This window comes from Diospyros lotus, chromosome 6 (assembly GCF_014633365.1).
Source record: "Diospyros lotus cultivar Yz01 chromosome 6, ASM1463336v1, whole genome shotgun sequence".
Taxonomy (NCBI): Eukaryota; Viridiplantae; Streptophyta; class Magnoliopsida; order Ericales; family Ebenaceae; genus Diospyros; species Diospyros lotus.
The window spans coordinates 12,653,975-12,783,541 of NC_068343.1; the positions used below are offsets into that span (position 1 = coordinate 12,653,975).

Genomic DNA, 129,567 nt, shown 5'->3' on the forward strand with positions numbered 1-129,567 from the left:
GAGGGGCTGAAGAGCACTTATGTGCGCAACGACAAATCAATTTATTAATTGAATTCAACCCCACCCACGATTTAAACATGTTCACATTAATTATTAATTAATATTATTATGCCAATCCAGTTTTATTCATTTAGTTAGGGATCTATCAATTACTTAAACTCCCCTCTCTAATCATGTTTTAGTGAAGTCATTATTTTTGAGAAATTTAAAAATAAAAATAAAAATAAAATATATCATCATCATCATCTCCATCTCATACCATTGCTTTTATGCAGTTGGTTGGGTGAATCATCTGTGCCATTAGTGGAACGTGACGCAGATGTCTAAATCAAATCAATTGGTCTAAAACTAAAAGGTGACGCTGCTGAGTCATCATGCATTCCATTCCATTTGCACAAGTTGAACGTTCCTTATTACTACTGGGTAGGAGGATTCCAATTGGAGGTAGTAATTGACTATTTCCTTGGGAAGATAACCCAAGTCTACATAATAATAATAATACAATTAAGACTTGCGTATTGTAGTGTAGACTGCTTATATTTATTAGCCTGGGAACAAAAAACAACTAGCAGTCTAGGACGGTATCCGCAAGCAATCATAAACTGTTTTTCTTTTTTCTTTTTTTGCAAATTACTGATATATTGGGAGGAATTCCAATTCAGGAGATGATCAATGACATCAGTGATCCCACTACAAATAAACGGCAACAACAAACTCCTTGCCAGCACAAGCAAGAAATGTGTTGCTGTTTCAGCTCATGGAAACTGATGAATTACAAGAGGAATGAATGGCAAGAACAATTACCATTTAACATTTGTCTTGATCTTAAAAAACTACACAAAACAACCCAGTTCTAGTATCCAACTGTTCTTGCCCTGAAAATTTCACACAGATAAGATTTCACAAAAATATCTCTAGCAATGTAGATTTCAATCATTTGATGTTCAACATCAAAATCTCAATCAAGCCTTGACAGCAAATATCTCCAACAGGGAAGACCATGTTCCTGAAACTGCAAGAACAATACCCAAAATCACCAATCCTCCATCCAAACCAATCCCTCTCCAACCCAACTCGTCCTTGAACACAATCAAGTGAAACAGAGACGGCAACACAAACCCTAAAATTATGCAGACACTGCTCCCCACCAGAGACAAGAAATCTGCAAAATTTGGCACTGTGAGGGCCAGCAAACTCACCCCCAAAACCACGGCCCATCTCAGCCACATGCAGTATCTTGAATTACAGAATCTTCTCTCCACCACTTCATAGACAGGATTCATCATCAATGGGAAGGTGAAGAATAGATTTACACATAGACCCAGTTGAACCAGGCTGCTCACCATGCCTTGCCCAAAATTGGTGGTGATTATGTCTTTGGTCTCTTCACCAAAAGCAAAGTAACCCAGAACTCCAAAGCTTGCATACATCAGAGTGATGAAGAGCATGGAGAGGCCCAGGATTTTCCCAAATTTGGGCTTGTCTTTCATCTCAGCTTCTAAGGGTAAAACCATTCCTATCCCTTCAAATGCATAAACAGCCACTCCCAGGCCGTAGAAGAAAACAGAGAGGCTTCCAAAGGCCTGTAAAACTGGCCTTTGTTGGAAGAAGATGATTACGTCTTCAACCATGACGACGCCCATGGCGCCGAGATCGACGACGTCGGCGAAGATGCTGAGAGGGGCCAAATGCGTCAGCGTGGGGATGGAATTGAGCCCTAATTGGAAGGGGAAGCAGGCCCAAATGTAGAGGGATTTGAGAGAAAGCCCTAATATTTTAGGGTTAGGACTTGCGGAATCGGAAGCGGAATTGAAGACGTAGGACAAGGTGTTGGCGATGAAGATGAGGTAGCTGACGCAGAATCCGGCCTGGGAGAGCACGATCATGGCGTCGACGGCGGCGCGGCCGACCGGGCCGCAGACGGCGAAGCCGAGGTCGCCGAAGGAGGTGATCTTCGTGAATCCGAGGACGGATTCGAGCCGCCGGCGCGTGTTGACCAGGAGGAGCATACAGTGGTAGGTGAGGAAGGAGACGGCGAAGAGCATCAGGCTGCCCGTGACCCATCCCGTCCGCCGGAAAGTGTACGGAAGGCCGAGGACTCCGGCGCCGACTATGGCGATGAAGACGTTGGCGAACGTCTTGGAATTGGACGAGAGGGGCTGGCCAGATTTGCTCAGAAGCGGGCTGTCTTCTCTGCGTACCGGCAGAGAATGCGACGAGGAGCTCGCTTGCTTATCGAATCCCATCCTCGATCCGTCTGGAGCTCAATTCTGATGGATTCCGGTGATTATCTCGGCGTTGGAATCGGCTGAGAATCGAGTCCGATGAATTCAGGAAGAACTGAGACGAAATGGGAAGGAAGAGGAGGAGGAGATGGAAAATGGGTGGTTGTGGTTTGATTTTCTCGGGAAAGTTGGGGGCTGGGCAGGGATTGTATATATAGAGAGAGAGAGAGAGGAGGGATTGAAGAAAGAAAGATCAGAAAAATGGAAATGGAAGATGAGTTGATCGCATTTTGGAGTGCATAAATAAATTATCTTCTTCTATTAAAAGAATGGGTTTTTTTTTTAATATAAATTGAATCTCTTCTCTTCTCTTCTCTTCTCTTTTATTTTATTTTCTTTTCTTTTTAACCCAACAAATAACAATAACATTAACATGATGATGTTATTGAGAGGCAATCCTTCCTTCCTTCCTTGATAATGTTTCATGTTTTGTTTCTTTTAAATTCGTAGATTTTTTTATAATAAAAAACATTCGGAAGAACCCGAGAAGAAGCAACGAGGAGGAAGCATGTGTCGGCGGATCAGTTTGACTTTGGCCCGCCCACCAATTTATCACAATTTACACAATCTTTCTGGTCTTTGTTCTCAACTATTTAGTATTTATTAATGGAAGACAAACAAAACCAAAACCAACACCAACAAACTGAAAAAGATTCCAAGTGTCAAAATCATTTTATATTAACGTTTGGCTGGCAGTGACTATTAGCGTTCGTTTCATTTTTTATTTTTCCTTTTTATAATTCAAGTATCATTACTTACGCTCCGTTAATTATGGACTTATGACCCTCCATCAAGAATTACATGTAAGTAAATTTAGGTTTGATCTTAGTCAGTAGAGTTAGTATTGACTCTAACGACGCACAATCTAGTAAAAATTACATCACTTATATCTAAGCTACTCCTTCCTCGACCGTGAGTATTCGTTTCTTTTCTTTCTTGTAGTACAGCTCATCCAGGGGCTTCAAGGGATTGATTAAATTTTCAAATCCCACATTCTTGTACGTACTTACTACTATATGATTTATGACAACTAGTACTTGTTTGGTTTCTCCGATAATTTCTTTATTTCTGCTACTTGCTCCTGAAAAGTCTCCCTCAATTTTCAAATAGCCATGATGCAATGTATGAACTGGGCCACCAAAACAACAAGAGTAGGGTTATCTTTCTTTTCTTATTCTTTGTTGCATCTCATATCTTAGCAAACAAAATATCTTTGTTTTTATTAATAATATTGCAGCCGAAATTATGGGCTGAAAATGGGACATATTTTCAAAGCATATATATATATATGATCCTTCCAATGAAGACGAAACCAACAAATATTTTTTTTTAACTCTAGCTATCTGATGCAAATAAATCCTCCCACATCAACCAGCCTAGCAATGGGTAAAATTTATTGCCCAAAATTCGAGTTACTTTCCTTGCTTGAAAAGGATTAGGATGCGTCCATGTGATCCTTTAACTTTTCCTCATAAATAGTACGCAGTTCTCAGTTCTTGGTATTCGTATTCTTAATTATGTCAAAAAAGATAAATCACAAATTAATTCTTTAACTTTTACACAAAACAAAAATCAAAATTACAACTCACTGAATTAGCACTGACATATTACTCATCCGACCGCTCAAGCTATGTCTTAAGAACCCATGAATGGAGCACTTGTTTCTTGATCAGATGGCATGGGAACAACTTGAGGCCAGATCAACATTTTCCTGCCGTACAATCTCATTTTACTTTTTCTCCGAATGCATCATCTTAAATTATTGCCTTTCAACGACTCAGAGACAGGAAATTTTGTCTTGGTAAACCTTCATTATCACACACTAGCTGAGAGTAACACGTGTCCCGAAAAGGATAAACCATGTAGAGCACTGCTTCAGATTTTCGCATCTCAATTTTCCACCACCCCCCAAACATCACCATCAACACAATGCTTGCCCAAATTATTCAGGTCTCAATCATCCACCGTAAGAGGTAATCTACACGGCGCATACTCTTTCCATCTAACCACATATTTTCTTGACAAAGACACAGAACTAACGAGTTCCAGATAAAATAATCAGGAATAATACCTTCATCCAGCATTTGCTGAACAAGTGACAAAGCCTTCTGAAGATCTCCTTTTCTACAAAAAGCATCAACTAGAGGACTGTAACTTCCAAGATTAGGCAAGAAACCCCTTCGAACAATGTCCTCCATGAGTTTAAAGGCACTCCCACCTTTGCTCTGTTGGCAAAGCCCATTAATTAAGAGATTAAAAGTCGACGCCACAGGAACATAACCGCGGCTAACCATCTCATTCATCAACTCGAATGCTTCCTTGACACACCCCTGTCGGCATAAACCGTGAATTAAGCTGGCATACACGAGTGCGCTTGGAATGCCTCCTTCCTCGGTCATCTGGTCATAAACCCGTTTTGCATCCTTAATGCTGCCTTCTTCACAGAATCCTAGTATCTTAGAGCTCCTATCAACAGCTCTAGGAAAAAGTTTTCCCATCTTAGTTAGAACTTCAAAGGCTTCATCTAAACGGTTTTCTCTATAGAGACCATATATGACACCGTTGTAAGGACTAATGCAACCTCTAGATCCGCCCTTACTCTCTTCCATCAATTCTAAGATCTTAAACCCGTCTCCTACTCTTCCTACGGAACACAAACCATTGATTAATGTATCATATGTCATGAAATTCCAGCTGATTCCAGCCATTTTCATCTCGTGAAACATATCAAGAGCTGAATCCAACATCCTTGACTCACAGAAGCCACGAATGAATGCATTATATGTGTCTACATTTGGAAGGCATCCCTTGATCTCCATCTCTTGCAGGAAACGAACTGCGAGTTTCACTTTCCCAATCCTACAAAAGCCCTTGATCAAGGTGTTATAAGTAACAACATCAACGGTACTTCCCTTGCTCTCTACTCGTTCTAAGACTTCAACAGCCTCAGCAACACGGCCATCATTGCAGAGAACTTCAATGATCTTAGTCACAGTGATGACGTCAGGGACAAATTCATTACTGAAACTCTTCTCCAACAGAACAAGAGCTTGCACTAAATTCTCCTCCCTACAGTACGCTGAGATCAAAATATTGAAAGTCACTTCATTGGGTTTCACTATTTCATTCATCAAGCTCCTGGCTCTTCCAACCTTGCCATTCTTGCAAAGAGCATGAAGCAATGTGTTATAAATAACAGTATTTGGTGTCATGCCACGAGACTTCATCACAGACAAGAGCTTGAAACCCTCATCAATTCGATTCGTCAAGCAAAGTCCCTTCATCAAGATCCCAAAAGTGTATTCATCGCCTTGAACACCACATCCCATCATCTTCTTCCTATAAAATTCCCTAGCTAGATCAATATCTTCTTTAACAAGAACATCAAGTATGGAATTGAAGAGCTTCAAAGACGGGCCTTTTTCAAATTTAGAAACCAAATCGAGTACCTTAATGACCTCGCAAATCATCCGCGCCCGTCCAAGACCGCGTACTATAGTGACAAAAATGTCCTCATCTGGGGGCGAACCAATTGAGCTAGGCATTTCGTCGAGCAGTTGGTGGACAGCGTCGAACCGCCGGAAAGTGCAAAGCTTATGAACCAAAGCCCGGTAAGTGGATTGGGAGTGGGCGAAATTGGGGAGCTTGGAGGCCCATCTGAAGGTCTGGAGGGCTTCGGTTGGTGATTTCTGTTCCAGTATGAGATGGGCAATGTGGTCGTGGGTTGGAACAGGAGTGGTTGAGATGGATATCGATTGAAACATGAGAATACATCTATGAATGTTTCTTGCTTTCTGCAAGAAGAATGGAACTTTGAACGGGTTGGAGATGTTGGGCATGGAGCTATGCCGTGATCGGTTCTCGTCCGAAGTGTTCGATTGATATCAATTACGAGCGGAAATTGAATTTTATGCAGCTTTATAGCGCATAAAATTGAAGAGCATGCCATGCACCACAAAGTCCAGCTTTGAATCTCAGTTTGTTAATCAGAATGCATCTAAAAGCCCCCGAAGAAAGCACAGCGAGAGTTTGGCTCCACTTGGATTATCGGTTTCCAGTTTGAGCATCGTAATTTGGGAGGCTCTTTTTCTTTTTCTTTTTCTTTTGTCAATTTAAGTGAGTTTTAAGGTTAAAAGAGTTGATGATGTTACCAGACTTCTTATGAGATTTGGATCTTAGTGTTGAATTGATCTAGTTTTATAATTTTATATAAATGAGATAAGCGTAATTATAGTCAATTGAAAATATGTCACTTTGATATTTAAATTAGTAAAAAATTCTAAAAATTGCTTATATACATGTGAGAGAAGTTTAGAATGTCATATCTTTAGTTTTGATTGAGTTTCATAATAAAAATTATGATGAAAATTAATTGATTCTTCATGATTTCGTAAGTTCTGAAGTGAGTTGGACTAGTATAATTAAATAAGTATAAAATATGTATAAAATTTATAGAGATTAGAATACGTAATACTATGAAAATTTGAAATGCCTATTATTTATTTTTTTATATTAATTTTAAATTTATCTGTTCCTTAAATCATATGAATTGTCTCATATTGAAGGCTCATTTTATGAGAATTACCTTTGAATGAGTACTTAACATATAAGTATTTCAAAATATTCTCATGCTTCAACTATGTTTTATGAAGATTATTCATATTTTATTTTAAAAGATACTTGAGAGCTCATCTTCTACTTAGATTAAGTTTTTTTAGCTTGATCATCTTTGAGCAATTTGGGAATATAGTCTACTTAAATAAAAATAAATAGAGTATACTCTATTTAGAATTCAGATTCTTCATAATAATTGAATATTCAATGTCGACCTAAGTGTTGAAAAAGTGCTTTGATATCTAATATGATTTGATAACTTATTCTTTGTCACTATACGAACTTTTTATTTTCCTAAATATCATCAATTATCATAGATTATTTATTCAAAAAATCTACTCATTGACATAAACAACCCTTAAATGCAACTATAACACAAGCAATAAAATATCAAACTAGTCTCATGATTTATGTGATTGGCAAAATATATATTGTAATTCTTATATTTATATTTTTTTATTTATACACTTAAACTTTTTATTATTTCAAAAACATTTATTAACTTGCAATTTTGAATCAATTACACTTCTAAACTTTTTATTACTTCAATTACACCCCTAAATTCATTGTTCTCATCAAATTTATCGAGATATGTAATTGTCTCAAAATTATATATTTCATAGATGTAATTGAAATAATAAAAAGTTTAAAGGTACCATTTACTAGAAATTACATAGAAATGTAATTGAAATAACAAAAAATTTAAAGATACAATTGATTCGAAATTGTATAATCCATGGGTGTAATTAAAATAATAAAATGTTCAAATGTCTAAATAAAAAAAAAGTGCAAATATAGTAGTTAAAATATATATTTGGCTAACCTTGATTTTGTGAAGCAAAATTCATGAGTCACTAGACACTTTTAACTCTTTATTTTTCAATAAGAAAAAAATGTAAAAGCCAAGTGATTTATCTAAATTTTAGTCTTCTAAAAATGAACTTCTGATTAAAAAAAAAAATCAGAATGCTATGATTGGCTTTATTATATACAAACATAAATTTTATTTAGAAAAATTTCACAATAAGGGCTTATTAATCATTATACTCGAAGAAAGAATATTCAGAATAATATATTTTATTATACAAATATCACTATCATGTATCATATTGATAGTATTTGATGATGTTTCAAATATATAATACCAAAAAAGTATGAACAATTAGGCTGTGATTTCAATGTCATGAAACCATCCATGCATCTCATTATTGGTCACCTAAGATTCGTGACAGCACAATTGCACAACTTTCCAACTCTGTAGCTAAAAGAGAAACAATGAGACCTGAAAGCTAAAACTGATATGGGAAAAATCAGACCTTCAAGAATCAAGACTATCACTTAAAGAATCAGCAAAAAGTGGGAAACTCCGGAAAGAAGAAAACGAAACATGTGAGCTCCATTTTGGTCTGTACATAATATATAGCCGTTAAGACGGTTGTTGTCTAGACACTGCCCAAGACACCCTTTAACATATCGAGTCCTTCAGCTGATATGCTCCTCCTCCTATGGAATTTAGGTACCTCGATTGGAGGGGGAGGATCCTGGGAGAAGCAAACCACGAGAACTGTGAGGTTGTCGCAGGTGTTGCGCTTCAGAGCTTCCCGGACGAGCACTCTCGAGCACTTCTCTGGATCGTTGTGCAGCATCAGCTCCTTCCTGACAATCGTTACTGCATACTGGCTGCTCATCACGTCCCAGAGGCCGTCACAGCCCATTATCAAGAACTCGTCTTCTTCTGTCAGGACAATCTGCTCTAACTCTGGCTCAGAGCTTAAGGGGTAGAGTGCACCTTTCGGGCCCTTCAAGTGCCAGTCCCCCAGAGCGCGTGCCACTGATAGTTGTCCATTGAGATAGCCGTCATAGACAACACCACCTAGTTTCTCGATTCTGAGTCTTTCAGATGTGCAGTTTGGTTTGTGGTCTTTGGACAGTTCGATTGCTCTTCCTCGTTTTCCCATCACAGCTCGAGAATCCCCAGCATTAGCAATCAGCATAGTCCTGCAAGGTGATACAGCATCAGATAAATCCTTGATTGAAGAAATAAGGAAATTGCCTTTGCCAAAATGAAAGGTAATTTGGACAACTATTGTAGGAGGCGCAACTCCGTTTAGTTGGTGTGTGAACCAAACTGAGCGGTCTATTCGCATTAACTTGAGAACGAACCACATTATTTTTGGAATTATGAATAAAAGAGATAAAAGATCTTTAGAAAGAGCACAAGATCCTCTTAAACAAAGCCCAATTCTATAAGATTCAGAAAGGAAAAAAACGTTCAACTTGATATTGAATCCAAGCCAAATTTCAATTGCAAACATGGGACTTTCAAATTTGTCATTGACATACAATATGGCAGAACTAGTTGTTTTAGTGCCTTTGATACAAATCCACTCTAACTTACATGTGTTCCATGAACCCAGCTGCTTCACAGAAAACAAATTAAAGGAATAGAAGATCCCAAAGAGACTGATCAACTTATCATAATAATAATAGCTCTGTTTATCCTTTGAAGTTTTGGTGGCGGAAAACCAGCTTGGTAAAGAAAAGGCTTGGGGGTGGATTCGTCTAACAAAAGATGTCCGTGCTCAAGTTCTAAACTTAGAGAGCTAAAGCCTTGAGGAGGGCTGCCAACACTTCATCAAAGCAAAGAAGAGAAATCACATCTTTGGATCCTCGTAGTTTAGAGAGAATGCTTGGCAAGCATGTGTGAAAGAAAATTTTTCCCGGTGTTTATCTTTTAGAAGCATAATTCTGTTTATCCCCTTATTATGCTTGTGCCAGTAAGGAAAAGGCCATTAGGTTATCCATTTTCTTTATCACATACCGCGTATTCTTTCAAATTGGACATATTGTAACAGGAAAGCACTCCCAGTTGGAGTTTTAGGGACTGAGTTCACTTTTGTTCTGGTATTAATTCAAGGGGAGGCTTCGAAGCCTACAAAACTAGGTATTGTAGAAAATTTTCAGAACTTACAAATGTTTCAAAGAAGAAATATGAGTCTTAAAAGTTGTATGTGGCTAGCAAGACAATTAATGTGGGTTTTCCAATCATAATGAATGTACAGTTCAACCATGGAAAACAAAAAATAAAATGAGGAAATAATTGTGGCAGTCTTGTATCAACTTAAAACAACACCAATAAATAAGACAACCCATTATGATCATGTTATATCAACTTAGGCCCATGCTATTGAAACACAAAAATTATCAATCAAAATAAGTTCAGTTCCTCACCGTCCTAATATAAGGGCAGTCAGAGCTGTGGTGCCAGAGGATCTATCAAGAGATTTTGAATCAGCTAATGCATGATCAGCTTTGACAAAAGCATTCCTAATGGATTTTTTTAGCCCACCTGGGAAATGAGAATCCTCAACAATAAAATTAAGAAGGTTCTTCTTAGTGAATGATGCAGCATCTACCCCACCATGTCCATCAAATACCTGTAAAACAGACAAATTTCGTCATGTGACTAGAACAACCCTAATAAATCAGAGGGCAAATACCTGTAAAAATGTTGCTTGATGAGACGATATGTTTGTAGTGAGTTATTACAGTAACTTCCCATCAGAAGAATTAAACATTTTATGATAATGACCTCAAGAAGTTAAATAGATGATGGCTAAAGACAAGATGGCCAGATAGATGCACTTTTTATTTCAAAGACTGAATATTTGCTACCAAATGATTCTCACGTGAGAGATATACTTTCAGTCCAAACAGAAAATAAAGTGAAGTTAAAACTACATACCCCATAAAATGCTGCTGGGGAAGGGAAATCTGAAGCTGCACCAATATGTTCCCGAAGATTATCCACACAGATGTACTCATCTTCCATAAATAGTTTTGGACCTATCTCAGAACAGCTTCCTGAACGAAAGATGGGTAGAAACACAGACTTCTCCTCTGAAGGTGACTTTAAAACACCAATAGGTGATACCTAATACAGGCGCACATGTTAAATAGTTAGTGAAGTTTAGGACCGAAATACAGAATCACAACCACAAACTCCAATGAACGTACAAAATGCTTATAACAAAACCAAGACAGTTTCTCACATGTAAAATTCACAACATTCATACCAGAAATTTTGATTAGGGATCAGTGAATGCATCATGAATGCAAATATTGCAATGTACTTAGTTACAAGAAAGTAAATAGTTTTGCATTTTAATGTAGCTTCAAAAACAATGAAGAAGAGTTCTAAGGGCCACAAGAAAATGTGACAAAATAAGTCTATAGTGGATATATTTCCTGACTGTAGCCTGTATGCTATTTGATAGATAATAAAACACAGGGCATATTCAGACATTCGGGAATCAAATAAATGGATACTTAGGTATAGTTTTGTTTAGATAACAAGTTTGATACAGAAGCATTGACTGCTTGGACTGGATAACTTATGGATTGGGACCAGGGGCTCAGACGTGTAGCTTTAGAATCTGATTCTAAGAGGACCCAGTCAGCAAAAAACCAAATCACCACCCGCACTGACTATAGTTCGCTTCTTAATATTTGCTAAATTTAGACCAAAGTTGGTTATTTTGCAGTATATTTGCCTAGAGGTTTTAGATACTCCAAATTGGGGGATATCCAAGCAAGATCGTTATACAATATACAGTTTCTTGGCTTCAGCCTCCAGTGCACTGAAAGAAATAAGCAAAGTTGTAAAGTACTAAAATTTGATGAGCATCAATATCTCCAAGATCTGTCAAAGGAACCACATAATTCAATCTGACTTTGTATGAATGTAAGGTCTTAGATTTACTACTTCAGACAACCATGAAACAACCCCCTGTGGCCCCTTACACAGAAGCTAAACACCGGGCTTTGAGTAATTGAATTCATCATTGGATCCCCACAAAACCCTAATCACACCTACAGATTGGGTAAAACAAAGAGGACTGACTTGACTCACCAATTGATCAGCCAGCATTGCTTGGCTCATGCTATGCCGGATAATGGAGAGGTTTCTAGGAGGCTTCCCAGCCTTGGCTTGACCCGAATTACCTGAAGTTCCTGGATCCTCATCTCCCATGGCAGACCCATCTAATTCACTACAATGTGGTGACGGCTCAGTGCCAGCCATTTCAATCCATCAAGAACAACAAATTTCTCAAAACCGGAGTTTAACCCTTTTATCAAATTTCTTTTTGTTTTTTCCGTCACAGATTCTGTATTTAGTAACTCTGCCTACCTACAGATCAGCAACAGCCAACCCATTCTGTATTTGAAGGACAGAGACAGCTGTCCACCTATTTCTTCGACCCCAATTCAAGAACTGCCTGAGAACCGACTTTTTGGTCACCGACACATGACTCCCACCTTTTCCTCGTGATTTTACCGAGAAACAAACAGACCCACCTGCCGGAAAAATGAATCCGCGCGAATCATGGATGAAATTCACCAAACACGGCAGAATTTGAAACCAAGGAAGAAGAAGAGGAAGAATTCAAAAGAACGTGCAAAGACGTGATCAAGGAGTGAGAGAGGGGGTTTAAACAAAACACAAAGCAATTTGCAAAGCAGGAAATGGAGGATCATTGGTAGCTGAAGTTTTCTTTTCATAATTTTTAAAATTTTCGTGTTTTATTTTATTTGTTTTTTTTTTCTTCTTCTTGGAAATAAGGGGCTGAGTGTCACTGCCAAATCCAGGTTTCCCGGTCGCCATTGTAGGGCGGACAGCGACGTGGGTTGTTGACACGTGGCTATCCCGAGGGTGGAAGGTATTCCAGTTGACCGGATGGGTGGCCAATTATGTTCAGTTCATGGATCTCTCTCTATTGCTCATCTCTTTGCCTCCCACCATTTCTTTGTTCGCCATTTCCTTCAATTCTCCTTTTTGCAATAATATTCGCTTCTTTATTTTTCAAACTTCTTTCTTTTTATTTTTTGGGTTCCTAAAAATTAAAATTATAAAATAAAACTTATCATCGTGTAACAAATTTAAAATTTTTAAGTTTAAATCACGATAAACTCTCTTTATGTCTCAAATCATCTCTTATTATATTGTGTTAAGTTTAATGACGTCATTATACAAATCTATCAAAATATCGTTAAATTTATATATATAGAACATTTAAATATTGTTTGGTTTTATGATTTCTATTGACTTGTTAATCGTATAATATTTAATTTTATGAATATGATTCTGAGTTAATTAAGATTAAATAATATATAGTATTTTTTAGTAATCGCTTGTAATTATGTGTTAGGTTTAGCATCAAGTTTTCATTTGCATTTGAAACCAAATTAAGTAATTATGTACTTTTAAATATTTTTATTACGAGTTTTTTATTACGTTATTATATTTAATTGTTATCAATCATCAAATATTGTCTCCCTAATCCCTAAATTCTCTCTATGTTGAAGGAGCATAGAGAATAATATTTTTTTAAGAAAATATCAAATAAGTCATTGTATTTAAGCTTAAAAATTAAATTAACCATTATATTTTAAGAATGATAAATTAATATACTTTGATTATTGTATTTTAAAGGGTATTAAATGAATCATTGTATCTCTTTACTTGGGTCACATTAATCGTTATTGTAGATGCTTTTTTAATGTTATTTAATAACGTTTTAATTTTATTAACACTATTATCTCAATACTCAATTAAAATAATCTCACACACAGTCGCAAATGTCCAAATTAAACACCAAATTTATATTTGAAAAATCCTATACAATTCCAACTAGTGTCTTTTTAAAGTATAGCTACTATTTTGTCTCCTATCATAAAATATAGTAATTTATTGGATTATTTTTAAAATATAATAACTAATTTAGGCCAAAAACTAAAAATAACGGCTTATTTAACACCTCACCTACTTTTTTTCACAAAAACACTTTTAAATTATCCCACAACATTTGATAATTATTTAATTATATTATTATAGATTTTTCTTGTAAGTGGAAGATCTATACATATCATCATGAGCCTAGAGGATATCCCAGCAACAGGGCCGGCTAAAAGCATAGGCCAATGAAGCCTATATTTAGACCCCTTATAAGGGGGTTCTTGATAAAATTTTTTTGATTAAGTTTAATGATAAAAATATTTAAATATTTTAAATAAAAATATTTTTTATCTAAAAAATGCCTAATAAATTTCTAATGATAAATATTTTAGTATTAAAACGGGACTCAATAAAATTTTCATATTTTTTATTATTTTTTAAAAAAACTCCAAATTTTAAATGGCCCCAACTCCCATGAGCGAGCCGGTCCTGTCCAGCCGCAGCGTCACCCTGTTTGTCCATATAAGATCAATTTTAATTTTTTAAATAACAAATATTTGACTCTTTAAATAAGATATCTAAATAAAAACGTACTCTTAGCATTAAAAAATCATTAAACGTGACAATGTATACAAAAATGAAAATGAAATTCAAGGCAAATTGACATGCTGGTACAAACCAAGCCTGCAGAATTCCTAATTATAGAAAGGAGGACTCCAATTTCCCTTGCCAAAACACTCCTCAAAATGGGCAAATTAGCCTAAACAATAAAGGGTATATACGCAGCAGTGTTCATACATTAGGGAGCAATTAAAAGTTAAAAGAATTTAAAAAAAAAAAAAAAAAAAAACTTGGCGGGCCGGGCAGGCCGCTAGGCCCATGGGCTGGCTCTTCCTGACATCCCATCGACCAATTTGATACTTACAGATCAGTTATATCAATTTTAGACTTATCATCTTTATATATTACTATATTTTTATTATTAAACTACTACCCTTATAATATGTTTAAAAATTTAAGTAATTATAATTTTTTTCCTAAGAAAAATTATATATTTTTAAAAAAAATAATAATTACACATTTCATAAACTTTAAAATTAATCCAAATAATCCATTTTCAAAATTAACTATAACATTAACGGTGTTAAGTAAATTAATTATATACTTGATAAACTTTTATTTTATCAAATTAATTTTGTTATTTTTTTTGAAAAATTTTAAGAATTAATTAAATAAAAAATTAAAGTGGGTGAGATGTCTAAACTAAATATTTAAAATTTAAGGGGTGTGCGTTAATTTAGTCAAGACTATTAATAATAGAAGATATTGTAGTTAATTTAAAAAAAATAGAAAATAATTAGATAAATTTTTAAATTTAAAAAATGCCTGGATCAAAATAACAAGAGTTACACTAGAAAACTGAGAGTCACAGAGAGATTTATAGAAAAATGACAAAAAGATAAAATTGTCCCACTCTACTTTCTCTTCTTCCCTTTCATAGATTACCCACAATTGGTGAGGCGACGATGGAGTGAGACAACGTAAGCGAGGTGAGGGCGGCGACGAGACTAGGGCAACGGCCATGAGAGAGAAGATGAGAAAAGTGAGGATGGAAACAAAATTATATTTTTATCCCCTTTCAATAACCTGATCGTTAAATTCATGGGTCGTCTAGACTTTTCCAAATAACAAAAATTGAAAGATTGTAAAGTGACTTTACCCAATTTGAAGGAGTGGTGGATACGATTTATGGCAGCGGTGCATTTTCGATACAACCCAAATGGTGGGCCCCAAGGAAAACAACAATATTCTGTAGATTTCCTTCGACATGAACATGACGGGTCGGAAAGTGTCCGTTAGTTAAATAAATATCATGTATGACATCACCGCGAGCGAGGTTTCCAAGGAAAACGTGGAAAGTAATTAAATTTAAAAAATATTAAGATTGAATATTTTAATTATTAAAAAATATTATCTTAAATTTTATTATTATAATAAAACTTTAATGTGTGTGAACGTAATTATTTTAAGGAGTGAGGAGTCATGTGAATGATTAGTTAATAATATTTAATTTTTAATGTACACAAATATTAAAATTATATATTTTAACTATTAAACATAGTTACTTTAAATCTTATCTTAACTAAAAATAAATAAAATTGTTATCTATATTATATAAAACATACACGTAAAAAAAAAAAAAGTATCGTATCATAAAAAATGACGTCAACAAAATACATTAAATTAAAAATTAACTTAATAAGGAAAATACCTAATTACCCATTACTTAAAAAAAACTCTAAATCCCAAACATTTAAATTTCATAATTATTAACCCCGAAAATACTATCTTCTTCCATTTTCAATTACAAAATATAACAGAGTTAATCTCAATTATTTTTTTTTGTTAAACTTAGGCCATCGGTATTTTACCTTTTTGTTTATATCATCTTTTATGTCTCAAGATAAAGATTTAAAATAATAATTTTTAATAATTAAGATATAAAATCTTGATATTTTGTACCTTAGAAATCAAACGCTATATTTTTTAATTATTGAGGGAATACAACAAATTGGTCAGTCTATTCCAATACTGCAAACTGAAGTCAGGATGGCCTGAGTTTAAAGATTAAATATTAATCCCGAAAATGAACGCGTCATATATGCGCTTATGTTATTTCATGGTAAAAACTTAAAATAATATTTTGTAATAATTGAGATATGAAATCTTGACATTTTATACATTAAAGATTAAATATAATATTTTTTAATTATTAGTAAAACTTCCTTAAAGATAAATATATTTATGCAAACTTTTGGGAATAAAAAAAGTACTGCACTATTATTAATTCACAGGATAAAATTACACACAGTATATTCATTTTAAGTTCCGCATAAACATAAAAAATATTTTTATATTTTTTAAAATTACACTAATTATATATAAGTGTTTAAAAATTATAATTAAATTATCGTCTCTCATTAAGTTCATATGTTATATGGCAAATGAAGAGCCCCAATTATACGTAATATTGCACGCCATAATTTTAAAAAACATAGGGTTGTTGTTTAGTTATTGAAAGCACTACCAGTTTTTTTAAAAAAATTATTATACAAAAAAAGAAAATGAAGATTTGAAAATTGTAATTTTCTAAAATTGAATTAAATTTGAAAAACTCCTGAAAATTACATTTTTTTTTAATTTTACAAATCATTTCCATCTTTATTTGAAAATTGCGATTTTCTAAAATCATATATTCCACGACAAGAAGTAACGACTAAAGGCAGGGTAATGGAGTCAGATTCACAACGCAAGTGGGTTTGTCCGTACAAGTGGAACAGTGCAGGTTCAGCAAACCCGGTGAGAAAAAGGCGACCTTTTTGTCATAGTCCAATCCAATTGTCTACATTTTTTTCTGTTTTGTGAGCAAAGCATTTTTATTTATTTTTTTTATTTCTTTTTGGATGAATGTGTGCAAAGCAATTGGCGGACCTTTTCCACGGCCCTTCTGCGGGATTGAATGTGGTGGGTGCTGCACTGTAAGTTGGTCGCCCCTTCAGTCACAGTCACAGGTCTGTTTTCTTCAATCCTCCATAGATTTCTCTCCCTCTTCTAGTCTCTTCTTGCTCCATGTTATTTTTTTTTTCCATCAACTGTGTTCTTTAAATCATTAGATGCAAATAAGATGAACCTCTTTCACACCCAAGGTGCTCATGCTATGAGTGACAGTTCTTCTCTTGCAACTTCGATAGAGCATTATGGGTATGTATTTGAATTTGCGATCCTATGAGCTGAAGGCAGTTTTGGGTTTATCTTGACTAGGGTTATTTCTCTAGTTGATTTCTAGTTTTTTTTTTTCCCTCCCAGTTCATGTTGATTTGGAAATGGTTATTGATATTCTCGCTTGTTTATGTATTTATCCTGAATATCTTTGTTTAATTTTCTTGATTGTTCATTCTTTATTAGTACATGACTTCGAGAATTGTTCGAGCTGGAATTACGAAATTCCAATCTGTATCTTTCATACTGAACTAGGTTCTTTCTGGCTCTTTAGGCTTCACGTTATAGATTGAAATTTGGGGTTTGCAATGAGACAATTGGCCGTGAATCCAATTTGGGTGCTGGTATTACTGGCTTTCAACAATGGACATTTTCCAAATGGAGTTGGTGCTGACACTTACAAAAGGCCTGAAGTAGTAAACATTGGCTCTATATCCTCTTTTAATTCTGAAATCGGCAAAGTTGCAAAGGTTGCCTTACGAGCAGCGATTGAAGACGTGAATTCTGATCCAGGAATTCTTCGAGGAACCAAGCTGGTGTTGACAATGCATGATTCCAATTTTAGTGGGTTTCTGGGCATGGTCGAGGGTACGTACTCACTTTAGAGTATCTGTTTTTGATTTGTCTACAAGCTTCCCTGTCCCGGCATCTTCAACACTTATTTTGTTCATCGTCCTTTTAACATTAATTTGTTGTTTTCCTTAATGATAACAGCTTTACAGTTCATGGAGAGTGATGCAGTGGCCATTATTGGCCCCCAATCTTCTGTTGTAGCTCATGTGATTGGACACATAGCAAACGAACTCCAAGTGCCACTATTATCCTTTGCAGCAACAGACCCGACCTTGTCTTCTCTTGAGTACCCATACTTCGTGAGAACAACATGTAGTGATTTATTTCAGATGGCTGCAATTGCAGAATTGGTTGAGTACTATGGATGGAGAAAAGTAATTTCAATTTATGTGGATGATGATTATGGGAGGAACGGGATAGCTGCATTATCAGATCAACTGGCAACAAAAAGGTGTGGGATCTCTTTCAAAGCACCTTTGACCCCTGAAGCTACCCGAACTGAGATCACAGATGTGTTGGTTAAGGTGGCTTTGGCAGAATCTAGGATTCTTGTTCTTCACACGTATCCTGATCAGGGTCTAGAAGTTCTTTCCGTGGCACAATTTCTTGGTATGACAAGCACTGGATATGTCTGGATAGCTACGAATTGGCTCTCCACCGTCCTGGACACTAATTCTCCTCTGCCGTCTGAGACCATAGAAACTATCCAAGGACTTCTTACACTGCGGGCATACACACCAGATTCACAACTAAAAAGAAACTTTGTGTCTAGGTGGAAAAACTTGACAGCTAACCAAACAACTAATGGTCCCTTTGGGTTGAATACTTACGGCCTATATGCCTACGACACTGTTTGGACACTTGCCCGTGCAATTGATGCTTTTTTCAATAGAGGAGGAAATATTTCCTTTTCTAATGATTCCAGGTTAAGTGAATCAGATGGTGGGAGTTTGAATCTAAATGCTATGAGCATTTTTGATGGAGGAAAAATGTTGCTTGACAGCATTTTACAAGTCAATTTGACTGGCTTAACAGGGCCTATTAGGTTTGATTTGGACAGATCCCCAATCCATCCTGCATATGAAGTCATTAATGTGGTTGGCTGGAGTAGAAGAATTGGTTATTGGTCTAATTATTCCGGGTTCTCTATTGTACCTCCAGAGATGCTCTATACAAGGCCACCTAACCGTTCCAGTGTGAATCAACACCTCCGTAATGTGCTCTGGCCTGGACTAACACCCCTGAAACCTCGTGGGTGGGTTTTTCCAAATAATGGAAAGCTATTGAAAATTGGTGTCCCAAACCGAGTCAGTTATCGTGAATTCGTAGCCCAAGTGCCTGGCACTGATATGTTTAAAGGGTACTGCATAGATGTTTTCTTTGCTGCCCTCAACTTGCTGCCGTACGCTGTCCCATTTAAGTTAATGCCTTTTGGAGATGGCCGTAACAACCCCAGCGGCACTGAGCTTGTGCGCTTAATCACAGCTGGTGTGAGTATGTGATACAGAGTTCTTATCACAATGTTAAAAGGTTGTTTGATCTTATGTTTAATTCCCCTGTTTTTCTTTTGCCATGTAGGTCTATGATGCTGCAATAGGTGACATTGCAATCATTACTAACCGAACAAAGATGGTGGATTTTACCCAGCCATATGTTGAGTCAGGGCTAGCTGTGGTGGCACCAGTTTGGAAGTCAAACAATAGTGCTTGGTCTTTCTTGAGGCCCTTTTCTTGGGAAATGTGGAGTGTAACAGCCGCTTTTTTCCTATTTGTGGGAGTAGTTGTTTGGATTTTGGAGCATAGGATTAACGATGACTTTCGTGGCTCTCCTAGGAGACAAATCGTTACTGTTCTATGGTAAGTTCCTAGGAAACACGGTTCTATCATATGATGAGATTCAAAGAGCTCATTTCTGTTTTACTAGTCCATGTGAATTGATATTTTCGCTTATTTTTCAAGCCTCATGCTCCCTCCCTTTATGTATTCTTTTCATGCTAAAATAAAATTCAAAAATGGCAATCACAATGCAATTCTATCAACACCTCCAAGTCTTGGCTTGTTTATTGGTGTGCTTTTGTTGCAGGTTTAGCTTATCGACCTTGTTCTTTGCCCATAGTAAGTAATACTGCACCAGTTTTATCATCTTCTCTTCCCCTAGGACCTTGCCAAAAGTAACTCCCAAGTAATAACGGTGCCTTTTTGCGATTAAATGCAGGAGAAAACACAGCCAGCGCTCTTGGTCGCCTGGTGCTTATCATATGGCTATTTGTGGTTCTAATCATCAATTCCAGTTACACTGCGAGTCTGACCTCAATTCTCACAGTCCAGCAGCTTTCTTCACCCATTAAAGGGATTGAGACTTTGATGTTGAGCCATGACCGCATTGGCTACCAAGAGGGTTCATTTGTGCGAAATTACCTGCATGAGGAACTCGGCATTCATGCTGAGAGACTTATACCTCTTCATTCACCAGATGACTTTGCTGAAGCCTTAAAGAAGGGTACCAAGAATGGTGGAGTCGCAGCAGTCGTAGACGAGAGGGCATATATTGATATCTTTCTGTCAACCCGTTGTGAGTTCAGTATTGTAGGCCCGGAGTTCACAAAAAATGGATGGGGATTTGTAAGCAATCTTTATCAGCAACGACTTTTAACCTTGTTAGCTCATTACGTGGTCCATTACAGTTTTATAGTTGAAACTTTTTTCTGTTTTCTGCTCCAAGATGATTGATTAGCAAAACAGCATATGTTTGTTGACATGTGGATTTGTGCTTTGCTTCTTATCAGGCATTTCCTCGCGATTCGCCTTTAGCAGTTGATTTTTCAACTGCCATTCTGAAACTGTCCGAAAACGGGGAACTGCAGCGAATCCACGACAAATGGTTGAGGGGAAGCGCTTGCAGTTTACAAGGTGCAAAGCTTGAAGTGGACCGCCTTCAACTTAGAAGCTTTTCAGGCCTCTTTCTTATGTGTGGATTAGCCTGCTTGCTTGCTCTCTGTGTGTACTTTGTGCTGATGGTCCGGCAGTTCAGCCGCCATTACATCGAGTCCTCGGAATCTTCTGGTGGAAGCTCGCGATTGGCACGTCTCCAGACATTCCTCTCGTTCATCGATGAAAAGGAAGAAGAAGTCAAGAAGAGGTCAAAGAGAAGGCAGCTGGAGAGCGGTTTGGATCGCAGCAATAGGGGGGATGAATCAACAGATAATTCCAACATAAGTAGTAGTAAAATAGAAATGAACTCAAGCACAAGTCTTAGTTCTGGTTCCAGAATTTAGTCTGCATCTCTCTGAGGCCTGAACCACAACAGTTACCATACATATTAGTCATGGGTTTCAGACAAACTATATATATATATATATGTATTAACAGAAATCATGTTGGTCCTTCGTAATCTGTACCTGGATAGTTCAGCGTAATACACTGATAGAATACCAGATAGCAAGTTCAACAGCAATCAATATCAATGGTTTTCCAATAATTTACAGCAAGGAAAATAAGAACAATAAGGCATTCAAGAGGCCCCAACTCTCCAACAATCTCTTACAAAATTCCACACTCCTCTCTCACTCTCTTTCTCTTATTTATACCCCCATCCTACTCAACATAACTACCTCTGGTAGCACATGCTGGTTTGTTGTAGCCCATGCCCTTTGTGCCGACTTTGATAGGTCCAATGGATCGGGGGCCTATCATTACCCCCCCCCGGCTCACTTTTACCTTGTCCTCAAGGTGGAAATCTAGAAATTGTTGCTGAAGGAGGTGAATTGGTTCCCATATTGCTTCTAAATGGGGCAACCCCTTCCATTGAATTAAAACCTCATTGCCTTGTAGATTACTTCTTGTTCCCAATCGAACCCCCAAAACTGCCTCGGGTTCCACCAACAGCTCCAAATCTGCACTCAGCTGGCTGGGAACTTCCACACTAGCCCTCAACGCCCTTCTTGCCTCACGTAATTGGGACACGTGGAAGACGGGGTGGATGTTGCAATGGGAGGGTAGTGTTAATTTGTAAGCAACCGGTCCTATCTCCTTTTCCACTTCAAATGGACCATAAAATCGAGGCGCCAATTTCTCGTTGGAGCAACCAGCCAGCGATTTTCTACGATATGGCCGTAATTTCAAATAAACCAAGTCCCCCACTTTGAAGTTTACCTCTCTTCTCTTCATGTCAGCACCTCTCTTCATTACTGATTGAGCCCTTAGCAATTGAGTCTTCAAATCATCCAAAATCTTATCCCGTTCAACTAAATGTCGCTCCACCATGGACACCGACGTGGTACCTCTTTCAAACCTCACCAAGGTTGGAGGTTCTCTGCCATACACCACCTGAAAAGGGGTCGTGCTTGCAGCTGTGTGGTAGGATGTGTTGTACCATAGTTCAGCCCAAGGCAGCCACATGGACCAAGATTTCGGTTGAGAGGAAGCAAAACAACGCAAATATGTTTCCAAGGTCCAATTCAGTACCTCTGTTTGCCCATCAGTTTGTGGGTGATAGGCGGTGCTTCGGTGTAGTTTAGTACCTTGGAGGCGGAACAATTCCTCCCAAAATCGGCTCATGAAAATTTTGTCCCTATCCGATACAATGGACCTTGAGAGGCCATGTAATCTTACTATCTCCTTAACAAAATTTCCAGCCACTTCCTCTACAGTAAATGGATGTTTCAGCCCGATAAAATGCCCATATTTACTTAGTCGATCTACTACAATCAATATTGAATCCATTTTGCCCGACCTAGGTAACCCCTCAATAAAGTCCATAGCTATATCTTCCCAAACTTGGTTAGGGATGGGGAGAGGCTGCAGCAATCCCCCAGGTGTTAAAGCTAAAAATTTGTTCTGTTGGCAAGTAGCACAATTACTCACATAGTTGTGAATGTCCTTCATCCCTTGCCAATAAACACTAGCCGCCACTCGCTTGTAAGTCTTCAAGAACCCTGAATGCCCCCCGAGACTGCCATCATGTCCCTCATGTAAAATCAATGGAATGAGAGATGACCCTTTCAGTATGTACAACCTCCCTTTGTATAACAGTTGGCTGCCCATCCACTGAAAGTTGGGTTGGGAAGCAGGATCAGTGTGTACCTTGATAATTTGTTGCACCCTGACATCTGCTCCTACTTCACGGGCCAATTGATCCAGTTGGATTACTTATGGGACTGTCAAAGCCATGAAAGCTGTTGTATGGTTGATGCGTGATAACCCATCAGCGGCCTTGTTCTCCAAACCCAGCCTATAATGAATCTCAAATTGAAATCCCATTAGTTTCACCATCCATCTCTGATATTTGGGGCTTACCAACTGCTGTTCCATCAAGTATTTGAGGCTCTTTTGGTTAGTCCAAACCTCAAATTTCCTTCCCAAAAGATAATGTCTCCATTTATGCACCGCAAAGACTATGGCCATCAATTCCCGCTCATAAACTGATTTTGTTCTCCCTAATTGATTGAAAGCTTGACTGAAATAGGCAATGGGTCGATGATTCTGCATTAAAACAGCCCCCATGCCCTCCCCCGAAGCATCCGCCTCTACCACAAAAGGTTTATCAAAATCCGACAAAGCGAGCACGGGCAAGGAAACCATCTTCGCCTTAAGCTGTTGGAAAGCTTGCTCAGCTGCCACATCCCAATAGAAATTATTCTTCCTCAACCGTTCAGTTAAAGGCCTTGCCATCTTGCCACAGTCTTTCACAAAGCGCCGATAATACCCCTTGAGCCCCAAGAATCCTCTCAATTCCTTCATTATTGTAGGAGTAGGCCACTCTTCCATCGCTTGCACCTTAGCGTGATCAACTGATACACCATGTTGAGAAATGATGTGGCCTAAGTATTCAACCTCCGGCTGCCCGAACAAGCACTTTTTCCTGTTAGCAAGTAGCTGATTTTCTGCCAACACTTTTAAAACACAATGTAAGTGCTTTGTGTGTTGCTCTAAACTCTTACTATACACCAATATATTATCAAAAAAAACCAATACAAAACGCCTTAAATACTCCCTGAAGATATCATTCATTAGTGATTGAAAGGTTGCGGGCGCGTTTGTCAATCCGAACGACATAACTAGGAACTCGTAGTGGCCCTCATGTGTCTGGAAAGCCATTTTTGGAACATCTCCCTCCTTGACCCTAATCTGATGGTAACCAGATTTTAGATCCAGCTTGGAGAAAACCACAGCCCTATGCAGCTCGTCCAGCAACTCCTCAATCACAGGTATAGGGAATTTGTCGGGAATGGTGACCTTGTTCAAAGCCCTGTAGTCGACACAAAACCGCCACCCTCCATCTTTCTTCTTAACCAACAACACCGGGCTAAAGAATGGACTGCAACTTGGCTGCACAATCCCAGCTCCCAACATCTTGCCCACCAGTTTTTCAATCTCATTTTTTTGCGTGTAAGGATAACGGTAAGGTCTCACATTCACGGGTGTTATTCCTGAAATCAAGTTAATAGCATGGTCTCTTTTTCTACATGGAGGCAGCCCTTCCGGATTAGAAAATACCCCTTCAAACTCTTCCAGCACTCCTTGCAACAACCTTGGGATTACCCTCTGCTTTTCTTCAAATTTTGCGGTAATGGCTCCCAACTCCAACAACATCCCCTCCCCACTTCCCTTAAAAGCTTTCAGCATGGCCTTCAAAGACACCATGGTTTTACTTAAGCTTGGATCGCCCTACAGTGTTACTACCATACCCCCCACTCGAAACTTCATTGTTAAAGTTTTCCAATCCACAACCATTTTCCCAACTGCGGCTAACCACTTCATTCCTAAGATAACATCCGAGCTACCCAGCTCTAAAGACAAAAAATCCTCCACAATTTGTAGGTTTTGTAGGTGCAATTTCACCCCCTTGCAAATGCCAGCCCCTTGCACTGCCATTCCTGTCCCCATAATCACCCCATACCCGGTCGTTTCTATTCTTGGCAGCCCCAACCACTACACCAACTCAGCTGCTATAAAATTATGTGTCGCTCCTCCATCAATAAGTACTACCACTGGCTGCCCTTCAATGTCCCCTTGGAACTTCATGGTTTGTGGTGTTGTCAATCCCACAACTGAATTCATTGAGAGTTCAATGACCTCGCTGCCTTACCCCGCTTCTTCTTCCCTCTCTTCCCCTGTTTCAGCCTCGACTACTTCCTCTTCCATCTCTTCATCATAAATCATCATAACTTGTAGCTCCCGGTTCTTATACCAGTGGCCAATAGAGTATTTCTCATCACATCGGAAACATAGACCCTTCTCTCTTTTAGATTTCCACTCAGCCTCGCTGAGTCGTTTAAAAGGAACATTGCTGCCACTCCCAGCCACTGGCAGCTTGTTGTTTGCCTGGCTAACAACTCTCGAATGAGGAGTCAGGCTTCTTGATTGTATGAGAGGGGGTCGAAAAACGTTGGTTATAGAATGGGTAGAGAAACTACCCCTTGCTGGCCCAAACGTCCTATTGCAGCTGAGCATGGCTGCATTCTTATCCTCGATACATTGAGCCGTCGACATGATCCGATCCAACCCCCTTGGTTACAGTACCCTGATCTCAGCCCGTATTTCCGGCTTAAGGCCACTAATGAAATGGCCTTCCAGGAACGCCTCAGAGACTTCCGACACTGGCACGGCCAAAGTCTCGAACATCAACCGGTAATCCTTAACAGTCCCTTCTTGTCGGAAAGCCAAGAACCTCTCCTCTAGTGACCCCTCTTGGGTTGGGCAGAATCGGTTGACGATACCTTGCTTGAGCCCTTCCCAGCTGCGAATTCCCCTGCGCCTAGACTCCTACTAGAACCACGCGAGGGCCCCTGCCTCGAAACACAACGCAGTGAACTCGATCTTCTCATCATCGGACAGTCGGTTGACCGTGAAATACCTCTCAGCCCAAAAAATCCAGTCATCCGGATTGTCTCCCTCGAAGGTCGGCATCTCCAGCCGCCGACCTCTCCCGTCTTGCCTCCATCCGACACTCGTGCCCCCCTCCATTCTTCGGTTCATGCCAACTCCAGGGGTCACTTCAGAATCTGGGGTAAACTCCATTGGCCATTCGCCCCCATGGGTCTTTGTTTTCCTCTCCCGTTCCTGTTCATCCCATCTTGTTCGCATGATGGCGAACTGTTCGAGCATCTCCGCGACATTCCGGTCTATGGCTTGAATCTCTCCCCTCATCGTATCGACCTTCTCCTCCAGGTCCCCCACTCTCTCGCTCAAATTTACCATAGTGATCGACAACTGCTCTGATACCAAATTGATAGGATACCAGATAGCAAGTTCAATAGCAATCAATATCAATGGTTTTCCAATAATTTGCAGCAAGGAAAATAAGAACAATAGGGCATTCGAGAGGCCCCAACTCTCCAACAATCTCCTACAAAATTCCACACCCCTCTTTCACTCTCTTTCTCTTATTTATACCCCATCCTACTCAGCATAACTGCCTCTGGCAGCACATGCTAGTTTGTTACAACAAACTAGCTATTTCCCCTACTATCCTCCACCCATTTTACCTTCTAGCCCCTGCCCTTTGTGCCACCTTTGGTAGGTCCAATGGACCGGGCCTATCGAACATTATATAGAATTTGATGACTTGTGGACTCCCTCTGTCTCTCTATTTGTTGGACCCACCCTTCCACACCCAATTCCACTATCCTTCTACGAAATTTACAAATCCACCTTGGGAGGTCCATCACCCATCAACACCCAATTGACTTACCCAGATTCTTGCTCAAAATTCCTCATTTTGCAGAAGTAAAAAAGAGTCGCATTCATATAACTTGTTGGATGAATTAGAATGTTCCAAGTCTACATTAAAAATTGGCGAAGTAATAGAATCATACATTCATACAACAACTAAGATAAGTACATTTTCCAGTTCCGGTCATATCTACATTCATACAACTAAGACAGCTACATTAATAACTGAAAAAGTAGAAGAATCATACATTTTCCTTTACATTAATAAACAACTAAGACAACCAAGTACTATACATCTTCTGATCTTGCAGTTACAACCATATTTTACATTCTTGAGCAACTCGTTGCTATTCAAATCTGCAGTCTTTCTAAAGCAGTCTGTTGGAGAAGCGATTCAAGCTATACTGCTTTGGAAGTACTTGCTGTAGCATTCTTCTTCCCTGCAGTGCTGGTACATGACTTTGTATACTTCTATCAGTAATTTGGGGAACCGACTAGCAAAATAGCCATCGAATCCTTCGGGTACTGGTCCTAGGATATCCTAAAATTAACCACCAAAAGAATTCATCAGCCGTCAAAGGAATATCTGGATCTGCAATTCAACTTCTCAAAAACATTGGTCATTGGTAAATGGCCAATAAATGTCCGTTGCAGAAAAGAATGCGTGAACGCAAAACAAATTTACAAATTGTGTAGTGGTTAAAGAGAAAAACAGAAACACCATTAAATGATCCCACCAGATTTTGCCATGTAGAGATTTTTATTTTTTATTTTTTACCAACAGATCATGGAGAGAAGGACCGTTTGTTTCAAATAAATACGGCTCACACTAGTAGGGAATTATCAGTCGGTGTTTCATGGAACATCTCTGATACACAGAAGCATTGACAACCCTAGAACTGAAAACAGCCTGAAGTAAAAGGCAAAGCTAAAAGATCTTGGGCAAATACAAAGATGCCCATTGGAGGTCAATGACTTTCTCAAGTAGCACGAGATGAACAGAGTTTGAAGGTCTTTAAAGTGAGGTGCCAATTGAGGGAAACACAAAAAAGTATGTAAATGCTTAAACTAAGCAAACAAAAAGGTGTATCACTACGTACATATGACTACAGTTGTAACAGTATAATATTTACTGTTGGCATGAGAAATGAACCTGAATTTCAACAGGAAGCTCTCTATAATGATTCAACTTGTTTCGCATGACTCGCAGTAAGTCACGAACACTGTCAAACTTATAACGCCTGTACCGTCCAATGTTATAAAGAAATGCAGGTTCCATCTTTTCGTCCCATTTTGAGCCTAACGCTACTGGAGCTATACTTTCTAATCCTTTTAAAATAACAGAGCCGGTTTCCCTATCTTCCAACTCCACTCTGTCACTTGTGTCACGGAAGAATGATAATCTCATCTCAGAATTCCAAAACAAAGGATGATGCAACACGTCCAGTGCCTTGGGCCTGCAAGGAAACAGTATCAGGGTTCATTAAAATTAATTGAAAGATCTAAGAAAGCAAAATAACTAAACAAACATCATACTGACCCATGTACTATTAGTAAAAGGTATCATCAACAAATTGGGACTATTCCTAGTGTGTTTCACATCAGACTGGAGGTTATATTCTTTTCATTGGAGAATAACTCCTAAGAATTCATGAATGGGGGTATATTGATCTTTTAGGTCTCTGTACTTCAGGAAAAGGTTTAGTGGGTTAGTTTCTATACATAGCAGGGAGAAGAAAACATTCAGGGAAAAAAAGTCATATATGTTCATATATATTGCTTTGCAGCCATCAAGGCAATAAAAATAATGCCCTTAGTTCTCACCTTAATTCAGCATTAGGATCCAATAAACGAGAGAACAAATCTGTAGCTTCTGGAATATACTCCACTAAGAATAGGTCAGCTTTGTTGTTCACAATATTGATGTCACGTTCAAGACGGTCACCAAATGGATGTCTACCCCCTGTAATGCAATAAAAGAGAACACAACCCAAGCTAAACATATCTACTGCACGTGTTTGGCGTCCATGGAGAAGCTGTTCAGGAGCTTGCCATCCCGAACTGCCATAACCTGCAATTGGTCATCAAACAAAGTTGTAAGAAAAAAAAAATAAAGAACAGATATAATTTGCGTACACATTGACAGGCTAAGCAGCAGGTATGAGATATGAAGAGAGATTGTAGCATAATTATCACGGTCCGACAAAACAAAATCCATTTTCTATTATACCCTGACCTAAACAAATTGATATACTAAACATGAAGACAGAAACACTACAGAATGTGGATTCTAGAAATCAAAGGATTGTGGATAGGTAAAAATTTTGCAAGACCTGACCAGAAAGCTTCAAATGCATACCAAATGCAGGGCAATTACTGATTCATTAACTAGTCAATACTCAACAGTCAATAATACTTACCAGTAGCATGATGGCCCAAGGAAGACATATCTCCAACAAGACGCTTGCTGATACCCATATCAGAAAGCTTAGCACACAAAGATCTTTCTTTAATTATCAACACATTGTGAGGCTTCAAGTCTCGATGAATTATTCCCAATTCATGCAAATGCACAAGCCCAGAAACCACATCCCTGTGTTAGAGGTATACATTAAGCAAGTTCTGAATTCAGTCCATTTAAATTGGCATATATGTATAGAAACAAGCTTTAAAAGATCAAAAAGGCAGCCTAAAAGAAAATGATAACAATAATATGAGCATGATTTCTGGCAAGCCAGCATTTGAAGTGGAAATGTGAAGGATTAATATAGAAATCCATTGGAAATGCATGAAGTATAATTCTTAAAATTGTGTCCTAATGGAGCCCATATGAGATAATGAAGACACCATAATGCACAATAGTAAAATTTTGAATATAACCAGCAGAAACTCTCTGGAATCTCAATCTGCACATATGAGCATGGTTTCCAACAAGCCAGCATTTGAAGTGGAAATATGAAGGATCAATTTAAAAATCCATTGTGATTGCATGGTGTCTAGTTCTTAAAATTGTGTTCTAATGGAGTCCTTATGAGAAAATGAAGCCACCATAATGCACAATAGCAAAATTTTGAATATAATAATCAGCAGAAACACTCAGGAATCTCAATCTGCACGTTAACAAATTCAATTTATAAAACAAGAGTTTAGGTGCACTTTATTTGATGTCAACTAACAGAAAATGCTTCATAAAATCATATTTAATTCCCAAAGGGCTCAGGCTATGATATATGAGCATCCCCTTTTACATATTTACCAAATGATCTCTGCCACACCTACAACTGTAGGAGGTAACCCCTACTGTAAATAAGAGAATATATAAATTTACTTTCATCCTATGAACTACAAAATTTGGTGGCTTAGGGGGTGAGCAAAACAAAGCCGCTCTTATAAAAGCACAATAGCATATTAAATGAGATGATGAAAGATCTAATGTAAAATCTAGTTGCATCATTAACTGTAAACTAACCTCATCAATTTCAATAATAAAGGTGAAGGGAAGCCATTATCTTTCCACAACTTAATATCCTGCAAAGAACCCTTCATTGAATCCAAGCAGACCTTATTCTTTATCATAGCTTCCATTGGTTGGTCCTCAGTATATGTTGGCTTTTCAGAGGTATCAGAGCACATCTGAATTAGATCACTTAAGCTGCAAGTGCAACGCTCTAGAGAAAGATACACAAAATCTTGATCAGACTCCACACCATACCATCTAACAATATTTGGATGTCTGTCAGATGCAATAAGATTCTGGATTTCTTTAAAAGCAATGTCATGATGGGCCTTGACAAGACGTTTGACAGCAACAAGACGCCCTTCATAGATTCCCTCTAGTACAATGGTACCATTGCTTCCCTTAGCAATTTCTCTATTGGAGACAAATAATTTACCAATTCTGCGCCCATCTGTGCTGTCACCCAGTGACTGATTGAGTTTCAACAATGGTCTGTCATCATATCCATCACCAAGGGAGGAGCTTTTATCAGTCTTCTCAAAAAAATCACTGTTCTTTCCTGACTTTCGAGCTTTCTTCTTTTTAGGAGGCACAGTGCTTGCATTTAAATCAGTCAACTTCTTAGCCAACTCAGTGTCCTTTCTAGCCAATAAAGCACAAGAACCGCAGGTGAACAACCCCACAAGAAAAGTAACAATATAAATTATAGGCCACACTATAGGCCTTTCCAAAAGCACATTTAGCTTGTTATTATGATCTATTTTCATAAATTTCATGCCAGAGATCATGGAATTTTCATTTTTTTGTGGCAATGATGGTGCTAGGTCATTGCCATTAGTGTGATGAGAGTCCATAAATAGATTGGCACCAGGTTGTGAAGAAAGAAAAAGATCTGGTGCTGAGAGTGAGGGTATCCCATCTTTATGTTGAGGTTCTGTGAATATATCAAATTCAGGTTGCCAACGAAGCATATAATTTGAATCAGACAATGGGACCATCATATCTTGATGATCAGATTCTGGTAGCACATTAGGTTTGTCAGAGGGTCCTAGCATATTATGACGACGAAATCGGTAGACAACAGCTTTTGATTGACATGGCAAGGGCATACTGAAGCGAACACCAGGTTCAACAGGAGATTCATATCCTGAATTTGAAAGAGCCCCGTTAAATGAATCCTCACTGTCTTGACAAAGGAAAGCAGCTCCAATTTCAGCAACTGTCATGTTCCATAGAACTTTATCTGAATTTAGGACGAAAGACTTCAGTGCATAATCAGTTCTAGTGATGTAAATTGGAAGCTCATCAGGCTTAAGGTTCAATGGACCAGAATTTCCCAGTTTGTCAGATGTACTGTTTAGAACACTCTTTTCATCATTACTCTGCGATGTGGATGAGGAATCAGACAAACTGTAACTGTAGATTAGCCTTCCACTCTTGGCATCAACCAGAAAAACAGTAGTTTTCTTTGAACCAAGTACAACTCCTCCATCTTCTGCTATCAGTGGAGTATTACTAACAAACTCTTCAACAGTCTCTTTGAGTTTCTGAGACAGCATGAATATGCAATAATTTAAGAGCCGATGGTAAATAATTATGAGAGAAAGGCAACTGTAGATATAATAATACCAACTGGTGGCAAAAACCAATATCCACATGAAAAAGCTCCAGGAACAAATCTATGATAAGTAGATGATTTGGAACAGTCATCTTAGCTTTTTGTCTAATACTATGCTTTCTTATATGCTAAATCTCAACATCAGCAGATGTGATTTAACCATGAAGCATATCATTAAAAAGTACCTGTATCAACTTTATTCCCCAGAAGAGCTGTTACAGCTATTGCCATATCATTGAAACCAGTTCTATGATATATCAAGGAAACCTTCCAGACTTTATGGTCTTATGATTCATTTAATGCTGCTGGCCATAAAGGGTTTAAATAATAGGCAGATATCTAGCAGCATCCTAAAATTTGAGGAGGTCAAAAAGATAGTTGCTTCAATATTTGGTAAAAGGAGTCTGTTTCATATCTATTAAACTGGAAAAAGAAGACAAATCTTACCCTATGAAACTCTCAACCAAGAAGCCACCAACCTACTTAATCTGGAAGCATAAGAAATCACAATATAGTTCTAGAACACAATTGGAATCAGTGAAATGCTGCAGATAAGGATTGATTTATCAAGGCCTTTAGATTCTTTGATCTATATAGATGCCTACTTGTCCTGGTTGAAATGTAGAACAAGATGGAGAAAGACATGTAGAATGCTTTGACCTAAGAAGCATTGTTTTTGTTTTTCAGATCTCAGACTATGGTGCTTGTGGGCTTATTAGAATGAGAAAATCAATAGATACTCTGTTTGCCCACTCTTCCCTTACTGATACAATTCACGTATTAGCAAATAGCATAGAGATGTGTAAACTAAAATGAAAAACAGAAAAAGGAATGCATAATTAGAAATCAACAAATGCGCTGCCCCAAGAAAGACAAGGAGGTACCCAACAAAGACACCAAAAACTAAGGATTGACATTCCGCACCCAGCAAGTATGCGATTTGCCAATTTGGATGCATCACTTGTTTTCACATCTTCAATTATCAAAGCTTGTTCTAGGCATTGACCGAGTTCACTATGTCTGAAGGAGCAGAACTAAACACAAATATTAACACCACATGAAGCACAACCATTTTCAGGTTCCTGCAAGAGAACAGTTGATCAGAATCTTCTATACCCTTTACAACCTTCACTCATTTAATAGTAGGATCACTATCAGGACAAACTAACTATAGGAGAGGCCTGAACAACATATGAAGCATTCAGTAGGTTGGCATCAGATAGCCACTCACTCCTGAATTATTTGGACTTCTGGCCCACAAACACCCACTCTCCCTCCCTCTCCAGCCCAGAATCCTGTTGTTCTCTCTTAACAATCTTCTTGCCTCATAAACTGCCATCCCTTTGCATTATTTGAAATGATTACTTCATCCAGTTCCCAATATGTAGCATAAAGAAACCCACGAAAATGCAGAAGCTAGAAAACAAAAAACACCCTGACTGCCAAAATCCATTGAAAGCAAATCAATCAAATTAATTAGCAGAGACACCGTTATATGACAAGATCTAAAAGTGAACAGCTCATTGCTTGGACATGTAATGAATCAGGTTGCAAAGTCAGCCAACAGACCCATACAAGGAATGCCCATGTTACCTTTAAGAGTTTTGCACCATAAGCAGTGGCCATGTATAGAATGATCATGTAGGCTTGATCAGCAACTGGTTTTCTTAAATTTTCAAAATTGAACCATAATAAGTAACAAAGAAAAATTCCATATTGCATGCAGGTCAAAGACAGGTTGTACATAGCAGATAGAGAAAAGAAGAAATAGGAGCCATATGATAGAGTTTACAGTTTTCCATAGTTATTTTTAGTTTTTTATGTTCTGATTTGATTTCCACCATAAAAAAATTAACATGTTGTTTGACAGCTTTGTTTTATTTATACTTTTATATTTGATTTTCCTTTTATTATTTCTCCCACTCCTATCTTTCTCGGCAACTGGAGGAGATGTTGGAGGTTGGTGGTGACTCCTCCACCAAGTCACCATAACTGCTGATGATTCCCAGAGCAGATCTAGCAATCATGCGACTCCCAGGTTTACCAGAAAATTCAGAGTGAAACTGTGAAAGCCATAAGAGTTGGGACAAAAATTCATAGTGACATCAAGGGGTTGCTATGAAATAAAGATTGATGCAGAGAATGAAATTTAGTTGGAAATTAGTTGATTGATGCAGAGATTCAGATGCTTCAGTGACTCGGACTCCCATGGGAGTCACCAGCAAGTGCCACGGTAGGCGATAGGGTCACCAGCTTCCTTCCGGTGATTTTCCAGCAACATTTAGTTGTTGACGGTGAGGAGTGTGGGAGGAGGAAGAAATGAAAACGAAATGAAAATTGTGGAAACACCATTTTGAAGTTTCCAAAAAAAAAAAATTAAAAAAAAAAAGACGAGGAACCAAATGCCATTTATATTTTCATTGTCAAAATAGTGAAGATTGACAACTGGAAATTGAAAGCAAATAGTCTACCAAAAAGCAGCATATTAAGGCTCACAAGAAATAACAGCAGGTGGGAACTTGTCATCCAATGATAAGAAGAAGATGGCATGCATTCAAGAGACAGAGAGAGCAATAACATAAGGTAATTTGGGGTAGTTCATTGCCACAGATGCGTACAACGGACCTAGGTGGAACAGGCTGTCTAGGACAATTAGCCTAAACAAAACCAGTCATTCAGAATCTTAAAACTAATTTGTGTCAGTAAACGACTTCAGAGAGCACTTATATAAGAGATGGTGACAGCATTTCATACATACCCTCTTACCAAAGGCATCATGCATATACAGTGCCCAGTCATCGCCACAATCTATATAGAAACTGCTCAGTCGAGAAGCATTCTCCTCATCATTATCATGCTCAACAGGAGACTGATATGAAGAGTAAATTGATGATCCTGATGTAAATGACCATAATACTTGGCCAGATTTAGTATCAACTAACTGGACTTTACCATCCAGGGCAGCAACCAGTGCAGTATCATGTTCACTGTGAGAATAAAAAGAAAGCAATAGGATAAAAGCAAAGACAATTGTCAATTGGCAGAGAAAGGTGTATGCTAAAAAGTGCAGCTAAAATGAAAGCAAAATTATGATAGCAATGAAGAAAAACAGAAGCAAATACAACTACCTGAATGAAAACTTAATATATACCCACACATTAAAGAATCTAATATCTAAATAAGAGAATTTGACTTCGGAGAGTGCAAGCCAAAGATGAGCACTTTTGACAAGAAAGCGTACATAAGAAAGAGGAAGAGGTACCAAGCATACCACCCATGTCCAACAAGAAAGTCAAACAAAATCACAAGTCTTCTTTACACTAACACATTTTTTAGCATTTTTTTTTTTTATATCCCAGTTCATTGGAGAACCAAAGTAGGATCTCAAAGCATTCTAAATGAACTAGAAAAGGAGAACACTTGTATATGAAATTAAGATCCTGCCTTCTCTTTTTTCTTACAATTTCCAATCTTCTATCCCACTTCAAGAAGAACCAGAATAATATTATTTAAAGAAATCCAGATCATCTAGACAACAAACCCAATTAATATTGCAATTAAAATCTTTTGAACTTTGTCCCTTGGATTTTCAAAGCCATTCTCTACATCTAGTAATGTGTTGAGACTGAAAATCAAAAAATCTGTCAAAAATCAAGCTGGTAAAAAACAACTTTCAAAAACTAATAAAAATTATAAGCCCCCCAAAAAAAGGAAAAAGAAACAGAACAAGAAATATTATACATGTTTTCCAAAGAAAAAACATAAAAAAAAATATATAACATAAAAGGAATTTTAGTTGCAGTTCTGCATTCCCATGACCCTTAATGGCAAGCATCAGTCACCATCATAAAGAATAGGGCAACTATTCAAATTATACCTCTGAAATCTGATAAACAGTTTCAAGATTTTGCAGATAACTTAAATATAAAAAGCCATAAAAATTGACAACTGTTCAATAATGTGATTTGGCTCCAGAGGGTGACGAGAACAGATGGAGTAATTGCAACATCAAGAAGAAAATTTGGTATCAAGGTCCTAATGTAGAGCATAAAGCAGGAAAAGTGTGTGAAGTTTAAATTTCAGGTAGCAGACTCCAGTACTTGAAAATTAGTTACCTGGTATAGAAGTTGCTTTATGAAGAAATTCTCGTAATTCTTCTATATTTTCAGAATGAATTTACAGCCCTATTTAAGGTGAATCTTGACACCTTCAAAAGTAAACTAGCAATCCACCTCTCAGGAAACTAGTTACAAAGGGAAATCTATACAATTGGAAACTACCTGATACAGAGAAAATATCTACACATTCCATATCTTTGATTCCATATCTCAGGTAAATCCTTTAATTTATTCAGCCTCTTTCAACACTTTATGTTACTAGTGTAGAAATTTTCCACAAAAATCTGGGATTCTGCCATGGACATAGCACATTATGTATAACAAGTAGCATTCCTTCATGATGAATCAATACTATGGAACATAGAACATCTCTGCAGTTTAAGTGAATTCCTCTCAACCCACTCCCAACTACCTTCCTCAGAGATAAATATTAACACTGCTTTTTCATATTTTTTCTCATTTACAATCTTCAAACTATGAATTTTGGACTCAAAAATGAAAGGAAATATATAGGAAAATAAAATGAATGTACTGGGTCTTCATATAGTTAATTATTTGAGTTGGGTTATAAGAAGATAAAATATTAAATAAATATTTGTACAACAAATAATTTTCAATTTGAAAACAGCATAACAAGCTTTTATCCCACTATGTGCAGTTAGCTAGATGAATTCTATCTTTCCATTCATTTTTATTTATAGTCTTTTCTTCTGTAAAGCTCATATAATTAATATCAAACCTAAGTGTCTCCCTAGTTTTTCTTGGTCTTGCACTACCTCTTTTGTTAAATATGTGTTTCATTTCATCCACTCTCTTCACGAGAGCCTTTACTGGTCTTCTTCTCACATAATCAAATCATCAAAATTGTGTCTCGTGCATATTATCTTCAATAGAAGTTGCTCTAACTTTATTACAAATAACCTCATTTCTAATTTTATCATTTCTTGTATGGTCATAAATCCTTCTTAACATTCTCATATGAGTTACACCCATATTTTGCACATGTTGGTTCTTCACTATCCAATATTCTGTGGCATACAACAAACTGATCTTATAGGCATCTTGTAAAATTTTCCTCTTAGCAAAGGGTTGCTTTGAGTAGTGTTGTTTGGCCACTTATGTGCGGGCATGACATGGATGTATCGGGCATGATGTTAAATTAAGTCTTTCTAGCACCCTTGGCCAGTCGAGTGGGTCCGATGGCGTCCAACTGCACCATCAAGATGTTAACAGCCTGCCGTCACCATGCTCGGACCTCTCAAACTGAACACTGCAACCATTGGTGACGGCTGGAAGTTCAACATCGTCCCACCAAAACTCAACACCGCTGTTGGATTGGACTCCAACTTCACGGCTCCCAAATCATGTCCCCCGCCTTTCTCCCCACAGCCACAAAAAAAAATACATAAATAAGTGTGAAACAGAAATCATTTTTATCATAATTTCACATGATTATAGCCATAGAACAGATGATAAGGCTGATTCACGAAACTTCAGACGATTCCAAAATATCTATTATTATACTAATGCAAGAAATACTTGCATCAAATTAACCACGCCATGGCTTGGAGAAGTCTTGTACCATGAATACTGAAATTTCACATGACTAAGAAATAGAAAAAATTAAAAACTTGTACTAACAGAGGAGGGTAGATTATAAACCACATAATATCATTCAAACTTGTACATATACATGTGTGAAACAGCAACCATTAATCGATAACAAAAATCTGTATTTTGATGGAGCTATGCAAATACGTGTAAAATTAATAATGAAGTAAGTACATATAACGACCAGGAAAGAGCAAAAGAAAAACGAAACCCTAGCACTCGCAAGTCACCTATCTCATCAAAGACTATAAGTAAAGCTTGGGGTAATACAATAGCAATAAATACACTTACACTGACAACAGAGACCGTCGTGCCGGCGATCGACTGTGAGCACTTAAAACAGTACCAATTACGCTCCCAGAGGGCACCGCCGAAGCTTCCGAGCTCAAAATATCGATGGCCGAACCCGATATCGCAGCCACAAACAAGAAAAGCAGCACAAATGGAGCCAATTTGAGTCTCATCTCCAAGCTGGAACTGGCCCGGTGGCTTTTCAATCCTTGGTTTGAAAACGCAAATTGGGTTTTTGATTTGAATTAAATTGATAAAATCGGTGCCGTGGAGACTGGAGAGACAACAACGGAGGATTGATAAGGTTTTGGAGATCAACAACAGGGAGGAAGGAAGATTCGAAGCTTCCCGAGCGGCTCTGCAATTTGGGATTTCCACGTCCGTAGATTACCGCGTAGAATCGCCGAACAACACTTCTCTCATGTTCAACGGTTGAATTGTTGTCTGGTATAAAAAATATATATCTTATCGTTTTGTCTTAACTAATTGTATAATTTATGCATTAAGGTCAATTTTAAAGAACATTTAAATAGGCTTAAGTTATAATAGTTACGGAATAATAGAGTTGATAAGTATTTTGTCTAATTAATTGTGTAATAATGAATTAGGGTAATTCTTTTAGAATACTTTTAGTAGGCTTAAATAAATTAATTAATATGTCCTTAATTTTTATATATGTCCTCATTTTTAAGTCTCGCATCTCTTTCATTATTTTCTCTCTTTAATAAGGATAAAGCTATTTTGAGTATACCAAAAATTTTATAGAATAATGAAATGACCAAATTACCCAAATGAGAAATGACCCAAAACACTATCTCTCTCGCCCGCCTTGCCCTTGCCTTCGTCTCTTGCCAACCATCACTGTCCGTTGTACCTTGGTTGGTTTGGGTGGTCCCCGCTTGCTGGAGATTACAACGACGAGACGACAATGAGTATAGGCAAAACAGCGAGGTTGCAGTAGTAAGAGGATGCGAGGGTGAGGCAGGCTAGAAGAAAGGAGAGAGAAAGAAAATGGGGTGAACAAATCGCGATATATCGCGCTTGTAAAGGGTTCTACGAACCCCTTCCGTACAAATACCGCGATTCCTTTAATAAACTAGCATATTTATTTTCAAACATACAAATATAAAACAATATATATTTTTATTTTTAATTACAGGAATTATATTTTATATTATACATATAACAAGTATTTTCTAAACTAAAAATAAATATAAACTTATATATCCCAAATAAAAAGTTCATGATGTAAAAATATTTTCAAATAAATATAAATATATAAAATTACAAACTAAATATATACGTATTTCTAAAACAATATTTTTTTTTTTAAAGTCTTTCCCCTTTTTATTGGAAATCCAATCATTATCAAAGGGAAAGAGATTAATGGGATTATTATCCGAGGACAGAGCCATGCCCCATTCGGCCAGATTTTTTTTTTATTTTTAAGTATTTTAAAAATAATATTTTATATTAATAAACTAAACACTCAAATAACTTTTCATAAACTATATTTTAAAAGGCATCCATAAACTTAAACAATACCTAACAAAACCTTAATTATATTTTAATACTGACATTATAAAGTTTTCTTTAATCTCTTTGCTAGTTTAGTATTTTAAAAATGTTAATATTTTGAATATGATTTTTCATAATAATAATTTGACCAATCTTACTGTTACCAAGATAATTAGTTTTGCTAAGATTTATAAAATTCTAATAAACAGGTATTTGAGGAAGTGTAAAGATACAAATTTAAATATAAGATATATTGAGAATTAATTAAAACAGGCAAGTAAATAAATTTAATTAGAGATCATTTACCATAGTTGATAGTCTAATGATAGGCAAAAATGACAATAGATTAAGAATGAATTCCAATTACTTATTTAAAATTAAAATAGATATAAAAATTAAGATGTAAACATAAGAGTCAATTAAATATTTATTAAAACAAGAATGTAATTAAGAAATCTCAATTATCTATTAAAAATTAAATAAATATAAAATTAAGACATACATAAAACTTATTTAACAATTCATTAAAATAAATATGTAAATAGATAAATGAAAAATCTATTACCATTTTTAGCAACAAGTTTAAGATTAGAAAGATTCAAAAAAACTCAACAAATCAAAACTTGCTTGAAATGTCAAGATGAACTCACAAAATATTATTTGTCAGTGTCTAGAAACTGTTAATGAGAACATAAAATTAAATCATTAAATATTTCGTAAACTAAAAAAATTAGACTAAAAAGCCCAATTAAAAATCAAGATGATTTTCACATAAAAAACCATCTTAAAATTATACATTTTCATATAAAACATCAAAACGATTCATTCCAACTTGTAAAAAGTTTTTTTATATTTTAATATTATCATTATTATCTTATTTTTTAAATTATATTTTTTATATTTAAATTCGTCCACACTGAATCAAAATCCTAATTCTGCCCATATTTTTATCATATCTCAACTTGAGTTGCAAAGCTAAGCAAAGGATGTCTAATCACAAAAAAAAAAAAAAAAAATAGACAATATCACGTATAAGAGAACTCAATAAAAATGAGATATTGTTTGGGATGATCGTTCTTGTGTGACATCCGATATTCGTGTCATTGATTACGTCAGGAGAGTTAAATCGCATGTTGAGTCTTTTGTCATTGCATAGAATGAGAATCGAATTCACAACCCACCGAATTGATATTGACATATTACTTATTTGACTGCTTAATTTATGTCATATGGACGAAAAAAAAAAGAAAAGAGATATTGCTTGATATTAATGAACGGATTAACTGTATTTATTATTGTGAACAAAATTATTAAAATTGATATTTTAAGTATGATTGATAATAATCCATAAAATTGAATCATAAAATTGTAAGATTTCAAAGATAATTAAAAATACCATTTAATATATGTAAATATATGTTCAGAATTACATAATTTTATAAAAAATATAATTAATATTACTTAATAACGTAATTATTATAATTTATAACCATATTTTTATGAATTAAATACATATATGTAGCTATTTCAAAATAACTTTATCTATTGATTTTAAAAATAAAAATAATATGAAATTTATAAATATTAAGTATATCATTTATCATCATTCATTCATAATAAAAAATTTAAATATTAATTAATATATAGTATAAATTTTAAAGTTTAATAAGTTTACCATCGAATTTACGAGTTTATAATATTAAATTACGAGTCAACTTTGATTATATAAAAATTCGAGTTTATAAGCAAATTGACTAATTTAAATTTATATAACTCGTACGAGTTAACTCGTAAATTTGACAATAATAACTGTGAATTATATTTGATGACAATAATGAGAATCACCAAATTAATGAACTAAACCCAATATTATTACACATAATAATAATACCAAAAGGTATTTCAAAATACTAAAATTCAACAAAAACCACCTCCTAATTACTCGGGAAAAAACCAAGAACTTTCCCAATTCCAAACCTTAATTCCGACTTACCAAACAAATTTAGTAAATGGATTTTAAAAGGCCATCCTCGTACGTACCACTCAAAAAGGCAATTACTGACCAAATGTACTCCACTGTAGTGTGCACAAATAAGACCAACAAAAATCTTTTGTGACACTAGTGGTGCACATTAATCATGGGTGATTATTGGTTCAATATCTCAAGTAAACCCTCAATCTTGTTCAAGTTATAATATATAATAGTAATGAGTTTTTAATTACTCATTCCCCCACAACTACATAGCTATTTCATTAAGAATTGAATTAGAATTCCTAAAAATAAATTTGTTCTATATGAACTTGAATTTTGTTATATAAATTAAAAAATGTATGATTTAATGAATTAAATTAGAGAAATTATTGAATTTAACTTGAATGATGGATCTCTCCTCAACCTTTAAAATTTGGGTTTGGAAAAAAAAAAAACCATTACATGTTTTATGAAGTTCAAAGATATTCTTATAATTTTTAAGATACAAAGATATCAAATAAGGTTTATTTTATGTACTTTGGTCCAAAAATAGAGGCAGGCGTAATTATTTCTGTTAAATATTTGTTGAAATTCAAGGATATCCTTAAATATAGAGATACCGTATAAAGTTTTTATTTTGTAATGTAATTTGATTTGAAAATAGAAGTAGGTGTAATTATTTTTAATAATAATAATATTAGAAAAAATCCACTTTCGTGTGCGTCACTGTGTCCAGGACTGAGCACAAAAGCTCGAGAACTCGGGACGGTGAAGGCCATTGTGTCTCGCATATCGCTTGGCCAGACCAACACCTAAACGTAGCCGCCAAGGAAGGGGCAATCAACGCATATACACACACGTTTCGGGGTCGAAGGTGATCTGAACTTTGTCACGCTGCCAACCGCGGCCGGAGGCGAAATTGGCACTGAAAAATGTTGCAGAGCAAGTCATTCGTCAGGAAGACGAAGCAAGGCAAAGTAGTCAAGGTCTGCTTCCACTGTTACAAACCCTAACCTTAACCCTAATTACTCCATATTCCTTTCTTGTTGCTCTTCGGGCTTTATTTCATTAGTCGAATTAATGTTAGGGTTAACATTGATTATATGGTTCGCAGGTCGTTAGAGAGCACTATTTGAGGGACGATATCTACTGCGGAGCGCCTATCTGCAAATTCTGCGATTCTAAAGCTGCTCGATTGAGCTCCGACCTCTCCACCATTCTTATTGTTGACACCAATGTTGTTCTTAATCAGGTCCCGTCTCATGTTCTTAACCATTGCCACTATCCTTTTCTCGCATACAGGTTTCGTAGCAATTGGATTTTGGTTTAGTTTTGAATACCTTTGTTTTCAGATTGACTTACTGGAGAATCCGGTAATAGATGACGTCGTCATATTATCGGTGGTGCTGGATGAGGTCAAGAACAAGAATCTCTCTGTTTATAATAGAATAAGAGCCCTATGCAGCAACTCTCTGAGGAAGTTCTTCGTCTTCTCTAATGAATACCACAAGTAGGTCTTTTAGCACACTTTTTTTGTTGTTGGGGGGGAGGGGGGGTGGACTCAATGGCCACTAGGGCAATCACGTTGTCACTTATACTGATAAATAGAAGTGTTTTTTCTGTTATTAAGCCCCTTTTTTGTTTTGTTCTTTTTTTCCATCGAATTTCATGTCTAGTTATCTTGTTGCCTAGCAGGGTTGGTAGTATTGAAACATTAAGTTCTGAACTCCTAATGCTTGGTGCATGATTTCTTTTTTCTTGAAGGGATACATATGTGAAAGCCATGGTTGGTGAAAGTCCAAATGATCGGAATGACAGAGGTTCTTTCTTCACTTTATTGAATTATTTTACCTGTTTGATTGATTACTAATTACTTTGTGAAGCCTAGGTGGTGTTAAGCATCACTGGTAGAGACAGCTCAGGGAATCTAGTCTCTTTTATGACTACTCTTGGATCTCTCTAAAAAATCCTGTTCATGCTGACAAATCACATTGTTGGAGTAGTGTTGCAAGAATCATTTCCTGTACGATGTAATGATATTTATTTTTCTCTATAAATAGAAAATAGGTTACCTGTGGACCCACAAAATTGTTAAATGGATTTCTGAGTTGTTTATTGGTTACACAATATTGCTGCTTTTAACTTGTAATTTACCTACAATTGTTTCTGGTCTCCCAGACTCAGTAGCACTTGGATTGCCTCTAGTAATTGAAATATTTTAGGTTGTAATGCAAATATTTGGAACAAAATGTTGGATATTATACTTTATATATTGAATCTCACCTCCCATGCTAGTGAAAGACATGATACAGCAAAGAATGATTAGCTCACAGAATTTCTTTTATAAAACATCTGAAAAGACTTCTCTCAATCTTAACAGTGTTAGCACATGAAGAGCAATTTTGAGGCAGAAACATACAGGTTTTAATAAGAAATGACTGGAAATGGTCTACTGTATAGATGTACACTTGTATACATTCCTGCAATCAAAGTTTAAGGTGTTTGTTTAGGAGTGTTAGCACTTCAAGAATGTCTTTGAGGCCAAAACATAAACAGGTTGTTAATAAGAAAGGACAGGAAACTGTTTAGTGTATAATGCACACTTGTTTGTGTTCATGCTTGGTCTTGCAATCAAATTTTTGGGTGCTGTCACGGGACTATGATGTAAATAAGGAGATTACTAAGGTAGAAGGGTAGAGGGTACTAGTGTAATATAGAATAGATTGGCAGTTACAACACATGGGTCCAATTCAAATGTAATCCAAATATTGGCGCCAAGGCTTGCTAAATATATACCAACCCTTGCGGACCGGAGAAACATCTTTGGAGAATTCAACCGATTCATTTTCCCTCTTAGCTTCTCTCTCTCTCTCTCTCTCTATATATATATATATATCTTTCTATTTCTTCCTCTCTCTTTCCTTCCTTCTGATCTATCAATTCCCACACAATTCTCACTGAATTGCGAGTGAACTCTCTCTTGTCATAATCATATTATGACAATTTGGTATCAGAGCATCATCTTGGGCGATTAGAGTAGGAGATGGTAGACAGGACCCGGATGAAGCATATGGAATCGTAGCTCCATCAGGTATCGACGACGATAGGGGAGATACAAAGTAGGATGGAGGCGTTGGAGAATTCTTTGGATTGGAGAATTGAAGGAGCAGTGAATGTGTGGCACGAGGAAAATAGAGAGGTTGGAAGAGCAAATGAGGGAGCAGGGTCAGGTCCTCAGGGATAAGATGCAATAGTGTTTTCTGATGCTCACTTGCTAGACTCAAGTATAGATTTCACTTGAGTTTCCCTCGAGAGATAGATCGGAGTTGATTTTACATGGCCCGGGGGGGGGGGGGGGGGTAACCCTCAATCGGAGGGATCAACGGAATTGGAGGTTGAATCGTAGGTGACGGAGGAGAATGTAGGAGTTAGGAGGCAAGGCCACAGAGTTGGATCACATCAGACCGACTTTTCTATGCCTAAGATGGAGATACCTCTTTTTGATGGCTAAAACTTGAGGTGTTGGGCGAGGCGTTGTGCGAGAGTGTTTAGCCTGCACAATGTGGCTGAAACTTAGAAGGTGACACTTGCAACCACTTATCTAAATGATGAGGGAGACGCGTGGTATCAAGGCTGGAATGGGGTGAAGGAAGAGTGCACCCGGGGGGAATTTGTGGAAGGATTATGTGAGCGGTTTGGTGAGAAGGGAATGCTGGATGTGGTTAAAGAGTTCAACAAGTTGAGACAAGGGGGATCGGTGCAAGCCTATCAATAGAGATTCAAAGAGTTGAAGGCCCTTATGTTACTCTCGAATCCTACCCTCACAGAGGGGTACTTCGTGTCTAGCTTTATTAACGGTTTGAACGAAGAGGTCTGTCCCATAGTCAAGATGTTTCAACCCAAGACTGTCCAACAAGCCGTTGAGTGTGCTAGACTTCAGGAGTTGATGGTGGAGGCACTGGTTAAGAAGCAGAAGGGTGTAAATAAAGGGTGGCAGATGGTGCCCTTGCAACCGAATAGCAAAGGATGGGGTAGGAATGGAAGAACCATGGGTTCAAGCAACAAAGGGTTGGCAGCCCTACCAACGCCCCTTCAACCAATTCCAGGAAACTTGGTGGAGTAGAGGCAATTGGCAGGAAACTTCAAATACACAATAGGCCACCAATGTAAAAGGCAGTTGTTATTGCTAGAGGGGACAGAATAAGTGGGAGAAGAAGAGGATGAATACATTTCGGAAGAGGATAGGGAAAAGGAGAAGGTGGAGATCTCCCTACATGCTCTAAGAGGAGTAGTGATCAATGAAATTATTAAGGTGGAGGGAAAGGCAAGAGATAGTCGTTTGATGATTCTTATTGATAGTGGAAGCACTCATAGTTTCTTGGACGAGGGGATAGCAAGAAAATTGAAGTGCAGCCTCACAGGGACTTAGCCCCTATTCGTAACCGTAGCTAACACCCATAAGGTTTTGTGCAAATCCGCTTGTGTTGGGTTTTGTTGGCAGATGTAGGGGGAAGACTTTGAGGCTGACCTACGCCTATTGAAGTTGGGGGGATGTGATATGGTCCTAGGAGTTGATTGGATGAGGGAAGTTAATCCCATTTGTTTTGACTTTAACAAGATGGAGGTGACATTCGAGAAGGGGGGAAGGAGGATGACTTTAACTGGCTACATGGAGACATGAACATGTAAGATGATTTTTGGCAAAATGCTACACAAATTATTCAAGAGCAAGTGGACGCAAGTAGCCCAGCTCTTCTCTGTACATGCCGTGGAAGGGAAGGAGGACACAGAAGGTGAAGGGCATTACATGCTGAATTTGGTGGAAACCAAGCAAGCTCCTTGGGAGGTAACTCAATTAGATTCTCTTAATTTACTCTTAGATGAATTTGGGGACTTGTTTGAGGAACCTAAGTCTCTACCACCCCCAAGACCAATAGACCACACTATCAACCTCAAACCCAATGTTGAGCCAATTAACATCCGCTCATATAGATGCCCCCCCAAAACAAAAGGCTGAAATTGAACGCATGATCAAAGACATGCTAAATACTTCAATTATAAAGCCAAGTACCAGCCCCTATGCCTCTCCCTTGTTATTGGTAAAAAGGAAAGACGGTAGTTGGCGGTTTTGTATTGATTACCTCTAACTCAATTCCCTAACCATAAAGAATAAATTCCCTATACCCATTATTGAAGACCTATTAGATGAATTGCATGGAGCTAAAGTTTTCTCTAAGGTTGATCTCAGATCTGGATATCATCAAATTTGAATGCACCCCAATAATATCCATAAAACTGCCTTTTGAACCCACAATGGGCATTATGAATTCTTGATAATGCTCTTTGGATTGACCAACGCTCCAGCAACTTTTCAAGCCCTTATGAACCAAATATTCGAACCCTACCTACGCCAATTTATTTGGTATTCTTTGACGACATTCTTGTATACAACCCTACCTTTGCCAAACATCTAGAGCACTTAAGGACCACTCTACAAGTCCTCCGATTCAATAAGTTGTATATTAAGAAGTCTAAATGTGCATTTGCACAATCCCAAGTAGAGTATCTCAGCCATGTCATTTCAGGAGCAGGGGTTAGCACAAATCCCCAGAAGGTGGCAACCATGATGGCGTGGCCAAGACCTATCAATGTGAAAGCCCTACGGGGGTTCTTGGGCCTTACAGGTTATTATCGTAGATTTGTCAAAGACTATGGCACTATCAGTAGGCTATTGACAGAGTTGCTGAAGAAGGAGGGGTTTTAATGGAATGAGGGGGTCGATGAAGCTTTTGGGAGGTTGAAGGCTGCCATGTGTGAGGTACCTACATTGAGCTTACTCGATTTTAATCAGCCTTTTGTACTAGAAACCGATGCAAGTGATGGTGGGGTGGGGGCAGTCTTGATGCAAGGAGGAAGGCTTTTATTAGCCAAGCATTGGCCCCTAAGCACTTGGGTCTCAATGTCTATGACAAGGAGCTTTTGGCTATTCTAATAGCAGTAGAAAAGTGGCGACACTACCTTGAAGGAGGGAGGGAGGGAGGGAGGTTCATTATAAGGACAGATCACGAGAGCCTTAAGTTTTTGTTACAATAGAAACTTCATACTCACCTTCAGAAGAAAGACATGTCAAAGTTAATGGGACTTGACTATGTTATTTAGTACCGAAGAGGCCATGAGAACAAAACAACCGATGCTCTATCCCATTGTGTGGAAGTATGGGCCTCAACTGCTATCACTGCCATTACTCCTGATTGGTTCCAGGAAGTAACAACCAGCTACACAAAAGGAGAGTGGATCAAGGAGTTGATGGAGCAAATGATCCTAGACCCAGACAACAAACAAGGCACCTTGAGGAATGGGCTGCTGAGATATAAGGAAAGAATGCTAATTGGTAAGGATGAGGCTCTCAGTCAAAAGGTCTTAGAGGCGTTACCTGACTCCCCCGTAGGTGGCCATTTTGGGATACATATTACTTACATCAAGATTAAACAATTATTCTTCTAACCAGGGTTGAGAAGAGAAGTGGCGGAGTATGTGAAGGGCTGTGACACTTGTAACAGGTGTAAGCATGAAAACATTCACCCCCTAGGGTTGTTGCAACCTCTACCCATTCTTGACCAAGCATGGACCCATATTAGCATGGATTTTGTAGAAGGCTTGCCGAAGTCAAAGGGTAAGGATTGTGTGCTAGTGGTGGTGGATCATCTGACCAAATATGCCCACTTCTTGGGCCTATCCCACCCCTTCATTGCACAGGAGGTGGCAAGGGTTTTCTTAGATCAGGTGGGCGAGTTGCATGGGCTGCCTTAGGTGATTGTTTCAGATAGGGACAAAGTCTTCACAAGCCTCCTTTGGAAAGAGCTAATGAAATCCCTAGGGACACAGCTATACATGTCCTCCTCCTATCACCAAGAGACAGATGGACAGTTCGAAAGGACTAATCAATGCCTCGAGATGTACTTAAGATGTGTGAGCCTATTGCAATCTACCAGGTGGCACAAATGGCTTTCCCTAGCTCAATGGTGGTATAATACCACCCCACACTTCTCTCTAAAAATGACACCATTTGAAGCTGTTACTGTTTTGCCTAATGTAATTGGATGCTGGAATTATGGGAGAAATCAGGAAGAAATAAAAGATGATTTGGCAGCAGTTAGTTAATAGGACATAAATGTAATTAATTGTAATTTCTAAGGGTAGATTTGATTTTTATGAGTTAGTTATTTTTCCTTAGGTAGTTTCGCCTCTCTAGTCTATAAATAGAAGTGGGCGGAGGTCAGTCTTATCATCGAAACAATTGTATCTTTCATTCCTTGTGTTCGGATACAATGAGAGGCGAAGAGAAAGAGCTGTGCATTTATAGTTCTTGTTGTTTTCTGTTAGAGTATTGTATTCGAGAGGCGAGGTGAGGTGAAAGAAGGGTATTCTTGTACTGGTTTCTCATACGTTTCTAGTGGATTGGTTGCTTCTTGGATTACTGGATGTAGTGCCATGAAAATGGCATGAACCAGGGTATATCATGTGTGCTGCAATCTGGTTTGGTTTTCTTTACATTTAATTCTGTTTGTGTTGTTTTCATTTCAGTTTTGAATGTTGTTTGAGTTTGGTAAGGTTCTTGAGTGATTCTTGAGAGATAATAGTTCTCGGTTTTAACAGAAGCACTATATGGATACAAACCTCCTTTCTTACCATTGAGAGGGAGCCATAATCAGGTAGCCACAGTGGACGATTACTTGGTTCAGAGGCAACAAATATTGCAAACCCTAAAGAAGGAGCTAGCCAATGCCTAAAATCGAATGAAGCAATATGCATACAGGAAGAGGAGTGAACGAGTCTTCTTGGTGGGAGATAAGGTGTATCTAAAATTGAGGCAAGCCCAACTGAAGACTATATCCCTCAAGTTAGTTACTAAGTTGAGTCCTAAATACTACGGGCCTTATGAAGTGATAGCCAAGGTGGGGTAGGTGGCCTACGCCTAAATACTACGGGCCTTATGAAGTGATAGCCAAGGTGGGGTAGGTGGCCTACGGACTCCAACTTCCAAGTGGGGTCTCACATACACCCCATGTTCCATGTGTCACTCGTCAAACCCTCCTCGAGCAACACTCCAATTAGTTATATCCTTCCCTCAGCAATACAATCAGCACAACAAGAGACAGAGCCAATAGCTATAGTGGACAGGAGAATCATCTACAAGCATTAGGTACCTATCATTGAGGTGTTAGTCCGCTGGTCCAATCTCCTCCTCGAAAACAAGGCGTGGGAGTACCTCCTTGACCTCTTGAAGCAGTTTCCCAGAGCAACAAGACTTCTGTGACTTACTAGAGGACAAGTAATGTTTCTAGCAAGGGGAATTGTCACGGGACTATAATGTAAATAAGGAGATTACTAAGGTAGAAGGGTAGAGGGTACTAGTGTAATATAGAATAGATTGGCAGTTACAACACATGGGTCCAATTCAAATGTAATCCAAATATTGGCGCTAAGGCTTGATAAATATAAACCAACCCTTGCGGCTGGGAGAAGCATCTTTGGAGAATTCGATTGATTCATTTTCCCTCTCAACTTCTCTCTTTCTCTCTATTTCTTCCTCTCTATCTCTCTCTTTCCTTCTGATCTATCAGTTCCCGCGCAATTCTCACTGAATTGCGAGCAAACTCTCTTGTCAGAATCATATTCTGACAGGTGCTTGCTCAGGATGGTGTTTGTATAACAGGGAAAATTTGGACTTGAAAATGTGATCCATGTTTCCTGTGCCTATAATTATAGACAAGGACATTCTTCCTTAATCTTTGGTAATTCTTGTTTATAATGCAATCACTTGCATCTGTAGATTTTTGTCCCTGAAATTAAAGAAATTTTGCTTCAGCTATTCGGGTGGCAGCTCAGTGGTATCAGAATCATCTTGGTGATGCAACTAGAGTTTTATTAATCACAAATGACAGGGAGAATAAGAGGAAGGCAACTGAAGAGGGCATTATTGCAGAGACAGGTAGATTAACAACCATTATTCACACCCATTATATTTCTTTTTACTGTCTGCTAGTAGTTCATGTTCGTCTCTCTTGGGTATCATAGTCTGCTAGTAGTTTTGTTGTTGCTGAGGGCTTTGGCTGTTTTTCCTCAATTATGAGACTTAAAACTGAGTATTGCTAATTTACTTGTTAAAAAAATTTACAGTCTTGCTGCTATTATTGATATTATTACTACCTGTTCTTTGTGGTATTAATGTAATTGGGCTATCTCATATGGAGAAAGCTGAGTATTGAATTTTCTTTTTGTTTCAGTTGAATCATATGTAAAATCACTTGGCCAACCTGGATTGCTTGATCTGCTTGTTCATCCTTCTTCGGAAGATGTAGGCATGGAGGATGTTGAAGATCCAAGACCTTCAAAGAGGAAAATCATTTATACTGAGGTAATCTTGCTACTAGTGCATGTTGACAACTGATGATGTTCTATGCTGTCCTGGTTATATCACTGTCTTGAATTATGATAATGCTTCTACAGAATTTTCCTGCTCTGTTATACTTTTTCAGCATAAGCCCATGTCAGAGATTACTGCTGGCTTGCATCGTGGGATTTACCATCAAGGAAAACTTCGTGTCAATCGTTTCAATCCATTTGAGGCATATGTAGGAAGTGAGAGTATTGGTGATGAAATAGTTATCTACGGACGCACAAATATGAATAGGGCTTTTGATGGTGATGTAGTGGCAGTTGAGCTCTTGCCTCAAGATCAATGGTGTGAAGAGAAATCTATGTCCATAGCTGATGAAGGTATGTTAGTGCACTTGTCTCATTATTTTGCATAGTTCATGATGTACCTGTGCATCCTGGATCCTCATGTGTTCTTGTATACTATGTACTTTCCTTGATGTACTTATATTTCCTGGGAAGGACTACTCAACCATATGTTTATTTAAGCACCATCATTGGAGATTTTTGTTTGTGGGTAATCTTTCTGAATGTATATGATCTTAAGTGGTTTTAGTTGATAGAATGTTTTATTAGATCTATTTCTACGTTGTTTTTAGTTAAGGAAGTTGCTTAACAGCATTGTGTGCTTCCAATGGCCTATGAAACTACTCATTGGAAAGCTTTTTTTGGTTAAAGAAAAAAAATTATTTTATTTCTTGTTAAGAAGTTAGTTCATCTTGATTGAGACACAGACATATCATGCTGTTTAATATGTCTGAGAATTGTAGAGGATAAAGATGAGGGAAGAGCTCTTGAGGGTTATTTCATTTCACTCAGATGAAAAAAAGAGGGGGGGGGGGGGGGGGGGGCGCTATTGGTTGGAGGTGGATGCTAGGAATGAATTTCTTGCATTGGGAGAGGAAGTCTTCTCGTCTTGGTCTTGTCCCTCTAATACATGCCATTACCTTCAGATGGCCTAGATGGAAAATGTTCCATGATTTATTGATTAGTCTTTAGCTAAAAAGGTGTAAGCCTCTTGCCTTGTTCTGGCCTGGTTATTTAGAACTCGGTGTTATGCGTGGTAATCATTGGAGAAATGGTTGAATTTGTTCTCATGTCATCTGAGGAAAGGAAAAACTAAAACAAAGGACTGATATCTTTTTATTATTCTTTATGATTTTCTACTGCATATAAGTGGAAATGTTTTTTGAAAGGTAGGGGGCGAATATATAATACAAAGGTACCTTAATGGGGTGAACTTTTGTATAGAAACTGTTGATGGAGGGTGTACCCTATATGATAGAATAAGTAGGAAACTAGGAGTTCCAGCTAAAGAATAAGAACCGAAATGAAAATCATCCAAAACTTGTACAACAGGTGGATACATAAAGGGAAATGTTACAATTTTGGTTCTTCGTGTAAGGACAAGAAATTAGTTTTTGGTTCAGTTTCTTTAATTTGCCTCATTCTTGGTGTAGTTGGGTCAGAGACAGGCAATATGGTGTGTGCTTGCAAATTTTAATCTTATCCCATGTATTAGTTATGAACATTCTATCCATGCTCTTTGATATGTGATATCATTTCTTTTGACTATTTCAGAGGATGACAATGAAGAAGATGTTCATCTAGTTCCAAACAGTGCTGATGATGCTCCTAGAGTTACCAATGTTGTAGCACAGGGTTCTGCAAGAGATGCAAAAGCAGTATCTTCTCGTCCATCTGGCCGTGTTGTTGGTATCATAAAACGGAACTGGCACTCGTAAGTTAATATTGATTACCTGGTATATTTATGCTTTCCTCACAAGATTGGAGTCTGCCAAAGCTATTCTTTTGTATGAAGGACTTTCTTCTTATGTTGTGTAAGATGATTAAAAGAAGCTTGGGTACTTGACTAGGCTGTTGATTATTTGCATTGGTCTTTTCTTGATCTTAACTTCCCTTAACTAACATGGATGATGAGACATACCATGAAAGCCCTTTATATTTGCCTTTATGAGGATATTACCTTCTTGATAATGGGGCTGTCTGTTAAAAATCTCTTTTATCCAGGTAATGGTAATGGATTTTTCTCTATGTATTAGGTTTTATTGTTTGTGCCTGGGACTTTTATATGCATGCTTTAATAGCTATTAGTATTACTCATTCTTGCTCTTGAGGTTGTCCGAGGAAGTAAGTTTTTGCAGGGGGACCTGCTATATTGCTTATAGGTGATTGGTTATGTATACCAAAGAAATAATTGGCTGCCAAATCAACTAATTCCTGCAGAATAGGAATTTCAATAGTTGTTTCTTTATTTTTCTTTTTGGGTCTTTTCAAAATTTTCCTGTCTCTCTGGCAATGTTCTAAAAATCAGTGTTCTAAAAGGCGCTAGGCGCTAGTCGGGCGCCAGGCTGGGGCCTAGAAAATTTTGATTTTTTTTTAATCGAAGAAACTTGCAATAGAAACCTATATATATAACCAATAATCACACTTAATATTCAAAATAACAATAACATATCATGCCATAACTGCAAAATAACTACAAAATAACTACAAAATAATCAAATTAAAACAATAAAACAGCAAAATAACTTTTTTTTTATAGTACAATGAAAACAAAAATTATTTTTTGCAAAATAACCAATAACCTCATATAATTTTTTGTTTTCAATCTTCCTCATCATGTAAAAACACATATATTATATATAATTAATAATAATTGAAACTAAATATATATCTAATATATAAATAGAACAGCAAAATAAAATAAAAAATGAAAAACAGAAATAATGTAACGGAGAGAAATAGAAACCAATAACCAGAGACTCAGAGAGAGAGAGAAAGAGGTTACGAAGGAGATGGAGCTCACTGGCGGCGGAGATGGAGCTTAATGGTGAGGACGCGGCGGCGACAACGACGTTTAGGCAGCGAGGAGGATGCGAATGGCATAGAGGCGGTGTTGATGAAGCTTGACGGCGATGATGGAGCTAGAGGCAGCGATGGCGGTGAGTACCGGCGAGCCGACGACGTTGAGACGGCAGCGTTGAGGCAGCGGCGGCCTTGGGGTGAGGGGGAGAGGCTGAGAGACAAGATTAAGAAATTGGGAGGCCCAAGCGGTGCGGGCCACCTAGGCGCCGCCGCGGCTGATTAATCTGGTTGGCGCCTAGGAGGCTTGACTAGGGCATACTCGGGGCGACCAGTGGCCACCTAGCGCCTATGTGGCCGCCTAGAGTGATTTTTAGAACATTGCTAAAAATTGCTCTAGGTGGCCGCCTAGGCGCTAGGCTGCCACTTGCGGCCCTGAGTATGCCCTAGTCGGGCCTCCTAGGTGTTGACTCGATTAATCGGCCTCAGCGGCTAGCATTGCCTGGGCCACCCAATTTTTTGCTTTATATATCAGCCGATTTTAGGGTATTATATTTCGTAATCTCGTCTCTCAACCTCTCCCCCTCTCACCCCAAGGCCGCTGCCGCCTCAACGCCGTTAGCTCACGGGTACTCATCGCCATCGTTGCCTCCAGCTCCATCATCGCCGTCAAGCTTCACCGCCCCTATGCCATTCGCGTCCTCCTTGTTGCCTAAATGTTGTCACCGCTGCCGCGTCCTCGCCGTCAAGCTCCATCTCCGCTGCCAGCGAGCTCCATCTCCTTCATAACTTCTCTCTCTCTCTATGTTTTTGGTTATTGGTTTCTCTTTCTCTCCGTTATATTGTTTCTGTTTTTTATTTTTATTTTATTTTATTTTTCTGTTCTATTTATATATTAGATATATATTTAGTTTTAATTATTATTAATTGTATATAATATATGTGTTCTTACATGATGAAGAAGATTGAAAACAAAAAATTATATGAGGTCATTGGTTATTTTGCAGAAAATAATTTCTGTTTTCATTATATTATAAAACAAAAGTTATTTTGCTGTTTTATTGTTTTAATTTGATTATTTTGTAGTTATTTTGTAGTTATTTTGCAGTTATGGCATGATATGTTATTGTTATTTTGAATATTAAGTGAGGTTATTGGTTATATATATATAGGTTTCTATTGCAAGTTTCTTCAATTAAAAAAAAATCAAATTTTTCTAGGCTCCACCTAGGCTCCCTAGGCGCTAGGCCTCAGTTTGGCGCCCGACTAGCGCCTAGCGCCTGACTAGCGCCTTTTAGAACACTGCTCTCTGGAATGTTTGCTCCAGTTCTTGGGGGATAATGAATACAATAAAAAACATTGAATTCATAAGTCTTCATGGACTAATGCTAAATTCTCTACAAAACAACTGTTTTTTGTTGCCACCATCCTCAGGGTAACATTAAACTATTGTATTGGGTTCCTAGGCTGGATAATGATTTAGAATGATGTTAATGTACTACTGTTTTCTTTTTCTTTCTTTCTTTTACATTTATCTGTAAAAGAAAATAATGTTAACGTACTAATTTTTTTTACATTTATCTGTAAAAATAATGCTTTTCTCTTTGTGGTTCATCCTCTGAATATCAACTTTGGACATAACTTTTTATTATCTTTGCCTACCATATTTTGGGTATTGCATCAATTTTCAGGTTGGTGGTCTTTGTTGCTATTTCGATGGTAAAAGTAGGTGTCTTTATCTTTCATCATTGTTATTGGTTGTCTAAGGTGTATGGTTTGAGTGTCAGTGACATTCCTTGACTTCTTGTACCATAAATGTAGTAGTTCAATTTTGTTAATTATCATGCAGATATTGTGGATCTTTGGAGCCAATGCCTATGCCTGCAGGCACTGGTGGTGTTGCTCATGCTTTATTTGTCTCCAAAGATCGTAGAATCCCAAAGATTCGGATACAAACCCGACAACTTGGAAATCTTCTAGATAAAAGAATTATTGTTGCTGTTGATTCCTGGGATTGTTTATCTCGATATCCTTCTGGTCACTATGTGAGAACAATAGGAGAAATAGGTGACAGGGATACTGAAAGTGAGGTATGATGTGATGTGATTTTATTTTCTTTCATTATCTCTTCTGTTAAGTGGGTCAATGCCAAGATGATTTGTTTCCCTCTAGAACATGTATTTTGCCTGCTCTCTATGACTATAATCTACAATAGATGTATCCATTTAAGATTATGTTGTAATCAAATGTTTGTGCTGCAGGTAGTGTTGATAGAAAATGACATAGATGCCAGGCCATTTTCTTCTCAAGTTTTGGCATGCTTGCCGCCATTACCTTGGTCTGTATCTTCTGCTGATTTGGCAAATTCCATCAGGCAAGATTTACGTCATTTGTGTGTCTTTAGTGTTGATCCTCCAGGTATGAAACCTATGGATGTATCTGACCTTTTATTTTGTCTCCACCCCCTTCTTTCCAAATAATTGTGTTTTTGTTTCTGCAGGGTGCAAGGATATTGATGATGCATTGCACTGTACAGCTCTTCCAGATGGAAATTTTGAAGTGGGAGTTCGTATCTTTTGACCTTTGGGTTCAACTTATAGGCTTTCTCATTTATGCTTTGCTTTGACATGAAAAAGCACTAGAATTGTGCTTTATGCTTTAATGGTGCTTAAGCTCACTTAAGTGCACTTTTAACAATACTGATTGTGATCAGATCATCCAGAAAATCATGACCATCATTATCAGCTTTGAACAACAACAATAATAATGAACTTTGCAATACGATCAACAGGAGCCGTTGACCCATCATCAAATCCATGAGAGCAAGTGTCCAAACACCATATGAACCATTTAATTAAAGCCATCATCAACCCTACCAAAGACCATTGAAGACCATCAAGGTGACAAGGGAAACCCTTGGGGCCATCAACACCTCTCTCCGCAACTGCTGACATCCACAATTGAAGACTTGGCTCCCATAATCCTTGCAAAGTCAAAATCATTGAAGATGGAAACTTGTAGAATAGACCCACCAGAGAATTAGAAGTCCTTGCACACCACCATTAGAAGCCCTTGCTTTCAACAGCGAAGTCAACTGAAACCATCTGAGCTAGTAGAGTCGTCACCTCCCTTGTTGAAGTCAAAGGCCTCAGTTGACACCACCACTAGTTTTCTTCAGTGCCATCACCTCCGTGAAAGAGCCATTGTCAATGTTGACGAGCCCCAGCTGACCCGCCCACTTAAGTCAGAGGTGTCTTCTTAATCCTTTCTTGATAATCCTCCCCAGAACAAGCACAAACCCATTCTAGATTCTATCCTCCCTATTTGTGATCAACCCAATCTTCTACCCATGACCCATTTGTGCAACCGACCCAGATTTTATCAGCCCTTTATGGATTACTTGTGTAATACCTCAATTCTCATTTGAGGATAAAATAAGAGCGGAGGAGGACTGATAGTTGACCATAAGTTGACTGTGGAGCTTGTCTATCTGAAGAAGTGCATTATTGAAGCCAACAGTTGATTTGAGAGTCTTAAAGAAATCAACATTGACTCTCATAATGCCTTGCAATAGGCCAACATTCTTAGGAACTGCTGAATTGGTGCAAATCAAGCCAGTGGGAAACAACAATGATCTTCAAAGGCTTGCTTTCTACAGGAAGAGCTTTGTTGAAAATTGCTGAATTTATGATCCAACCTCCTTCCCTCATTTGAGCAAACCATTTGGTACCTTAACTCATCCCTGTAACCAACTCAATCCATTACCTCTCCAAAAATAAATAAATAAATAAAAAATAAAATAAAATAAGAAGTTCCTTCACGAATTTCTCCAGCCTGCAATTGACTGAAATAAAAAAAGTGAACAATGACAAAATAAGTAAGGAATGGTGAACCTCTTGATGAGGGTATGCCTCCTTTCAAAAGGGTATTGTGGCTATTGTTGCTTCAAGATGCTAGTCCCTTTTCAAATATCTGAATAGACAGCCTATGCTTCCATAGTTTTGAAGGAAGAATCCAAGGAGCCCTAGATAAGATGAGAACAAAGGAACAAGCTAGTAGGAGGAAACAAATAGCAATAACTTTTGTTTGGTACATGGTCATGGGCAAATTTTAATTGATTAGATTTTCTTTGATTATGGCTCTTAAAACTCGACAGAATTGAATCTTTACCAAAAGTGAAGTGGAGATGGTTCTTAAAGGTAAAAGATGTACTATCCATCTCACTATTAGGAATGTGGCCTAAACGGCATGGTTGTGTGCTGCCAATATTACTACACCCCCCACCCCATTCCCTACTTGTCTATCTTACTATGATTTTCTTCTTACCTTTGGGAAATATGCATATGCTATGCAATCTTCACATTCTTATATCCTAGTAAGTTTCCAGTAGTCTTCTTGACTACTAACCTTCCTATTCCCTACTCGTCTATCTTACTGTGATTTTCTCTTTACCTTTGGGAAATATGTATATATACCATGCAATCTTCACATTCTTATATCCTAGTAAGTTTCCAATAGTCTTTTTGACTGTTTTTGCATGAATAGTTTAACTAAAAGATTCTGTTTGGTGTTTTTGTCTTACTGCTTGCCTTCTTTAGTGCAAACATACTAATTCCTTTTTCGTTATTGATGTTAAGTGGTTCTTTATTAGTCTGTTTAGACTTCACTACCCTGCTGTTAAATATATTGATACATTCTGTTGCCATCTTATGCAATTTCCCAATGACTTTAGATTCTTAGTTGAGGGCTAATGTAGGTCTTAGTTCAGTTCTTTTGCTACCATATTGACCTTTCAGACTCACCCGATTAGCTGTCTGACTTATGTTTGCTAGTTTGATTAATGGCGAAAATATCCCAAGAGGGGGGGTGAATAGGGATATCTATAAATTTTAAGTTTTAATAACACTATATAGAGGAAGAAAGGGAGGGTTTTGAAATACACGATATATGTTTCGAAACTAAACTTTCTGTTTGATAGATTTCGAAATAAAGAATCAATGTTTCGAAATAAAAGTCTCTGTTAGGGCAGGTTTCGAAATGTGGATGCAATGTTTCGAAATAAGGCTTTCTGATTTTGGATATTTCGAAATCTTAAGCTTGTAATTCAAAAACTCAATTTTACCAAAGTAATGACTTTCTTGAAAAACAATAGGTGACAATGTTTATGATCAATTTTACTAGCTTGCTTTGGTTAAAAAATCTTTTTAACTTTTAACAAAATACCTAAAAATGATTGAGCAATGGACAATAAAGAAAATAGAAATGAGGACACGAGAATTTTAGAGTGGTTCGGTACCAAGTCCTAGTCCACTACCTTCAAGTCTCCCTACTTGAAGGATTTTCAATCCCAAACACTATCAATCAAGATAAACAAGGGTTTTACCAATGTTCACCCTAAAACCTTTACATACAATGAGTTTTTAAGGCTAAACTCAAACCTTACAACAATTGATAAAAATAATGGATTTAAATTTTACAGTCCAAACAATTTATAACAATAACTCTTTACCAATGGCTGTATCAACCTCTTACCAAACCTTTAGACAAGGAGAGCCTAGGAGTAAATACACCACTTGAATTTACTTGCTCTTCCTTTTCACATTCAATGCACAAGATTGATTGAAGAATATAGCTTGATGCTTCAATAAATGTTTTTGTTCTTGTCTGTCTTATCTCTATCTTCAAACACCTGCTATTTATATCAAGACATAAAATTTTGGCCGTTTCTAGCCATTAGAGACAAGTTTTCACGAAGTTTAAAGACATGTTTCGAAACACAACATATGAGATTTCGAGACATCCCAATTTGCACTAAAGTTTCGAAACATGTACCCTATGTTTTGAAATCTCTGACCCTACAGCTGGTCCTACAGATTGTGATAACATTTAATGCAAAGCAAAAACTCTTAACTACCAAGATTTGTAATGACTACCTTTTTAAATTTGAAATAACTTTCACAAGAATGGTTTTAATAGCTCGAAAAGCTTTTAGATGCAAAAAGAAAAATTTTCATAAAAATGTATTTCAAATTTTCTTTAATCTACCATTAGAAACGACAGAAGTTTCGAAACATGCGATGCAAGTTTCAAAACATGAATACTTAGACAAAATCATTTGAACCAAAAGCTCATTTCAAAAACATATGCATTTCAAAACATAGCATAAAAACATGTTTTACAGAGGTTTCAAAACATACTTACCAAGTTTCGAAACATTACTAACAGAAACATATATTTTGAAATATGAGCAACAATGTTTTGAAACATTATGCACAAACTTTAGAATTTTCAAAATTTTGAATATTTGAGCCAAAACCATACATGCATGTTTCGAAACCTAGAATGGTTGATTCGAAATATGAATTTAACACTGAAATTTTAGGCTCTAATTTGGTTTTTCATCAAACACTTTTTTCTCATAGATCAAAAAATATGTCACAACAATGTTGATCATAATTCATTAAATTCTCTAAAGGTTTTTTTTCACACACATATATATATTTAAATTGGAGATGGAGGTCATTTTATTTTTTGTTAAACCTTAATGACATTCAATCAGATATTGCTGATGTTACAAATTTTGTGCACCCGGGAACACCCCTAGATGATGAGGCTGCACAAAGGGGCACATCAGTGTACCTTGTTGAGCGACGGATTGATATGCTTCCTAAACCTCTTACGGAAGGTAGCAATTTCTCTTCAATCAACTTGGCTGAATTTGTTTTTCATATCTTTCCATATGAATAACTGGTTTAGTTTTTAGCTACTTTTCTAGTTGATTTTATAATTTCTTAATCATCAAAGAAATTTTGAATAGCTCACTCAATAGTTTTGTATTGCAGATATTTGTTCTCTTCGATCTGATGTGGAGAGACTAGCATTTTCTGTTATTTGGGTAATTACCTGCTTTTTATGTATTCAGTTTTCTATTTTTGCTAGTAAGTTGCCACTTGAAGAACACTGCTTTTATGCAGGATACTCTGTTATTAATTGGATGTCTTATTATTGATCTAATATCAACTGACACCACGTTATTTATGTTTACTTGCATAGGCATTCCTATTTTTAATTGCGTACACCAGTTCTTTATTCTATTTTTCTGGTTTTTTGCTTTACCTGTTCTTTTTCTATTTAACCATATAATGTTGTTTGCAATGCATCTTATTCCTCAATTTAAACTAGTGCCACTCTTAACACATTTTTAGTTTGTGGTTCAAATTGTTCAATTGAACATGATGAGCTGAGATGGAAAAGAAAGTGAGGATTCTTTTTATTTTTTTTTTGGCACTAAGCAAGGGTAAACTTTAGTGATTATAAACACAACATGCTGTCTTCTAACCTAGGGGTTAGCACACTGGTCATTAACATTTGGGGAAGCTTCTGTTAGGAGCCATTTAAGGTAGCATCATTAACTCCCACGCCTTTAAACAAATGGATCATATGGTGGGCAACGACCAAAACAACCGGATGACACATGGCTCAAACCTGGGACCTTGAGTCCCACTGAGCTACCACCTTACATGTCTACAGCTTAGACATGTAAAATGGGTCGTGCCAAATCTTACACATGATTAGGCAATGCAATTTTTTTCTAACCAATAATATACCTCAAATTATTATTATTGTTGTCTCAAAATGTTGACAAAGGAAAAGTTATAAAGTACATTTAAACTTATAATGTACAAATTTACATATAATACACGAAAACAATAAATATGCTGAATAATACTGGTGGCACATTCTTTTAGCTAGTACTTAATCAAGAACCCATGATGTTACAAATACTGGTGGCACATTCTTTTTTGTTGTTATTTTTTAACTTTATGTTTGCTTGGAATAAGATTTAACCCTAAACTATAGGTGTGCGCTTTATTTATCTAGTTATGTGCTTACCCAGTTATGTGCTTTATTTAGGGAGTTCGTTATTTTTATGCATATCTTGGTGGTCTTTTGCTCAGTGGCTATTGAACTTGAGTTTTTAGATCTTTTTATTGACATGATTTCAATTTCAGGAAATGACACCTGAAGCTGAAATTATTTCCACAAGATACACAAAAAGTGTCATCAAGTCATGTGCTGCATTGTCTTATGTTGAAGCACAAGCAAGGATGGATGATAGGTGCTGTATCTAATTCTCTTTCTATCTGTCATTCTTTTGGAAAAGCATTTGTGACCTACATACATTATTTTTGGGTGAGTTGATGATGAGTGGGTAAATGGGACATCGGGAAGTAATGGTTGCTGCTGGTTTTGTTAAAAGTGTACTTAAGCACAAAAAAGGCTCAAATTGCAGTTCTAGTGCCTTTTCTTGTCAAAGCAAAGCTCAAATTATAAATTGCAGCTTAAGTGCTAAAAACACGCTTATTTATTTTTCAAAGGTGTATGTGAGCTGTATTGAACCTATGCCTTACAAAATGACCCAAAACGAACTGCTGCTGAAGGAAGGGCATCATGCAACTAAATATAATGCTGGCTGTTATAATTGGGAGCACTGTCGGTCTTCTATTTTACCCAATAAACCAAGAAAGACTTCACTCAAACACTCTTTTAACTCACCGATTAACATGCTACAAAACAGTAAATGAAAGAATTGACAAAAGAAGAGATAGAACAGTCAAACCACAAAGGAAACACCGAGAGTTTATCCTGGTTCAGACCGGTTTTCACCAGCCCTACATCCAGCCTTCAGAGAGAGCAATCCACTATGAATCTTGATGAAGAACAGTACAAACAATCCCTGTCACACACCCCTCAACTCTCAATGAATCCCTCAAGAACTCTCACTGCCGATTACAAAGAAATCTAACACTTTTCTCTAGCAGTTCAGCACTCAAGTCTCAATGAGATCGATCAGTTTCAGTACCCAATCTATTGCCTATCGCCTCTTATTTATAGAAATAAGAGGCGTTAAATACCCGGGGGGGGGGGGGGGGGGGGGAAATAACCGAAGCAATACCCTAACTACCCCTCACGGAAAATACACGCAAATTATCTTTATAATTCCTAATTTGCCACTGCCGGGTATTCACTGATATGCCCGAGATCCTCTACTCAATGCAAAACTTTGAATAACACAATCTTGAGTAAGGTGTATTGTGGACATTTGATCCTTTTTTATTTGGTTTCCTGCCCAATTCTATTGGTTTAGAGTAACTTTGGGCCTTTCCATTATGCTTAATTTATCTGTGGTATTTATGTATTTATTTTTGCCTTCAAGCTTCCAGTGTACCAGTTTCCATATTGATGACTTCTATGTATTTCTCTTCTGTAGTCGCTTGATGGATCCATTAACTACAGATTTAAGAAATATGAATGCTTTAGCAAAGGTATGCATTTTAGGTCTGTACTTGCTATATATTATTAAGAGTAGTGGTTAAATGTCAATGGACTGTGTTTTGCAGGTAATGAGGCAGAGACGGATTGATAGAGGGGCCCTGACTCTTGCCTCGGCTGAAGTGAAATTTCAAATTGACACTGAAACTCATGACCCTCTTGATATTGGTATGTAGACTTTTTGAATGAAGCAACTTGGAATTATATACGTAGCTTCACAGTAGCAGACATATAATTCATTTGATGCAAATGGATATATTATGAGTTATTGTTCTAGTTTGTCTCCATCATCAGCATGCATTATATATGTGAATTCCCCCAGGACTCCTTGCAAGGCAGAAAAAACAACCATTTCTTAAGGGCCCAAGGGAAAAGTAACTACTACATAAAACTGGGGTCTAGTTTTGTAATATCCAATTATCAAAATTCAATTTTTGTTAGCAGTTCTACTTCCTAGTGAAGTTAAACATCAAATTTGCATTAAAGTGCTCAAGTTGGGAATGTTTTTGACTTGCATGCCAATGAACTATTACTTGTATGAAGTATGCCTTATGAAAAGATTGCACCTTTGGCTGAATAAATATGCCATTATCTGATGCATGCAGCCATTAAGTGGTGTATCTATTCCTCTCTGGCTTCTCTGTTTTCTTTTTTTCTTTGCTTTTTCATTATTCTTTTGCTTCTTTCATTCTGTATTGATATTAATGCCTAATGCATAATCTGCAAATGCAGGAATGTATCAAATTCGAGAAGCAAACCAGATGGTTGAGGAGTTTATGCTTGCTGCTAATGTTTCAGTTGCAGAAAAAATCCTGAAACATTTCCCACCGTGTTCATTGCTTAGGTATTTAAATCATTTTTTTTTTTTTTGGTATCATCTAGCTGTGTCTCCTAGGATCTGCCATATACATTGTTTTTTCTGGTCTAGATGTTTGTTACCAGATCTAGAAAGTGAGTGACTTGGATTACAACGGTTCAACACCCCCCCCCCCCCCTCCCTCCCAACCACCAGCACTTGGCTAAAAAAGGAGTGACTATAATTAAGATATGTGTCATAGTGATACTGGATTAGAAAAACTGCTTCTTCTTCAGTTTTTGATCTCAGAAATTTGCACTATTTTGCTCAGGCTTAAGAAATTACAAATATTTATAGAGAAAATATTATGTGCGCAACTGCCCATCTCATGATGATGATGCATGATGTGCACTCCCACTACTTGGGATCTATTAAAATAGGGGAATTCTATAAAATATTGTCGCCAATAAAAGAAAAATGAACTATGAACTACAAGTTAGTAATTTATTGCTGAGAAGCAAATCTTTCTACCAGTATCTGGAGCCAGTGTACTAGCAGTGAGTATGGTTTTTATATTCTTCATTTTATCATACTGCTATGAATATCAAATGGTTGGACTTCAATTACAATGTATAATCTCAATAATGTTTGACCTCTTTTCAACTTGGGTCTTAAACTCTTTTTCACCTCCTTTGGCCATTGATTCTGTTTAGGCGCCATCCCAGTCCAACCAAAGAGATGCTTGAACCTTTGATACGTACAGCTGCTGCTGTTGGTCTCAATTTGGATGTGTCGACATCCAAAGCATTGGCAGATTCACTTGATCATGCCGTGGTGAGTTTCTGTTTTTTCTTTTTTTTGGTAATAGATCCACCTGCACTTCAAATATCCATTTACAATTTGTTTCAGTAGTTCTTTGCTTCTTGTTTTCATTTCATTTTTATTTTTGTTAGGTCTGACTATTCTTTATTTCTGTTAGCTGTAAAGAAGAATTCTGCAGTGTAGTTTGTTTAATTGCAAGCTGCTAGTCTGTCTTTTTTGCACACATATATAGAAAGCTCATTTTTTTATTTCATATTTCTCTGTTTCATATATGTCTTCAGTCCTGTTAAATCTGCCGAACATTTTGCTTAAAAAAATTGTTTCAGGGTGATGATCCGTACTTCAATAAGCTGATTCGTATCCTGGCTACACGTTGCATGACACAGGTAATAATACATATCAACCTTAATTCAAGTTGTGTTTCAGAGAAACCTCGTATAATTCTCATCATGTCATTGATTTGTGCACTCTTCAAAATTCAGGCTGTTTACTTCTGTAGCGGAGATCTTAGTCCTCCAGAGTTTTATCATTATGGTCTTGCAACCCCTCTCTATACACACTTTACCTCTCCTATTAGGAGATATGCAGGTCAGTTTTGGTTTGTGATTACCTTTGAATATTATAGATCAGAAAGAAAAGCTCTTTTTTTTTTTATTTAAAAAATGATAACCTTTTAACTGCAAAATCTCTTTCCATGGCAGATGTTGTTGTACACCGATTGCTTGCTGCATCTTTGGGCATATACAAACTTCCTGGCATATTTCAAGATAGACCCCAACTTACTAGTGTTTCAGACAGTAAGAATTAATTCTAAGTTCTATTGCTTAAACGGGTCCATGCTATGGAAGACACATGTTCAATTGAGGATACAAGCTTCCATGCTATACATATGTCATAAGGATTTGTGCATTGGCATATTCATGTACATGGTATATAAAATGACCATCCATCTGAACTTTGAAGTTGTGAGGTCACTTTCTGTTGTCATACAGAGCAGATAATTTTTTGTCCATCTGTACATTCTATATCCCTTACAGAGCTCATGAGATGATATTCTAAGATGTTTTTGCCTTCCATTCAACACCATGTTGGTAGTTTGCATAAACGTTTGCCCTTGCCCTGGTTTAAACACTCTTTTTGAAGTGAAAATGATGGAACTAGAAACTAGTTTCCAAAAATGATTTTCCGGCATTGGAGGACTTGATGATCTAACTGTGCTTTGTATTTACTGTTTGTAAAACATATGGTGGCCTCTTTTTTATTTTTATTTTTCCAGGAATCGTACCTACTCTAGTGATGGTATTTTCTTTGTTTAGTAAGATTTTTATTTGGGCATGTGTAATTATACTCTTAACAGATCCAAATTGTGGATTTCCGTTGTGAAACGTATATCACTGTGCAGATTGCTTTGCTAGCTGCCACATCACATTGATTATTTGAAATGTAAGAAACCTTACTTATTGTTGGTCTGCTTCAGATTTAAATTATCGGCATCGGAATGCTCAGATGGCAAGCCGGGCCTCAGTGGAGCTTCATACTCTCATCTATTTCAAGAAACGGTATGATGATCATATTTGTAAACAGCTTTTCATTTTTACGCTCTGTTCTTGCACTTGCTTGTGTGTCCGGCTTCCTTTCGTAATAATTTTCTACGCTCTTGCAGGCCCACAGACACGGAGGCAAGAATAGTAAAAATAAGGTCAAATGGCTTCATTGTTTTTGTGCCCAAGTATGCTCGCCCTGTTATCCACTTTCTAGTGCTAATTCTCGTTTATTGAAAGAGATGTTTCTTCGCTCTAACCAATGATTTTCTTCGCCAACTAATCCTTTGTGCAGGTATGGTATTGAAGGGCCTGTCTACTTGACGTCAAGAGGAGGAAAGGGAAGTGGAGAATGGGTGGTAGACGAGCAGGAACAGAAGGTCAAGAAGAATGATGGTAGCATTTCGTATGGTGTTCTTCAGACAGTTAGGATCCATATGGAGGTTGTTGAGCCTCAACCCAACCGGCCAAAGCTCCAACTCACCCTCATCTAAAAGTTAGTTTAACTTGTTCTTTGGAATTCACAGTATATGTAATTTAGACCAAACCAATACACAAACAAATTTTATGCGATCTCACTTTCTATGTTACATGGAGAGTAATAGCCGAGGACTTGGGTGTTACCATAGGGTGGAATTTTATTTTTTTTTTTAAATTTCTGAGTTGAAATTTCTCTTTTTATCGACATTTTTTTATTTAGATCATATGCTTGCTTCAACAATCCAGGTTCTAAGCCACCATGCATGCCATATGACGAGCAAGCTATTTGTTTGTATGCCTTCAGTTCTTTTTCATTAAGTAGTATTGGAGCTAGAACTTTTGGGTTGGGCAAGATGTTTTTAATGGGAAAAGGGGTAAAGAGACAAGTTATATGTTATGTGAATGTGACAAATTTATAATTTACAAGTTTGTTAATAAAATTTTGTAATGCTTTTTAATTATATTTTTTGAGATTAAAAACAACATTAAAAGAAAAATACTATAAAGATCTTTAAAATAAATTAAGGCAGTTATTTTAATTCTTTTCTACAAAGTTTTTAGATTTTAAAATTATCGCATAATTGGTTTTTGTGGGCGACATTGGTGAACCTATTTTCTTAATATATGTGGTTAAGTTATTATTCGTATCTCTTTAAATATTTTAATCTTTTTAAGTTACATTTTATTTTTAAGTATATTAATTTTTTTATGACATTTAAGAGGGCAATACCAAATGATTTTAAGATTTTATTAATTTTTTAGGAAAATGATATGTAATTATAAATAAGTGTAAAAAATTGAGGGGTATCTTTCTCCTTTGACCATTGTTTCTAGAGTGTGAAACAGAGTTAGGTTAGTTCCAACAATCTCTCTTAAAGAAAAAAGCAAATTGAGCCCAATATGTATGAACTTTTTAAATCCGGTCTAAATTTATTCTTTCAAAGTATAGATTGTACTAATCATGAGATTTAATTTAATTATAAGAAATATTTTTAACATTTTAAAATAATAATAACTATCTTTATTGCTAAAAATCAAAATAAGTTCATCATTTTACTCTTAATTTCTCTTCTATCTCTTTCACTTCCTCAGTCATCTCTCTTTTCTCACTTTTATAAAAATATATTTTTTAATTAAAAAATGTATAAATTCTAAATGTTTATATACAAATTAAATATATAATATTTGTAAAAATATCAGAAAATAAATTTTCTACTTACAAAAATATATTCTATTAACTTTATTTATAGATATAACCTAAGAATTTCTACGTGCACATAGAAAATATATTTTGATTGATAATTATTTTTAAATCATGTGAAAATTTAGAAAAGAAATTATTTCCGGAGACCCAACAATCGGAGTGTCGGAGACCCCAGCGATTGGAGATGGACAATGCTATGGGTTGACAATTTTGTTGACAACATTAATTTATGGTGATATTTTGAAATTAAAATATTATAATATATTAAAATCAAATTATTTGAAGAAATGCTCAAAATTAGAGCTTCTTTTTCATATTCTCTCTCTTCACCACGTCTCCTCTACCTTTGGCTATTTGGTACTCGTTTTTGCCATCGTTGACCCCCACCAACAACAATGTCGGACGTCGGTGTGCATTTACTCCACATCTAAGCTTTTAGCACTTGTTCTTGTCATCGTTAGTCCTCCACCAACAGCGGTCGCCGCTTACGTTGCCAGTGAGCTCAAAGACAAAGGAAATCGTTTGCCAGCGAGCTCGATGTTCAATGCCTCATTCTTTCTCTAGGTCTTCTATTCTTACCCGTCGCTTCTCTCATGTCGCCATTCGCCATTTGGTGTTGCCAACACCTCCATCTCCTTCTCTCTCTCGATGACTTCTCCGCCATCCGCCTCCACTGTTTGCTTCCGTTTACTGCTATCTAAATATAAATATACATGAATTAAATATATATATATATATATATATTACACCAAATATTTACATATGTATAAACATACACAAACTAAGTATATATGTTACACAGATTTACATATATATAAATATACATAAATATATTTTTTAAATATAATTATAAACTAAAAACATATTATATAAAATTATCTATCTAGACTAAATTAAACCTATTTTATTACTTTTAAAAATTTTGGCTTGTAACTTTTAAGAATATAGTTTGGGTTGTTATTTTTAAAAAAATAATTTTTAGTTTTGCTCTATTTTTTAAATTATAAAATGAAAATCAAATTATAAACTCTAATATTATAATATTTATTTTTAATAAAAAGATATATTCATATATTCATCACAATACAATTATATTTCTTCTCTTTATCATTCATACAAAACATAAAATTATACAAAACATAAAATTTTATGTATTTTATAATTATTTTATGTATAAATAATTATGTATATTTTTATGTTATTATTTATTTGTATTCCTTGAATTGAAAGATAAAAAACTTCATGTAAAGTTATACAAAATCTTAATATTATATTTTACAAAAGTCAAAAATTATATTTAAAGTTAAACAAAATCATAATATCATATTTCAGGTTTATGCAAGTAATATAAATAGATAAAAAAATAAATCATAACATAAAAATATATTTTAACCCAAAGTATATTATTTATTTGTATAGTTGTTTAGTCTATATTTTTATTTAGAAAATATGTATATTTAACCTAAAGTTATATAAAAATATAATTTCAATAAATATATTATAAATTTATATATGTGTTGGTTTAACATAAGACCCAGAGAAAGAGAGAGAGAAGGAGATGGAAGCAGCTTCAAGGGTGACGGAGGTAACGTCAACAGCGGTGGCTGCATCGGTGGTGAACGACGGCAACTGCAACAATGAAGGTTTGGTAGGCCACGATGGAGGTCCGATTACTTATTGTGCAATACAGGTTCGGTCGGCCGTGGGAGAGAACGAGAATGAGAGAGAGAGAGACTACGGTGGTGATAAAGAAGGCTTGGGCATCCCAGTAGGTGAGAGAGTGTAAGCACCCCCGCTCGGATATCCCAGCCGCTCGGACTATCCGAACGGGAGCGCTTACGGGAGGAGAAAAAAAGAATAAATGCAAGACCCAAACCACCATAGCATGCATATACGAAAATAAGGACAGCGGAAGCAAAACTTAAGACATGCATACACTACGGGTACCCCGCTAACACAGCGGTTACAGGAGAAATAAATAAACACAGACTCCTGTGCCGACATACATGAGACTCGAGGAAAGACCTAGCACAGTACAAAATAATAGAGTAAACCCTATTCAACCATCAGAGTTGACAGGGATTGACGGGACTGCCTGTACACCACACCGACTCTGTTGCTAAAAGATGACTCCCTTGCCATGGCCCACGCTGTCATTACCTGGAATGATGGAAAAACAAGGTGAGTCGAGAGACTCAGCAAGCATAAGAAAAGAAAGGCTGAAGGCTACACAAAACCAGAAATCTCTCCCCAGAATAAACCCCCAGGCACACACAAGCCATGAGACGCTACAACACAATAGCATAGCATAATAAAAGCACATACCGGTCCTTGAGGCCCACATAGGACACATGGCACCCAAGTCCCATACCAACCTGTCGCTGCCCTGGACGGTAACAAATACCTCCAGCAAACCTGTGCACGCTGTCCCCCGGGTCGGTACTCCCGTCACCCGTCCATGTCGGTACTCCCGACACCTGTCCCTGTCGGTACTCCTGACAGCCGAGCCATAGGCTCCCTCGGAACGGTACTCCTGCCCGAGAATTAAATACTACCAGTATCCATGCAGTGCACATAAAATGCAATGGCGTAATGAGCATCAACGTGATACACCGGCGCCCATACATCCAGGCATCAGGCCATGCTCTGCCCACATAGTAAACCACACGCGATGCATATGCCCGTGCTAGATACAACCTAACCAAGCTAGCATATCCGTGTCCAAGCATACTTAATAAATGAATATCCCAATATGCAACCCGTACCCATGTGCATATCAAATCATGGATAGCAATATAATAAATCTAAACGTGCAGTAAATCACATACCGGCAGAGCTAGTCAGCAGTGCCCGGCACCGGTCAACGGTCAGTGATTAGGAGTGTCTACCCGACGGTCCACTTCAGAGCCGTACAATAGTCCACCCCAATGTCACCAACAACTGACCCCTGCCCTACTGCTCGATAACTCTAACCGTATCATAAATAAATTCGAGAAAAACTGTAAATAAACCCAATAAAATCGTACATAAACCCGCACGTCTAGGAACCTAGTTCCCAAACTGGTTCAGCATCATTCCCAAGGGAATGGGGGCGATACAAACCCCCGTAAACTCACAACAAATAAAATTCTAGAAATCCTGGATTTAATTTAATTTAAACCCAATGAATAATAATTCAACAAATAAGGCCAAGTGCCGAATTAAAGTAAGGGAGATGATAAAATACGAGAAACTACGAAGTCTCTCGCGAGAATTAAAGAACACGAGGAGAGGGTTAGAAACTTGCCTTTACACAGCCATTCCTTGCTTTTCTTGTGCACCCGGTGCAAAATAAAATGTTAGCTGGCAATAAATAAATTCGCAGCTTTAATTAAATAAATCTACCGTGTAATATAATTAATTTAGCCGTTTAAAATCCCACGTAAGCGCACCACAATTAAAATCTCAACGAGTCTCATATTTATTTTAAATTAAATTACGCTAATAAAATCCTCGAAGCCAGCTTAATAAATTAAATTTAAATCAACAACTCAAAATTCTATAATTAATAAACGGGCCGAAACAGACGAAGGGAGGGTATAAAATACGAGAAATCACAGGGTTTCTCACGGGAATTAAAGATCAGGAGATGAGGGTTGAGAACTTGTCTGAAACTAGCTGATTCCGACCTCTCTCAAGCTCCCGAGGCAAATTAAATCATTTCCTAGCAAATAATACAACCGAGACTCAAATTAATTAATTTTAATCGCGTAAAATTTATAATTTAAACATGATATGTTTCGACTAATTTTTACCCACGTACCTGATCAATTCCTTTGCCGAAAAATCTTATTATTTTTCCTATTTTTTCTTTTCTTCCCTTTCTTTTTTTCTTCTTCTCCTTTTCTTCTTCTTCTTCTTCCTCCCTGCATCTCCCGCGCCTGCAACTCCATTCTTCTTCTTCTTTCTTTTCCTCTTCTTCTTCCTTTCTTCTTCTCCTTCTTCTTCTTCTTCTCCTTCCCTTCTTCTCCCAGCGGCCGAACCAGCACCGTCGCGGCCGAGCTCCTCCAGCCATCGCCTCAGCCTGCCAGCGACACCACCGGCCACCCTCGCTACCGGCGCTGCCACCCTCGGCCACTCTGCTGCCGTGTGTCGCTGCTCCGCGCCGTCGCCACCACTGCTGGTTGCTCCGTGGCCGCGGCTTCTTCAAGCCACCGATGCTCCTCGTCGGCCATGGCAGCGACTGCCATGACCGATTGGCCTTCGAGCTCTTGAGCTCGCTCTCTCTCTCTCTCTCTCTCTTTCTCTCAGCCTCTCTCCCTTACTCTATCTCTCATCTCACTCTCTCTGCTCGCTCTCAAGTTCTCTCCCGAGCTCTCCCTCTCCAACTCTCACTCTGTTTATTTTTATTTTTTTTTTTGAGAAAAATCACTTTGCTTTACTTCGCCGCCAAGCACACACGCACCGCCTCAAATTTTAAACAAATTAACTAATTTAATTAATTTCATTTCTTTTACTTAATTGGGGATATTACACAGAGAGAGAAGGCAGGCGTCGATAGTGCATTTTTAAGTTTAGTTGAAAATTAAAAATCAGATCTACTAAAATTCAACCGTTAAATATGACCATTTTTTTGTATGTTAATTCTCTTGACTTAGTGTTTCTAATGGTAGACTTTGATCGTGAAAATTTTCGACCGACAATAGTCACTAACAACAACAGTTGTGACAAGTTAGGCTATTTAGATACATTCATACATATATTTATATATTTTTTATATTTTTTTATTTTACATTAATTTTTCTTATTTATTTATGTTGTTTTTTTGATGGGGTGATGATGATTTGGTTGTTGAAGTGAAAATTAAAGAACTTGATTTGTTTTTTTATTGTGTTATGTGAATGTAGATGAGAAGCATCGATGTGATAAAGGGAGTTTGAGGTTTCCCAAAAGTGAGAGAATTAGGGGAAGAAGAAGGGCTTTATGTTTAAATATTATTTTGTAATTATTTTAGTTTAAGTTGTGAATGTTGATATTTAATGTTATTTTTAATTATGAGTTTGTATTGTATATGTTGAAATTGAATATTGAATTTGTGATCTTTTGAATATTATGAAGGTTAAAATGAAATGATTGATTGAAATTTAAATGTTAATAAATTGAATTGGTTTATATTTGTTTTGTAAATCTTTATAGGGAAATTATTAAGTTTATCTAAGAATTGAATGATAAATAGTTATGGTTAATTTTATTTGAATTTAGATATTTGTTAATATGTATATATATTTTAAATTTATATTAAATAAAATTAAAAAATATTAACAAAATTGAATATTTTATTTTGATAATAAATTGAAGATTTTAAAATGAAAAGTTTTAATTTTAATTTGTTAACTATATTTAGATACACATATAATACGATAAAAAAATAAATTAAGAATATATATTTATAAATAAAAAATACTGCTCATTATTTGCGGACCGTCTAACCCAATCTTGGCCTTTCTCTCAGACCCAATCTCGGCCCCTCCTCAGGTCCCATCTCAGCCCCTCTTCAGGCCCAACCTCGACCCAATCTGATCTCTCATCTGGACCAGCTTTGGTCTAGTGCCAGCCTGCCACGGTATCATTGCAAACCCATTGGATATCTGCGCAACCGTCTCAAATCTCATCCTCATTAATGGCGGATCCCATCCACATTAATGAGGATCCCGTCGTTACCATGCTATCACCTGGGAACCTCAACTGGCGTCGGATAGGCAGTCCCATCACCTATAAGCACACGTCTCATGCATGTAGGAATACATCTCTTCCTCTTATATCAACCAGCTCTCTTCAGAATCAAGGTATGTTCTTACGTCTGGTCTACTGATACACTACCTTATCTTATTCTCTTACTCATTCGACCGTTGGAATGCTTGTAGCTGCCAGCAGACCCCCGAACGAATCCGTCGCCGGAGCCTGCGCCCCGCCTCCGATCGTCCCCCTTTTAATCAAAAAGGAACAATTTATTTTTTTTAAATAAATATATATTTATATAAAAGAATAATAGTAATTTTTTACGTTGAATTAGTGGTTAAATGGGTGAAATGTGGCAAAGTGGGCATTTTTGGGGGGCTGAATTTAAGTGTATCATAAAGAATTATGTATACAGTATAATGGAATGGACATTGATTTAAGAATATTGTATATTTATAAATATATATTAATTGGTTATAATAATTTAATTAATGTAATATTTAAAAAAATGAGTAGATTTAAGAGTTGATGAGATGTGTATTTATCTCCTATCATTTCAATGAAGAGATCACATATTATAAATAAATTAATATAAATTTTATTTTTAATCCATAATTACCTAAATATATGTAATAATCTTGTGAACAATGAAACAAGCCATACAAATTAAGAAAGAACTTTGGTCAATATGAACTTTTACATCAAATGTTAAAATCGTTCAATAAGAATTGTCAAAATCTAAAGTCAATACGTCAATAATTTTCTTCTAAAATTAATCTTAGTCTATGATAATGTGTAGCACCAAATTGAAAATCATAATTCCTAAGAGTAAAATTTAACTAAAATTGAAACATTATCAATATCTTCTAATTTATACATTATATAATATATAAAATATATTACTAACGAGTGTATAATACATGAATAATTTTATATTTTTCAAATGTTTAAATATTAGACTGATTTTTTTTTGAATATTTTTTTATAACATATGTTTGATCAAATTTTTAATTATATTTAAAATATCTCTAATTAAATAATTACTTATAGTATTATCATTTTGAATATTTTCTATATGTCGAATTGCAAACAACGCTCTTAAAAATTGATTTAGAACACGAATGTTATAAATTTAATTAATATTTTTTTAATATATCAAATTAAATTTAATTAATATTTTTTAATTTTATTTAATATAAATTTAAAATATATATACACATTAATAAATATATAAATTTAAATAAATTAACAAAAACTATTTACAATTCAATTCTTAAATAAACTTAATAATTTCACTTCAAAAATTCACAAAAACAAAAACAAAAACAAATACAAATCAATTCAATTTATTAACATCCAAATTTCAATCAATAATTTCATTTTACCCTTCACAATATTCAAAACATCACAAATTTAGTATTCAATACAAACTCATAATTAAATATTAACATTCAAATTAAAATAATTATAAAAAAATATGTAAATATTACTTTACAAACCCCCCTCCTCTGCAAATGAAACCAAAACTCCTTCTCATCTGCATGCTGAACACAATAAAAAAATAAATCATTTTTTTTAATTTTCACTTCAACAACTAAATCGTCATCATCATTCTCATAAAAAACAACAACTAAATCGTCATCATCATTCCCATAAAAAACATAGCGTAAGGAAACAAGAAAAATTAATGTAGAATAAAGAAAAATATATAAATATATGTATGTTTGTATGTATGTACGCATGGAGGCGAAGAACAACCTAATTAGTCACAACCGTCACCACTAGTGGTCGTTGGTGACTATTGCAAGCCGAAAATTTTCACGATCAGAGTCTACCATTAAAAACACTAAGTCAAGAGGGTTAACATACACCAAAATAAGCCAGATTTAACTATTGAATTTTTGTAGATCTAATATTTAATTTTCAGCCACAACTAAAAATGCACTACCATTAGTCACCAGCCACTGTGGTTGGTGGTTTTCGGCGATCAAAGGTAATCACCTGACACCCTTATTCTCATTAACCAATATATCCAAAAACCAACAAGATCCAACGGCCAAATCTCCTTAGATCTAAGCTTAAACTTTCGGTCAAACCTAATACTTATGTAAACGCATTGTCAGTCGCTACCGGCCACGGTGGCAGGTGGTTTTCGACAATCAGAGGCAACCACTCGATACCCTTATCCACATCGACCAATATACCCAAAAATCAATGAGATCCAACAGTCAAATCTCCATAAATCTAAAATTAAACTTTCGACCAAACCCAACACCCGTGTATATAGGGGCAGACGAAGGGAATGAGTTAGCCCACCCAATTTTTTTAAAAAATGGAATTTATAGACTAGAAAAAAAATATTTTTTTATTCTAAGCCCCAAAGTCGAGCCTAATCCCAAGCCCCTACCTTTCTTCTTTTCTTTTCCAGATTCTATTAAAATCATAATTTCATCCCTACTTTTGTGATTGAAAAAAAAAATAAGAAAGTTATCAGTGAAGCTCACGGTTGAAATTTTTGTTTGAAGCCTCCCTTTGTAAAAAAATTCTAGATCCGCCCTGCACAAATTTACGTATATCATTGCTGATAAAATTAAAAGATTTACCTCCTTATACATCACGGTCAATGGAGATTGCATCTAAGGGACTCTGGTCAACAGTGGTTGCACAGGATAGAGAGAGAGAGAAAAAAAGAGATGTGTGGGGAAGAAGGATGAATATTGAGTGTGTGAGAGAAAATGTGAATATTGATGGTATTATGTATTGAGGGTATGTTTGCAATTCTCATGGTGGGTAAATTTGTAATTGGGAAATTCTATCTGCAGTTCACAATTTTGCTCTTCATAGCTCACACCCGCCAAATCCTTCACTAATTTTTAAATTTCTATTTTACTCCCACAGCCCACTCTTTTCTCTGATCATCCTCGATCACCACTTTGCCTATCTCTTTCTCTCATGCACCATATACACGAGCGACAGCCATGGTCGGCCATGCTTGTTGACCTATCGCCATTGCTAGGTCAGCCGCCATGGCCTACCCATACACTATTTCTTTTTCTCTCTCTCTCTTTTCTCTGCTACGATCACGAGGTGGGTTGGCGATGGCGGTCGACCCATTGCCATTGCCAAGGTGGGTCGTTATGGCCGACCCATTGGGGGGAGGAACCGCGGGGTTTGGGGGTTTCTTGAACCCCCGAACCTTGTGATTCAATGGTTCTTCCCTTGGTGGGTCGGCCATAGCTGACCCATCTTAGTAATAGCGATGCTGACCCACCTCACGGCCATCAAAGAGAGAGAGAGTGTGTGTGTGTGTGAGGAGGGGTCGGCTAATGGTGGTGGGTCGACAATCATGGTCGCCACTCGTGTGTGTATATATATATATATACACGTATGTGTATGTGTGTATATGGTGTGTTAGAGAAAGAGAGAAGTGATGGTTGGGGGTGGCTGAACAAGAGAATGAGCTGTGGGGTAAAATAAAAATTTAAAAATTAATGAGGAATTTGACGGAGTGTGGGCCGTGAAGAACAAAATTGTGGGTTGCGGATAGAATTCCCTTTTAATTATATATTGGGTAGCGTCGTGGGGGCCCGAATAACAATACTCTTATCCATGTGAGGTAGCCATGACCCCAACAATGGGGTTTGACGGTGGCAACAGATTGCACCATCGCTGGCTTGATTTATTTTTCCGCTGAACAGAGACGGGCTTGGTGGTGAGTGGCATCTCCTCCTACGCAGGGACATGCCTCTTCCCTTTAACTAGTGGCAATGGAAGAGCTTTCTCTTCCTCGCCGATGCCGGTGTCAGTAGCAGTGGCCTCATCAAAATCATTCATCCACGTTTTCTGTTTTCTCGATCTCCAGGAATCCCCACCTCTTCATCTTCCACATCGTCTTCATGTCTCGTAATATCTGTTCCACAATGATGCCTCAGGCAACGTTGATGATGGCGGGGAGGGACGAGAGAGAAAAAAAAATAAGGATGACGATGGTATTTTTCAAAAGATAACTGAGTTAATTAACGGTAGAGGGGGCTTAATGCATTCTAAAACTTAGGTTACCCAATCCATTTTTTTTTTAAAATAAGAAAGTCATAATTTTTATATTGCAATTTTAAGTTTAAGTTTTTGGCATATAATTTAATAAGTGTATTATTTTAAAAATTAAATATTATAAAGAGGAAGAATATCCCAACACTCAATCAACTAAATTTATATAACTATTATTCATATAATCCGAAAGTGAAAAATTTTAAAAGATAAAAATTTTAATTTTCAAATTTTTTAACTTCAGGCAAGTTCTCAACTGCTTCGGCTGGTATGGGCCGAAATGCTTGTTTCGGGCGAGATACTGAAATGGTGAGAATGAGTTGGGGCGGCTTTTGATTTTCTGAGTTGGAGAGTCTACTTGGTATGCAGGGAAAAGATCGGAGAATAGCTTATTATTGGATGCATTTTGCCACTTGTACAGAGAGGCTTATTGGATTCCTTCAGGAGGACTGCCCCCGCAAATTGAAAACCCTTTTTTAAAATAATAAGTTGCCCTTCTATTAGAATTATATATCCTCGTCATGCAAAATTAAGATATTTTCTCCCATATTTTTTCAATCTTACTCTTTTTAACTTTTTATCTCCCATGGATAAGAATGTTCAACCCTACACAAGTATGGAAATAAATTTTTCTGTCGAAGTCAGGAGGTGACTGACACGACAAACTTGAGATCTATTCTGCTGTAGTGTCGATCTATAGAGAAATCTTTATGATCTGTTTACAAATTGGCATTTATGGATCTGAAATTTGTACCAATAAAAAATTCTACATAAGTCCCTTTGTGACTACTGACACTTAGAATTGAATAAGACTCGCCCTATTTAGTAAGGAAAAGACGTACAATTGCAAAAGACAACAGAGCCAAAATTGATGGGCATGGCTTTTACCTTGGTGAATGTGAATGTCCAATTCAATGTAAGTATCACTACCATGATAAAGTTAGCCCCATTCAGGACAAGATCCACATGAAGATTGAGGACCATACAGTGAGTGAGATGCACGCCACTAGGTATGTCCACAGGAACAACAATGAGCACTCCTCTTCTGCCACATTAAACAGTTCCGTCATTGTACCTGTATCATCATCATCATTATCATAAAACCGCCCATGAAAGGTTTAAAGCCAGACTACACACTATAGGTACATTACATTAATACACCAACAGAAAAGTTCTGTTTTATACCCAAAAAAGGACACAACTAGAGTGGCACGAAATATTTGCATATCAAATAGCTCGCAGGCAATGGCTTACCGATATTCATGGCAGGTGGCAGCACAAACTGAATCATCAGCACAAAATGGAACAGCGGGTCTGATGGAAGGAAGCCAAAGCTGCCGGCTGCTTTAACCAAACCGATCCCAATTACAGGAAGCAGCACATATCGGACGCAGATAACCGCTATGATTGTTAGTGAATTCAATTTTGTGGAGCGCAGGCCTGCTCGGATCAGCAAATAATTTAAACTGTGTCAGATGTCTAGCTTCACCTGTTCCATTGATTTCTTTAATTGGTATGAAATAGGACATTCAGAGCTCTTCCCACCTTTTGTGAGGTTGCCTCCTAAGATGAGGGTGATGCAAGGAATTGTTCCATTCCTAGGCAGTGAACAAAACGGCAGGCAGTTAGCAGGCAAGACCACTTCAAAAGTGATGTTAGAAAAACATTTAAGCCAAACCGTGCTGTTATCTTCTAGGAAATATCATAGAACTCTAAACTAGGTACAACACTGAATGTCAAGATACAAAGTGAACTGTTCTTGAACTGTCGCGACCAAGAAAAGAAAGCATTATTTTGTCAGTGGTTTGTTTTTTGGCATGAGGATACATACCCAAGTAATGTGATGGAGTCTTGAATAACTCTTAGAGGTGCGTTATCACCGATTATAAGATTCTTCAGCCATGGGATTGCTCCAAAAATGAATCCAATAATCTTCCAATGGAGAAACTATGTTATTATCTCAAATAATGGTGATAGTAAATCTTGAAACTCATAGTTAGTTGATAGACGAAGCTGAAATATGGAGAAAACTTACAGCACCAAGGGTCGGAGGTGCCATTAACTCCTCCAGGAACTGGTGGAGAACAACTACTACATTGCTAAAGAATGACGGATTCCCTTTCTCCACTATACTTGAAGGCGCTCTGTGTTCACTCTGCAATAGGACAGTTGATAATTTTGAGAAAAAAAATGGAATTTGAATATTGTATATGCAGCAAAGCTGCAAAAGTGTATGCTGTGCTTTTATGATCATCCTTTTTCTTGTCCTTAAATCAAGTAGACACAGAGGAACTGGAACAAACCGAGCTTACTACTTGGTTCTCTGTATCCTCTTCGGTGGATTTTGTAGCTGATACAACTATGGCCACATGTTCTGGGACTTCACCCTCCAGAAGATGAGTCTTCCCATCAGCATCTAAATCCTTGTTTGCCACCTTTGAAACCACTTCGGCTGCTTCAAAAGCTCTGATTTTCAATGCTGAGCTTCGTATTTGTTGGTAAGTATAAGTCCAAATGAAGAAACCTCCAAGCTGCAAAAAGATACGTCAAGGACATAACAAACAGGAATAAACAAAGTTGGATTTTTTTGAGAGTCCTTGACGTAATTTCAGCCGCTTCTACTAATTTAGATCCCTAGGCAATTCAGTTATTTCTCTTTATTTATTTTTTATATCTTGTATATAAAGCATGGAAAACAGCCACAGGCATACCGCCATGGAGAAAGATGTGTATGATAGTCCAACAGATCTACAAGTTTTATGATCGCCAAAGGGGCTTCCATCCTCCGAGCAGATTGCAGGGACAATTATCAAGAGCATGTTTCCCAAATTTCCTATTCAACAGACAAACCACAGCAGCAAACCAATGAGGATCCAAAGTTGCCTCCTTGAATGCAGAGAAAGCAGGGAAATGTCTATCTGAGAAATACCTGATGAACAGGTAGCTATAATCAGGCCTTCTAAATGTGGTTTCGGCTTCAATATTTTTACTACTATCCATCCCAGAGTTCCTCCAAACAGAAAGGTTAGGCCAACGTTAACAGGCATATACCACCTTAGGACAGGAGAAGGACAAGTTATGAGCCAGAATGGAGAATACACATTTTGACAGTTTCCCTATGAATTATAGTAAAGAATTTAGCATTCTTTAAAAAATTACAGATAATTCAGAACTAAAACTTTGCCCCAGGGATGAGCCCGATGGCAAATGCATGAAGGCTGCGTCCAGTCTGCAGGCTTCTGGTTTAAGAGCCTTCAAGACTAATAAAGTAACGAATTCTCATAATTAACATTGAATTTTTTTTCCCATGAACCTCTTTCGATCAAAATATCATGAATTGAAGACAAATAAAAAACATTTATACATGGGATAGGATATAACCATGGACAAAGATGGTTGGAGATTTAGAATTCTATATAGCCGACCCCACCTAGTGATTTAGGCCTGTGGTGGTTGTTCTCAGCCCAGAAAAGGAATTCTTTCATTTTCAAGTCAGGAGGTAAAAAGCAGAAATCATCCAAAACTCGCCTCTTCAAACTTGAAATTCAAAGCAGAATCACTTTGACCTGCTAGGTCCATCTCATGTTCAATTCTTACAAATCAACTTTTGCTTCGCATTTTTACATACCAAAAACTTGAGAACTTGTTTCGGTTGTGAAACATAATATGCAGATCACAAGATTACAGAAAGAAAATGGGCCGAAATTTCCAGTTACCTACCACGCAATGAGATCTTTTAAGGTGACAGTCTCGGCCAGACTTGCAAATATGAGGGATGGTGTGAAAACCATGAACACGATCTATAAAGAACATTCAAAAATATCGTCACTACCAGGCTTCATGAAATAAAGAGATCAGGCATGTATACTAATCAGGCAAGCTGTTCCATAGAGGAACTTGCACTTTGATTTTGAATGCACATTTTACCTTGTTGAGGGACTTCCTTGTATCTGCAGGAAGAAGCTTGAGATAATCAGTTGCCATGAGAGCTCCCAATGCACCGATAATGAGCACTTGCAATATTGGCGTTGAAGCCACCTCCAAAAGCGTCCAGAAACCCATTCTTTTATTCTTTTTTTTTTCTTCTAAAACTTCTTCACAGACTCAAAAAATTGCAAATGGAACTGTGGTTCCTTCTCCCACAGCCGGTTGTGCTTTTGCTGTTTTTGGGTCCTCTTTCTGAATCTTGTCTCTCTGTATATATCTAATAGCAGAGAAGGCAAAACCAACGAGATTTAGTCACTAAAACTGATTTCGAAAAACTAAAAGAAAATTACTGAAAAGAAAAAAGAAACATGGATAATCTCTACGAAGTAGGAACTATGAAAAACTATTAAAGAATTCCGATTGTCAAAAGCTCTCTGCCTTCATCGAGGAAAGGAAAGAACCATGAAGTTTTCCACTCCAAATGTCGCGACTCGGTTCTTTACCAGATGCAACCCAGTTCCATTCCCCCAAAATTAATTTAAGCGTAACTTGTTGAACAAAGGAATCCAGTCATTCAGGACCAAGTGGAAGTGATCACTTCTCAATGGTTATATCTTAAAGAGAGGGATCCAATTGACGGATCATACACAAATGTTGGGACTTGAGAGGATTACTTCGTCAATATTATTTGCTCCCTATGCGACTCTGTACCTTATAGTATAAAATATCCTATGATTATAACAGCAAAAAACACGGAGGAAACTAAAATGGTGGTGTACCTGGCAGAGGAAAGATTGAATCCAAGTAACTTCAGTTCTATTTTAGTTATGTTCAACATTATTACATATTCGTAGTTGTAAGGAAAGGGGGATACTATTACTTAATTAATTAGGATGGAAGTTTTGTTCTACAATCTCTCTGTCGATGGAAGTCTTAAAATTAAACACAAAACTGAATCCTCTTTTATTGAAATTACTAAGCAATTGAGGAGAGAGGAGTGCCATTTAGTAAACTCCCGAAGTTTTTGAATATAATGACTAAACCCACTAAATGTTGCTGTTAAGCAATATAGTAGAGAACTAAATTAACTAGAAGTAGAAAAGCAAGTGGAAAAATTAATGAGAAATAAATAGCACTGTTCAAATTAAAATTTAGTACAAAATATTTTAATCAAAATTAAACAATTTTTTTATCGATTTAAAATAACAGTTAAACAGTTTAGGAAATATATTTGTTGAGTTTTTGACAGAGTAGTAATTTTCATATAATAATAATAATATTAAAATCTGGACAAAGAAAAGGTCCAAGGCGCCACGGCTTAAGGTGAAACAATTCGTCCAGACTTAACAGTTCTATCAAGAACATACATATTTATACAGAGTTTAAGATGATTGATATATAAACGTAACCGGCTGATGCATCCAAATATATCGGAGAGAAGAAAGCAAGAATGAAACTCGGAAAAGTTAAAATTTAAAGAAATCAGTCGAGGACGCCATTGTATTCCAAGTAGAGGATTCATCTCCAGATCCCTGACAGATAAACCTTTATGCATTCACGCACGCACAAGCACATATACAACACATGCATATATATATACAGATCCAAAAAATGGCGGCTAACTTTGGGAAATCTGGAGGATAGCCTCAAACTGAAATCAATTACAGATAAAAACGGTATATTTCGCAGACGGAACATCAACATGCATATATATAAACGAGTATACATATTTGTATAGAAATGGAGGACGACGAACCTGCGATCAAGCAAGAGTCGGAGAAGTTGAATCAATTACAGAGAGAGAACTTCGGCGGTTCTCTCTCAGAGTCTCAATGCGTTTTGGCGTTCTTCGTTATGATGGTAGGGATTGAAATCTGCTCACCCGTTTATATAGCCGAACTAACTGTATATATATGTATATGTACGGTATGTATAAAGCTATATCTGGCATTCGATGGTTTGGCGGCGCCATTTTCCTCGAATTTCCTTCTTTATCCACCTATTTGCCTTTTCCTTCGTTACGATTCGGTCGTCATTTTTGAGACGGAACTTACCAGAATTTAATATTAAAATTATGCATCAAGTAATAATAATAATCATCAAAATAATAAAGACTGCGTACGGCCGTTCCATCTCTTTTTACTTAAAAATAAATGATAAGAGTTCTCGTATTTATTATTTTTAATATAATACTTAAATTTTAATAGAAATATTTTATTTTAAAAATAATTATATTTTATATTTTATAATATCTTATTAATAAATAAAATATGTTTATTACAATTTAGCTATTTCACTAAACATTATTAAAATAATAAATACTTTAATATTTTAATGTGTTATAAAACTAACGTTTTATTAAATGTGGAAAGGAATTAGACGTATTTTTTTTCTTTTTCAATGATGAAAATTAGAGGTAAGTCTACAGTTCTATTTTTTTAATTCTTAAGAGTTCTTTTCTCTCATAATGACATAAAAAAAAAGTACCCATTTGTTGATGGAAATTAGTTAAAAGTTTAAAATAATTTTTTAGCTTAAAAATAGTAATTAAAATTGTCTTCCAGAGATCCAAGCCCGGATCTATAGCCAGTTTCAAGAGCTCATTGTCTCAGGGCCATGATTTTGCCATATTTAGGGGCCCATAAATTTCAAATAAAATTACTATTTTGCTCCTTTGTCAAAATAACAATTTTCCCCTTATATAAATCTCTCCTCAATCCTCTTCTCAAAAACATCTGTTGAACACATATACGAAAATTTTTGGCGAACAACTTGATTATGTAAATTTAATTAATATTTTTGCTTCCAAAATTGCAAAGAGAATAATTTTTAATTGATCAGTTATAAAATTTTTAATTTTATTCTCATATGGTATGAATATTTTTTTATATTTTATTATGAAAAATAAAATTTGAAATTACACTATGATTTGGGGGCTTATTTTTTACATTTCGACTCAGGGTCCCGAAATCTCAGGTACGGCGCTGGGGAGATCTTATCTCTCAAAGATCATAAATGTTTTCGGGAGGCAAGAACGGAGAAACAGACAGACTCGAACTGGGTTGCATGAAAACAAAAATAAGAAATGTTTTCAATATGAAATGAAAACAGAAAAATAATATTTTTTTTCAAAAAACTAAGAAACTAAAATGCGGGGTAAAGTGTACATTAAAAAATATATAAGTTTTTTGTAAATATAATTTTTAATATAAAAAATTATAAAAAAAATAATTCAAATATAATACAAATAAACATAAACAATAAATATAAATTTTATAATGGATCAAACAAACATAAATATAAAGTTCACAATACATTCAAACAACTATCAACAATATTTACAAAGTTTTATTATCGGTATCATGACTTAATGATTAAAAATAAATAATAAATTTTAAAAAATAAATTAAACATAATACAATTGACAGTCTCAAAAGGACCAAATCAATGATGGCATGAGCACCAAGCAATTGGAGGTAACAACAAGAGGATAGAGATTGGAATCGATGGCAACACGAGTCCTAAGCAATGACAGCGAGAAGGATCGACAATGAAAAAACCAAGGTTGGAATCAACGACGACACAAGCATCGAGCAAAAAGCAATTAGTGATGACTATGAGAAGGAACGATGGCGAGATAATTGAGGTTGGAATCAATAATGATACGAGCATTGAGTAAGAAGTAATCAATGACAACGGTGAGAGGGAACGGCAACGAGAACACCGACTATTCTCTAAATCCCTTCAATCACCGAGGCTCGAATTGTTGGCCACACGAGCAACGAGCAATTGCCAAAAACTAACAACAACAATTGACAATTGTGAGAGTGAGAACGACGATAAGAGGTTTTAGGTAAGGTGATCTTCAGAATAAAAAATTACGACTAAAGAGTAAATATGGCGTGACGATTGAAGAAAAGCAGAAGAACATTAGAACTAGAATAATATATATATATATATAGTTACTAATTAGAGATGAAAGTAATCCAATCTCTAACCATGTTCAGTTGCTGGAAAGGTGTTTCCAAGAAAGGCATTTCCAATTGGAAACACGTTTTCAAAAGTTTCTTGTAATTGTGAAATGTCTCTAAAACATGTTGCAAATTATAGAAACGACCCAAAAAATGTTATAGGCTATATTTAACATTTTCGTGATGGGAAACATCTTGGAAATGCCAAAACGGTGTCTCTGAACAGTTTTTGGGCATCAATGGACCAAAGACCATCCTATGGGACTCTTACAGTCTCCTAAAGACTGTAATAAGCTCCGGGATACTATAATATCCCAAAGTTTGTCTTGTAAATTTCTCCTTAATTGAGGAGGTTCTGAATAAAATGTAAATAAGATAATTTTAACATTCAAAAATTTCTCCAAAAGTTTCATTAAAAGGATATATATTATTTATAAAAATCTTAATTTTAGTTAATTTCAAAATATCAACGATACTTATCACAAAATATCATATTTTTTTTATAAATAAATGATACCTTATTCTAAAAAAGGTATACCTCTAATATTAATTTTAGTACTGCATTAAAATCTTCAATAAAGTTTAGTGTTTAAATAAGTAAACACTAATATTAATTTGCTGAGTGTAAGCGATTTGGCGACGACATTTTAAATAAGTAAATTCATTTTTGTGTTCCTGTTACTAACTACACGAATTTATAATTATTGGTTTATATATATATTAAATAAATTTATTAAAAATACATGAGTGAGTGCTAAATAAACATACATGAATTTAATTATATCTGAGCTCACATCTTAAAAGAAATTTAAATATTGGTTATGGAGACACTATTGTAATTGAGCATATAGGACCGATGCTATCATACGTAATGAGCATTGTTATGTTGTCTGTGTCAAATAAAGGGTTGTGTGTGGGAAAGGAGGTAAGGCCTATGCCCTCCTCTGATTTTGTCTACAATAAGCAAATCTAATGTTGTTGCTTGACACGAGAAATATAACAAATTTTGTATATGTAGTATTTTACTACTGGATCCATCCTAAACTAAACTTATCTCTCATTTCACTCGAATATTTTTTAATTATGAAATTAACTTATATCTATTAGGTTCAAAATTTATATAATTAATTATACATATACTTTTCTATATATTTTGACCAGACTTCATTTTTAAATTTTGTGGTTTAAAATGATGCCTATGCACCTGTCATTTGAAATTACGTATGTATTTGAACCGAGCTCAAATGTTTTCAAAACAAAGTCATTGAAGAAGAGAAAAGGTTTAAGGAAACGAATGAACATTGAGAAATCGAAAGAAAAATCCCAATTTGATTGTATAACAGTGTCACAGAGACACAGCCTTTGTACTTATACTTAGGGCACGTGCAATGCAACGCAAGGAGGCTAACATTTGACTAGTCGATTGGAGGGCACCGTGATTGACCAATGCCACTGATCGTCGGCTCACACGTCATCGTTTGTTGTTTTCTCTATCTTCCCAGAGAGCCAAAAATATATCCATGCCCTTCCAACCGTTGAGCTAAGTGAGGAAAAGTCACTATGGTTCCAAGGCTGTGGGGAATTTTGTTACTTTCTCCTCTCTGAATATTGACCTCTTTCTTTCCCGCCGTGATCTATTTTTATATCTGGTTCCCATAAAAGATATTATAGCAAGTTTTTATGTGTAATTAAAGTTTTAATTTTTCTGTCGATAACTGCATATATATATATATATGTGTATATGTTTCTATATTTATTATGTATCTTCGGTAGATAATAAAAAGATGTACTTGAAGACATGAGTGAGGGGTGATGTTTTGTCCTAGAGGTGATTAATTGTCCTATAAATCGGTTTCAAGGGCAAACGGCGGGGGGGGGGGGGGGGGGGGGGTCCGGGGCGATGGTGCGTGTTGGGTGGAAACTTCCGGGAGGAGGATGAAGTGGGGTCCCCACACCACATCGATTACAATAATTCTGGGAACTTTGTCTTGTGGGGGCGGCGTTGTTTTCCTTTTCCCGGTTAGCCTTTGCTTTACCCCTCCCTTTCGCGGCGGCAATCAAACCAAACGACGATAATATATATATAGATAACAGATTCCCTGTTCTTATCTCCACTCAACTAAAGCACGTGAATCATGACTCCAGACTGATGGGGCGCCACCGCTAGTGGTGGTAGCCCTCCAAAGGAGATTGAGCGTTAATCACGGTAAAATTTGAATGAAAGAACGCTCCTTATCCATCTTACCAGTTAATTCGGCAGTTTTATTCTCTCATTTTTTTTCCTATGTTAACAAATACTATCTGAGCTATTTTGACTATACATTTTTTAAATTTTTTTTAAGTTAGATAGTATTTAAACTTATTATAGTATTTAAATTGAATAACGTTTAACCTAATAATGTGTTTGAATAAATGTATTTTTAAACTAATAGTTAATAATTATGTGTTTGGTTTGAATGAATTCATAAGATATTAAAATTTGATAAAAAGATAAAAATAAATATGTTATTAAATAATGTAAAATTTTATCATTAAATATTAATAAATTATACATAATTATTGTCGACGTTCGATTTCAGTCGACCGTGATTCGTTTTGGACCGCGGTGAATAAATCCAAAATACCAAAAGGAAGAAAGGAACCAAAATTTCTCACGTGAGTCAATACCGAAATTTTTACGTGGTTCGGTCAGAATGATGCCTACTCTACGACCGCACTCTGATTATTCTCTCAGAATGGCGGTATCTGATTATTCTCCCTGTCCCCGCCCCTTATGATATCTATCATTTTTATTTATATTGAGGGACTTTTACAATTTAGATAACATAAAAAAATACAATGAGTGTAAAATGGGGGACAAACAGCCCTTATCATTTACACAAAATCGAGAGTGTGATTCTTATTACGAGGGGCATGGGTTGTTGGGGGTAAAGTGAATAGTCCCTACCTCTGACTTTTCAGCAGTTTTACCACTTATGCGAGTTGATGGTTTTAGGCTAGAGACCTGGGTGGTACAGCGAACTGAGGGTTTTATAGCGAGCCCGTTAGTCGATCGTCGAGAGCTCGCCGGGGGTTTTATCAAGAGCTCGTAAGGTGCTTACTTTACGAGTTTCGAGCTTCAGTGGTGTATGGATTTTATTTGATGAGGTCGCTGGGATCTTCCGAGCTTTGGGTGACTGGGCTGGCCCATTGGATTGAGCCTGGCCTATAAAGGGGTGATATATATATATATATATAAAGTTCAGTCATGACAGCTGCGCAAAGAAGAAGCACGGACAGAGGAGACGAGGGCGATGGGTGACCGATGACGTGATGTGAGTAGCGGACAGACAGTGACGTGATGGGGGCAATGGACAACCAGCAACGTGATAGGAGCAGCGGCCAACAACTCAATGGGAGCAGCGACCAATGTTGCTGATGGTGATCGATGTGGGTGACGGCTACTAGAAAGCAATCGGTGGGGGCGATGGCGATGGTCGACGGTGGCAGCCAAAAGAGTTGAAGAAAGAATGCGGGAGGCAAAGGTTGAAGAATAAGAGCATGACTGAAAATTAACTAAAATGATGAGAGTAAGATAGTAAATTACTTGTTGAATCTAGCTTATAAATGAACAATTTTTTGCAAAAGTTACTCTCCAATAACTTTTGCAAAACGTTATTGTCATAACGTTTAAGCTAATAACTTAAACGCTGGAGAGGTGCATTCAAATACCTTACTTATAAGCGGTCAAACCGCTTTCTCAAACGTAGTGTAAATAAGACATTATATATATATATATATATTTCATAGGTTTCATATAAAAATCATTACAAATTCGTTTTTAAAGAAATTCCCATGTGATTAATTACCGTAATTAGGAAGGGACAATGCATCTGATTAGGCACGTAGGTGTAAATTGTAATAAGGTTTAAGTCCCTATCAATAGCTGTCGGCCGTGGTGGGTATTTTATTTTATGGCGAAACATCAGCAAACCTGTCAAGTTGCTCATTAATGCATTTATTTAACTTTGCCAAAAACAGCGCATCCGAGGGGCCTACCAATGTGCATTCATGCATGCAGACTGGGCTTTAGCTTGTCCTGGCCCCGTGGAGACTTCATTTGCATTTTCTTAATGAATTGGCAAATCCAACTTTTCCTTTGCCGCTTTTCTGTTTATTCTCAAATTGGATATTTAAATTGTTAAATAGGATGGTCATATCATAATTGAATATTGACCTTAGACTAGTAAGTCCTTTATCTTTATCTATCTTTTATGTTAATCTATGAATACTATAAACATCAATTTTATTTTATTTTATTATTCCAACAAATCAAATCAATACAGTATTTCATTCCTGTACTCTTTCTAACATAATTAACTAAAATATTCAAGGGACAAGGAAAATACTAGATCTAGATGTTGCCTGCCCCGGTAGGAACCCTGAGTTGAGTGTGGGCCACATATTATATACACAATGATTAATGCAAGCGTCAGCGCAGACGAAACAAACTTTGTAGTTTAGAGTCAAGGCTTCGGCTTCTGAGGTCACGAAACGTTTGAACATGCACTACCACTAGGATTATTTAGGCTGACGAATTTGAATTTGTGGCTTACGTGGAATGCTATTAAATAAACTAAAATGTTATTTCAACGTTATCTTATCGAATATTATGTAATCAGCATTATTAGTGTCTCGTATTTAAATAATATTTTCGTTAAATAAACATGATGTTTAGTTTGATCCAAATGAAAATGCATGAACTATTTTCGGCCGCCATTGTTTAGGGTGGGAGGCTGCTGCTGGGCTCCGTTAGTTGCCGGAGACGGATAGGTGAGAGAAATTTGAGTGAAGGACTTGAATGGGCTTTTAAGGTGACCGTGCGTCCACCGAGATTTGGGTTCGGGTGGGAAACGAGATTTAAAGTATTGAGTTTGTCTCTTGAATCTTGGTGAAATTTCTTACTTTAAGGATCCCATACACTGTTTTACGTATGTGAAATAGATTAATCACGATACACGATAATATATCAAATAAGAGGTATAGTACATGGTGCCCACAAAGAGCCACCCTTATAAGAGGGTAAAACTCCCACACTGCAACTGTCATGTCTCGAATATGCATCATTGAATGCAATCTACTATCTAAGAACCAACCGTGCTTTCATGTCTTGAATCTTGATTATTGTTAATGTAACTCCATAAAGTATTAAGGGATCGTTTGTTGTCTTAAGGTGACCTTTCAGCTTAAGTTTATAAATATTTTTGTAAAATTTTTCAGAATATTTGATATAATAAATTAATAATATCAAAGATTACTTATTAAAGAGTTTTTAACTTTTTCATAAGCCAAATTTTTCTTTTAAGTGTTTTCAAAAACTGTTCATAAGGTATATAAAATAACTAAAGACTTTGATTTTAATTAATTTTTTAACCTTAAAAATTAACTAAAAAAAGTCATACCAAACAAGCCCTAAATTAAATAGTTATACTCTTTTAAGAGTGTGTTTACAAAATTTCTCAACGTCAAGTCGTCAACTATTTAAGAGTTATTTTTTTTTATTTTAATTTTTAATTTTAATTTTTAAATTTATTTTTAATTTTATATTTTGAATGTCTGTTTTGAAATTGTTAAAAATACGTTCCTTTTGTCAGTAATATTTTTCACATTTTGAAAATTTTAAACTTATTTGTGATATAAAGAGTTAAAATAACTTTTTATTATTTTTTATTTTAAGAAAATTATTTTTAAAAATATAAAAATAAATATATTTTTATTATCTTAAAAAACTAAAAACGACATAAAAAATAGTAAAGAAAATAAGATCTTATTGATCCTCTTTAAATGTTATTACATATTTTTAGTATTTACCAACTTTTCCATATGAGAAAATAAAGTGGAATGGGAAATGATTGGAATTGGACTTCCACTTGAAGAAAGTTGATGTCCATTCTTAATGAACACGACAAAGCATTAGAAATAATAATATGGCATTAGAAATAATATATATGCGGGGCTGTTACCAACTGATTATGATATCAAATATAATCTTTTATATATATATATATATATATATTTTTTTTTTTGTTTCCGATTTGCGGGTAAAAATGTAGAATAATGTTATAGGTACGCCGTGGGCTATAACCACGGCTACCGAAACAATTTTAAATAAATTTTACATTATTTTCTAGATTTTACAAGGTCCAAGAAATGTACATTCCCTCCCCCGCCCTCACCCCAAAGCCCTCTTCTCCATCTTCTCTCTCCCTACTACCCGTGCAAACTCAAAACCCAAAGCCATCTTCTTCCTCATTCATTCATCCACTCTCTCTCATTCTCTCTCTCTCTCACACGCCCATTTTCACTCTCTCTCACACACTGTCTTTCTCAAACCCACCACTCTCTTTCTCAAACCGTTCCCCTTCTCGCCCCATGATCGCTGTGAGCACTGCGTCGCCCCCAGCAGGTCACCCCCACCTGCTCCCCTCCCGACCTTTTCGCCTGCCGTCACCCCTACTTCCGCTGCCGTCGGCCCCAACCGGCGAGTCGCACATATATTTCTTTTCTTTTTTATTTGCTTCGGTTGTTTTTTTTTTGAGTTGATTATGAAAATAAAAAATAAAGAATACGATTTATTTTGAATTATAAAAAAATAAAATTTATTCTTTTATTTAATTGTATGAGGAGTTTGGAGTTTTGATTTATGGAATATCAAATTTATATGATGCGGTGAGAGAATGAAATTTATTCATTAGGGAATGTAGTCATAAAAAGATTGATAATGTTAAAAAAAACGAAATTATCTAAATATTATTTTTTGTGGAGTTTGAACTTTGTTTGTAAAATATATATATATATATTATCAATTCGTCAAAATTATTCAAAAATAACATCTGATCATCCAACTATATAATTTTGATCCTTTGTCAGTTTCATATCAAGTCATAATTTTAGTTCTTTACTAGTTGCACGAGTCTTTGTAAAGATGTAATTTTTTGAGATTTAAGTATTTTATTAATCATTAAATTTTAAATTTAATAATTAATTTGATTGTCTAATTCGAATTTTGCTTCTTTTTACAAGTATAGTAAGTTCCAAAACAATACTCTAGACTTAGCCTTAAAACTGAGAGAAGCCAACCGCATGATTGTTAGATAAATTGAATAGTGATTGACACAAAAATTTTAACCATAAATTAAATTATTTTATTAAAAAATTAAACTGAAAATACGTAATCAAAATTTGAAAAAATCAATGTCGCTTGTTAGGGTAAGAAAACTAATTTATAAAATAATTATAGATTTCTGTCAAATTGATTTATTCAATTTAAAACAAAAAATACAAATCTTAAAACCTAACTAAAAAATCAAAACTTAATTTGAAAAACAAGTGAACAATTAATAAATTAATTTTCTTTTCTTAATCTAATTCAAATCCAACTTCTGGCGGAGGGAGATGGCGGTGCCAAGAGGCACATGTGGGGGGCGGGGCGACGGCCGTTTGTGGCCAATGGTGGGGATGATTGGGCGAGGCGATGCTCGTGGAGGGGGCGACAGACAGCAAACGCTGCTCACGATCAGGGGGGAGCGACGATAGTCCTCGCAGCGATCGTAGGGTGAGGAGGGACGACAATTTGAGAGAGAGAGAGAGTGGTGCATTTGAGAAAGAGAGAGTGTGGGGAGAGAGAGTGAAAATGGGCGTGAGAGAAAGGGAGAGAGAGAGAGTGGTGCATTTGAGAAAAAGAGAGTGTGGGGGAGAGAGAGTGAAAATGGGCGTGAGAGAAAGGGAGAGAGAGAGAGAGTGGTGCATTTGAGAAAGAGAGAGTGTGGGGGAGAGAGAGTGAAAATGGGCGTGAGAGAAAGGGAGAAAGAGAGAGAGAATGAATGAGGAAAAAGATGGCTTTGGATTTGGGCACGTAGCAGGGAGAGAGAAGATGGCTTGGGTTGGGGGTATATTTTTTGGGCTTGTAAAATTTAAAAAATAATATAAAAATTATTTTAAAATTCTTTCAGTAGTCGAGAGCGTAACCCACGGCGTACCGATAGCATCATTCAAAAATGTATGGGGCCATCACTTCTTGTCATGCGTGGTGTCTACATGATTGGACGCGTCCTTAGTGACCCGATAATCCGCCCAAAGTGACGGATGGATCAGGCAGGGGTCACCTGCTTCTGGGCTGGTGCGCTCTTCAACTCTTTCTCTTTCTTTAGTTCTTTCTCTCTCTCTCTCCATATTTCTCTTTCATTCACTACTATTATGCAGGAGTGAGTGATGCGACGGTTCATTTTTATTTTTAATTTCGTAAAATAAAAAATAAAAGAAAATAACATCAGCGCACATTTTTCGAACGGTGGTACTGCTGTAATGTGATTGCTTTGGGCGGTCGCTTTTCTTATCTCTACAGAGTACAATTAATTGCAACCTCACGCAGCGGATGGATGATTGATGGATTTGGATGGGTGTGGGCCTCCGTGCTCCCCAGGGAATCGCCCAACCTTCGTCCGTCAATCAATGTGGTCGCAATTGCATTAGCGCCGGCAATGGAAATTTTAGACATGGTCAGATTACATACACAGAGTTAGTTAGGGGAGAGATTAATCAATTTTGGATCATAATCAGGTTAATTCATTTATGATATGATTATTTTTGTGTTTTAGACGAGTCAATTCGTTTAATCCATTTAGACACAAAATGACACATTTAATTAAACGTGTTAACGAATTAATCTGAATATATTAACACGATTATATATAAAATAACATTTTTAAAACTAAATAACACGTTTAATAGGTGACATAACACAATCCATTTAAATTAAATTGGTTAAACAGGTTAACAGATGACACGATACGTTTAGTTAAACGGGTCATGTGATGTTATATGTTTAATAAACGTGTTGTGTTCAGTTTTAAGGAATTTGACATGATTATTAAACGGGTCGTGTTTGGATTAGCCTGATACGTGTTATACGTGTGTTTTGACACGACACGATTACGACCCACTAACTCAAATTGCCACCCCTAAATTGCATAAGAAGCCAGCGATCTTGAAAACCAAATTCTATTTTAGTCAGGGTTAAATGCCACCAAAATGGTTGTCTCTTAACTAATGTAATGTAAATAACCATTCGCTTAATAATTCAAGTCCTACCGACTACCGACACCTAACATTGTGCTCAAGGTTGGCTCAAGAGTTTGTGGAGCGTTAGACAATAATTAATTTAATATTTGTTTTTTAAAAAATAGAAATTATTAAAATTTTATTTTTCTTATTTTTTGAGATATAAAATCACTAATTAAATTTTTATATTTTAATATAAAAAATAAATATTTTTTAATTAATAATATAGATACAAGAAAAGATCTGAAAATATAAAAATTGAATAAGAAAAAAATATGAAGAGTTTATACCTAGGTCTTCAAATTAATTTTTTTTTATTTACTTTTATTTTTTTCTTTAATACTCATATCAGTGCAGATTTCTTAAACAAAATTTTTGTCGTCGAAATAATTATTTTATCAAATCATTTTTCTAAAATAATACTACTTCTTGTTCTTTTTTTTGTTTTTTTTTTTTTCGTTATGTTACTAGTTTATATTACATTATTCATTGTCTAACACTAAAAAATGATCTGTAAATTTAAAAAGTTGAAGGTTCCTCATTTAAATGACATCTTACTATACATTATCAAATATTAAAAAATAATTCATGAACTTGGAGAGATAGGGATTCTTCTCATTCAAATGAAATAATAAAATAAACAAAGTATGAATTCAAAAAAAAATATATCATAAAATAAAATTAATAATTTTACATCTCAAAACATAAAAAAATAAATTTTAAATAATTATTAATTTTGGAGGCCCTCATCCTTGGGCCCTTTTAGTGTTATGCTGTAAGGAGATTTATAATAGAATACGATATATGTTTATTATTGTTGTCAAAATATAATAATAAAATTATTCAATTAAAAATGTTGTCATTAGGTCGTTCGAGTTTGTAAAAAAGAAAACAATTAAAGGGCATAAGGAAGTTTTCACGCAAATATTTCGATATTTAAATCAAACACTAAAGATAATGAAAATCATATTGAAATTAGTATTAGAAACGTGTCTTTTTTAAAATTTAAAATGAGAGATTGCTTATTCATAGAGGAGCATGGAACAATATTGACTCTTTTAGAATTAATATTTCTTACAGATAATGTCTATCTTAACATTTTGGAAACCCATTAAGATTAGAACATTTATGCCAATATTTTAAAATATTTTTAGAATTTAAATTCTTTATGGATAATTATCTATCCTTTTTGTAGAATCTTTGGAGAGATTTTCGAATATCAGAACCAGCTAGTTTACGCATTGTGCAACCCACATAAATTTACATTTTTTTTAGCCCAAATAGTTATTTTGAATTTTTAATGAATTTTTTTTTATCTATAACACAACACTTATATAATAGCATACATATAAAAGATAGATTTTTTTTTTCTTTTCCCTTAAAGCTAGAGCAATAATTTTATTAATTACCATAGATTAAACCACCTATATCTAATATAACCCAGTTCATCAAAATTCAAACCTCAATAATATGAAAGAAAGAGGTGGATTTTACTGTTTTAGGGTTTGAATTGCTTAGTTTTTTCTTTTTCTTTTTTACCTATTAGTTAATTAGTCTAACTTTTCTACTTTTTTATTTATTTTATGCCCTTAATTAATAATTAAGTTTCTGTTACTTTAATTTTTTATTTATTTTAGAAAAAAATATTAAATATATATATATATATATAAACTTTAAAATGTGTATGAATTTTACAACACAATTAGATAAAATTAATAGTCACTGTTGGACAGATCAATTAGCTCCAGATCGGGTGTCTTACTTTTTTTTTTTCACATGCTTTTAATTATTAAAAATATTTTTTTATATATCTAGACTTAGTGTGTTTAAAATACATATATACACATATATACTTGTGATATATATATATATATAATATTTATGGTGTGTTGATGAGGTTAAAAATTTCATTGGATCTATTAAATCCAAGTAAAATTTAAAATTATTTTCTAAAGTATTAATAGAATGTCACTTGTGGGCTTATAAGACCAAAAAACATATTCAAAATAATTTTAATAGGCTCTCAATCAAAACCTGGCTTTAGTTAAAGATTGTTAATGTTGGAAAATGAAATACAACTCTAACCTTACCACTCAAAGAAGAAAAATTTACAAAAAATTAATAGTAAATAGTGAATATTTTTTATGTACAAGATCCACCGTAGTGGCAAGTACATAGCATATTTTATATCATTAAATTACTATCAACTTTTATACAACATACTATTGCAACATTTGGTAGAACACTTCTAGCTTTTACTTAAAACTCTTCGTCAACGAGTTCTCGCACTCATTTGAATGAATGAAACTAAGCAAACTAAACACATCTATTTATATTAGTTCTTAAAGCAATTTCAACCATACAACTTTAAACTAAATATAGACCACACATTGTGGTATAAACTTAAAGATGTTGACTCATCTTATCATCAATTTGGTGTCCCATCAATTAGAGATGACTTTTAACATTCTCCCTCATCACTAATTTGAGTTTTCTTTATGACACCAAGTAATTCTCAAAACTTCGAGAATTTTACGAAATTTTAACTTTTCGTGAATATATCTAGAACTTGATCGCCCGTTTTGATTATCATGCTAGAACGAAACATGTTGAGGTTCATTATCATTATCTCAGAGAGAATGTTTTGTAAAACCAGATTTAAATGGTGTCAATCAAAACGGATGATCAAGCTACAAATATATTCACAAAAAACTTAAGTTTCATAAAATTCTCGAAGTGTCAAAAATTACTTGGTGTCATAAAGAAAACCCAAATTAGTGATGAAGGGAAGTGTTAAAAGTCATCTTTAATTGATGGGACACCAAGTTGATGATAAGATGAGTCATCTTCTTTGAGTTTACACCACTAGTTTAATGTGTGGTATATATTTGGTTTAAAATTGTGTGATTGTAATTGCTTAAGAACTAGTATAAATAAGTGTGTTTAATTTGCTAGTTTCATTCATTCAATAAGTGTGAGAACTCATTAGTGAAGAGTTCTAAGTAAGAGTTAGAAGTGTTTTAGCAAATGTTGCAATAATTTGTTATATAAAAGTTGGTAGTAATTTAATGATATAAAATATGTTTTGTACTTGCCACTAGCAAATGTTGCAATAGTTCGTTATATAAAAGTTTTTAGTAATTTAATGATATAAAATATGTTTTGTATTTGCCATTACGATGGATCTTGTATATCAGAAATATTCACTATTAACTATTTTTTTTTGTAAATTTCTTCTTCAATTGTGGTTTTTAAGGCAAATATTGTTTTGCCCGCTTTAATCTTCCATTTGCGCAAGATGCCATTGGCATCTTTTGTCGTCGGTTGTGTAACTTCACTATTGCTAACGACCTTCCAAAGATCTTGCCCTTGCATGTAAGACGTCATACGTGTTGCCCATGTGTTGTAGCTTTGATTGTTGAGTTTCTTGATTTCTCCAACTGCTTGAAGATCACTCATCGTGTTGATAGTACCTCAGTAATGCCAAACAAGGTTTATCTTAGATAACAGAGTTGCAGAGTCTCTGACTGCGCATGACACAAAGAAACTCCTTCAATAACTTTCTCAAGAAATCTTTTCTGATGTGAAAGATCAGTCAATGCTGCAACCACAAAGCATATTAAGAATTTTAAGAGAATTTACAACCTAACTCTGATACCAAATATTGGAAAATGAAATACACAACTCTAACCTTACCACTCAAAAAAAAAAGAAATTTACAAAGAAATTAATAGTAAATAGTGAATATTTCTGATGTACAAGATTCATCGTAGTGACAAGTAGAGAGCATACTTTATATTATTAAATTACTAACAACTTTTATATAACAAACTATTACAACATTTGCTAGAACACTTCTAGCTCTTACTTATAATTCTTCCTAATGAGTTCTCACACTCACTTGAATGAATGAAAGTAGCAAACTAAACCCCTCTATTTATACTTGTTCTTAAACAATTACAACCACACAATTTTAAACCAAATATAGACCACACAATAAACTAGTGGTGTAAACTTAAAAATGATGACTGATCTTATCATCAACTTAGTGTCCCATCAATTAAAGATGACTTTTAATAGTTAATAGAATAGATTAGATTTGGATCATATATATCCCATATATACGTATCAATTTTAATTTATATCTAGATCTAGTAATGACGAAATCCAATATTTATAATTGGGTCATGATTTTAATTGGGCCATAATTATAATTGGGCCCATTGCATAGTCTAGTATAATAGCTCCATTATATAAATTCCGTACCACACAGACATTTTCATACTGAATATATATGGATATAAATAAGTACGTTATGTTACATGAAATTTCGTACAGAATCATTTTTTTTTTTTTGTCTATATAGTATTAGTATTATTTTTATTTCTAATTTTTTCTTTAAATCTTTACGTTTCTAGTATATATAGACAATGATAATTGAAATTATAACTGTTTAAAAATATAATTTTGAGTCAAGGATGTGTTATTTACAGTTTTATAGCATGAAGCTAGCTAGTTTATTTTAAGCCCCACCTTAAGTGCTTGTAGCAATAATAATTGAGTTTTTAAGGTGTTTAGATAAAATATTAATAGGATGGTACATAGTAAATAACATACTGTGAACTCTGGTACATATATATATATATTAGAGGAGTGAGTGGTACAGATACAGTGATTGACATTTGGTTACTTATCGCAAACTTTTCCTATATAATGTCAACTACTTTAATTCGTATATATTTTCTCCTGAACTGATCGGTCTACCCTTTAGGTGCCTTTTCTTGACCAGATTTTCCTCTTGGCTTCTATTGCAGCTAGCCGGCAAGCCATGTTTCAATGTTCAATAATGTGTACTCTACATATGTATATATATATATATATAGTTTTGGTCTTATATATAAATGTGTGTGTGTTTGTGTAACATTGATGATCAGAATCGTGATGATGCAGTAGTACTAATTGGAAGTATTTTGTGGGAGAGAGCCATGGCGCGCGGGTGGGGCATATGAGGAGCGGTCGCTGAAGGAGACGCCGACGTGGGCTGTGGCGTCGGTTTGTGCGGTTTTTGTGGTCATCTCTTACTCTGATTGAACATGGGATTCATTCTCTCGGAATGGTACGAAATTAACGAATCATCATTAATGCAGATTTAATTAATTAATTGGGATCAGTTCACTGAGCTTATATATTAATTAATTGTTGGATTGATGGATACGTACGGAAGCATTAATTGTTCATAATTAATTATGAAAAATGTTACTCTTACACCATTATGTATATCTTGAACTACACAATGGTGCAAGAAAGTCTAAAATACCCCTGAGCCTTGCTGTGAGGTGCAATGAGTCTCTTAGTATTTTGAATATTTTTACACTATTGTATCGTACAAGATTACACAATAGTGTAAGAATAACATGACTCATTAATTATTGAAACTCTGTTTTGTTGAATGAAGAATGCAGTGGTTTTAGAAGTGCCAGAAAACGGCTATGAATGAAGCTAGAGATGTCAAAAGGGTCGGCCCTAATCGGCCCATAGACTTTTTAAACAGGCTAGGCCAGCCCATTTACTAAGAGGGTTGACCCTGTCCAGCCCTTTTTGCCTTGCGCACAACCCTTGTAAGGGGGCCGGGCCAGGTCAGGCCAGCCCATGGGCTCACAGGGCCTAGCAAGCCAAGTTTGGTGGGCTTGGCCCACAAGCATTGGTAAGCCAGGTCCATCGACCCCAACTTTTTTTTCTTTTTTTAAAAAATAATACATATATAAATATTAAAATAATACATATATAAAAATTAATTTTTTTCCTTTTTAAACAATTTTCTATTTTAAATTTTAAATATTATTTTATCATTTTATATTTTAAAATTCTATATGCCTTATAAATTTTTTTGTGAATTGATATGAAAAATAATGCACATACGAATGTTTATTTATAATTTAAATATATAAAAAATTTAGTTTAAAAATTTTAAAAATATTAATGGTTATTATTAATATATATTGTGAAATGTAAATTTTTTAGCATCCAATATTAGTGATTAATAAAAAATAATATAATTAAAAAAATAAATGAGCTAGGAATAACATAAGGTCCCAACAGGCTGGGTTCAGTGGGCCACGAGCCCAAATTCTTTGACCCAGTCCCGGCTGGTTTGAATAGTGACAGGCTGGGTCATAACGGGTCCCTTTTGACCTCTCTAAATGAGGTCTTAGAGAAGATTAAGTCTGATAAATCTCTCTCTCTCTCTCTCTCAACATGCATAGTGAACGATCCAACAGGGTGGAAACAAACATTCTATTCTAAACTATATATTTTCATATTGTGCGACTCATTGAACATTTAAAAAAAAGAAAAGAAAATGTCACTGTTATATTATGTTTATAAATATTTTGATAAAATACGATTTTCAGAGTTGATGCTTCTAGGATTCATCTCCCTACTCATCACCGTCGGCACAAAACCCGTCTCTAAGATATGCTCCCCTGCAAGCCGGAGCCCAAGGAGGATTATTCCGGCGATGGTGGGCCAGATGACAGAAGAAGATATTTGATGACCAATGCAGTCGACATTGTATGGCGCCGAGTTCTGGCTCCCGCCGCCGGGGAAAAAGACTATATATTGCTCTCAACGGGTACGTACGCAAGCCAAACCCTTCACTTTTTTTTTTTTTTTTCATTTCTTGTAATTTTTTGCCATCCATAGCTAGGACCATAGCAGTCAATACTCTATATATACGCTGACTTAGAAATTAAAATCAACAAAGTTTGATATCATCGCTTTGTTAATGAATGTTCAATAGGGCAAAGTGACATTGGTTTCTCAGTCGGAGGGTGCATCAGCTGCACATCTTCATCTTCGTGCTGGCGGTTTTCCATGTTCTAGTACAGTGTAATCACAATGGCTCTCGCACAGGCCAAGGTCTCTGCATCTTATAACACTGATATATGTATATATTGCTTAGATCTTCATCTCTACTCTAGCTTGCAAATTATTTTTTACTATTTAGATGTGGGTTGTTGATTTTCTTTTATTTATTTTCTTGGTATCTTGACAGATGAAGAAGTGGAAGGCATGGGAGCAGGAAACTAACTCATTGGAATATCAATTTAGCAACGGTGCGCGCGTATGCCAATTGCTAAGCAACAATATTAATGAGAATTAAAATAAAATTTACTAATTGGTTTGGGAATTAACTACATAAAACACCAAGTTTAATTCATTATATATACATATTATCTCTTGATTCTCAGACCCTTCAAGGTTTGGGTTCACTCGTCAAACCTCCTTTGTCCGGCGGCACAGCGGCCTCTCCACTACGCCAGGCCTCATATGGGTTGTAAGAGACATTTCTTCTTTGTAAATTTTCAGTTACCAAAATTTCTTTTTTTGTTGTTGTTCATTGTTATACATAATTTAGTTTAAAGCAAAATTATTTTCCAAATGAAAGCTACTAGCTAGTGTCCGTACTATAAAATATAAACAGGTTATTCAGTTTTATTTTTGTTTGTTTGAGTTAATCATGAAATTAAAACATAAATTGTTTATCATTTGTCTCTGTCTGACTTAAGGCTATATTGCACGGAAATAGAAATGGGAAACGTTTTCGATAAGAAATGAAAATTTGGAAACGGATATTTTTCTAAAAAAATAGGCATAAGTCCAAAACGGAAATAGAAAATATTTTAGAAACGAAGAAATGGTTCCTATGAGGTGTTTTTTGCAACATAGACCGCAGATGGCTTTCTTCAGACAATTCCTTACGTCGGTGACGAAGGTGGACTATCCGACCATGCGACATGGATTCATTACCGTGTGTAAATTTGCTCCATCTGAGGCCGAATTCGTCCAAACCGGCCCAATAACTGATTTATTTTGGGCCGGCCCATCAACATCCTCTTTTCCTTTCTTGTGTACTTTAATTAACTGGGTTTGGAAAAACAAAAACAAATACATATGCTGTGCTGCAGGCTCATTTTGCACCGAATAGCAAATTTGACTTCCAGAAGTACATCAAAAGATCCATGGAAGATGATTTCAAAGTCGTCGTTGGCATCAGGTACACTCTCTCATTTTGTGCATGTCTTGGCAAGTTAGCATTAATGTGAAAAAGCAGTCTAAGTTGTGTTATTATATGAACTGTTTGGCCAGTAATAAAAGAATTAATGTGAAAGAACATTTTAATTAGCTTTTAATTTGGATGTATGCTAATCATTCATGGATATGGCTGTGGGACTTTGGCAGTGTACCACTGGATATTTGCAACCATCTGTTAATGTCTACAGTACTACTACTACTAGTACTACTCATCTCTCCTCCTTCCTCTTCCTCTCCCTTTTAATTTCTATATAATTAATTAATTATTGCTTACAGTACTTATAACTTCAAATATATATCGATCATTGCCTTGCTTGCAGGATGGGATGGTATACCCTTTTTGCAATATCCTTCATGCCACCAGCAGTAAGAAACTAATTAAAATATATATAGATAATTAATATTATGCATCTAATACAATTAGTCTTTCATTTTCTATTCTACGTGAGTCAGATATCTGGAAACGCTTAATTTAGTGACAGATACTGCTGCTGGTTGGCACAAAGCTGGAGCTGATAATAATGGGGATGGCTCAGCAGATCCAAGAAAGAACAACCATCATCAAGGGAGTCCCTGTGGTTGAGCCCAGTAACAAGTACTTCTGGTTCAACCGCCCTCACCTTATCCTTTTCTTGATTCACTTTACCTTGTTTCAGGTACTTATTTTATTACTTCTTTATTATATATAATTAAACAAATATATATATATATAGATTTGCATGCGTGTACGGCTTTCTGATGAATATTAATTCAATTCTCCATCATCATATATTCTTGCTTGTTCATCACTGTTTCATATATGTATATACATCAAGATCTTAATTAGTTATGTGTGGAATTTTGTTCGCAGAATGCATTCCAGATGGCTTACTTTCTCTGGACATGGGTAATCCTCGATCAATATTATTCAAACAATTACTTGGGGATTAATTTGGGCAATATTAATTAATCGATACACTAATTAATATTATTCAAACAATTACTTGGCTATGTATTTAGTAATTAATTCTTTTGATTGTTGCAGTACGAGTTTGGGATTACTTCATGCTTCCATGAGAACTTGCCAGCCCTTTGGGCCAAGGGTCTTTCTTGGTGTTGCTCTCCAAGTTCTCTGCAGCTACATCACCTTTCCTCTCTATGCCCTGTTAACCCAAGTGAGTAACCCTAAATAAGTCACTCCCTCGCTTATCAATAAATGTAGTATCACGCCATAATCTAATCATAGTTTTTCAAGTGTTTAGATGATGAATACATGACAGTTGGTAGTGTTATATGAACTTCAAAATTAAGATAAGAGTTTATCTTTCAGCAAATGTGATATTTAATTTGTTAGATGGGATCACACATGAGGAAAGCAATATTCGAGGAACAGACGGCAAAAGCTCTAAAGAAATGGCAGAAGGCTGCAAGGGAGAGGAAGAAGCTGAGGAAACTAGGAAGGGCAGATATTGCATCAGCATCATTGGGGTTCAATATCATCACGAGTAGTCATGGAGAGACTACATCTCCCAGCCATGGCTCCTCCCCATTCCATTTGCGCCATAGATTCACGCACAGCTCCACAGATAGTGCACCCATGTAACGCTCTCTAAATGGTAATTAATTTAATTTTAAAATTATTTAATTTAAAAAAAATATCAAAAAATTTGTTGTGATTAAATAAAAATTTAATTATGTAATTTTAAGGAAATAAGAAATTTAGGTAATTGATTAATTATTTTAGGAATTTCTGGAATTAGAAAAAAATTAAAATAAATTAAATTGTGTGATTTTTAGAAGTTTCGGGCATTATTATAATTAATATAGGGGGTGTGTGTGTAAATAATGGAAGTTAGGGGTGGCTGGCGCGATATTAGAAAAGAGACCAAATGTCACTTTAAATTTAATGCAGGACGTTATATGTTAAGGGCGAGCGTGTGGCGCGGGTGGTACGCGGGCGTGCGTGCGAGGGGTCGGTTGCGGGTTCGAAACGCGAAGGGGGGCGCGCGAGGCCAAGGTTTTGGCTGATTTTAATCAGCCACTAGACTTCGAAATGACGTCGTTTCGCTTAAGGCGGTGGCCTCCCCAGCGGCCGCTCCAGCGCTGCCACGTGGCGCCCCCTCTGCTGGTCGTTTTGGCCAAATTTAAAGCCCGATTTCGAGCGTGTTTTGTGCAATCGAACAGTAAACAAAATTACAGAAAATTTCAGTGAGCTCGCGACGTGAAATTGAGAGATTTTGGACTTCAAATCAGGATTAAATCAAGTTTAATCAGTGATTTAATTATCCAGGTATGTAAGCAAACTAGTAATTAATATTTTCTGCGGTCGAAATTTTATTTAGAGTCCAATTTTATTAATTTTAGCAAATCATTAAGATATTGCAGTTTGTATAATTTTGACTGTGTTTGGTCAAAACAGGCCTAAGGCTATCTTCGAAAAGGTAAGTTCTTTATACCCTCATTGTCGATTCTTTCGATGTCAATTTATTTGACCTCCCTTCGTTGGTTTCGGCTATTAATAAATTATGAAATTTTAAACGGTTTGTTTTAAAATTTAATTTATTAAACTGGTCTCGAGGGTTTTATTCGTTGGTTGCCTACGGGGGTTTGTGCCACCCCCAAGTCTGTGGGAATGATGTTGTACTCACCCGGGGCTAGGTTCTTAGCTGTTCGGGTAGTATTATTGGCTTTTTGGTTGTTTATAGGCTAAGCGGTTGTGCAGTGAGGGCAAGGATCGATGGCTCGGTGACGGTGTGACTCTCGTACGGTCTATCTTAGGCTGTCAGATGGTCTCTACTAGTCACTGACCGCTGACCGGTGCCAAGTACTACTAACTAGCTCTGTCGTTATGTGATTATAGCATGCCTGGTTATGTTTTATTCTTGTTGCATGGTTTGGTATGCACATGAGTACGGGCTGCATATTGGGATTATCATGATTTGGTTATGCTTGATCACGGACATTCTAGATTGGTCAGGTTGCATCCAGCACGGGCATATACATCGCGTGTGATTTGCTATATGGGGGAGCATGGCCTGATACCTGGATGTATGGGCGCCTTGTATCACGTTGATACTCATTACGCTATTGCATTTTATATGCATTGCATAGTTACTAGTAGTATTTAGTTCTTGGACGGGAGTACTGTTCCGAGGGAGCCTATGACTCGACTGTCGGGAGTACCAGTAGGGATACGGGTGACGGGAGTACCGACCTGGGACAGTGCGCACAGGTTTGTTGGAGATCTATGTTGCCTTTCAAGGCAGCGGCAAGTTGGTATGGGACTTGGGTGTCAGGTGTTTTATGTGGGCCCCAAGGACCGGTATGTGTTTTTATTATGCGACACTGTTGCATTATTGTGTCACATGGCTTGTGTGTATATGTGGGTTTATATTTGGGGTGATCTCCTCTTCTGTTTCATTTATAGCCTTCCTTTTCATATAAATTTGCTGAGTCTTACAACTCACCTTACTTTCCATCATTCCAAGTAAGGGTAAAGTAAAGTAAAAGTCGAGGGCGAGGACCGCGCCACCTAACAGCCAGCCGTGTCGGTAGGGTGTACAGTTAGCTGCCCCCGTCTTCTCTGATGTTTTGTTAGGAGTTCTGACTCTCATTTTTTACTGTGCTCGGTTGTTCCTTGTATCTTTTATTTGTTAGCACAGGTGTCTGTATATTTTTATATACTCCTTGACCGCTGTTCCAGCGGGGTACTTGTGGGCGTGCATGTATATTGTTTTGCTTCCGCTATTATATTTTTCGTATGTATGCATGTCAGGGTATTTTTGTCTTATGTCTATTTCTCTTCCCTTATGTAAGCGCTTTCGTTCGAATAGATCGGGTGGTTGGGATGTCCGGGCGGGGGTGTTTACAACCCAACTCTCCAAGACTTAATTACTTCTCTGATCAAACTCCTCTTCAGCTTGAAGGCCCTGTGCTGGTTTCCAGTGATGATCACCACGAACCAACTTCAAGATCAATATCACCCAACAACATTGATAAAAGTGATGTATTAATGCTGATTGTATTAATGCTTGCAGTGCCTCGGCCCTATCGTATGCTGGCCGGGTGGAGCTCATCAGAGCAGTCCTTCAGGGAGTCGAAAGCTTTTGGTTGGCTATTCTCCCCATCCCAGTGGCTGTCATTGAGAAAGTTAATAGATTGTGTAGGCGTTTTTTGTGGAATGGCAAGTTTTCCCTAGTTGCTTTGGAAGGAAGTCTGCCTTCCTAGGAGCGAGGGGGGGCTTGGCCTTGAGGATTTAAAGTCCTGAAATTCTGCCCTCCTTGTCAAGGTTCTTTGGGACATTCACCGGAAAAAGGACACTCTATGGGTGCGATGGATCCACTAAGAATTCCTGTCTTCAGTGTCTATATGGGAGCGGCCTACTCGGAAGGATGATTCAGCTCTAATGAAGAGAATCCTGCCTATTAGGGATGCACTTATCCAGGGGCCGGGCTCAGTGGAGGCTGCGTTTAATCTCATGGACAGTTGGGCTACAAGGCAGAGGTTTAATGGGCTTGCAGCTTATGAGCTCTTCCGTCCTAGTTAGGGCCGTAGCAGAGTTTGGGCTTCGGTGGGTTGGAATCCCTGCTTGATTCCTATGCATGCTTTTATACTTTGGCTCTGTGCCAATTCTAGTATCCTTACCAGAGACAAGCTCTCCCTTCATGGAAATTGACCCAACATGCTCGTTGTGCAATGGTACGCTGGAATCTGTGCAGCATTGGTTTTTTCAGTGCCCTTTAGTTCAGCTGTATGGCGTCATATAAGGGCCTGGATGGGTATTTCAAGGACTATGCCATCGATTCCTAGTGCTCTTAAGTGGATCGAGAAGGAGGCGAGAGGGACCTCATGGAATAGCAAGGCTAAGAAGATTGCGCTCAGCTTCACCATCTATCAGATTTGAGAGGCTAGAAATCGTTTTAGTTTTGATAATTCTCAACCCCATGTTGAGGGTATCATTAGTAGAATTAAAATATATCTATACAAAGTACTGTTGACTACGTATCTTTATATTTTAGTCTAGTTTGAAGCCCTTGTTTTGGGATAATTATTTTGTGGTGTTATCTTTTGTATTTCTTGGGTTTGTCCAATATATTTTGTACATTTTTTATCTATACATATTTACGTATAAAAAAATAATATAAGAAATATTGAATTTGCTAATTTTGATGATTTCTCCCTCACTGTGCCCTAAACGTTCTTTTTCTCTTTTTGGCTCTAAAATGGCATGACATATATGTATGTTTCTTAATTATTTTAGAAAATATATAAAAAAATAAACTTAATACATACGATGTCTTCTTAATAACTAAAAAATATGGTATTTGATCATTAAAATGCAAAACATCAACATTCAGTATCTCATCTATTAAAAATTATTACTTTAAATTCTTATCATAATTAAGAATAAATGAAACTATTATATATGCTACGTATAATATTACATCATATAAAAAAAAAATCACGTCAACAAGATACATTACATTAGGCTTAATACATAAATACAACATTTGGTCTCTCAATAATTAAAGAACTTGACATTTGATCCCAGATATGGAAAATAATCAAATTTAATTAAAAAATGACCTAAATTTCATAAAAAGACCTAAAATATTAAAAAAAAAACTTAAATTTCATAAAAAGAGATGAAAAACTCATTAAAAACAATAAAAAAATGACCTAAATTTCATTTTATATTTTTTGTTTAGGTTTTTAATGAAAGTTAGGTCTTTTTGAATATTTTTATGCCTTTTTATCAATTTTTTAGGTCTTTTTATTATTTTTAGACATTTTTATTGAATTTAGGTCTCTTTTTTATTATTTTTATAAAATTTGTAGGGTTTTTTTATGAGTTAATTACACAAATAATCATTCAACTTTACATTCTATTACTGTTTTACTAAACTTTGAAATGTTATTTGTTAGTCACTAATATTTAAAAATTGTTACTGCTTAATCATTAAATTTTAAGATATTATCTGCTAGTCATTAATATTTCAAAATCGTTTCTCACCTGTCATTAGTTAGTCACTGAACTTTAAGTTCTTAATTGACAGATGAAAAATAATTTTGAAATATTAATGACTGATAAGTAATATTTTAAAATTCAATAACTAAATAGTAACAAATTTAAAATATCAAGTATTAATGGATAACATTTTAAATTAAATAGTAACATAATGTAAAATTGAGTGACTATTGACGTAATTAAACCGTTTTTATAATATTTAAGTTTTTTTATATCATGAATCAAATGTTATATTTATGTAGTCTAATATAATATGTCTTTATTGATGTGATTTTTTTTTATGTGACATAATATGTTTGACATAGATAACAGTTTGTTTATTCTCTGTAAAAATTTAAATTAATAATTTTTAATAATTAAGATAATAAATTTTAATATTTTATATTTTAAAAACTAAACTTTATTTTTTTAATTATAAAATTTTTATATATCTATTAAGCCTAAAAAAGTATATTTAGAATAGAATATATACATACGTGGTAGATAGTCTGCTGCCATGGCATTGTTCGTCAAAAAGAGACTTGACACATTAATTAGAATAATGTTATTGGTATATTTTTATGTATATTTTGGATTATATAGTATATCAATGACAAAAATATCCCTCATGAGATACGTGAATGAGGTGCATGGAGAGACGCAAGGTATTTTGATCATAATACCCCTTTATATAGTCTAAAATATACAAAAATGATATATATCTAACATGATCCATTAATTATAGCACTGGTATTGTGGTACTATATTTTCAGAGTCTTGATCTCCTGCCGCGTCCGGCATTCGTGTCAAGCATCTTATAGTGTAGACATACCCCCAAGAACACACATTTCTAAAAAAATATACATATATTTTAATTATTTAAAAATATATATTTAAAATTTTATAGAAATTAAATATATATTATATTTTAAAAATATAAAAAATTATATTTTCAAAAATGTACCAAAAAAACATTTTCTGACTAGAAAAATATATTTTCTTAACTTTATACATAAACTAAATACATATATATATAAATAAAATTTAAAAGTTATTTTAATTTATTACTATACAAATTAAAAAAGAGTCGAACTAATTTTTTTTTATCTTTTCTAATTTTAGTAAAGAAGTACTAAATATCGAGACTCCAAAAATAAGATGCAGATAAGTCTTGTGAGATGTAAAAGTTTGATTGGTTTGATGAGTAATGCTATTTATATAATTGTTTTGATAATTAATTATATCGCGATATTTTAGTATCAAAATATCACCATAAATTGACCCAAAGAATCAATAATTTGAATACCTATCCATTCTTTCGCGTTCATTCTCTCTTTCTCTTTCACACACACAATCTCATCTTCTGTCGTTGTCGCCGACATCTCCACTCATTGTTATCGTTGGCTTCATCTCCACTTGCCCCTCACCTACTCTGTGTCTCTCACTTTTTCTCATACACAATAGCTAAAATATCGCAATAAATTGAATTGTTCAATTGATTATCAAAATGATTGTGTAAATAGCATTATTTGTCAAACTAACTAAACTTTTATTTCTCACAAAGTTTATCTGCATCCTACTTCTGGAGTCTCAATATTTAGTACTCATTTATCAAAACTAGAAAAGCGAAAAAAAAATTGATTCGGCTCTTTGTTAATTTACATAGTGATAAATTAAAATAACTTTTGAAAAAATTATATATATATATGTATTTAGTTTATGTATAAAGTTAAGAAAATATTTTCTGTATATTTTTGAAAATATTATATATATTTTATGGTTAGAAATGTGTAGTTTTCTATATTTTTTAAATTTAATATATGTTTAGTTGTTTAGAATATATATTTTTAGTAATTAAAATATATGTATATTTTTTAGAAATTGGGAGGGGGGGTTCTGTACGTGCCGTGCGGAGGGGTAGTTGTACATTATATGTATGCTTGCTTGATATGTTCACATCGGCAAAGACAAGAAATGCCCGAGGTAAGAGATCAAGACTGTGTTTTCAGAAAAAGAAAGGTGAAGTGGACTAACCAATCACCGTCCACTGATGTAGACTAGGCAGACCCTAAAGCACCAATAATTCAATGGTTGGTTGTTTATGGCTCACCTATGAAAAATTATAATAATTATAATTTTTTAATTAAAAATTAGAAATTATGTTTAAAATGATTTTTTTAAATTGAAGAAATAGAACACAAATTTTTTATTCTTTTAAAATTATACTAGATTTAAAATATATTCTCTAAAAAAAATAATTTTTTATAATTTAAGTCCTACTTCGTATTCTATCAACAATTTTTGTTTTCTTTTATTTTATTTTTTACTAATATTTCATTTATACCCACTCACTCATCGTTCATCTCTTCTTACCCATAACATTCTGGCATGATTGGTCTTTCTCTTATACCTTTATCTTTGCCACTACGATGGTGAACACCATTGACACCATCTTCCTTTTCTTTTGTCTCTCGACTAGCATTAACGTATTTTTTTTGCCATTGTGACGAGAATAACTTCTCTCTTCATGAAGGTATCTTAATCATTTATCTCTTCTTTCATCGACGATCTTTACATATTTTTTTATAAATAATTTTGAACATATTCTCTCGTTTTATGAAGTCTAAAACTAGTTTTATATTTAATATAAATAAACACATTTTTTAATTTTTTTATTAACATAAGAATATAAAAAGAAAAATAAAAACTAAAACCGAAATTCATTCTTCTTATAAATTTGAAATAATTTAATTGTTCCCATCACTCACCCTCCAATGGCCAGTAGATTTCATTTGCGTAAGGAATATTTCATTCCCCCTTTCGGGCTTGGGGCCCATTCGGTTTGAAACCATACCCGATGTCGACCCAACATTACACTACTAGTTCTTGTATATGATTTTTTTTTTCCCCTCTTTTTTCATATGATGGTTCGCTCATCCATACTCCTATATATGTTTGAAAAATAAAATGTTTAGTAAACTTCCACTGAAATCTTGAGGAAGGAGAATTCATAATTTTTGTACATAAAAAATATTTACATTGAAAAGTATACAAAAGAATTTTGATCCATGTCTTCACAATACGAACAATGGCCCTGTTTGTTGTAACTTAATTAAAGAAATTATAGTTTCTAACCTTTTAGATTATAGCTTCTAAAACTTAGAATAAGTTGTGAATCTATTTGTTGCAACTTCTTAGAAGTTGTAGTTAAATAGTTGTGGTGTTTGATATCATAAGCTGTAAAATAACTTATTTTTGTATAATTGTCCATAATACCCTTAGTAGTTATAGAATGATAATTTAAAAATTAATTAGTGTATATATATAAGTTTTAAGTATTATAAAAAAAATTAATTAGAGTATAGAGAGGGAGGAAGATGGTGAGAGAGAGGAAGAGATCTGAAAATGGAGATGACGATGGAGAAGAAAAATCCATGATTGCGTAGACAAGAGGGTAATTCTTTGTTAAAAATAAGGGTAAAATTGTCACAAAAATGTAATTATTTAAGCAGAAGTTGTAAAAGTTGAGGTATCCAAACTTTGAAAAAGCCAGCTTCTACCCCTTCTAAAAACTAGTAGAAGCTATAAGTTAGAATTCCATAAGTTGAAACAAACACTACATCCCAACTTTTTTGAAGCTAGAAGCTAAAAGTTACAACTTTTAAACTGCAACAAACAGGCACAATATCTCACATGAATAACAATTAGCTTTTAGTATATTGATGTCGCAATATCTAAAATTACAAGAATGTCTCCACACATTAGTAGTTTCGCTCGTCACGTGGATTGTCTGAGAGACTGACACGTGATAAGTCCATAATCTAAAGCGGAATTTGAAAAATCTAGGTCAAACTACGAGACTTGTTTCAACTTGACCGGTGTCATCAAGAGTCGTGTACGCCCATCTCGAGCACCCCGTAACGGATCCGCTTATAAAAAGCAGAAATCCTCACCAGGTAGAACCAATCTTTCCAGCTCTTATACTTTCTACTACCTATATTTATTCTACTAACTTGAGCGTCAGAGTCCACCTCGGGGGACCCTAGTCCCGCAATTCCATTGTCTTACAGGTTACATTCTCGAGATTAAACATCACCAAGTCCGAAGCTCCACTCCCAAGGCTTGATTGTCGAAATGACACGTGGTGGTCGGTCTTAAATACCATCATCATATATCAAATATAATAATATATTATAGTGATGTTTTTAATTTAAACAATTAGAAGGGTGTGTACATTTCCATTGTTTTTTTCAACTAAATATTTGCAGTGGGTCCGTAACATCTCGTAAATTCCCAGTTTGAAAGCTTTAATAATGCATTGAACATTGAGACAAATATTAAACGAGGGGTTGGCCATTGCTAGCTAGCGATAGCCGATAGAGTGCGCGTTTCACTTTATCACATGTGAACTTGGAGACGTGTTCATGACAAGATGCATGGAAGATTTCTTCTTCAAGTGTTCTTCCACCGTTTCCATTGAATAGGAATAGTTTGGTTTAGATGAAGTCCTATCCTATCCTATCCTATGTTTGTAATTTGAATATATCCTCTTTTCACACCTGACTTGTGTTGCAAGAAAGATATGAAAATAATGCCTACATTGATAAAATTCTTAAAAGTATTTTTTTTAGAGTGATTCGAGAATCAATTTTTTGTGAAGGTATAAATGTCTCATTTGATAGGAATTGATCGCGCATTCGCTTGAAAATGTATAAACTTACGACCGTATCTGATTTACTCAAAGATCAACAAAGATCAAATCTGAGAAAAACGTCAATCTTCTCCAAAACTAGGTAAGCGAAGTCTAAACACCTAAATTATTAACACACAAAACAAAAAAAACATAAAAATAAGACCCTCTCCCATTTCCAATTTATTAGGCTCACAAGTCATAGCCATTGCTAAATAAAAAGTAGCGCTCTAATACATTCATTGATGATTGAATGGGCGAAAATGAAGGGTTGACGGGGTGAACTACTTAATTTGTCCTTATTTAAGTCAAATTATGTAAAAGACAAATTAAGCCTTCCATTATTTGTTATTTTGAATCAACTTAATAATACTTGTATAAATAAATAAATTTTAAATTATATGCACAAACACGACAACAAAAATAAATGAGATTCAGACTTAAGAAAGACTGAATCTTACAACTCAGCTAATTAAACACGATAAAGAAGATATTTTATTTTAATTTACATGGGTGATTTTAAATATTTTATTAAATAATTATAATTAAAACAAAAACAGAACTTAATTAAGTTATTGAATAATTTTATACAATCAAAGTTATCTCTCACTCACTCTAAAGTCAGAGTTCTTGAATAATTTAATGACATAAAAAATGAAACAATAATAAAATAATAAATGAGGCAAAATTATTTACGCGGTTTTGAGGTGGGTCCCATCTCCGTGTAAATTGCGTCGATCAAGTCGCGCTGCGCGGGATGGTCGTAACGCGTTGACCAATGACCAAGAGCAAAGGGCGAGTTTGAATTGAATGGGTTTACCGTTATAATAATATGTTTTTAATGCTGTCTTTGCCAGGAATTTGTATAAGCTTGACCTTGGCTTTACTATAATATGTTCTTAAAGAATAATAATATTTCCATTTTTTATATTAATTATAAGCTTGATCTTGACTTATTGTAAAACATTAAAATGGATTTTTTTTTTTTTATAATTAGAAGCGTTTTGAAAGTTGGAATTGGACCACCGTGTGAAATTGAAAAATGAGGGGTTCGCTGTTTGTTTGTGGGGGTAGAACTATTATGTATTTTTATAAAATAAAATAAATATATAATTTTTTAAAAATTAAATATATCACATACGACTTAATAAAATTAAAAGCGTATTTGACATTAACTTAATTCATATCTAATTTGGGTTTCATTAAATCGCTCAAAAATATAATGAAATCGAGATGTAATTTGACAAACTGAGACCTCAAGTTTGAAGATGAACCATCAAATCTGACTTGTCTTTGAAACGCAACGGTTCATCTCTGAAACAAACAAATCTAAATTTCTATGCTTTGATTAAACTTAAAAATTTGGTTTTAAAAATTAACACATGTGGTTATTGTTGTCTGTTATCGCTAATCACATATAATTTTTGTTTATTATATTGTTTTTCTATAATAGGAGAAGGGGTATGTGATTCACTTTATAATACTTAATAATAATGCTATCGTCCACATTATATTATATTTTTTTTAATATAATATGAATGAAGACATTTTAATTTTTTAATCTCTATTTTATATGTCAATCTGTTAATTTGTGTGACGCTGTAAAAAGAAATCCAATCACGTTTCATATTCTAAATTTGGAATGGTTGTACCATCCTAAATTATTGGGAGGGAGTGGGCCCATCCATATAACCAAAAAAAAAAAAAAAAAATCATGGCAGGTAAAGGGAAATCATTTGTCCCATGCTTGATAGTTAAAGGTCGAAAGTTTGAGTGTTATCTGCATCCCTGGGTTAAAAAAATACACTGGTTTGGATTGGGATACAGTGACAGGCTTTTTGTTGGGAGTGACAACAGCAACAGACAAATCAGATGAGCTGAGTATGTGTGCTTTAAAATATCATATACAGAATGAGTGTGAAAATAATTTTGTATTTTTTAAATTATTATATAAAATTTATAGAGTTGATATATATAGATGTTTGATATAACCGGCATATATATTTGAATTTAAATTTGAAATGAATAAACTGAATCGGCTCTTACGATTCAACATCTAATATCTAAGACTTGATTAATTTGAATTATATTACGTGGGTTAAGTTATCTCCCTGACAGTATTATTTTTAAGAATATATAATAAATATATTTATTTAAAAATAATATATATTTATCGTGTCTTAATCATTACACATTATCTAACATTCCCATTTGTAAAAAATAAATAAATAAATTATTTAAGCTAACAACTACCGTTAAAATAGAATGACAAATATAGTCAAATATTATTAAATGAAGAGTTGTTCGTTACGAGATGATGATCATATTCCCCCCAGTAGAAACCTTCATTGACTATCTATCTGGTAGTACGTAGTCCAATGTTCAATGTGGCCGACGACATTAATTAATTTAATTACTAAATCCGAATTGCGTCAGTTCCACTTCTTTCAGTTACCATGTAATATAATTTCTATTCTCTCTCATGCAGTCAACAGAAGATAAAGGAAGAAGACAGACAGACAAATACAAATTTTATTATTATATTATATATATAAAATAAAACATCTCATTCATTATATCACACATTTAATTAGTGTAATAATAATAATAATAATATAATTATTATAAGAACTCATTGTAGAGGAGGCCAAATTGATCTTTGACTGTGGAATGGCCAAGTTAAACATCCCAACAGCAACAGATTATTATTAATAACCTGAAGATAGTTATAATAATACTGCAATAAGCACATTGAATTTGGGTGTTTGTTTATTTATTTATTTAATAAAGTCAAATATCATTGGGTATAAAGAGAAAATCAATGCTATTCTAGAAAGTAGAATTAGAATTGCTAATACTTAGTCTTCAAAAGAGTCCAATTTAGTGAATCTACCAGAAGGTGTGTTGAAGAAAATAACATAACATGAAGAAATTTAAAATGAATCAGGCTTGCATGCATGGGGTTTGTCTCTAGGCTTTTAGGTGTTATAGTCTCAAATAGGGGTGATTAAAATTTTGGATTAATCCAATTGAATTGACTTAATTTGTTGGTTCGTCTCGGTTAGTTTTTTGATACAGTTTGATTTATCTTTTTTAAAATTTTCTATTAGTTTATTTCAATGACTAAGTAAATCGATCGAAATGATATATCTTAATTTAAAATTTTCTTAAAATTCAACTTTTTTTTGGTTGAATGTTATAACATAATTTGATTTGATATTTTTTCTTATTTTACTTAGAATTATTGGTATTTTGAATTGTTATTGACTAAATATCATGGTTTTCATTTCGCTCGATTAAGTTAAGAAACAAAAATATATATTCTCTTTAAATTTCAATTTGTTCAGTTAATCAACTGTATCGAAAGTTTTGTTCGATTTATTCAATTTGATTGGTAAATTATGTTTGATCTATTTAGTTTTTGAATTTTCAATCCAACCAAATGTTCACCCTTAAAACTAAAATATATAAGGGGTCTTTTTAAAAATTACTTTATTGATAGGGAATTAAACATATGTGTATATAATAGTATAGATATACCTATTTCAATACATATTTAAATAAGCTTTATATCTATATCTCAATTATATATATATATTTTAATTCTAAATATATAATTAGGTGACATTTACCTATTTTTTAAATAACTCTGAAGTTTACATATTAATTTTTGCATTTATTTTAATTTTAAATGATGAGCTAAAATTCATTATCATCCTTAATTAGAGATTTTTAAATGAGAAAGATATATAATAATAAATAAACGATAAGTAGTCGTGCTATTTTTTTTAGTGGCGAGAAATCGTTTTAATTTTCTAAAGAATTACTCCATTAAAAATAAAATATCACACAGCATGTTTAAATATTTTGTAAATAAAATAAAAAATAAAGATTCATAAAATATGATTCTCCGAAATTGCATTAGAATTAGAAAATTTCTAAAACACGAAAATTATAAAAATCTCTCCTTTTTGAACACACATTTCAATTTTTTTATAATTCTAACGTTTGAAGGCATTTTCAAATTTCTCATTTCATAAAAACTATAAACTATATGAAATATTAGAAATAACAAACTAAAAAATATTTTTCACAAAACAGCCCATTATACGAGTAATTAATTGTTTATGGACAATAAATATTTGCAGTGAGCAGTGTGTGACACGGTCTCTGGTACCTTGAACGGTCTGTGACTTCGTCTCCAGCCAGTCAACCATTTCCTCTTACGTCGTAGCCTCAAGGGTCCCTTTTTCATCCAAGAACAGGGCAAAAATTTCTTCCAATACGGTTGTCTCCGTGTCGTCTGAACTCTCAACCTGCAGATTTAAGTTGCAGGAAACCCTCTTCCTTAAAGCGAAGTTTTCTCTTCTATTTAACTTTGCAGCTCAAATCTTCCAAAACCCAGTTTGAATTTCAACTCATAGGCGTATTTGTGCATCTGGGTGAGTGTTGTTTTTGGAGAAGAGTTCAAGAATGGCGGGAGATAGCAGTAGCTCATCTAGGGAGCTTGATCAGACGGCAACCTGGGCAGTAGCTGGTGTCTGTGCGGTCATGATCATCATTTCCATTGTCTTGGAGAAGAGCCTTCACAAAATTGGAATGGTACGTGATAATACACTAAAATAATTAAGTTAAACCCACCCGCCGTAGGATTCAACTGTTACTGCTCCAGAATTTTTGTTTCTTCTTAATCTCTCTGTGTCGGCATATGATGGTTTCTGGGAAGTCATTAGCTTCTTTAAGTTGTTTGGCGGTGTGTTATTTTCCCCAATTAGTTTGTTTAAGGTTTTTTCTGTTTCCTGTGCCGAGAATTTTGGGGTATTTGGAAGGCTAAGAATGGATCTTCCTTCCATCTGCTTACTGGTTGAGCTAATTTTACTTTGGCCTTTGTGAATTGTGGTAGTTTTTAATCTTTGAAGCAAGAGTATGGAGGCTGTGTGCAGACAATTGATTTAGTTCTTGTTCTGCTGGGTTTCTTGGTCTGTTTTGTTTGTTTCCTGGATTATTTGACTTTTAGTTTCCTTGGATCTTGTAGCGTAATTCGGGCAAGGGCTAAAGGGTTTGTTTGAGGTTCTTGCTTTCTTGGTTCTTCTGATTAACCTAGCCGTACTGACAGTGAAATCTCTGTTACAGTGGTTTACAGAAAGGCACAAGAAGGCTCTGTTTGAAGCTTTGGAGAAGGTTAAAGCTGGTGAGAAAACAGTTTACAACAAATGAAAAGGGTGCCATTTCCTTTTCTGTTCAATGATGAACTCGTTTAGAACTTCTTTTCTTAAATTCTGTTGTCATTTTTTCGGGGTTTCTGGAATTTGAACAAAAACTTAGCAATCCTTGCTGACTTTTTTCTTTTAAAAAAAAAAAAAAATCTGCAGAGTTGATGATTCTTGGCTTCATTTCTCTACTCCTGACATTTGGGCAGACTTATATTGCGAAAATCTGTATTCCCATTAAGGTTGCTGATTCTATGTTGCCATGCCCTTCAAAAAGGAGCGAGTCAGAGGAACATCAGCGCAGGCTTTTATGGTATGAGCACAGAATATTAGCCACTGAAAGCAGTTCCAATTGCAAAAAAGTAAGTATTCCTATTGATGGCTTCATGTTAACTATAAGCTGCTTGGTTAACTTCAGTATATGGTTTTAGTAGTAGTATTAGAAAGACTAAAGAGTAAAAAGAACTGATGGGCATATATATTTTCCTTTTATTTCATTCTTTTGCCAATTAAAGCTATTGAACGGAGTCATGTATGTGATGCCAGTTATTTTAAATTGTTTCTGTTGCCTCAAACTAAAGCTTTCTAGACCAATGCATTATAACATGGTGGAATTAATGGATGTATAAATTTGGGGAAACCCTAGACCACTATTCAATTTGGGACTGCCTGACTTTATAGCCACTGTAGGTTTTATGTTCCCAAAAATATCCAACAGAAATAGTGATTCATCTCTGCAAATGAATATTTTACATATTACTGAAGGGGGCATATGTAATTCACACATGCTGTACATAATCTTCCTGCTAACTCTCCCCCCTTTTTACTCTCTCCAATTTCTCTATCCCACTCATCTGAGAGACACACACTTGGACTTGGTATGAATAAACCATCTAGTTACAGATCGATTCATGGAAAGTCTAAAAGCATGCCCATAAAATGTGGCACAACTGAATTCTAATTTTAAACCTTTGAATTGTGTGATTCAACCTCATTGTAAATTCCTGACAAGCATGAATCAGGTAGAAATGTGGATCTGATGAAAAGCATAGCCAGGCAGAAGTAGCTACTAATTCCCGATTAATATTCAGGACATTCTAGATAAAATGTTCCAGATATTATTTCATCTATATGTTGATAGATAACTGTTCTTATGATTAATGAGAGAGCAGTAATGTCAATGGTCGGTTAGGTAGGGTATGGTAGCTTTATGATCATAACCATCATGATGTTGAATCATTTAGGCATCATATGACATGACCTGGTAGAATACGAAGCAACAAATATTTAAAACCTCATTATAAGTCTCAGGGAACATGACCACTGTTTCCTCCTCCTTGGCTTCTATAACTGATAACTAAAACTTCAGAATCCATCAACTTGCTTGACATGGTAGTTCCTTCATTAATAATGACTTCGATTAAAACTTTTATTCCTGCATAACAGATTATTGGCTTCAATTCAGTTTGACGCGATGCAGGCAACATTTTTGGAGACCTCATATTTCCTTGCATCAGCCGCCCGCTCAAAACTGTTAGATTTAGACCCTGTGAAATCCCTTCATATGTATTCATTTAAAGACATATTGAAAAAAATTTGGACCCTGTGAAATCCCTTGATTGTTTTAAAACTTTTTTATGGCTGTGATTAATTAAGATTCTGAATGTAGTATAACTAATGTTTCTTAGAAGCTGGTCAATCTATCAGTACTTTGTTTGAAGGATCCTAAAGCAAGTATGTGAAAAGGCTATCCATATGGAGTCATCATTAAAAGTTGATCAACACCAAAAATTGGTGCCTTTTCGAAGCCCTGGATCAAATGATATTAGTACCATCTATGGCTCTAAACTCTTGATAGTCTTGAAGCAATGAACCTAGTTTGTACTCTTGTCTTCTAACATCTTTTAAATGTTTCTAGGTAAAGGCATGAATGCAATCTTAGGGACCAATTTTTTACATTTATTTGAATATATATCTGGCGACATTGTCTGAGTAATCAGGATCAATTTCACTTAGACCAAGTCAAAGCTTCCCACTCCTTTATTTGTTTACCTAAATTTATGTGTGTTTTTTATTGTTTCCCATTAACTTTACCATTTCAACTACTTTTGGTAGGATCCTTGTGATGCATAACTTCTCGTGGGATGAGATAAAAAAATTCAACATAGTCTTCCTTGAACTAATCCAAATATTTCCAACAGGGGCAGGAGCCATTGATAACAGTTAAGGGACTTCACCAGTTACACATCCTCATATTCTTTTTAGCAGTCTTTCATGTGGTATACAGTGCTATCACAATGGCCCTGGGACGTCTGAAGGTAAGTTTAAAATATGATAGTTTTCATTTGTTCTGAACCTTCTGGTTGTTATGCTTGGAAATATTAATGCTATTTAAATGCTGTGTTACGTTAGGGTAGTGTGGCTTGGGTTAGATAAGCAGCAGCACCACTTCCAAGAGATGACATGTCCTTGTTAGACACTGAAAATCATTTGGCACATGTTAAACACTTGTCTAAATGTGCCCTTTGACTTTTTTAGCACCAAACAATTTGGAGAACGCTTAATACACAAATCAAACATGGTGTAAAATGACAATGGTAATAATATGAAAATATTGCAGTACCTATTAATTAATCTTCTTTTGGATTTCTTTCTTCTTCTTTTTTTTCTTTTTAACGATGTAAAATAGATGTTAAGATTCTTCTTTGCACACTTTTGTTTCCCTAATTAGAGATGACACTAGTCACACCACACCAAGCCTTAATCCACTAGGTGAGACTAGCTACAAGGATTCTAGCTAGCCAATTATCACTTCTTTTTCCCCAATTAGAACGTGGAAAGTGTATTTTACTAGGTTTGATATATTATAACTGTATTGGTGATGATAAAATGAGAAAAATGTTAGTATATTCAACCATATATATATATATATATTTTTTCATTTGTTGTCGCCAACAAAATATTGTGTCCAGATATCTTGAAAGTTATTGTGCCCAGATATATAAGTGCCTCAGATTCATAGCGGTCAAAGAACCATAAGACCTTTGATGCGTCTTGTCTTATCAAAATGCTTTTTGCTTTTGTTTTCAAGTTAGTGGGTCATAGCAGTGCTTTTTATTGGATCATCTTTCTAGCATGGCTAAGAGATGCCTGACTGATATGCTTTTTCTATGAATTGACAAAATGGCATTTCTAGCATCATAGTTAAAGGTCACATGGGAGGACCACGAATGAGTGGCGATGAGTTGGTTTCCTGCTAGTTCAAGTTTAGATTGAAGTTAAGTTTCTTGGCTTGTTTTGAGGTGGAACAATCCCAAAACAGGTTTTTAATCAGTCATCTTAGTTTGACTGGAACAGTACTGAACTTGTATAATTTGCGAGAGCCTGTCAGACCTACTATCACCTGAAAAACTTGACCAAAGGGGACTCAAGCTGAATTTAATTGACACAATGTGCAGAGTTTAATTCAGTAATCTCATTTTTTATGCCTGCTAGACTGCGGCTTTGGTTTTCTTTGAATGGCCTGAACCAGACTCCCATGGTAGAAAGAGAACTAGTTTAAACCAGCCCAAGGTCTGGAATTCGTTGTGCCTTCTGAAAGAAAGTGACAACTCTCGCTAATATCCCTTTAATTTTGTGAAAAATGTCTCCCAAAATCCACAAACCCACAAGTTAGATTGAAGAAAAAATGCACAAAAACAGTGAGTTAAATCAAAACAACAAACCGAAAAATCAAAGCAAAAAACTCCCTGTTGTGCTCCGACAAATCGCCGGCAATGGAGGAGATGAAGGTGGGGCTTCAAGGCTCAAATCGATCGGTCCAAAACCCACTAAGGTAAAGCCAAGAATCGGTCCCAAGGAAAACCCAAAACCAGCCTCAGATTGAACTCAAATCGGAAGAAAATAACCCCGACCCGAGAACGAATACAAACAGCCACTCAATTTCTCCTCTTCGGCTATCTCTCTCACCCTCTTTTCTCGCCCCTTTCAAAAAACCACCCCACAAACAATATATGTAGATAACCCATTGAAGAACCAGATAGCAACTCACAAAGATGAGGATAAGCTCCCTAGGTATCCGGAAGAGATGAGATGAGGGTGAGGGGAAAAAAGGGAGAAAACAAATCTGAATTTGAATGGCGACGACCAAGTCTCCAGCAACCTCAAATAGGCTAATAGAGATGAGTGATGGGCTAATAGGCTAGGTAAAGACAAGGAGAACAATGGGCTTCAGATAGGGTAGCTAGCAAAATGGGTTGGGCTTGGTTTTTGTTTTGAGCAACTGGGCCAAGCCCGCTTTCCTCAACAAACAAGATAAACTTATTTGAACTATCTTCTTATCGGGCTTCCTATAAGTGGGTTTAGACCTTTAAATCTATCAATCTCAGGCTGAAGCCTATGATAGTTTTATACTTACCCTATTTTAGCATCATCGCCTTGGACTTGTTGGGTATCACATCCCAACAAGTTTGATATCCATTCTATAGAAATGTTGGATTGATTCTATGGTGAATGCATTTTAGTTACCTGATGAATGCTATGTGTGCAGATTCGTGGGTGGAAGCACTGGGAACAAGAGACTTCATCCCATGACTACGAGTTCTCAACTGGTATTTTCGAATGACCAAAAAATAGTTTTTGTTGTAGTTTGAAAATTTATGTTTCTTGGTCATCAACATGGGTTTCTCATTAACTTTCTTACCCAATGGCTAGTGCAGATCCATTAAGATTTAGGCTTACTCATGAGACATCTTTTGTGAGAGCCCATACAAGCTTCTGGACTAGGATTCCATTCTTCTTTTATGTGGTAAGATGTTCTTCTCTGAATTGCTTTTGTCCTTTTGATGTTAATAGTAAGGTTGCTCCTTTGTGACTGAAAGGTCAATTGTTTGAGCGGTGGAAAAAACTTCTTTGGAAAAAAAAAAAAAAAGAGGGAAAGGCTTCATACAAATAGGACCTTCCTTCAATCTTGCAAAGCAAGGAGTCTCATGCACGGACTTCCTTTTTCACTTTTGTTTATGTCCTTTCTTTCAGTATAGTTATTCAATTTATAGTAGAAGTAAAAATGGTATCTTCCAGCTTACTTGATGGATGATCTTCCATGTGGAGTAATTGGTCTCTAAAATAGATAACATTATGCTAAGGAAGGCATTCTACCAGTCTTAAATGGATTGGGCCTTCTGAGTTAGTTCCGTCATGGTTGAAGCACTCAGGATCACGTATCATATATCAGATAATCAAATTTGTGTGAGCTAACTGTGGCAAAATCTTATCACTTACAGGGATGCTTCTTTCGACAATTTTTCAAGTCCGTTAGTAAGTCCGACTACTTGACCTTGCGCAATGGATTTATCAGTGTGAGTTTCCTAGTGACAAAAATCTGCAAGAACTTTTAATTTTTCTTGGTCCCCTCCACCCCCCTCCACCTAATGGTACTGTTTCTTTTAGGTTCATTTGGCTCCTGGCAGTAAATTTAACTTCCAAAAATATATTAAAAGATCACTGGAGGATGACTTTAAGATAGTTATGGGAGTCAGGTAATATTCTTTTCTGTAGCTTTTATTTCTTGAAGTTAAAGTATGCTTTCGAGATTTAGTTTGCCTATAGTCATAAAGCTCATGAATCCAAACTCCTGATGCGAAGTTTCTTCATGATGTTCGCAGTCCAGTCTTATGGGCGGCATTTGTGATTTTCTTGCTCCTGAATGTTAATGGTAAGGAACTCATCATAGAGATGTCTTTTCAAATTAAAAATAGTTTACTTCCAGCTTTATATATTATGATTCTGTATTGAAAACCATCATATATCTTTCAGGGTGGCAAGCATTGTTTTGGGCATCCTTAATTCCACTGGTGGTAAGAAATCCTCATTAAATCAGCCACTTTTTAACTAATAGAGAAGACAAGTTTTGATCAAATTGATTGTTTGCAGATAATCTTAGCTGTTGGGACGAAGCTCCAAGCTATTTTGACTAGGATGGCTATTCAGATCACTGATAGACATGCGGTGGTCCAAGGAATCCCTCTTGTGGAAGGCTCGGACAAGTACTTCTGGTTTGGTCGGCCCCAGTTAGTTCTCCATTTCATCCACTTCGCCTTGTTTCAGGTACAAGTTTCCTCATCCATGGGGAATGGCGCCCAGGCATTCCTTCTGTGTTTTCCCCCAATCCCAATCTTTGTTATCGACTAATATACTATTGGTTTATGCTTAGAGCAGAACGCTTTCCAGATAACATATTTCTTCTGGATATGGGTAACGACTATTTCCCTCCCTCTTATCTTCGTTGTCAAAATCTGATGATATTTCCATTTATCGTTTTTATCCTTGCTTACAAGTTATGACTAGCAAACAATCATCACGGACAATTCTTTATGCGCAGTATGAGTTTGGGCTGAATTCTTGCTTCCACGATAACTTCAAGCTTGTAATCATCAAAATCTCTTTAGGGTGAGATTTATTGGTCCCATAATTTATGCTTTTTTATAATTCAAATAGTCATCTTATTCGAGAATTGACCTTGAATGAACTTTGCCGGTTTTCACAGGTTTGGAGTCCTGTTCTTGTGCAGCTACATTGCGCTTCCTCTCTATGCTCTAATAGCTCAGGTACTTGCTCTGCTAAATGGAATTGAGTGGTGAACTAGAATGCAATTATAGCACGTAGTGGGGATTAAGACGATTGAGTTGATATGTTGTTGTTCGTTTGTCGTTATTGTGGAGAAACTTATTATAACAAGCTTGGGATTTGGTTTGTGGAACTGCTCTGCAGATGGGTTCACATATGAAGAAATCCATCTTTGATGAACAAACATCCAAGGCTTTGACGATGTGGCATAAGGGAGTGAAGAAGAGGCACGAGAAGGGAGGGAAGTCTCCTGCCCGAACCCTGGCGGGAAGCCGGACGCCTTCAATGAGCTCAACCTTGCACCCCTCATCAGGCGCCGCGCTCCACCGGTTCAAAACCACCGGTCACTCGACCCGCTACGAAGAAGACCGCGAAGCGTCAGACTTTGAAACAGATCCGCCATCACCGGCATCAGACACGGCAGATTTGATTGTAAGAGTTGAGCATGATAATGAAGAGACGCACGAAACAGGCGCACACCATCCCGGAGATGAACACAGAAATGAGGACGATTTCTCGTTCGCGAAGCTTGCTTCATTGAAGAATTAACTAGAGTTATGGTGAATCTATTATTGCTTTGCTGCTGCATTTCGAGGAAGAATTAACTAGTTGTGGGAATGCAGGCAGGCTGGCTCAAGCAGCGTTTCTTGTACATTTGATTTGACATATATGCTTCTTCTTGATCTACATATATTATTTTTTGCTTTTTTGGGTAGCCGTAGCTGTAGCTGTTGTTATTTTTCTTGTATTGATATAACACACAATATTTATATTAGGTAATGTTTGTATAATAATAATAATGGAATTAGACTTGAATTAGGTGAAGTCAGTGTAGTAGTAGTAGTGTATACCCCCAATAACCAACCCTCTAAGCTGCTGCTGTTGCTGCTGCCAATCTTTTCAGTATCAAATTATTTTGAAGCAAATCAATTTTGAATAAAATGACTTAAAAGAAAGAATTACAAAAATAAATAGAGTTTCAGTGACTGATTAACTTCCAGCATTAATTCTTATAGTAGAAGCTAGTTATAGCAAATGATAATAATAATTTATTAAATAAGGGAAAGTCATATAAAATTGCAAGATTATCTGATGATCCCTTTCATAAAATTGAACTTTTATAAATCTCTCCCAAATTAGAAGTCATACAAAAAATAAATAATTAAAAATGGAAAACATCCGCTTTGTCTAATTTCATATATAAGACCAAATCTCCATGACACGCAAATTCCATCCTAGAAGAAGCTTTAGCTAAATAGCTAGCTATGAGATGAGAGGAGGCTCCACTGTGTCTGTCCTACCACTACAATCTACAACTCCGCATTTCCACTTCACTCCTCGTATTACCACTATCTATCTATATATATATATATATAAACTCCACCCCCACGCCCCTTGGTACCACTTTACACTTTCACGTCTTATTACAGTTACAACTTAGGTACGGATTACCCGCCAAAAAATCCTCTCTCTCCCTCTCTCTCTCTCAGCAGACATGGCTCGTGCACCTAGATTTCTCGGCTCCTTCAACTCATCTTCATCTTCGTCGGCGGCAGCGGATCCTCCGGGACCGGTGGCTGGGGAGTCAGACCTGGTGGTGATCCTGGCGGCGCTGCTGTGCGCCGTAATCTGCGTCATCGGCCTCATCGCGGTGGCGCGCTGCGCCTGGATGCGGCAAAACACGGCGTCCTCCAGCGCCGCCCCGAGCAAAGGCCTGAAGAAGAAGGTGCTCCAGGCGCTGCCGAAGTTCACCTACGACGAGGCGGCGGCAGCGGCTGGCCGAGGCGGCGGAGGGGCGGAATGCGCGATATGCCTGGCGGAGTACGCTGAGGGTGACGAGATCCGCGTGCTGCCGCAGTGCGGCCACGGCTTCCACGCCGTCTGCGTCGACACCTGGCTCGGATCGCACTCGTCCTGCCCGTCGTGCCGCCAGATCCTCGTCGTCTCGACCAGGTGCGGCAAGTGCGGCGAGTTCCCGGCGCCGGTGGTTTCCACGGAGGCGGAGCTGAAGGCGAGAGAAGAGGCCGGCGGCTCGACCAGTGGTTTCTTACCGTTTTAATCGGCCAATCGGAAACTAACACCGGATCCAATTATGAGACTAGGAGTGGATCGGCCGGCCCGTGACAGCAAAGGGAAGCAAAGTAATTCCGTTTCCATGTGTTGCTTCAGCTCTGCTTTTGTCTGGTACTTGCAGTTGCAGAGGACTCCCTGTAATTGTCGCTTCTCTCTCTCTCTCTCTCTGTTTTTTTTTTTTTTTTATATTTTTGTGTACAGAGATCACCTTCATTTGGTAGATGAGAAAAACGGGAACAGTTGGCTTTTTTTAACTTCTTCCAGTGAAATTAATTCCGACTACAGTTGCAGGGGATAACGGGACATCATCCGTAGCAGCCTTTTGATAATTTTTTGCACATAATCCTTCTTTCCCCTGCGGTTCCTTCATAATTTCCTAGCATTTCTCGAAAATAAAAACTACATAAAACCATCTTTTTTTTCTTTTTATACTTTATGCAAAAAAATGTCGTTAGGTTGGTTTTGTTACATTCTTTTAGGCCGATGATTAAAGATTAGGTGGTGAAATAAATTTAAATATTTTCCAGAAAATAAAACAGATAAAAAGAGTCACGGATCATCTGACAAATTAATACTTCATTTTTCATCTTGTATTTCTATGTTCTTCTTTAATTAAGAAAAAGGATCACTTGCGGGCGGTGGACAGCTAAGTGACAGGGCAGCACCAAAGTGAGACGAAGACGATCCAGTTGAGAGTTATCTTAAAGCTTAAGCAGCCTACACTAACAAACCTAGGCTCCGTTTGGCTGTTTTTTTCTTTTTCTTTCTTTTTTTTTTTTTTTTTTTTGGGGGGGGGGGGGGGGGGGGGCTCAAAATCATAAAACTTAAAAACACTAGTAGGAAAATTTTGTTAAAATTAACTACATGTATGGGATTATTTAAAAAAAAAAAAAAAACTACTAAGAACCCATACTACATAGAAAAAAGAAATATATTTGAGAATATGTAAAGCCCTTGTTACCTGGTGGTATTATTTATATAATATAAGAACAATGCAAGGGTAATCTATAAAAAAAAAGTTAAATAATATAACCATTAGTACCTAATGATACTAATAAATTAAAAAGTTCAATCAATTTATTCCTAACCTTGTATATTAAGTGAGGTTGGTTGCTTTAAATAAGTTGTTTTGATCAAAGTTAAAAAATGTATACGCCCATTAGGTAAGGCACAAAAAAGTACATGCTTCAGATGTTAAAGACACAATGCCTCACCCACCGAAACATTTACCTAAAAGAACTGCACTTTCCACAACAATCTCGACAATTTTTATCTCGTCTAATCTATAGGCTATAGCTATGGGCAATTTTCTAAAGCCATACTCCTAAAAGGGTAGCGTACGAACCTTTGTACTTGCCGCCCCCCCCCCCCCCCCCCCCCACCCCAATATATATATATATATATATATACACACACACACGAGCGTTCCAAATCGATAATCCATTGAGACAGAATGATTATACTGTTTGTTTCTAAAAACATTTTTTTTAACTCAAGATTTTTATTGATTGGATGGATATTATTTAGTAAGAAAATGAAAAATAAAAAAAAGTGCTGGACTAAACTATAATTTTAGTTTCTGCTTTTATTTAATTTTTGTGCTTTCAATTCACAAACACAATTTGTTAATCTATCTATTATTATTCCCTTTAAACCCCTCAAATAAAATTATCAAAGCAACTGACCTTTATAATAATGGTATTTCATATCCCTTCAATTCAATTCCTCCCCCGTCTAACCAATAAAAATCATTTCAAATTATCAAACGTCACAGTAATTTTTTATTTTTTTTAAATAATGAAAATTTAAACAAAACACACACAAAAAAATTAAATCTAAATACTGAAATGAAATATCTTTGAACCACCTAATTAAATATAAATAATGGAATGGAATGAAATATCTTTGAGCCACCTCTGAACTTACCAACGTTGCGTTGCCTGTCCCACCCCTTACACAAGAATATCCGACGCAAGAGTAAGATACGATGATGCGTCGTTGAAAAAACAAAAAGTGACCCAAAGACCCAGAGAGAGCACAAAGTGGGTCTTATCTTAAAAGGATCAAAGAACACGTGTCGGAACGAGGTTGGGCAGCTTTGAGTTTTTGGGCAAGTTTGGGCAAGTCTCCACTAGCTACATAGGAAGAACCAAAGATTTCTGTGAAAAATATCTCTTAGCCAGCCTCTTGTACCGGCGAAAAAATATCTCTTAGCCAGCCTTGTACCGGCAAAGCTATTCTTCACTTTTCTTAGAAATAATCATGACAAAGTGGGAGAGTCCCCGCTCTACTGCTCCCATCCAACCAGCCATCCATCCATCCAACCAACCACCCTTCCACAGAACATGGGTCTCAAGGGAAATCAGAAAGTTAAAAATATTTTAATAATTATTAAATTAATAACCGTCATCTCCCCAAATTTATGAATTTAAAAATAAATTTA

At 35.8% G+C, this 129,567-nt stretch overlaps 10 protein-coding genes and 1 long non-coding RNA gene across 19 annotated transcripts; 5 read left to right on the forward strand and 6 right to left on the reverse strand.

The window, feature by feature from the left end:
* Positions 1–595: 595 nt before the first annotated feature.
* LOC127803046 (amino acid transporter AVT3B-like) lies at positions 596–2,512 on the reverse strand. The gene has a single exon (XM_052339052.1). The coding sequence runs from the start codon at positions 2,244–2,246 to the stop codon at positions 963–965; it is 1,284 nt and encodes a 427-aa protein (XP_052195012.1). The 5' UTR covers positions 2,247–2,512; the 3' UTR covers positions 596–962.
* A 1,223-nt stretch (positions 2,513–3,735) lies between these two features.
* LOC127803228 (pentatricopeptide repeat-containing protein At2g17525, mitochondrial) lies at positions 3,736–6,396 on the reverse strand. The gene has a single exon (XM_052339312.1). It carries the CDS (start codon positions 6,122–6,124, stop codon positions 4,232–4,234), a length of 1,893 nt encoding a protein of 630 aa, XP_052195272.1. The 5' UTR covers positions 6,125–6,396; the 3' UTR covers positions 3,736–4,231.
* Positions 6,397–8,039: 1,643 nt separating this feature from the next.
* LOC127803100 (probable protein phosphatase 2C 47) lies at positions 8,040–12,470 on the reverse strand. The gene is made up of 4 exons (XM_052339131.1): positions 11,812–12,470; positions 10,645–10,833; positions 10,131–10,336; positions 8,040–8,897 (listed from the first exon to the last, which is right to left on the reverse strand). Exons 1-4 carry the CDS (start codon positions 11,980–11,982, stop codon positions 8,342–8,344), a joined length of 1,122 nt encoding a protein of 373 aa, XP_052195091.1. The 5' UTR covers positions 11,983–12,470; the 3' UTR covers positions 8,040–8,341.
* A 4,585-nt stretch (positions 12,471–17,055) lies between these two features.
* On the forward strand, positions 17,056–21,445 carry LOC127804719 (glutamate receptor 3.6-like). Of its 2 annotated transcripts, none has more exons than XM_052341677.1 (7): positions 17,056–17,207; positions 17,690–18,003; positions 18,130–19,478; positions 19,567–19,844; positions 20,071–20,102; positions 20,203–20,609; positions 20,774–21,445. In XM_052341677.1, exons 2-7 carry the CDS (start codon positions 17,724–17,726, stop codon positions 21,260–21,262), a joined length of 2,835 nt encoding a protein of 944 aa, XP_052197637.1. In that variant the 5' UTR covers positions 17,056–17,207; positions 17,690–17,723; the 3' UTR covers positions 21,263–21,445. The 2 variants fall into 2 exon arrangements, with proteins under 2 accessions (XP_052197637.1, XP_052197634.1); XM_052341674.1 differs by lacking the exon at positions 17,056–17,207 and adding an exon at positions 17,214–17,397.
* Positions 21,446–26,780: 5,335 nt separating this feature from the next.
* LOC127803995 (serine/threonine-protein kinase/endoribonuclease IRE1a) lies at positions 26,781–38,192 on the reverse strand. Of its 4 annotated transcripts, XM_052340687.1 has the most exons (7): positions 37,756–38,192; positions 34,494–34,722; positions 30,130–31,664; positions 29,081–29,253; positions 28,485–28,731; positions 27,814–28,117; positions 26,781–27,201 (listed from the first exon to the last, which is right to left on the reverse strand). In XM_052340687.1, the coding sequence occupies exons 1-7, from the start codon at positions 37,926–37,928 to the stop codon at positions 27,055–27,057; spliced, it is 2,808 nt and encodes a 935-aa protein (XP_052196647.1). In that variant the 5' UTR covers positions 37,929–38,192; the 3' UTR covers positions 26,781–27,054. The 4 variants fall into 4 exon arrangements, with proteins under 4 accessions (XP_052196647.1, XP_052196648.1, XP_052196649.1 ...); XM_052340688.1 differs by lacking the exon at positions 37,756–38,192 and having other exon boundaries at positions 30,130–33,174; positions 34,494–34,622; XM_052340689.1 differs by lacking the exons at positions 34,494–34,722; positions 37,756–38,192 and adding an exon at positions 32,967–34,487 and having other exon boundaries at positions 30,130–32,817.
* A 3,785-nt stretch (positions 38,193–41,977) lies between these two features.
* Positions 41,978–66,637, forward strand: LOC127803778 (exosome complex exonuclease RRP44 homolog A). The gene is made up of 24 exons (XM_052340254.1): positions 41,978–42,231; positions 42,360–42,497; positions 42,598–42,755; positions 43,010–43,065; positions 50,115–50,237; positions 50,533–50,663; positions 50,785–51,025; positions 52,265–52,424; positions 55,359–55,599; positions 55,771–55,927; positions 56,010–56,078; positions 60,069–60,194; positions 60,352–60,404; positions 61,522–61,628; positions 62,781–62,835; positions 62,911–63,010; positions 63,575–63,686; positions 64,352–64,472; positions 64,787–64,846; positions 64,943–65,048; positions 65,162–65,257; positions 65,938–66,019; positions 66,124–66,189; positions 66,297–66,637. The coding sequence occupies exons 1-24, from the start codon at positions 42,178–42,180 to the stop codon at positions 66,493–66,495; spliced, it is 2,811 nt and encodes a 936-aa protein (XP_052196214.1). The 5' UTR covers positions 41,978–42,177; the 3' UTR covers positions 66,496–66,637.
* Positions 66,638–69,851: 3,214 nt separating this feature from the next.
* LOC127803868 (uncharacterized) lies at positions 69,852–72,843 on the reverse strand. The gene is made up of 3 exons (XR_008023597.1): positions 71,488–72,843; positions 71,295–71,388; positions 69,852–71,027 (listed from the first exon to the last, which is right to left on the reverse strand). It is a non-coding gene; the product is annotated as an uncharacterized LOC127803868 (long non-coding RNA).
* Positions 72,844–74,735: 1,892 nt separating this feature from the next.
* Positions 74,736–83,295, reverse strand: LOC127803866 (protein PIN-LIKES 7-like). Of its 5 annotated transcripts, none has more exons than XR_008023594.1 (12): positions 83,134–83,295; positions 81,378–81,654; positions 81,171–81,250; positions 80,380–80,504; positions 80,162–80,283; positions 79,754–79,981; positions 79,486–79,605; positions 79,282–79,382; positions 78,996–79,048; positions 78,705–78,890; positions 78,339–78,525; positions 74,736–74,947 (listed from the first exon to the last, which is right to left on the reverse strand). XR_008023594.1 is itself a non-coding variant. In XM_052340455.1 (11 exons), exons 2-11 carry the CDS (start codon positions 81,510–81,512, stop codon positions 78,401–78,403), a joined length of 1,266 nt encoding a protein of 421 aa, XP_052196415.1. In that variant the 5' UTR covers positions 81,513–81,654; positions 83,134–83,295; the 3' UTR covers positions 78,068–78,400. The 5 variants fall into 5 exon arrangements, 2 of the variants coding, with proteins under 2 accessions (XP_052196415.1, XP_052196414.1); XR_008023595.1 differs by lacking the exon at positions 74,736–74,947 and adding an exon at positions 74,999–77,313; XR_008023596.1 differs by lacking the exon at positions 74,736–74,947 and adding an exon at positions 78,068–78,191.
* A 17,567-nt stretch (positions 83,296–100,862) lies between these two features.
* LOC127804334 (MLO protein homolog 1-like) lies at positions 100,863–107,286 on the forward strand. The gene is given in 19 exon segments (XM_052341193.1): positions 100,863–100,923; positions 100,926–101,082; positions 101,277–101,328; positions 101,330–101,365; positions 101,502–101,562; positions 101,698–101,783; positions 102,183–102,257; positions 102,415–102,503; positions 102,862–102,907; positions 103,024–103,197; positions 103,392–103,427; positions 103,566–103,622; positions 103,624–103,695; positions 103,875–104,119; positions 104,940–104,961; positions 105,226–105,282; positions 106,440–106,629; positions 106,882–107,061; positions 107,156–107,286. Coding segments are annotated over 19 exon segments (1,827 nt in total).
* Positions 107,287–117,384: 10,098 nt separating this feature from the next.
* LOC127803477 (MLO-like protein 10) lies at positions 117,385–125,870 on the forward strand. Its single transcript, XM_052339719.1, has 15 exons — positions 117,385–117,819; positions 118,351–118,408; positions 118,590–118,789; positions 120,629–120,745; positions 122,977–123,037; positions 123,146–123,234; positions 123,710–123,784; positions 123,876–123,964; positions 124,091–124,140; positions 124,242–124,282; positions 124,359–124,532; positions 124,644–124,679; positions 124,807–124,874; positions 124,972–125,032; positions 125,196–125,870. The coding sequence occupies exons 1-15, from the start codon at positions 117,691–117,693 to the stop codon at positions 125,598–125,600; spliced, it is 1,653 nt and encodes a 550-aa protein (XP_052195679.1). The 5' UTR covers positions 117,385–117,690; the 3' UTR covers positions 125,601–125,870.
* A 333-nt stretch (positions 125,871–126,203) lies between these two features.
* LOC127803478 (RING-H2 finger protein ATL80-like) lies at positions 126,204–127,507 on the forward strand. The gene has a single exon (XM_052339720.1). The coding sequence runs from the start codon at positions 126,547–126,549 to the stop codon at positions 127,108–127,110; it is 564 nt and encodes a 187-aa protein (XP_052195680.1). The 5' UTR covers positions 126,204–126,546; the 3' UTR covers positions 127,111–127,507.
* Positions 127,508–129,567: the final 2,060 nt, after the last annotated feature.

Excerpts from the sequence above, each read along its gene's own strand:
- LOC127803046 (XM_052339052.1), bottom strand. The coding sequence starts at position 2,246 with ATGGGATTCGATAAGCAAGCGAGCTCCTCGTCGCATTCTCTGCCGGTA.
- LOC127803228 (XM_052339312.1), bottom strand. The coding sequence starts at position 6,124 with ATGCCCAACATCTCCAACCCGTTCAAAGTTCCATTCTTCTTGCAGAAA.
- LOC127803100 (XM_052339131.1), bottom strand. The coding sequence starts at position 11,982 with ATGGCTGGCACTGAGCCGTCACCACATTGTAGTGAATTAGATGGGTCT. Across the intron at positions 10,834-11,811 it reads CAATGCTGGCTGATCAATTG|GTATCACCTATTGGTGTTTT; the intron begins GTGAGTCAAGTC and ends CGCCTGTATTAG. Across the intron at positions 10,337-10,644 it reads CCCCAGCAGCATTTTATGGG|GTATTTGATGGACATGGTGG; the intron begins GTATGTAGTTTT and ends TCTGTTTTACAG.
- LOC127804719 (XM_052341677.1), top strand. The coding sequence starts at position 17,724 with ATGAGACAATTGGCCGTGAATCCAATTTGGGTGCTGGTATTACTGGCT. Across the intron at positions 19,845-20,070 it reads CAAATCGTTACTGTTCTATG|GTTTAGCTTATCGACCTTGT; the intron begins GTAAGTTCCTAG and ends CTTTTGTTGCAG. Across the intron at positions 20,103-20,202 it reads GACCTTGTTCTTTGCCCATA|GAGAAAACACAGCCAGCGCT; the intron begins GTAAGTAATACT and ends GATTAAATGCAG.
- LOC127803995 (XM_052340687.1), bottom strand. The coding sequence starts at position 37,928 with ATGAGACTCAAATTGGCTCCATTTGTGCTGCTTTTCTTGTTTGTGGCT. Across the intron at positions 34,723-37,755 it reads CGACGGTCTCTGTTGTCAGT|TGAACATGATACTGCACTGG; the intron begins GTAAGTGTATTT and ends TTATTCTCACAG. Across the intron at positions 28,732-29,080 it reads CTTGGGCCATCATGCTACTG|GTTATGGCAGTTCGGGATGG; the intron begins GTAAGTATTATT and ends GACCAATTGCAG.
- LOC127803778 (XM_052340254.1), top strand. The coding sequence starts at position 42,178 with ATGTTGCAGAGCAAGTCATTCGTCAGGAAGACGAAGCAAGGCAAAGTA. Across the intron at positions 50,238-50,532 it reads GGGCATTATTGCAGAGACAG|TTGAATCATATGTAAAATCA; the intron begins GTAGATTAACAA and ends TTTTTGTTTCAG. Across the intron at positions 52,425-55,358 it reads ATAAAACGGAACTGGCACTC|ATATTGTGGATCTTTGGAGC; the intron begins GTAAGTTAATAT and ends ATTATCATGCAG.
- LOC127803866 (XM_052340454.1), bottom strand. The coding sequence starts at position 81,512 with ATGGGTTTCTGGACGCTTTTGGAGGTGGCTTCAACGCCAATATTGCAA. Across the intron at positions 80,505-81,170 it reads TTAAAAGATCTCATTGCGTG|GTGGTATATGCCTGTTAACG; the intron begins GTAGGTAACTGG and ends TCCTGTCCTAAG. Across the intron at positions 78,526-78,704 it reads GCCACCTGCCATGAATATCG|GTACAATGACGGAACTGTTT; the intron begins GTAAGCCATTGC and ends ATGATGATACAG.
- LOC127803477 (XM_052339719.1), top strand. The coding sequence starts at position 117,691 with ATGGCGGGAGATAGCAGTAGCTCATCTAGGGAGCTTGATCAGACGGCA. Across the intron at positions 124,283-124,358 it reads CATCCTTAATTCCACTGGTG|ATAATCTTAGCTGTTGGGAC; the intron begins GTAAGAAATCCT and ends GATTGTTTGCAG. Across the intron at positions 125,033-125,195 it reads TCTATGCTCTAATAGCTCAG|ATGGGTTCACATATGAAGAA; the intron begins GTACTTGCTCTG and ends ACTGCTCTGCAG.
- LOC127803478 (XM_052339720.1), top strand. The coding sequence starts at position 126,547 with ATGGCTCGTGCACCTAGATTTCTCGGCTCCTTCAACTCATCTTCATCT.